Raw genomic sequence first — 141,591 nt, 5'->3', positions numbered from 1 at the left:
ACTACTGAGCCTGCACTCGAGAGCCCACGAGCCACAACTACTGAGCCTGCACTCTGCAACAAGAGAAGCCACCGCAATGAGAAGCCTGCGCACCGCAACGAAGAGTAGCCCCCGCTCACTGCAACTAGAAAAAAGCCTGCATGCAGCAACAAAGACCCAGTGCAGCCAAAAATAAAATAAATTTAATAAATTAATTTAAAAAAAAAGAAGAATCTATCTGTGTATACATACACCCCTATGTTCAGAGCAGCACTATTCACAATAGCCAAGATGTGGAAGCAACCTAAATGTCCATCGACAGATGAATGGATAAAGAAGATGTGGTACATGGGACTTCCCTAGTGGTGCAGTGGTTAAGAAGAATCTGCCTGCCAATGCAGGGGACACAGGTTTGAGCCCTGGTCCGGGAAGATCCCACATGCCGTGGAGCAACTAAGCCCATGCACCACAACTACTGAGCCTGCACTCTAGAGCCCGCGAGCCACAACTACTGAGCCTGTGTGCCACAACTACTGAATCCCGTGCACCTAGAGCCCATGCTACGCAATAGAGAAATCACCGCAATGAGAAGTCCGTGCACCACAACAAAGAGTAGCTCCCACTCGCCACAACTAGAGAAAGCCTGTGCACAGCATCGAAGACCCAATGCAGCCAAAAATAAATAAATAAATAAAAGTTTATTTTAAAAAAATAGATGTGGTACATATATACAATGGAATACTGCTCAGCCATAAAAAAGAACAAAATAATGCCATTTGCAGCAACATGGATGCAACTAGAGATAATCACGCTAAGTGAAATAAGTCAGAGAGAGAAAGATAAGTATCATATGATATCGCTTACACATGGAATCTAAAATATGACACAAATGAACCTATCTATGAAACAGAAACAGAATCACGGACATAGAGAACAGACTGGTGGTTGCCAAGGGGGAGGGGGTTGAGGGAGGGATGGAGTGGGAGGTTGGGGTTAGCAGATGTGAGCTTTTATATATAGAATGGATAAACAACAAGGTCCTACTGTATAGCACAGGGAACTATATTCAATATCATAGGACTTCCCTGGTGGTGCTGTGGTTAAGAATCCGCCTGCCAATGCAGGGGATACGGGTTTGAGCCCTGGTCTGGGAAGATCCCACATGCTGCAGAGCAACTAAGCCCGTATGCCACAACTACTGAGCCTGCGCTTTAGAGCCCACGAGCCACAACTACTGAAGCCCGCACACCTAGAGCCCGTGCCCTGCAACAAGAGAAGCCACCGCAATTAGGAGCCCGCGCACCGCAATGAAGAGTAGCCCCCACTCGCTGCAACTAGAGAAAGCCCGTGGGCAGCAAAGAAGACCCAATGCAGCCAAAAATAAAAATAAATAAATAAATAAATACATTTATTTAAAAATATATATCCTATGATAAACCATAATGGAAAAGAATGCACATATATGTGTAACTGAGTCACTTTGCTGTACAGCAGAAATTAACACAACATTGTATATCAACTATACCTCAATAAAATAAAAAAAAAACTATCTAGGTAAAGAAATTGTGGTGTGTCCATACAATAGAATATTATTCAGCCAAAAAGAGGAATGAAGTACTGACACATGCTCTAATGTGGACAGGCCTCAAAAATGTTATGCAGTGTCAAAGAAGCCAGACATGAAAGGTCGAATATTCCATTTATATGAAGTGTCCAGAATAGGCAAATCCATAGAGAAGGAATGCAAATTGATGGTTGCCAGGATCTTGGGGAGAGGGAATGGGAAATAGTAACTGCTTAATGGGTGCAGGGTTTCCTTTTGCAGTGACTAAAGATATTTTGGAACTGGATAGAGATGGTGGTTGTGTAATGCCACTGAATTGTTTGCTTTAAAATGGTTAATTGTATGTTCATTTTATGTTCATCTCAATTTAAATATATATACATATCTGGGTTGACTTCATGGTCATGTTAATTGATATGAAAAAACATTTGATAAAATTAACACCTAATCATGATTTAAAAACAAAAACAAACAAGTCAGAATAGAAGAAAACTTCCTTAACCCATTAAAAGGCAAGGCTTCAAAATACCTCACATATATAATGCTGAAAATCTACACACTTTCCCCCCTGAGACTGGGAACAAGGCAAGAATATCTGCTCTCACCACTTCATGCAACATTGGGAGGTCCTAGCCAGGACAATAAGGCAAGAAAAAAAAAATGGAAAAAGGACAAAGTTAAATGGTCTTTATTTTCAGATGACATGATTATGCATGTAGAAAAGCCTAAGGAATTTACAAAACAAAACTAGAGCTAATCATTTTATTTAACAAGATCAAAGGATACAAAGTGAATATATAATGTGTTTCTGTATATAGTTGTCCCTTGGTACCCACAGGGGATTGGTTCCAGGATCCACCACCCTGCCCATGGATACCAAAATCCACAGATGTTCAAGTCCCTTATATGAAATGGGATGATACAGTCAGCCTTCCATATCTGCAGTTGCAGAACCCCTGGATACAGGAGGGTGGACTGTACTAGCAATGAACAATCAAGAAGTTAAATGTAGGGGCTTTCCTGGTGGCGCAGTGGTTGAGAGTCCGCCTGCCGATGCGGGGGACACGGGTTCGTGCCCCGGTCCCGGAGGATCCCACGTGCCGCGGAGCGGCTGGGCCCGCGAGCCATGGCCGCGGGGCCTGTGTGTCCGGAGCCTGTGCTCCGCGGCGGGAGGGGCCGCGGCAGTGAGAGGCCCGCGTACAGCAAAAAAATAAAAATAAAAAAATAAATAAAATAAAAGAAGTTAAATGTATAAAAATATTTCCAATAGCATCAAAAAACATAAAATATTTAGGGATACATTTAAGAAAACATGTGCAAGATTTGCAGTCTGAAAACTACAAAACCTTACTGAGAGAAATTGAAGACCTAAATAAATGGAGAGATATACCATGTTCACGTATAAAATGCCACTCTCCCCAAATTGATCTTAGATTCAATACAGTCCTGATCAAAATTCCAGCAGGTTTTTTTTTTTGTAGAAATTATCAAGTAGACTCTAAAATGCATATGGTAATGCAACAAACTAGAGTAGCCAAAACAATTTTGAAAAACAGGAACAAAACTGCAGCACTTAATGCTACTTGATTTTGAGAATTACTATGAATCTGTAGTAATCAAGACAATGTAATATTAGCATAAGGATAGACATATAGATCAATGAAACACAATAAAGTCCAAAAAATAGATCCACATAAATACAATCAATTGATTATTTTACTGAAGTTCCACTATGATTCAGTGGAGAAAGGATGTTAGTACTGAAACATATCAACACAGAAGAGAAAATGAACAATGATGCCTACCTCACATCATACATAAAAACTAACTCAAAATGGATCAGAGACCTAAATGGAAAGACCAAAACTATAAAATTTTTAGGAGAAAACCTTTGTGGCCTAGGGGTAGGCAAAGATTTCTTAGGACACACAAAACACAAACATTAAAAACAATTCACTGGGGACTTCCCTGGTGGCACAGTGTTTGAGAGTCTGCCTGCCAATGCGGGGAACATGGGTTTGATCCCTGGTCCGGGAAGATCCCACAAGCCGCGGAGCAACTAAGCCCATGCACCACAACTACTGAGCCTGTGCTCTAGAGCCCGTGAGCCACAACTACTGAAGCCCACGTGCCCTAGAGCCCACACACCACAACTACTGAGCCCACACGCCACGCCGCAACTATTGAAGCCCGCGCGCCTAGAGCCCGTGCTCCACAACAACAGAAGCCACCGCAATGGCTGTGCACCGCAACAAAGAGAAGCCTCCGCTCACCACAACTAGAGAAAGCCTGCACGCAGCAACGAAGACCCAATACAGCCAAAAATAAATAAATAAAATAAATAAATTTATTAAAAAAAATTTTTTTAAAGACTTACGCTATATCTATGCAGTGGAATACTACTCAGCAATTAAAAAAAAAAGAATTACCAATACGTGTAACAATGTAGATGGACCTCATAAGCATTTTTGTTCAACAAAAGAAGCCAGTCACAAAAGAAAACATACTGAATGGTTTCATTTACATGAAGTTCTAGAACAGACAAAGCAATCTATAGTCACAGAAAGCAGATCAGAGCTTGCCTAGAGCAGGCCCAGGAGGACTGACTGCAAAGGGCATGAAGGAAAATTCTGGGGTGTGGGGGGGGGACGAAAATGGTCTGTATCTCTACTGTAGTGTTTTTATTGTAGGTAAATGATGGCCCAATAAAACTGATTGAAAAAAATACTCCATCTGCATTCAATTCCTGGGTTTGCCACTTAGGTGTTTAACCTTGGGCAAGTTATTTCACTTTTCTATGCCTCTGTTTCCTAAACAGAAAAGTGACAATAATAATACTCATAGCGATTTTTGTTTTGTTTTGTTTTGTTTAGATAACCTCCTAGGGATTTGGAAAGGATTGAAGGAGAGAATGTACTGGGAACTGGGGTAGCCAACCTCCAAGAAGGCCTCCAATGATCCCTGCCTCCTGGCATTCCTGCCCCCATCTGCCCCCACCCCCCACACTGAATAGGCTGACCTGTGAAACCTACAGGGTATTGTCGAAATGATGGTCTGTGGTTTTTGAGACGAGGTCAGAAAACATCTTGAGGATTCTGCTCTTGGATCATTCTTTCTGAGGGAAGCCAGCCACCCACCACACCATGAGGACTCTCAAGCAGCCCTGTGGAGAAATCTGGATGGCAAAGAACTTGAAGCCTCCTGCCAACAGCCAGCGCCCGGCTTGCCAGCCTCAGGAGTGAACTACTTGAGATGAGCGGCCAACAGCTAGGCTGTAACCTCAGGAGAGACGGAGCCAGGATAATCCGGCTGAGCTGCTCCCAATTCTTGACCCACAGGAACTGTGTGAGGTAATACATGTTTATTGTTTTAAGCCGCTAAGTTTTGGGGTCACTTTTTTTTTTTATGGCGGCGCGGCTTGTGGGATCTTAGTTCCCCAACCAGGTATTGAACCCGCACCCCCTGCAGTGGAAGCGCGGTGTCCTAACCAATGGACCACCAGGGACCTCCCTGGGGTAACTTGTTACACAGCAGTAAATAACTAGTACAAGCACTAATAATAGTAACTAACATTTATTGAGCATGTCTCATGGGACCGACGACGACTTCTACTGTTACTAACCAGATAGTGATAAGTCGATAAGCCTCCATCTGTCCATCTAGGAACACTCTGCACCTTTTCCCACCCTGCTCTGTGCCCAGGGAGACTGACCTCTTCAGACTCAACACCCCTGACTTCTAATCAGGTTTGGCCAATGGGGAGACCCAGGAGGAGGTGGAAAGGGGAAGGAAGAGGCAGGTCAGGATGTTTTTTTGTTTTCTTTTTGACATCTTTATTGGAGTATAATTGCTTTACAATGGTGTGTTAGTCTCTGCTGTATAACAAAGTGAATCAGCTATATGTATACATATATCCCCATATCCCCTCCCTCTTGCGTCTCCCTCCCACCCTCCCTATCCTGCTCCTCTAGGTGGTCACAAAGCACCGAGCTGATCTCCCTGTGCTATGCAGCTGCTTCCCACTAGCTATCTGTTTTACACTTGGTAGTGTATATGAGTCCATGCCACTCTCTCACTTCGTCCCAGCTTACCCTTCCCCCTCCCCGTGTCCTCAAGTCCATTCTCTACGTCTGCGTCTTTATTCCTGTCCTGCCCCTAGGTTCTTCAGAACCTTTTTTTTTTTTAGATTCCAAATATATGTGTTAACATATAGTATTTGTTTTTCTCTTTCTGACTTACTTCACTCTGTATGACAGACTCTAGGTCCATCTACCTCACTACAAATAATTCAATTTCCTTTCTTTTCATGGCTGAGTAATATTCCATTGTATACATGTGCCACATCTTCTTCATCCATTCATAGGTCAGGATGTTTATTCCTCTGCTCCCTCCCTGCAGGGCACCTCAGGCTGGCTGCTCCCTCAGCAGAAAGTCACAGCTTCTCTGAAGGTGGTTCTCTCCACCTATCTCCTTCTGGGTAGTAGAACTGCTCCCTGGGCCCAGCCTCCCAGGCCTGACAGCACTTTCCTTACCCCCTGCTCACACCTAAACTGTCCCTTTATTCAGCCTTCCTGAAACTGCCCAATTTGAACATGCCATCTGTTTCCTTGTGGGACTGACTGGCCACCCTAATTAAGATCCCCTACTTTAGGGAAGGAAGTGGAAATTCAAAGAGAAGCAGGGAGGTATCTCAGAAACAAATGAGAAAAGAATAGAGGCCACCCAGAGGTGTGCTCTGCAGATAGCAGGCATTAATGATGCTTGTTGAATGTCTGAATCAATGAATGAATGACTTGATGGGCACCAGGGAGGACCCTGCTACCTTGAAGGTAATGGATGCTAGACCCAGATGTTAGCATCTGAACTACTTCAGACAGACAATCAATGACCTGCTCCGGGCCCAGCCTGAGTCGGCTTCAGGGAGTCTTGCCTTGAAAGGAATAACACACAGACTGGGACACCAAGGAAGCAGCCCACCACCTCTGTGAGAGACTCCAGATTTATTTTTGAAAAGCAAGCAAGGCCTGCGGGCGGCCCTGGCAGAGCTCAGAACTGGAAGGGAGAGCCAGGCACAGAGAGAACAGACAGCGACAGCAGAACCCATGCCACGTCCCTGTGACGTCAGCCCCGCTCTCTGTGACATAACATTGCCCATTCCCCCCCGCGCCACCCCCCATCCTGAGCCCCCTTGGGAATTTTTTTTTTAACTGTGGTAAAATTTACATACCATAAAATTTAGCCTTGGAAATTTCTGAGCCACTCCCACCCCAGGCTGAATGACATTGAGGACTGGATACCAAAAGGAACAGGGAGAAAATACTTGCATCCAAATGGTGTGTGAGGTTTTGCTGGAAAAATCCTGCAGTTGGAGGGAGGGTCACCACTCCAAGTGAGGCAAAGTCTGGGGACCAAGGATTAGGAAAGCGTTGATATCCCCACTCTACCAGATCGTGGGGAGGCAGAAGCGGCTGTGGAGTGGGGAGCAGAGAGCAGGTGTCAGCTCAAGTCTGAGCTGCAGGGGCAGAAAGTGAGCGGTGGGGAGGCAGCTAACGAACCCTAACGTGGTGCAGTTGGAAGCAGAGGTGTTTGCTACCGGGTGGTGGGGGTGGGGTGGGGAGTGAGGCCAGAGGGAGCCATCAAGGCCCCGGAATAACTCCTGCTTCTGCCAGGAGACTCTGGAACTAATTAAGGTGGGCATAATCCGAAAATCCATCAGAGAGAGGTTGCGAGAGTCCTCCTGTCTCCAAGCGGTGATTGGAGGGGAGGGAAATTAACAAAAGGTGTGGTTTTCAGGGAGGAACTCTTGTCCTCGAAGATGGTGCGAGGCTTTCCTAGGGCCTCAGTCAGAGGGGTACCCATATCTACCCTCTTTTGGGTGCCTGTTGGGTACCTGCTGTGTGCCCAGGGCCGTTGCACCAGCTGAGAATGTGAGCTCTGTCGTCAGCCTGCTGGATTCGAATCCCTGTTCTATTTTTTGCTGGCTCTGTGATCTTGGACAAGTCACTGTGCCCCCATTCTGAGCCTCAGTTTCCTTATCTGGAACATGGGCATAAAATTCATACCTGCCCTGTGGGGTAGTTGAGAATAAGTGCTCGATACATGAGGATTTTTTTTGGCCATGCCACACAGCTTGCGGGATCTTAGTTCCCCGACCAGGGATCAAACCCGGGCCCCTGCAGTGAAAGCACTGAGTCCTAACCACTGGACTGCCAGTGAATTCCCTGAGGACTTTTAATACGAATCTTTCTAGTGACCCCGGAGAGTGGGTTTTCATCTCCTCGTCGTCCAGGGGAGTAAACTGAGGCTCAGAGAGCCCAAGGCCACATGGTTACTAAGTAGAAGCATCAGAATTGTGTCCCTTCACTAAGCCCGGCTGCTCTGGCCCCTCCTCCCTGGGCCGGAGGGCAGTAACCCAAAGCCCCTCACTTACCACCTGTCTACAGGCCCCATGCAGGGAGGCAGGACCAGCATGGACACTGAAAACAGCCTCCAGGTGACATATGTGGGGTCCAGTGGGGAGAATGTTGCCCTCAGCTGGCTGTGAGACCTTGGCCCAGTCCTTTCTCCTCTCTGGGCCTGTTTCCTCAGTTTCAGAACATGGGGGTAGTGACAGGTGATTCTAGTCCTGGAGTGTCTAGATTCTCACTCACTGCTCTCTTGTGGATGCCTCAGGCAGGGGGCAGTGAGGAGGGGGTAAGAGAGAGACCTGGGCAGCTGCAAGGCAGTCTTTTTTTTTTTTTTTTTTGGCCCTGCAGCATGTGGGATCTTAGTTCCCTGACCAGGTATTGAACCCGCACCCCCTGCATCAGAAGCACAGAGTCTTAACCACTGGACCGCCAGGGAAGTCCTAAGGCAGTCTTTCTTCATTGCTCCCCTCCCTTCCTCTGGGGAATGAATGGCTCCAGGCAGAGGAAACAGCAAGCACAAAGGTCAGGAAATGAGAGGGAGCGCGGCATGTCTGGGGAGCTGCAAGCAGAATCATCTAGCAGCCTGGCTTATTCGTCCATTCGATTTATTCGACCCAAGTTTATTACTGCAATCCAGGCACTGTACAGGGCACAGAGCCGTGAACAACACAGACGGACCCAGCATCTTCATGGGGCTCACATTCTAACTGGGGTAACAAGTAAACAAACCAGTAACCAAGATAATTTCAGAATGGGATGAGTGTTGTGTGAATAACAGCAAATTTTTATAAAGCATCTACAATGGGCCAAACATTGTTAACAGATGTTAAATAGTTTCATCCTTACTACAACCCTATGAGGTAGGCACTATTATCATTGGCCCCACTTTACAGCTGAGGAAACTGGCACAGAAAGGTTAAGTAACTTGCCCAATGCCACCCAGCTAATAAGCAGCAGAGCTGAGATTCAAACCCAGGCCATCTGGCTCCTTTGTGCCGGCTGGTGGGAAGGGCATTAAATAGGGCAATCTGTGCGGGGAAGAGCGCTCTGAAGACGTGACATTTGAGTGGAGACGCATGAGAAGACACCAGCCCTAGGAAGTCCAGGAGGAAGGAGGATCCAGATGGAGGGAACATTGAGTACAAAGGCCCTGAGGCACGTAGGAGCTTGACAGGTTGGAAAGAAAGCAAGGAGGCCAGCTTTAGCTGGAGCAGCGGGACAGGAGAAGAGGTCAGAGGGGTGCAGGGCAGACACATAGAGGTGGGAAGAGGTGCAGAGGACACTCCTGGGGTCCTCCCAGCTGCTCCCGGGATGCTGGGGAAGTGGTCCAAAGCCCCCTCCTTGGGCTTCCTTGATGGCACAGTGGTTGAGAGTCCGCCTGCCGATGCAGGGGACACGGGTTCGTGCCCCGGTACGGGAAGATCCCACATGCCGCGGAGCGGCTAGGCCCGTGAGCCATGGCCGCTAAGCCCGCACGTCCGGAGCCTGTGCTCCGCAACAGGAGAGGCCACAACAGTGAGAGGCCCGCGTACCGCAAAAAAAAAAAAAAAAAAAAGCCCCCTCCTCTCCTCACTTCGGGCCAATCAGGTCCAGGCAGAGTTGAGCTTTTCCCCCAGGGCCTATTGCTGGGAAAGGACCCCAGCTGGGCTCCTGCCCACTGTTCATCCTCCGTGACTGATGGGGACAGGCACAAGGAAGAGCTCATTTCATTCCTCTCTCCTTATCCTAACTCTGCATCCTCCCTGGCCCTGCACTCCCCACAAAACCACAAATGAGGGACTTCCATCCTTCAGCAGAGGCCAGCTCCTGCCTTCAGGGACCCTCCAGGCCTGAGTCCAGTCCCAGCCCAGTGGGGGGTAAGGTGATCCTCAGCCTGGTCTCAGAGGGCCTGAGAGTCTGGAGTCTGACCTCTGGGAGAAATCTTGGGGTGGGGGGAGGCGGAAAGGACTCCAAGCTCCTAGTCCTATAGGCCTGAGTTAGAATCCAGATTCCACCACCGTGTGGTCTTGGGCAAGTGGCTTCACCTCTCTAAGCCTCAGTTTCCTCATCTGAAGAATAGGGATGATAATAATACCTACCTCTTAGGGTCACTGTGAGAATTAAATATGCCTGAGAGGGAGTTTTCAAGGGGCTGGAAATGTTCTACATCTGTACCTAGGATGTGGTATATATAAAATTTAATGAACAAATTTGAGATTTGTTTGGTTTACTGTATGTACATTGTAGCTCAATTTTTTGAAAAGTGAAAAAGCCCAGATCTTGAAGAGAGAGGGTCTGCGGTTAAATTCTGGCTCTGCTGCTAACCTGCTCTGCAACTTCAGACAGGTTGAGGAACCAAACTAAGCTTCACTTTTCGAATATGAAAAATGGAACTAGAAATACCCATCACTCTGAATTTTTGTAAGAATTTTAGATTAACATTTGTAAAGCACCAAGTAATGAGCACATAGTAAATGTTAAAAAAAAAAAAAAAGGTGCAAAGTGACTGGCCCATGGCTGGCACCACATAAATGTTACCTGGTATTAGTATTAGGAGTCCTATAGCTATTCATTAAATGAATGGAATCTTAGCATCCTTCCATGTTTCCTTGATCATTTATTTGGTGCCTGGATGCCTGAGGAAGCTCAAACTCAGCATGTCCAGGACTGAGTTCTTATTCCCTTCACCTAAGTCTTGCTCCTCCCCCAGGCTTCCCCATCTGCCCAGTGACACTGACTCAATCCAGAAAGGTGGATGTCACCCTGCCTGCCTTCTCCACCCCCTTCCCTCCCCAGCCCCTCATGGACAACTCATCACCAAGACCTGCTGTGTTGAACTGTCTCCAAAGATGGCCTTCAACCATCCCTCCCCTCCCTGTAAGGGCATGCTGACGTCCCCTCAAGAGGTAGAGCTTAACCACATGCAAAAGAATGAAGTTAGACCCCTACCTCACTCCATATACATAGCCTCCTGGACTTCCCATGGCTGGCATCTTATGTGTCTCCACTCAAATGTCATGTCTTTAGAGTGTTTCTTCCCTGAACAAATTGCCCTATGTAATGCTCTCCCCACCAGTCAGCACAATGAAGCCAGATGGCCTGGGTTTGAATCTCAGCTCTGCTGCTTATTAGCTGGGTGGCATTGGGTAAGTTACTTAACCTCTCTGTGCCTGTTTCCTCAAAATTAACACAAAGTGGATCAATGACCTAAAAAGCTAAAATTATAAAACAATTAGAAGAAAATATAGGGGTGAATATTCACGACCTCTAATTTGGCAATGAATTCTTAGATTTGACACCGAAAGCGTGAGCAACAAGAGAAAAAATAAATAAATGAGACTTCATGAAAAGTAAAAACTTTTGTGCATCAAAGGACAGTATCAAGAAAGTGAAAAGACAACCTATAGGATGGGAGGAAGTATTTGTAAAACATATATCTGATAAGGATCTAGTATCTAGAATATGCAAAGAACACTTACAACTCAACAACAGAAAGACCAAACAACCCAAATGAAAACTGAGCAAAGTACATTTCTCCAAAGAAGATATACAAATGGTAAAAAAAGTACATGAAGAGACGTTCAACATCATTGGTCATTAAGTAAATGCAAATCAAGACCACAGTGACATATCACCTCACACCCCCTAGGATTGCTTTAATTAAAAAAAAAAAAGTTGGCAAGGATATGGAGGAACAGGAACTCTCATACATTGCTGATGGGAGTGTAAAATGGTACAGCTGCTGTGGAAGATAGTTTGGTGGGTCCTCAAAAAGTTAAACCATACCACATGACCCAGCTCCTAAGTATATACCCCAAAGAATTGAAAACAGGTGTTCAAACAAAAACTTATACACAAATGATCATAGCAGCACTATTCACAATCACCAAAGATGGAAACAACCCAAATGTCCATCAGATGAATGGATTAGCAAATTGTGGTATATCCATACAGTAGAATATATCAATAATTCAGCCATAAAATGGAACAAAGCACTGATACATGCTACAACACAGATGAACTTCAAAAACATTATGCTAAAGAAACCTGACACAAAAGTTCACATATTTTCTGATTCCTTTTACATCAAATATCTAGAATTGGCAAATCCATAGAGACAGAAAGCAGACTAGTGATTGCCAGGGTCTGGGGAGAGGGGGAATGGAGAGCAATGGCTTAATGGGTACAGGGTGTTCTTATGAGCTGATAAAAAGTTGAAATTAGGGAAAAGTGTTGGTTGCACAACATTGTGAATGCACTAAATGCCACTAAATTGTACAAATTTAATAAAAGAGGTAGTGCTTATTTCCCCTCGCCTTGAACGAGACTGGTCTTAGGACTGGCTTTGATCATTATGATGCAGCCGAAGTGACGTTCTGGGACTTCAGAGCCAGGCCTTAAGGAGCATGGCAGCTTCCACTTCTTGGAAGACAGCTGTTATGCTGTAAGAAGCCCGAGCCCCATGGAGAGGCTACATGGAAGTGAACTGAGGCCCCCTAGACAATAGCCCCAATTGACGGCAGCCAACACCTACTACCAGCCTTCTGTGGGTGAGGCCACTTCAGAACCTTCCAGCCATCCCAGTGCCCCAAGCCACATGAAGCAGAACTGCCCTGTCACCCGACAGAATCATGAAAACTAATAAGTTGTTGTTTTAAGCCGAAAAGTTGGGGGTGATTTATTACGCAGCAATAGGTAACCAATTCTACTTCTAAAACCTTCACAAAGCCACCCATTTCTCTGCATTCCCCCCTCCACACCCTAGTCCAAGGCTCTCTTTTCCCCCCAGGCAGCACCCTCTTCATCAAACTTCCCACCTTCAGTCCAACCTCCTGAGGTCCATCCTCCCTGGAAACCAGAGGGAAACTTCTAGCCCCTGATCTCATTCTCTCAGCCCTCCAGATGGTATCCAAGCCCCTTAGTGTGGACAGCAAGTCCCCGAATGACTGTCCCCATCCACCTCTACAGCCCCAGTGCCCCTCACCCACACCTCTAGCCCCTGCTCCTCAGAGTTCCCAGAATTCAGCACTTCCTCTCCTAGCACAAGCCATCCCTCTATCTAGAACACTCTTTCCTACATCTCTTTCTTCTCCTGGCTAATCATTTTTCTCCTTTTGGGCCTCAGTTCAGACATCACTGCCTCCAGGAAGCCTTCCCTGACTTCCAGGCTGAGTTAGGTACCTCCTCCCGGCAGTCACTTGCTCCTGTTCTTACACCCTCATCACAACAGCTGCCCTGTATTGCTCTTGTTATTTGGGCAACCTCTTTCTCTCACCACACCCTGAGCAATTTCAGGGCAGAGACAATGTCTTCCTTGTGTTTTCAGAGCCTAGCACAGGCCTGGCATATATTGGGTACTCAGAGAAACCCAGGGGAACAGAGGTGGGAATTCGGTAGTGAGGGCTGGGGACCAGCTCACATCTGACATGGGACTGCTATGTGAGTGAGACTCAGCTGTAGACTTCCCTGCCTCCTCACTGAAAAGGCCCTGGCTACTGGGAGGGTCCTGGAGAAGAAAGAGATCAGGGAGGTAGAGTACAGCCCTCCTCCATGCACTCAACACCTCCTACCTGGGACTTCCCTGGCGGTCCAGTGGTTAAGACTCTGTGCTCCCACGGCAGGGGGCATGGGTTTAATCCCTGGTCGGGGAACTAAGATCCCGCATGCCATGAGGAACGGCCAAAAAAAACACCTCCTACCCAACCTCTGGACTGCACCAACTGAACAACTTTGTCCGTCTCCCCAGGAAAGAGACAGTGTCATGCAGCGGTTTGCATGAGCTCTACAGGCAGGCAGCCTAGGTTTCAAATCCTGGCTCTGCAACCTCCTGGCACTGTGACCTTGGAGGAGTGACTTCACCTCTCTGAGCCTCACTCCCTTCAGGCCTAAAACAGGGCAAGATTATGGCTCCTCATAGGTTGTCATGAGGAATAAATGGGATGCTGTAGGTAAAAATGCTTTGCATAGTAGCTGGCACATGGCAGATTCCCTGAAATATCAACTAATCTTTTCTGGCCACTGCGTGAGCTGCACCAATCTAGGCCTAGCACTGTGCCTGGCACACGGGAGGTATTCAGCCAATGTCTTAAGGATGAACGAGTGAGGAATCTGATAAGAAAACACTAACAATCATAATAGCCACAAGTATTAATTCATTCAATCTTCACAACCACTAAAGAAGCTGGGAAGTATTATTGTGCCCATTTTATAGGTAATGGAATTGAGGCCCACGAGTATGTATACAGTTCATGTAAGTAGTCGTGGCTGGATTTGAACCCCTATATTCTGAGTCCTTTAACTCTTTAACCACCACCCTATAAAGCCTCTCAAAGCCCCAGGGCCTGCCTCTCCCGTCAGCTTGGCTTCTAACCAGCTTTGTGATCTCGAGCATGTGAACCTCTCTCCAGGCCTCAGTTTCCCCACCTGCCAAGAGAGGATTGTGGGGGCCAGTGTTGAAGGGCACTTCCTATTGGTCTAAGAGTCCAGGTCCTGGCCAGGATCTAGCCAGTGCTGGTGACCTGCTGACCACCCAGCCCAGGTGGGGCAACACTTGACATGGGCTGGATTGTCACAGGTGGGTCACTGCATACTGACAGCTGCACTATCCACCCGCCCCACACTGGGGTGAGTCTGGCCTCTGCCTAGTCCCGGTCCCCCAGGGCTCCTGAGGGAAGCTGAGGCGGCCACCCCCAGATGTCTATTCCTGTCCCTGGCCTAGTGCCGTGCTGGGGAAGCAACAGCTATTTTGAGACCCTTCTCCCTCCAAGCATGAGCGGTGGGAAGGCGCTGGGAACATCCCGAACTGGGAGGCCGCCCGTCGCAGACTCACCCTGGATCTGGGCCACACCAGCCCTGCGGGTCTGCCCCTTTTTCCAGCTCTGGTGATGTGATCAATTCTGATCACAGCAACCGCAGTGGGATAACCCAGGAGAACAGATCCCGAAGGACTTCTGCTGGAGGCTGGGGCACAGGGCAGGCTGGGCCTTTCCCTTCAGGGAGGGGACTGGAGCAGCCACAGCTGAACCCACCAGCTGGGAGATAGAACTGCTCTGAGCTTGACGTTGGGGAAGACAGCATTCAGGACAATATATAAAAATACTCAACATTTCTTGAGCGTTCACAATGAGACAGGCCCTGTTCTAAGCACTTGACATGGAGGTAAGTCATTTAATTCTCACAGAGAGGAAACTGAGGTTCAGAGAGGGGAAGTGACTTGCCCAAAGTCACACAGCTGGTGAGTGGCTGAGTCAGGACTTGAACCCAGGTAAGCTGGCTCTGGAGCCCATGCTTTTAACTGCTTTTCTCCCCTCTGGACCTTCCAAGCCCAGGAGGCTAATATAAATGAGGGGAGTGAGCACTGGGTTGAGGGTCAGTACCCCTTTGCCATTCCCAGGCATGTCACCCAGCAAGACCACCTCGGTGAGCTCAGCTTCCTTACCTGCAAAATGGGGGTCATGATAGAACCCACGGCCAGGGTTGAGTTAAGGATTAGTAATAACACACTGTAGTGACCGGGGCTCAGTAACTCCTCTAAATTATGAAACTAATGTATGCACATGGTAAAATAATATGGTATAAAAGGGGACACAGTAAAAAGTGAGGTCCCCCTCCTACGTCACACCTGTAATTCTTATCCCACAGTTAACCACCATCAAAGCTTTTGTGTCACCTTCTGGAAATTTTCCATGCACATAAAGAAAGAGAAGCTGAATAGGATAGTGGTTAAGGACAAGAACTGCCTGGTCCAAATCCTGGCCCTGCTGCTTACCAGCTACATGAAGCTTCGGCAAGTTACATGTCATATGGGGTTAATAAAACTAAGTCCCTGTTTTATAGGGTAGTTGTGAGGATTAAATGAGTCAATCTACGTAAAGCATTTAACAAATTCTCTGGCACATGGCCATCTAATAAATATACACATACAGTGGATCCTTTCTGGCGGACATTGAGGTAGCCTTTTGCTATCACAAACAATGCTGCAAGACATGTCCTAGTCCACCTGTCAGTGGGCACAAGTGCAAGAATCTCTGTGGGATAAATTCCTGGTGGAGAAATTGCTGGGTCAAACAGTAGTGCCCTTGTAATTTCAATTAAGTTGAGGATGAGTGAATCCTCACAGCAGGCAGGGCAGAGGGAAAGAGGTCCACAAAGCAGGGAGGATGAGGGAAGAAGCAGGATGGTTGTGTCTCTGAGGTCCAGGGGCAACCCAGTGGATGCAGCAGCTCCCCAGGCCCCTGGCCAGGCAGATGGAGGGTTTAATTTTATCCAGATTTTCCCCATAAAGGTTTTATAGGGAATTGGCTGATTGGATTAGAGGAGAAGGAGCCCCTAATGAGCAGCGGCTGCTTAACAAAATGCTGAAGCTGAACAATTTTCCTTTGCCACCATCCACCACGGCAGCATCCAGGCTCTGATCAGGACCCCCTGGCTGCCAAAGACACTTCAGAATGTATATGCCTTCTTTGAACATTCTTCTAGGTCCCAGACATCCCAGAAGAGGTAGAGAGCAAGGGGTCAAGAGCACAGGTTTGGGGGTAAGACAGAAGGTCCCTGTCTGCTGAAATTACTGTGTGACCTTGGACAAGTCACTTCCCTCCCTGAGCCTCAGAGAATAATGGGGCCTACATTCATGGGGTTGTCATGAGGACTAAAGGAAGTCAAGCGCATGAAGTGCTCAGTACAGTGTCTGGAACAGAGAGCCTAATAAATGGTAACCGGCGGTGGGGTGAGGGGGGTGGATAAATTGGGAGATTGGGATTGACATATACACACTACTACATATAAAACAGATAACTAATATAGCACAAGGAACACTTCTCAATACTCTGTGATAACCTATATGAGGAAAGAATTTTTAAGAGTGGATATATGTGTATGTATAACTGCTTCACTTTGCTGTACAGCAGAAACTAAACACATTTTAAATCAACAATATTCCAATAAAATTTGTTTAAAAAAACTGGTAGCCCAGAACGTAAGGATGAAGAATAAAGCCAACTACTCTGGATTCCACCGCAGAAGGCCCTGAGAACAAGGTACATAGTTATAGCTTCCCACCCTCATGTTATGGGAGCATTTTAGCAGTTGCCTCAACTACCTCCTAGGGAATGCGCCAGGTTTCCCAGTCCGAGAAATGGGTTGTGTGATTTACGTTTCCAAGTGAGCTTTAAAGGACTTACTAGAGCTGATACTCGGCTTTGTGTCTGATCCAAAAGGCCAAATTGACAGTGAGAACCTTCAGATGGGAAGGAGGGGAAGAGCTCAAAGGAAGTTCCCCCCCACACACACCCATTCCTCCTTTTATCTGATCTGAGACCCACTCTTCTGAGTAGTCCCAGGAGTCACAACAGCAAGTACCCCACTGATCTAGGCAGTAGCCGGTTAAGAGCACAGGCTCGGGGGCAGGGAGGTAAGGATTAGCCTATTCCAGCGTGAGTTTCGCGCCTGTGAGCTCACTTCTCCGAGCCACAGGCCCCTTCCTTACCTGTAAAAGTGGGATGATAATGGCTCCAAAGACTGACGGACGCGCATTCGGGGGGCAGGCGCTGCCGGGGCGCAAACCCGCCGCCGCCAAGCGGATCTCCTGGTTGGGGAGGCAGCCTCTGTCCACACCCCTCGGGCGGATTCCCCCGCGTCCTCCCGCGCCGCGCGGTGATTGCAAACAGCCGCCAGCCTCATTAGAAGACGTGTAATTAGCGGCTGGCGCAGCCGGAGCAGACACCGGCTAATTACCGCGGGGAGCGGGCTGAGCCGCCGGCGCCGCCCCTCCCCGCCGCCCAGGACCCTCGTGGGGCCTCCAGGCAGGCCGCCCGGCCGGGTCGGAGGAGGGGAGGCCCAGGACCGCCCCGCTGTGCTTCCCCTGGGGCTATGCCTGCGGGTAGCGGTAAATCATTCGCTCAAATCCGCGTTTACTGTGCACTCACTGTGCCAGGCGTTTGCCCACGATATCTGGTTTAAATTTCATATGCACCCATGAGGGAGGAACCATTATTATCCTGTTGAAGATGAGGAAACTGAGATCTTGGAGACGCGAATTAACCGCCTCACAGCATGTGGCTGGTAAACGACGGAGAGGAGATTCTAATTTACGTCTGTAGTCTCTCCAATTTATACGAAGTGGACAGCGAAACCGTGCACCGGAGGACATCAGCGGTGTAGACCGGAGTAAGGACCACGGAGTCGGATGGCCTGGAGTTCGAATTCTGATCCTGCTCCTTATTGGATGTGTGATTTTGCTCAAAGCCCCAACGGCATCTATGAAATTGGCGCGGTGTTTGGATTAAGTGAGTTGAAGGCCGGGAAGCGTTGCGGGAGTTACTTCAGGGACGGGAGGGGAGGGGGGAAGCTCAGAGGCTGACTTCCTCGACGCACTACGAGCCTCTGACGCCCCCTGCTGACCAAAGGAGGAAGCTGGCGGGAACAGTTTTTGGATAAAGAGGTGGTTCTTGGGTGAGGGGCAAAGAGCCCTGGTCCCTCAGCAGGACCACTGCTCTCCCTCTTCCCCTTACTTCCTTAGCCCTCTTTTAAGGTGATTTAGAGTGAGAGATGGAAAAATTGAGAACTCATTCCAGATCTTGCAAACAATCGGTTGTGAAACCCGACTCCCTTCAGGGACCTCACAGAGCCCGCCAAGTCCATGACAAGTCTACAAATAATCAGGGATGGATATAAAGAGCTTGTTACAAGGCTGGGCATCAAAGTGCTGGGTATAACAAGAAAATCTGGAACTAATTTAAACGTCCATCGTGGGAATATTGACCAGTTTAGCAGCTGAAAAATAACCTTGAAGAACAGTTGACATGAAAATATAGTCAAATGACAAGAATGAATTGTACAGATAATATGTTGACAGAAAGGAGCCAGACGCACACACACAAACATGCTGTTGGAGATTTATATTTATATAAAGTTCAAGGACAGGCAAAGCTAATCTATCATGATAGAAGTCAGAATAGAGGCCATTTCTGGGAAGATTTATGGCTGGGAGAGGGCACAGGAACCTTCCTGGGTGCTGGAAATGCTCTCTTAATGTGGGCAATGGTTGCAAAAGTCTATATGTATGTAAAAATTCAATGAGTTGTACACTTAATATGCGCTTTATGTATGTTATGCCACATTAAGACTATTTTTAAAAAAGATATTCAAGGGGAAAAAAAGAGTACTAAACAGTATGATCCTATATATATATACTTTTTGTCTGCTTTGGGTCTTATTGCTGCGCGCAGGCTTTCTCTAGTTGCGGCAAGCGGGGGGCTACTCTTCCTTGCGGTGCATAGGCTTCTCATTGTGGTGGCTTCTCTTGTTGTGGAGCATGGGCTCTAGGCACGCGGACTTCAGTAGTTGTGGCACGCAGACTCAGTAGTTGTGGCACACAGTCTCAGTAGTTGTGGCGCACGGGCTTTAGTTGCTCCACGGCATGTGGGATCTTCCCGGACCAGGGCTCGAACCCGTGTACCCTGCATTGGCAGGTGGATTCTTAACCACTACGCCACCAGGGAAGTCCAGTATGATCCTATTCTTAAAAAGAAAATAAAAGGAAAAATATAATTTAACATACGGCAGAAGTTCTCATCTCATACTTTGTTTTTGTCTCAGGACCGCTTTTTCACTCATTAAATTATTGAGGATCCCAAAGAGCTTTTGTTTTGTGGGATATATTGATACTTACCATGTCTGTTAAAACTGAGAAATGTTTAAAACACAATACACAATTCTCTTAGCCATCAAAGCAATAATGTCAGCACTGTTATGTGGCCTCCGGAAAACTTCACTGTCCACTCTGAGACAGTGAAACAAGTAACATCTTAGTATTATTATGAAAGTAATTTGATTTTGGGGACTCCCTGAAAGAGTCTCACAAAACCCAGTGCTTCCTGGACCTCACTGGAGAACTGCTGGCACAGGGGGAAAGTGAAGGAAGAAAACCCACTACATTATAAATTATTCTCTCTCGGTGCTGGGATTATAATTTATTTTTATTTGCTTCTTTGTGCATTTCTGTTCCACACAGAAAATATAAAGACCACGGATAGTTTTTGCAAACAAAAAACAAGACAATACACCCGACTCCATAAGGTTGTTGAAAGGCCTAAACAGTAATAACATATTTGGCTGTATGGGGAAATTAAACCGAGCTCTAATCTGAAAATAAAGGTCCGATTTCCCCTCTGTCATTCCCTGGCCTGTGAGTGCAAAGTCTTGCCTTCAAAAGTTCCACCGTCCATCTTGGGGAGAAAATATAAGTGCACACACGACTGTGTTGCAAGCTAATAGAGGGTAAACGTCCTGGAGCTTCCAAATGCCGCGGCTGCGTCCTACACAGCGGTGGAAACTCCGGTGTGGGGCGTAACCACCCACCACAGCACAAGGTGTTCAGTCTCGGAATCCAGCTCCCAAACAACCCAATCAGCGAAGAGCTGAGCAGGCCGCCTGCGCTCCTCAGAGGGAGGCGGAGCTCGAAGGAGACCGACACGGGGCTCCGCCTACGTTCTAGCTCCGCCTCCCCATCTGAGTGGCTGCCAGGCCAACTTCCCATTGGCCGCCGACCAGAAAGCAGACATCCGGTTTGCGGGTCCGGCTGCTAGAGGCGGAGGCCGAAATGGTGCGGTTCAAGCACAGGTAAGCAGACCCTTGCACGGTCCCCGGCGGCCTGGCCCCGCGCTCACCTCCCTCTCGCCCGCCTTAGGTACCTGCTCTGTGAAGTGGTGTCTGACGACCCCCGCTGCCGCCTGAGTCTGGAGGACCGAGTGCTGGGCGGCCTGGTACGGGACACGATCGCCCGCGTGCACGGGACTTTCGGCGCGGCCGCCTGCTCCATCGGCTTCGCGGGTGCGAGGGTGCTGGGGAACCGGGGGTCGGCGGGGCGTGGAGGGGGCGGTGGCCAGAGGAGGGAGGAAAAAGGGGCACGGGCGACCCCAGCAACTGCCAAGCCCTGTGCACAGTCCTATGTAAGATATCGTCCTTTGGGACTTTGCTGGAGGTCCAGTGGTTAAGTCTCCTCGCTTCCAATGCAGGGGGCGCGAGTTCGATCCCAGGAGGGGGAACTAAGATCCCACATGAGGTGGGTGGGGGTGGGGGCAAAAGAAAAAAAAAAGATATCGTCCTTTTTAGGAAACTCGGATCCGAGCCCAAGGTCTGCTTGAGTCCAGAGTTAGGAGGAGAGCTAAGAGCAGTAGACAGTGAGACTTTGGGCAAGAACCCCCTGTACCTATTTGATATATGTATTGAGTTTAACAGGATGGTGAAAATTAAACGAGGGAAGCTGTGTATGGTTCTAAGTTACTTGACTGGTTACGCTGACATCACGTGGAAAAAACATTGTCAAAATTAACCCTGAAAAGGGCCTGTGAAGTACAGAATGTGTGTAGATAAATGCAGAAGGCCCTTTCAACAGGCACACTATGTAAACTCATTCTCTTACCATCTACTCGAAATTGAATCCAGTAGAAGGTAATGCACATAGGCACAACTCTCCTACATCAGGTGAGACCCAGTTGGTTGCTACAAGAACCTGCATAGCCCAGTTACAGAGCAACTTGCTTTTCAGCCAAGGGTTTTCTGAGGAAGATGGATCTCTGCGCTCCCCACCCATTCTTTAACTAGTCAGTCGATTAGAAGACCGTTTTAAATTCTGAATTCACCAATTCTGAGTGGTGTTCGAGGCACTGGATGTTGTTCCTCTCCCTTCTGTAAATGAAGGTCTGTCCTAATTTTTTTTTTTCTTCAGAAATCAGTTTGCTTACTGATGCATCCCAGCTGCCACTGCCTTGAAGGATCTCTAGCGCATAGGCTCTCATTTACCCCAAGATGTTTATTTAACCCATTCCCGAGAATCCAAAGTTTCCCCAAATGATTTTTTTTTTCCTGCTGTAGTGCGATACCTCAATGCCTATACTGGAATAGTGCTACTTCGATGCAGGAAGGAATTCTACCGGCTTGTGTGGTCAGCTCTTCCCTTCATCACATACTTGGAGAACAAAGGACACCATTACCCGTGTTTTCTCAACACCTTACACGTGGGAGGTATGGGTGCATGTGATATGTCTCATTTTCAATAGGTAACAAGTTCAGTCTTCAGTGGTGGGTGGATCTTCCTGCTCTCCTGCCAAGAGCAAGATACTTTTTCCTAGCTCTGCAAGACTCTTGAGGCAAACACTTCTCACAAGCTGTTGACCACAAAGCTCTTTCATGTGCCAGGTACAATCAGAACATGTCAGAAGTTCCTGATTCGGTACAACAGGAGACAGCTGTTGATCCTGTTGCAGAACTGCACTGATGAAGGTAAGGCACGCTAGCCCTGTGCCCACTGAGCAAGTGACTGGCCTCCTCCCCCAACTAAATGAAAGGCCACTCCCAAAGACATCATTAATCATCCGTACTGTACTCTTTCTTCAGGAGAACGAGAGGCTATCCAGAAGTCTGTCACGAGAAGCTGTTTACTAGAGGAGGAGTCGGCTGGGGAGGAGCGTTCAGACAGTGGTGGTGAGGAGGCTGCTGAGGCAATGGAGTGAAGCTCTGCAGACTGCCCTGTGCCCCAGCCTCAGGGCCCACTTGTTGGGACAGGACACTCTCGGAGGCAGCAGCATCTCCTGTACTTCTCAAACTGGATGACTGCTGACCAGAGGCCGAGTGACCAGCTCAAAATGGACTTATTTGCTTAAAACTAATCGAAGTCACCTTTACCCAGCATTGCCTGGTTAAGTGGTTCTGGAGGTTGTGAAGCCCCTGTAGTTATAGACATCTTTGCATCTAACTGCCTGGCTGAGAGCAGGTTTAATAAATGTATTTGGCTTCTGTAGTATTTAGTGCACATGTGAAGTTCATGCTTGGCCTAGTCTCTTTCACCCCTCCACCCTCGGCCTCGGCCAGAAAACTGGCTCCCCATGTGGTACTAGATGCATAGCCTCCCACTTGAGACCTTGTACCCATGCCCCTAGGATGGGCCCTAAGTAATCCAGGTCATTCAGAGTAGCAGTTTTAGTGAGACACAGCAACTAAACTGGCACAGATCTATAGCTGGTCTCAGTACTGACCCACAGGACCTTAAGAATTCCAGATTCCTTGACAATACTTAACCAGGTAACCTGACAAAAAATACAGTTCTTGCACTTTTGAGTGGGGAAAAAAAACCTGGTCTCACCTGACCTAATTATTACAAAGTCAAGTAGCAGCTGCCAACTTCTGGTAGTTTTCCACAGTTCCACCCTTCCCTATTGCCTTTTACCTGCCTGGCACCTGAAGGCAGGTGAGACAGTGCACTCACAGGAATTAGGAGGGACAAGAGACTATGATCAGTTTTGATCTGCTACCTATGAAAGACAATTCTAGGATCTATTTTCTCCTTAATGAAATGGACATCACTCAAAGTCCCTTAAATATTTAACAAAGATTTGTGATTTTTTGCTTCACATGCCCCTTCATCCACCCAGAAGAGTTCCTGACCCAGGATCTCTTCCTTTTAAGAATGGGAGGTTAGAGTTAAACCCAGCTCAAGAACCCTTCAGGCCTGAACTAGGAAAGACATTACTCGATTGCTCAAGCTCACAGTAGCTGTTAATCTATTAAGAAGTATAGGGCTTCCCTGGTGGTGCAGTGGTTGAGAGTCCGCCTGCCGATGCAGGGGACGCGGGTTCGTGCCCCGGTCCGGGAAGATCCCACATGCCGCGGAGCAGCTGGGCCTGTGAGCCATGGCCGCTGAGCCTGCGCGTCCGGAGCCTGTGCTCCGCAATGGGAGAGGCCACAACAGTGAGAGGGCCGCGTACCGCAAAAAAAAAAAAAAAAAAAAAAAAAAAAAAAAAAAAAAAAAAAAAAAAAAAGTATATGTCTAGCGACTTCCCTGGTGGTGCAATGGGTAAGCCTCAGTGCTCCCAATGCAGGGGGCCCAGGTTCGATCCCTGGTCAGGGAACTAGATCCCACATGCATGCTGCAACTAAGAGTTCACATGCCACAACTAAGGAGCCTGCCAGCCACAACTAAGACCCAGTGCAACCAAATAAATAAATATTTAAAAAAAAAAAAAAAAGCTGACCTGAAATCATCTTAAAGAAACCAGAATGCTCACAATGCTTGTGCAGGTGATTTATTGCAACTATCTGCCTTCATAGTCTATTACACCTAGAGGTCACTTTATTAAGCAGTAAAATAGTTCACATCACTCAACTTCAGCTGAAACCAAGGCATAAGACTGCTCTGGGCAACAGGGAGGCAGTGGGCAAGGCCACCGCTTTTAAACCTGTCCTGCTCTTCCTCCGGGTGTGCCAGGCTCCTCTGTTCCTGTAACTCAGGCCACTGTCACTTGAAACAAGCTTGATCTAAAGGTTGCCAGGTCCCCAGGCTTCCTTCGTCAATGACAGTTACAGCTTTCCTTGCCAAACAGAAGCCACATTCAGGAGGCAAAACCCTCCGTCACACATGCCAGTGCAACCTGGGTCTGACACCACAGCGTGGTTATTTGTCAGAAGAAAAACTGCAATTTAAGCTGGGTGTCCTAAATCCATATTATTCCCATCCCTCTGTTTCTTAAAGATAACAAGAGGAGAACTGAACAGATAGAAAAGGTTCAACTATTAGCTGTACTGAAAGCATGGTGCCCTGACACAAGATGTCACAGCAGAGCAGTGCCGTAACACTAACACTGGTTTGGGATGCTCCAAGGGACTCAAACTTAGTTCGGGTTGAGAAAAACTAACTACACATGGGTCAAAAAGACTAACCTGGCAACAAACTAAAAACCGTGGCAGGAAGAGATCTCTTGTGAGTGTCAATACTTTATTTTGGTGTGAAGACAGGAAGCTGGAAAATACACTGTATTTAAAATTTTCTTGGTTCCCCCTCACATTGTGGAAACCCCCTCCCCCCAGAGCTAATCTGTTCAAACTCAAATACTTAAAAATTACAGCAGCAAAACAAAAGCACAGAAAAAAGAAAACCAGATGGAGAAGGTAGCCAGGCCAGTAGTGTCACTTGGTGTGGACGACTGAAGTGCTGAACAGGAGCTTCTGTTTCTGTTTTTTTCTTTTCTTTCCTCCTTTCTCTTCTAAACAGAAAACAGAAACAGCTTAGCTTAGAATGCCATCGCCTTGCCCCCTGGCCAGTTTTCATTAATGATAGTCGCAGGCAGCTAGGAGTGCAGGCTCTGGAATTAGACCTCCTGGATTCAAATACCAGTCCTTGCACACTCTGGTGTTTGTCTTCAGGTACATCACTTACGTCCCCAGCCCAGCTCCTCATCTGTAATGTGAGTTATACCCATTTAATATGGTATTGGGAGAATAAAATTAGCACAATGCCAGGCACACAGGAAGCACGCATAAATGCCAGTGTTGTTCTTATCTAGTTCATGAACACCACAGAGCGGGGTGTGCTTCAAGCCTGAACTTCTCCATCTATTAGCCACCCTCCACCACTGTGTCTTAGAAGGTTAAAAAAAAAAAAAAAAAAAAACGTCCTCAGAATTTCACACCAAGGCCTCAAAAGAACTAATCTGGGGTGCAAAAAGGTGCTAACGTACCAAATGGAATGTTAGTTGACACTAGAATGTGAGCCCTGAGGCTCAGAGGGAAAAGTGCAACTGATTAGTGATGTCTGCCACTGGATCCAGGAGGGAATGACAGCCCTGAGCTGAGCATCCCACTTCTGTGCCTTTACCAGAGAGGGGATCTGAAGTAGCTGGTGTGTCCAGTTTCATGAAGGCTGCTTCAATAGCTTGGCTGAAGGAATTCTGGAAACTGGGCACAGGAACACGGTCTGAGTTATCACTCTCCCCATCGCTGTCCACAGGGGCAGGAGGACCTAAGCTGTTTTCATCTAAAAAACACCAGTGTTAAAATTGCAGAAACAACACTAGAGCCTTTTACTTTCTGAAAGGGGCCAAATTTCCCCTTTACCAGAGGGCTGTTCTCACCTTTCTTTGGAGCAGTTTTGGGCCACACATCTGGTTTTGCTTTTCCAATTCTCAGCATCTGCCAAAGTGGGAAAGGGGAGAAAAGAATTTAAGTAACTGACGCCATTTCTTCTCCAGACTCCTACCTTGACACCAACTGGTACGGGGGACAAAGAACCAACTACCCCTCTGGGAAAAAGATTTTCTAGATAATTCTCTCCTTAACACTGTTTTGGTCATGTCCTCTATATCCTGACCAATGGAACTGGCAATTAAACCCACAAGGTGGGAAACCAGTTGTTCCTTAGGAAACAGGTAAAGCATATTGCAAAGAAGGCACAAGAGATTCATACTCAGATTCTGAAGTTGGGAATCCTGACTGTCACTGCCTGCTTCTGACAAATTTTCCTACTCTTCTGGAGACTCCTAAAAACATCAACCTCTTAGAATAAGGAGTGTACAGGACCTTCCAATTTTAAAACAAACCACCTGGCTATCAAACCTCAGTTACTTAAGGCCACAAAAATCAATTTAACTTTATCTCGAAACTGCTCCCACAGCCCTCATTACCTTGTGGTCTTTGCTTTTCCAATAGTTCCTTAACTATTAACTTTTAGATCCAGCCATAAACCATATTCCTGCAAGTACAGTAAAATCAGAACAATTCCTCTTGCCCCTGAGTGAGGAAATTTTTCATCCCACTTGGCCAAGACCAGCTTTGTAAGTGCTGAGGGCCACTATGCATCCCAGCTGCCACACATACACCATGCTACTCAAAGCACAGTGAATTTTACCGAGACAACCCCAAGAAGATACAAGTAGGAATGCCTGTCCTAAATGTTTACCAAAGTGGGGGTTGCATGTTGTGCAAGATGAGTTCAACTGGCAGATGTTGATTTCACTGATAAACTTTCTTCATCATGTACCACTCTTTGATGATCTGCTCCCTTGGTACCTGGGAGTCTGCGGTCCAATAGTACGACATCTGAATCATCTTACTCTTCCAAGGTCATTAAAATATATCACCTATATTTTAATCTTGACAAAAATGTTTAAATGTTTAACCTGAGTCCACTCATGAAGAAACAATCAGAAAAATCTCAACTATAGGATAACCTACAGAACAACTGGTCTGGATGCTTCAAAAATATCCATGTCACAGGTAAAAAACAAAAAAACAGAAGCCAGAGGAACTGCTATGGATCAAAGGACACTAAAGAGACTTGAAAAACTAAATGCAATGAATAGTCTTTGATTAAATCTGACTGAAAACAATACAGGACACTGAGACAAATGGGAAAATAAAAATATGTGTCATCTTAGACAGTATTAAATCAGCTGTCTTTGATGTGATAATGGTAATTGTAGTTATACAGGAGAATGTCATTTTGGGGGCATGTATCTCCCAAGTATTTAGTTGTGAAGTGTCATTCATGAGGTCTGTAACTTACTTTCAACATAGCAAAAAAAAAAAAAAAGAGAGAGAGAAAAGCAAGCAAATATAGCAAAATAGTAACAACTGGTAAATCTGGGTGAAAGGTATGAATGTTCATTATACTATTCTTTCAACTCTTTAAGTTTGAAGTTTTTCAAACTATAAAGTTGAAAAAAGCAATGGCAGTAAAACCTAGCTAAAAAAACAACTTAGGCATTGACCTTACTCCTAGGAGCCACTTGCTTATAACCTCTGAAACCTAGCAGTTCGTTCTCAGGATTGCTCTCAATTATTTCATCCTCCTTGACTTCAAAGACTCTCCTCACCAAAGTTCAATTCCTGCTTATTCCTCAGAACAAACTGCCATTTGTACGTGAGAAATATCCATATCAACTGACTGCTCTAAAGAACTGTTAAGCTAATGATTCCAAACTAGCCCCAAAGAAGTGAATACTAACCTCCTACGAGGCTGCTTTGTCAAGCTGTCTGTCCATCTTCCTCAGTTATCTGAATGCAGGAATGCTGAGTGTTTTGCTTGTTTTAAAGATTAATACTGATCTGACATCAAATCTCACTAGCCTAGTGTTGCCTCCAACCCAGCTCCTCAAGAAAGCTGATTTGGCTACTTACAGGATAACCAAGACAACTTTCCCTTTCCCAAAGTGAAGAAGAATTGTTTATTATATGTAACAGATACCACTGAATCAGAGGTCCTAGAACCAGGGACCAGTTAAAATTGACTGACATATCCCCAGCCCCTACAACAGTGCTCAGTACAAAAGTATCTACTGACTTGTTAAATCGTTAGAACTCCTGATTCTTCCTCAACTACTCTTGGCCTCTTTCCTTGGTAAGTCTATGGTAATATCTGAGACTAACTCCATGACCTTCCGTCTTTAAAAAGCCTTCCATGGTTATTAGAGTCAGTGCAACATTAGCCTGTAAGTCTCCCCATCTCCAACAGAGGGATTTCCAGAAAGAAAAAGCATCAGAGTTCATGTTAAATACCCTTGGGCTGCTTCACAAGCAACGGGTTTACCTGGGCAAAGGAAGGGAAGGGAGAGTCTTCTTCCAGACTCCCAACGCAGAATGAAGAACTGCCCTGACTGGCAGTGGATGACAGAGGGGTCAGCAGAAAGTCTGAAAGGGAACCAGAGACCTGATTATACAAGTCAAGTTCCAAAGAGTTAGTGTCCTGTTAATAAGAGAGAAGAGACGAACCCAGAATCGGGTCTGGATAATTACTAACCCTGCCTCAGAAAGCTAACTGTGATCCACTTTCAACTCTGCCATATGCTTATAAAACCAAGAACATGGCCTATTGTTCACATGAGTGATCAGCACAGAGAGAGAAAAGTTTCATGGTTACAATAACACTAGAAGGCATAGCAAAATCTATTCCCACGGTAAGAAAAATCCTCTCCACATCAGCTGGTTCTCAAGGCCTAGGTATCGGGCTGTCATAGAATGGTTTTACATGGATGAAAAAGCTCCAAGAAAAAAAGATATAAAATGTAATCATGTCAGCCTTCATGTTCCAGCCAAAAGAAGTCTATGACCTGGGAATATTCAGTTAGAATCCAAAATACATACAGAAGCAAAATCCAGCAAGATGCAAGCTTTTCCCTGATACTCCCTAGGTAAATTAGTCTTTTCCATCCTTTCTGACCTAGGGTTGAACATTTCCCACAGATCAGTCTACCCACTGCCCTGATCACTGCTGGGAGGGAGAGGCCTATTCACTCTCCCAGCAGCAGGCCCTGCCATAGTCAGCCAGGGCTCTGTGGTACTTTTATTCCTAGGACCATCCAACTGCTCTTGCCTGAATACATTAAAGCCCAAATAACTTCAGAAAAGCTAGTATGTGAAAATGCAGTCTTCTTATCACAGATGATGTAGTCAATGTTTTGCCACGTTCCTTTGTTTAGTAGCTCTCTTCTCATTATGAAGAGCATAAGCGTTGTGCAGCCCTCAAGACCCAGATTCTAGTCCCAGTCCCTGCCACTAGCCAAGTCCCTGCCTTGGTCTCAGGCTCCTAAATCTGCCAAGTGATGGGCATATGATCACAAGGGTCACCAAGAGTTTTAAATATTCTGATCTTGGAACTTTCATTGAAAATGCCTGACAAAAATAAATTTTAAGTATCAAAAACTATCTGCCAGGAGGATGAAGATCAGAAAAGACAGCTCTCTGAAATTACAGTAACTCCCGTTAACTGTTTAATTTCATGACACATTAATATATTCTATATATAAGGAAAAACATTTTTAAAAGGCTGAAGGCCTATACCCTGAGAAAACTATAATTCAAAGAGAGTCATGTACCACAATGTCCACTGCAGCACTATTTACAATAGCCAGGACATAGAAGCAACCTAAGTGTCCATCGACAGATGAATGGATAAAGATGTGGCATATATATACAGTGGAATATTACTCAGACATAAAAAGAAACGAAATTGAGTTATTTGTAGTCAGGTGGATGGACCTAAAGTCTGTCATACAGAGTGAAGTAAGTCAGAAAAACAAATACCGTATGCTAACACATACATATGGAATCTAAAAAAAAAAAAAAAAAAAAAAAAGGTTCTGATGAACCTAGGGGCAGGAAAGGAATAAAGACACAGACATAGAGAATGGACTTGAGGACACGGGGAGGGGGAAGGGTAAGCTGGGACGAAGTGAGAGAGTAGCATTGACATATATACACTACCAAGTGTAAAACAGCTAGTGGGAAGCAGCCGCATAGCATAGGGAGATCAGCTCGGTGCTTTGTGACCAACTAGAGGGGTGAGATAGGGAGGGTGGGAGGGAGATGCAAGAGAGAGGGGATACGGGGATATACGTATGCATATAGCTGATTCACTCTGTTATACAGCAGAGACTAACACAACATTGTAAAGCAATTATACGCCAATAAAGATGCTTAAAAAAAAAAAAAAAAGACTGAAGGCCTCTCAATCCTGATCTCACTCCCTAGACTGGAACACTGTTACCGGTCTGGAACACAATCATCCCAGTATTTTTCTATACATTTAGACATATAAACCCATATTGAAATGCTTTGTTTTGTGTGGCTTTTTTAACCCAAAAATGGTGTCATGTTTTGTCTTGTTCTACAACTTCCTTTTATCTTAAAGGTCTATCCATTAGTTCAGGAAGAGAGCTATTTCCTTTTTCAGTAGGTGTAAAGAATTTCATAGTATAAATGCTGTAATTTAGCCATTTCCCTACCAGTAGACTTTAGGCTGTTTTCTCCCATCATAAATAAGATGACATAAATAAAGATGTTCACACAAACAGGGGGAGTATCTTAAAGGTAGAAGCTAGAAATAAAACAGCTGGGGTGCGGAGAAGAATCTAGGTTTAACCATCCTGCTATATGAGCTGCCTGAGGTTTTTAGAAGCTAAGTCGGTACAGCCAATGGAAAAGTGAATCAAATGGTTGGAATTTGATGGATCTCAGGAATCTATTAACCACCCAAGTAAGGTTAGTTCCCTAAAGACCCCCACCATGCCGAGATCACAGTTGTAAATTCAGACACTAGGGCTTTGCTTAAGGTCTGTGGCTGGTGGTCAACTTGATTCTTTAAATCCCAACTCTATTTACCTGCTTGGGAACCTGGACTTCTGCTAAGAGGAGAAAGGGAGAGAGCCCCATGGCCCTCGGTGCTGGTGGGACCCAAAGCAGAATCAGAGGAGCAGGTATAGGAATTGAAGGCAGGAAACTGCTGTAGATTCTCTAGGGGAATGTGGACTTCTGGGTCTGCAAAGCAAAGACGAGAATGGTAGGCCCACGCACAGAATTCCTCACATCTTTTCCAACAGTTGTGGACAGTCAATATGAATCCCCCAGGGGTCTGAATGATGGAGACAGAGCTTTAAAACCCAAATTTATAGTAACTGTCACTTTATAATATGTCTTTGTTTTAATATAAAAGCCTTGTTCTAACTTTTCTTGGTTGAAGCTAGGTGATAAACCTGGGGGTTAATTATAATATTCTGTATACTTGTGTTTGAATATTTCCATAATAAAAAGTTAAAACAAAAAAGGCTTTTTTCCTGAAACATCACTTTTCTCAACTATTCAGGACTTGTGCTAAACAGCTACACAACATTGGTATGCCAGCTATACACTTATCCCAGTTGAAGAAGTAAAATTTATGTTTACCATACCACATGGAGTCAAAATAGTTAAGTCCTTTCCCTAGCCAAGGACTCAATTCCTTGTTTTCAGGAGGTTAACTAGACCCTCATGTCACACAATCCTTGGTTCAGTGAAGCTTATGTTTAAGAATCAGATCAAAAGATTCTACTTACTGGTATTAAAGAGCTCAAATCTAACTTCCTGAATGTATTTCCTAGTTTGTCAACAGGTCTCTAGTATTTCAGACTCTCCTGGTAGACTTGCTATGTATAGATGTCTCCAGAGTCAAAGGTGAGGCCAACAATGTATCCAGAGAGCACAAGGCCAGTTATCCCCAACATGCAGCAGATCTCCAATTCCCTTCCCCCACCCGCCCAGGTTTTTTTTCACCCACTATGCCAAGGATGAACTTACTATGTGCTATGCACTTTGACCACCATCAACTCATTAATTCTCATGTAAGCCTACAAGTAAGGAGGTACTCTCACAACTCACATTTAAGAACTGAAGAAAGCAAGTGGTAGACCTGACATACGACCTAAACAGTCTGGGCCCTGGGCCCAGGCATGGGATCTCTGTACAATGATGTACAGTTGTGCTCGTCATTGAGATGAGAGTTCTTGAACTTACACTTGCCCTGCTTCTTGTTCTCCTCCATCTCAATCCGGCGCTCTCGGCGACGTTCCTCCCGGGCCTTCTTCTGGCGCTGCCGCTTCCTCTTCTCAATGTCATCTGCGGGTTGGTGAGGTTGTGAGGAGGCAGACGCAGGACAACCTGGCCATTAACTCCTCCCACTTGGCTAGCAGCTAAGGGCACACGAGTGGGCCCAGCTGGATTGGATGAACAGATGGAGTGTATCAGGAGGTTCTGAGACTCATGACAAAAGCTCCTTACTTCCTCTTGTGGGTTTCTAGTCACAAGAATCCTTAAACTCCACTAAAAAGGGAAGCAAAGTAGGGGGCATTCTCACCTGAGAATATCTCTAGGGTTTCCTTAGAGACCAGAGGAGGCTGCAGAGCCAGTTCACAGATGCTGAACTCACAGGTGAGCGGCAAGTGAGAGAGGTATCTATGACGCTGTCGCACATCCTACAAGGGAAAAGGGACCGATGCTCGACTAAGACCAGGCCTAACTCTAAGAGCAGAGGTTCCCACCCCAGATTTCAGGCAGTATACCACACCCTCTCAGATGGCAATGGGGCTCAAAGAGTTAGTGCTCAAGTTATCAGCTTTTGAAAAGCTGAACAGAAATTGTCAATTAACCTACCATAAGGTAGAATAAGCAACCAAAAGCAGTTTTTTGGTTTGTGCTGCAAATGAATTAATTGAGGCTGGTAATGAATGATCTAAAGCTGATCAGCCGTTTCAGCTTTTCTGGGGGTCCACAACAAACAGGGGAGAATAAGGAAGGTAAGAGTTATTTACTGGGAAAAAAATCTGGAAACCACTGACTGAATTAATGATAAGTGGGAAGGCAGATAAAGCAGGTTTCTCTACTGAACAAAGCTTGGCCTAAAAGAATAAAAAATGCGGCTTCCCTGGTGGCGCAGTGGTTGAGAGTCCGCCTGCCGATTCAGGGGACGTGGGTTCGTGCCCCGGTCCGGGAAGATCCCACATGCCATGGAGCAGCCAGGCCCGTGAGCCATGGCCGCTGAGCCTGCGCGTCCGGAGCCTTGCTCCGCAACGGGAGAGGCCACAGCAGCGAGAGGCCCGCGTACCGCAAAAAAAAAAAAACAATAAAAAATGAAGGCAATTAATTTAATTTTCTTTTAATTCTTTTTCTGCATGTTTGATGGAAAGTTCATAGTACTTGGAAAAATCTCTAAATTTCAGGTTTTTATCAAATTTGTGATCAATACAACTGTAACTCTCAAAGAGCAAATATTCACGTATGTAAATTATCAGACACTAATTTAGGTACCTGCTAAGCCAAAAATTCATAACGAGCTTTGTGTAAGCTACCTTAAAGCCTCCAAGGACTTTGTTTTCTTGCCATTTCTCCCAAGCAATAAGGAGAAACAAAAACAAACTCATCTCTGAAAGTAGGAGACACCTCTATTCCCAAACCACAATAAATGAACCTGTGATACAGAGCAGTGGTGAGTGACCTAACAGAACCCCAGCATGGTGGGGGAGGGTCATTTAACTTTTTAAAAATTCACAGGCACCATCACTAACAAAAAGACTTAAAACCTTTCAAGACTAAAGGCCTTGAAAGTCTGTGAACTTGGATCAGCTAGGCCCACCACAAAGAGATTAGGTTAATGCCACTTCCTGCCCCTCCACCTCGCAAGGCAGGCTCTTACCTCAGACATGGAATACCCAACGATCTCCACCACCGTGGCTGAGATCTTCTCAGGGCTCTGCTCCAGGCTGCCATACTCCCGCACGAGGCAGCGCACATTCACGGGGTGCAGGAACATGTGTTGCCCATCCTCCGCTGAAGACAAGTGGCTCTATCACACAATACTCTTGGCCAGTCCTCAAGTCAGGCCCTCCTTATCCCAGGCCCGACTCTCCCTCCCCAAGCTGAAAGGCACAACAGACCCATCTGCCCGGAGCTAGTGGCAATACCTCCCTCTGCTCAGAGAGCCAGATCACTTCTCTGAAACATTAAGCAGCAACCCAGCCCTCCTCCTCAGGGACACTCACCTTGGTAAAAGTAGTAACAAGGAGAGCTGCTCAGGTGTGTGATGCTTGGCTTGGTGACGAGTTCCTGCTGGCTGGACTCGGTACAAATGGTCCCCTCTCCAAGATTGTCTTCTGCTAACCCTGAGTCCTCACAGGCCTCTGACAACCCCTCAGGCTCTGGTTCAGAAGCTGCTTCCTCTTCCTCTACCAGAGGGAGAGCAAGACGACGACGAGGAGAGCCCAGAGAACAAACTTCTGTGGTCTCTTCATCAAAAGCAGACAGATACTCCAGCATGCCCTGTTGGGACAAACTGTAGGTCACAGAAAGAACATGTGGCAAAGGCAGGCACAGGAACCAAGCTCTCTTGAGGCTTACCTTAGCTGACACGTTCACTGATTTAACATCACTGGGGAAATAACACACGTAGAAAGAGCACATAGGAAAAATTTTTAAATAAATAAATTAATTAATTAAAAAGCACATAGGAAATACTCATAGTTTCCTCTTCTCCCAAAAAAGTTTAGACCTCACAACAGGGCCTAACAGCTGAAAAGCAGCACTTGAGGAATGGTAGCCATTTAGTCTGTAACTGGGACACTAACCTTCCTGGGTTGAAACACGGACTCCTTCGCCAAGGGAGCCATCAGCACCAGTTGTTCCAGAGCAGCCACGACACCAGCGACCTCCCCTCTGCTTTCAGCCAATCCTGACAGAGCCTCTTCCCGAGTCTAGAGCACCAGAGAGAAATCCAGAAACATACTTAGTTTGAAGGGCCAAATCTTACAATGGCCTTTCTCAACAGAAGCAAAAGTTAAAAGGCAAAAAGGAAGAGTCTAAGTACTTAAAATTCTCAATCTTTAAGGGAAGCAGGAAGCAAAAACACCTAGTACTCAAATGGGATGGTACTCTGCTGAGCATCTCTGACAATGATAATGACAACACTACAAAAAAGCTTCCTGAACAGAAACCCCGGGACACAGAACTAGTCTTCTAGTTTTTACGAACGAAGCTTTGAGAGAGCCCCAGTACAGGAGACAAGAGTCTGGGCAACCCCCACCTCAACCCGGACAGCTCTATTTCTAGGCAGCTTTTCTTCTCCCTGAAATGCATGTGAACAAATGCTCCGCACTACAGAAAGAAATTAAAAACTATTGGGTTGGCCAAAAAGTTCGTTCGGGTTTTTCGTTAAGATGTTACCAAAACCCAAACGAACTTTTTGGTCAGCCCAATAAATACACACAACGCTGCCCAAAGAGGACTTAAGAGTCAGAGAGATAGAAATTCAAATACCAGCTTCACCTTGTATTAGTCATATGTCCTCAAGTAAATTATCTAACCCATGATTCCACTTCCTCATCCATGAAAGGGGATAGTTGTTCTATCACACCAGGTTATGGAGCTTAAGTGAGATAAAAATAAGTACAGTACCTTAGCACAGCCCCTTTCATGGGGGCTTTCATTGTTCTAATACAGATCAGTGATTCTCAAAATGTGATCTGGGGATGAGCAGCATCAGAACCACCCTGGAACTTGTGATAATGCAAATTTTTAAGCTTACTGAGCCTAGACCTACTGAATCAGTCTCTCAGGGTGGAGCACAACAACCAGCGATTCTGATGCTTGTTCAAGTTTAAGAATCTCTATTGTAGAGGATACGGGACATAAGAGATTCTATATTTGGATAATTCTTGCTGCTCCAAAATCCTCAGTAGGCATTGCTAGAGCCCGCTGGAGAGGCCATAGTAATTTCTCCACAATGTCCCTCAAATAAAACATCTCCAAAAATAAGTCCAAGTGTTTTCCTAAAGAACAAAAAAACCCACCTTGCTTAATTAAGAACACAGCTAATCTAGAAACTCAAGGGTCTCATTATAAGATCACCTTGACTTGTTCCTTTCAGCTCCAGAGAACAGTTTAAAACTCCCTAGGTCAACCCCTTCCCTCCTATCACCAAAGCCCAGAACAAACCTAATTTTTTAGCCATTCCCCCGCTTGTAATCTTAGATGTGGGCTGAAGTAACTAATCCCCACCGGCCCATCCCACTTCCAGTGCATCACCTCACCTTGAGCTCCTGGATAGCTGCCTCAATAAAGCAGGACTCGGGAGTGTGCTTCTCCTCTGCCAGCTGCTGCTCTAGTGCTGCTTTCTCTTCCTGAACCACCCGGTGCAGCACCTGCTCCTTCGAGGCCAGCAGCAATTTGGAGTACTGGCTGTGCTGTTCATCTACAAGGAAGCCAACAAGATGACAGAAATGCGGGGCTTCCCTGGTGGCGCAGGGGTTAGGAATCCGCCTGCCAATGCAGGGGACGCGGGTTCCATCCCTGCTCCAGGAAGATCCCGCATGCCGCGGAGCAACTAAGCCCTTGCACCACAACTACTGAAGCCTGCGCACTCTAGGGCCCATGTGCCATAACTACTGAGCTCGAGTGCTGCAACTACTGAAGCCCATGAGCCTAGAGCCCATGCTCTGCAATGAGAAGCCCGCGCACCGCAACAAAGAGTAGCCCCCACTCGCTGCAACTAGAGAAAGCCCACGCGCAGCAACGAAGACCCAATGCAGCCAAAAAAAAAAAAAAAAGCTCACGGCGGTGTGACTAAATAGGAACTTTCATATACAGCTTTTTTCCTGAAGTGAAAATGGACTGATTTAGCATGTTTTCCTTAAAAAATTTTAGCAATGACCTTAATACAAGGTTTGTAACTCTGACCCCGTAACACAAGAAAGCTATCCTAAGAAAACCAAAGATGTAGTCAAAAAATTAACGCTCTCAGAACTCCCTGGTGGTCCGGTGGTTAGGACTCCGCACTTTCACTGCCGAGGGTCTGGGTTCAATCCCTGATTGGGGAACTAAGATCCCACAAGTGGTGAGTTGCAGCCAAAAAAACAAACAAACAAACAAACAAACAAAAACCAATGTCCATTAATTATAGCATTATCTTTAGTATCAGAAAAGCCGCAACCAACTAGTAAGTCCAATAAAGAAAGTTAATGATATGATGGTATGTTCATTAAAGAGAATTCTGCAGACATTAAAAATGCTTTTCTGGGCCTCCCTGGTGGCGCAGTGGTTGAGAGTCCGCCTGCCGATGCAGGGGATACGGGTTCGTGCCCCGGTCTGGGAGGATCCCATATGCCGCAGAGCGGCTGGGCCCGTGAGCCATGGCCGCTGAGCCTGTGCGTCCGGAGCCTGTGCTCCGCAACGGGAGAGGCCACAACAGTGAGAGGCCCGCGTACAGCAAAAAAAAAAAAAAAAAAAAAATGCTTTTCTAAGAAGGAGGAATTTAGTGACACAGAGTAACAGCCACATTACATGGGGAAAGAAAAGATGCCAAAAAAGAAAACAATCCCAATCTCACAAAAATATATAGGCATAGAAGAAAACTGTACAGTTAACATTTGGGGGATACCTCTGGGTAAAAGGATCATGGATGATTTATTTCCTTTATTTCCCTCCCCCAGATTTTGTGGACTTTAAAATGTAATAGACAGATCTATCTCATTTTTACCTTCTGTATCATGTTCGACAGCATGATATACTCTAATGAAAGTTTCTTGTGGAACATTTAGGTTATTGCCAATTGCTATTACACTGTAACAAAAATATCCTTATACATGCTCCTTGGTACAAATGACTTCTTTATGATATTTAAGTATAAATGCTGAATCAAAGGTTGTGCATATTTTAAATACTACCAAATCCACCCCCCACACACACACACACAGAAGGCTGTATCGATTTAAACTCCTACAAAGAACAAGAGTACCTAATTCCCCACCCCTGCCAAAACCCAGTACAGGCATACCTCAGAGATAAGCCTGTTTGGTTTCACTGCAATAAAGTGAGCATCACAATCAAGTGGATCACAAATTTTTTGGTTTTCCAGTGCATATAAAAGTTTTGTTTACACCATTCTGTAGTCTATTAAGTGTGCAATAGCATTATGTCTAAACAATGTAGATACCTTAATTAAAAAATACTTTATTGATAAAAAATGCTAACCATCATCTGACAACAGCAGGGTTGCCACAAACCTTCAATCTGTTTAAAAAAAAAACAAAACTCAGTATCTGTGGAGCACAAAACGAGGTATGCCTGTATTTTTGCCTCATCGTGTGCGTGCGTGTGCGCGTGTATGAGAGTGACTATGATAGGCATTTTGATTTGCATAACTCTAGGCAAAGTTAAACCTCTGTAGATACTTGGGAGTTATTCAGATATCCTTTTCCGGGAAATGCTTTGCCAGATGCTTAGCCTATTCCACTAGACTGTTCATCTAATTTATAGAACACCTGTATGTTCTGGACATTAATCTGTATTTTAAATGTGTAAATCTTCCCCTAAGTTTATTTATCACCTGTTGACTTTGAGGAGTCTTGCTGGATTTTATTCTTATAAAATCAAATTCATCCATCTTTTTCTCTTATAGCATCTATGGTTTCAGCCTGGTTCAAAATTCCATCCAGGTAAAAAACCTGAGGATTTATAAAGATATTTTCCTGTATTTTCTTTTAAAAGTTTTGGATTTCGTTACATTTAATTCTTCAACCCTCAGAAGTTGATTTTTATGAATGGTATGAGATAGAGCTCTAATTTCATTTTATTTTTTCCATAAGAGTCAACTGTTTCAATACTGTTTATTGAAAAATCTCTTTTGCCCAGAAATTGAAATGCCACTTTAATTCAATGCTCATTTCTATGTGGAATAAATACAGAGAATACAACCTCTTGCACTTCCCCCACTGTAAGCACTGCCCACACTCTAGACTTCCCCCACTGTAAGCACTGCCCACACTCTAGATCCGAACTGCCTGGCCACCAGTCTGTCTCTTCTATTAGACACTGAGTTCCTTGATGACAGGTGCCAAGACTGGCTCACTGTGGAATTGTGGAATCCCCAAAACCTGGGCACAGAGCCAGACACTATTCAACAAAGCTTTATTTTATATGTACTTTAATTTTTCATTTTACAACTGAACCAAACTTGAAACCAAGAGTTAAACCACTTTCTGCAAACTCCACCCCAACCTACTGGAACACTATGACTAATTTGGAAATGCTAGAAATGGCTTGCTGAAAGGCTAGATCTCTGACAGTAGAAAGATATACACAAGTAATCTTAAAGGGTATATACCCACCATTATCTGCCCCCAAATTAACCAAACTTACCTCCAAGATGAATAGGATGTTCTACATTCATCCATTTGGATTTGGGCAAGGCCACCAACACCCCTTTCTCCCTCTTCATCAGCTGCATTGTAATGGTATCACCAACAACATACTGATGTGATTCTGTGGCAACAACACTGTAACAAGGACATTTATATGTAGCAGGGCAAGGAGTTAGCAGACTGGGGTCTAATCTAGTAAATATCTCCATCTTACCTCTTGAGATCCTTCTTATGCACAGAACTGTAACAGATGGGACATTTACTCCAGGTCTTCTCGCTCAATGAAAGATAGTGCAGGATGCATGCCCAGCAGAAGATGTGTCCACAACGGGTTATCTTGGCTGCAGTAGGTGGATACAGGCATATTGGGCAAGATGGCACTTCATGGCTACAAATGCGCTGAAACAAAATGCCACAAGTTAAACTACTTTCAGAATTGACTACGGATCATCAAAGTTAAAGCCTCTCCTCTTCCATCCCCATCCCTATACAACTCTAACAACACATCTTCACAAAACTGTTCGACAGTGCAGGTATATGGTACAATAGCACTTCAAGCAAATCATAAAGGAAACAGTAATAATAGTTTAATATACTAAAAACAACTATACAACAGGTATTTGGGGGGTTCTACATCAAAGGGAAAAAATGACAGAAATCAATAATACGATCCCATTTACAAAAAACTATTTATATGTACGCATACATAAAGGTACAAAAAGGTTCTAGAAGTAACGTACCAGTAATTTCCAACAGAGGAGTCAATGAGACTTCCACTTTATACTATATGTCTCTACTTTTTTTTTTTTAAACCAATGCATATAAAACCTAAGTTTCATAGACCTTCTATGTTATTTTCAGATGATTTTATGAATTTTCACAGTAATGGGAGTCCAGGCTCTGGGTCCATCATTTTGAAACTACATCATATAACCTAGGAGTGACAAGGGGATACCCAGAGACCATAACTTCAAGAGAAGACAAACACAGCAGTAGCTTGACAGAAGTACAGCTGTGTGGCTCATTTCACCTGTCACAAGGCCAAGGCCTAATCTGATACTGATTACTACAAATGGCTACCAATGAAGCAGTGTCCATGTAATGAGTCCATCCTGGGTCAGGAGGGTAACCAGAGTTCTCATATTTCCCTGATTACTTCTTCCCATAAGAGAAGAGGTAGGGCTGCTTTTATCCTACAGATCAGAGCCCTCCAACGCCCAGTCCTGCAGGCCAGAGCCAATTAGCACAAAATGAACTCCAGAAGAAACCAGGACTGATCTCTCTGGAAAATGTCTACAGTAAGGCCAGGCAGAAAGTGGGATCAGCAGTAAACCCAGCACAAAGCTGCTGTCACCACGGTCCCTTTCTTTAGTTCTCTCTCCCACTAACAGGTTATAAGCTTAGCTGAGCTACTCACCACTTGTTCCACAAAGTCCCAGTTGACTAAGGTATCAGGATCAGCAAAATGAACTGTGTAGTCTTGGTCTTCAGACACCACAAACTGGCAGCTAAAAATAGGGAGAGACAAGTAAAAGGCAGACTGTCAGAATCCACCAACAAGACTTCAGCAGAAATTCATCATCTCTTCACTTAGAAATCAAATGCAGGCCATTAACAGCCATGCTTTGTGAAGCACTAAACTAGGACTTCAGCCTCAGTTCCAAGTCCTGGCTCTGGAAGGAATCCAAAGATTCAGTGGGTAGGAGTCTACCATGAACTCTGTTTCTTCTGCTTCCAGGCCCAGCCAAGCTGCCTGCAGGCCCTCCTCTGAACTAAAATTAAGCCAGACTGTGGCTCCATCAACCAGAAGGGAAGCCAGATCTCCTCCCTCACCCCCAGAAACCACTAGTCTTCAAGGCAGTAGAAAAAACTGTCCCCACTCAATCTTTTGAGTACTAGTTTTTTGGTTATTTTGGCCACACCACATGGCTTAGGGAATTCTCAGTTCCCTGACGAGGGATCGAACCCAGGCCACAGCACTAAAAGCCTGGAATCCTAACCACTAGGCCACCAGGGAACTCCCACCAGTTTATATAAAGTACTAAATGGTTACTTCAGTCTGGATCCATTAGTTACATTATAACTAATGCCACACAAAAGGAAACAAAAGAGAATCAGTATTTGAGCAAATGTATGCCAAGCACTCCAACTTGGCACTCAATTCTCCCTTAAGTAATTTCTCCTCCTTTATAGAGGAAAAGCTGAATCTCAAAGTGGTTAGGTAAGTTACCCAAGGTCGAAGGCCAAAACAAGATTCAAATCTGGATTCAATTCCAAAGCAAACACTTTTACTACCTCATCATGATACTAAAGCATTATTTAATTTTAGCATTTATTTAAGCTAAATAAATAAATTTATTATCTTCTTTTGAGCACCAGGAACATCCACTTGAAACACATCCATGTTTTCAAAGCGAGGTGAGTGAGAGACAGAGAGAGAGAGAGAGAGAGAGAGAGAGAGAGAGAGAGAGAGAGAGAGAGAGAGAGAGAATCAACTCCGTTTCCCGCCTCTCTCCCACAGTAGTTTAAAAGAAGCCTCTTTGCACCACAAATGCCCAAAGGCTCAATTTCACTTCCCTCCTAAGAGTAGCCATACTCACTTGGCTTGTAAAAACAATTCCTTGTTAAAAGGCTTATGTCCCCACTTGTTCCTTTTTCCCCAGCTGCCATGTCCACTGCCTTCAAAATGACCTGCCTGGCCACGGGGTTCAAAAGTGAAATTCAACAAGTGATTCAGGTTGATCTTCTTCGGACCAGAGAACTGGGCAGGGCTAAACTCTGCCCGCTGAGCCTCTGCTACCTAGAGAGAATGAGAATAAATCAGAGGATTTTAACTTAGGATGACACCTGCTAAATGACAACAGAAACCTGCACAACCCCTCCTTCTACACGGCTTAAAATATTAACTAAATAAAACACAGGCTTATATTTAGTAAACAATTTTCCTAGGACGGGGTAATGCAAAAGTCTACCTAAGATCTAGATGGGAGTGGAAAAGAGAAAAAGAGCCTCTAACATACAATTACTTATAAACTATTTAGTCTGCCCTAAGTGGCAATTAACCATTAAATGACAAAACCCAGCATGAACTCCTCTAGCTATCTTGAAGTACAAAGATTTACTTACTGGATTAATCTTTCCACAGTCCCATAAGACTCCTACACCTTAACTCTTGTTAGCTACTTGCTCTCTGGTTTGTTTCTGGTCAACATGAATCTGTGGAACTATACTCTGGAGGCGGCCTGCAGGCAGCTACTAACTGCCATAGGCTTCAGGATCCTGCCAGAGACCTCCTGTCTAAGACACACACTGCTATTCATTGTTAATTAAAACTGACAGAATTAGAACATGTAGGCAGACTAGCTCTGTGTCCAGAAATAAATCCAATCAGCACATTCAGAAACAGCTTAGAAAGTGACAAGAAACCACGTATGAGAAATACCATTGCACAGAGATGGAAGAATTATTGTGTTGGAGCTTTTGTGGTCCTCCTGATGTTCCCAAATTGGAATGGTACAGGTACCTGCTATAAGTCAGCTAGTGCATTTTCTAATCCCACTTTCCCATTTAATGTCATAGGCACTTGGCCCTGTCACTAAATACTAGTAAACAGTCACTTTTTTTTTTTGTAAGCCAGTTTCACTTTTATTTTTTTTTAAGATTTTTTTTGATGTGGACCTTTTTTTTTTTTAAGTGTTTATTGAATTTATTACAATATTCCTTCTGTTTTATGTTTTGGTTCTTTGGCTGTGAGGCATGTGGGATCTTAGCTCCCCGACCAGGGATCGAGCTGCGCCTCCTGCATTGGAAGCCGAAGTCTTTACCCACTGGACCACCAGGGAAGTCCCTGAAGAGTCACTTTAAATAGCTATATACCATTATATTACGATGGGCATACTATAATGCCTTAGTGTAGGACACAGATGGTTCACGGCTTTTCCAGCATTAACAAAATAATGCTATGATAAACACAGTTGACATACCTTTGTGCACAAGCATTTGAGCACCTACAATTATTTCTTTTGAATGTACAGTAGGAATCAAAGGAAGTAGAGTCAATCAAAGTAGAGTCAAAGGAAATGCAAATTTAAGGCTTTTGCTGCTTGTTAGTAAAGTCAAATTTAGAGTTTAATAAGCAGCACTTGCATATACATGACAAAGAAATCTAAAGAGTACAAAAAAGCGGACTTCCCTGGCGGTCATGTGGTTGAGGCTCCGCGCTTCCACTGCAGGGGGCGCGGGTTCAATCCCTGGTGGATCGGGGAACTGGGATCCTGCGTGCCTTGCGGTGAGGGCAAAAAAACTACAAAAAGGGTTACAGCCAAAGATACCTTTTATTCCTGAGGCAACCAATATACCCTCTGAGATATTCTATGAATACAGCATCAGAGTATATGACCTTTATGATTAAATACAGTGGCATATCACACAGTTAGGCAATCTCCTTTTATCTTTGTGTGTGTGTGTGTGTGTGGTACGCGGGCCTCTCACTGTTGTGGCCTCCCCCGTTGCAGAGCACAGGCTCCAGACGTGCAGGCTCAGCGGCCATGGCTCTCGGGCCCAGCCGCTCCGTGGTATGTGGGATCTTCCCGGACCGGGGCACGAGCCCGTGTCCCCTGCATCGGCAGGCGGACTCTCAACCACTGCGCCACCAGGGAAGCCCAATCTCCTTTTATCTTGACAGATCTTGGGAGACACCACCTCCCCCCTCACTGTTTATGTAACTCACCAGAGGAAGCCCAAGACTTCCAGGTCATCCCTTATCTCTCACCCCCTAGACTCTCACCTCCATATGGCTCTGCCTCCCCTAATCAGTCTTCCACTCCAATGCCCCAAACTCAGATAAGAGCTCCTGTTCAACTCAACAAAATCTCCCACATTCTCAACCTTCTACCTTCATCTTTTTACCCTAACTGGCCCACTGTCTCTAATACTGCCCATCATAATTCCTGATTACACTTCCAACACGTTCACCTCTCAGTTCCTTGACTTCCTCTCCTCCAATCAGCTTGCCCTCCACTCTACCTCTGCCACCCACTCCCAAGGGCATACCATCTACAGCTGTGCTGTCATAACAAAGCAGCCACTACTATCCAGCTATGATGGCTACTGAGCACTTAAAATGTGGCCAGTACCACATCATAAAATAGCATTTAGCTATACTGGATTAAATATATTAACATTAATTTCATCATTTTTACTTGTTTACTGTGGCAACTAGAAAACTTTAAGTTACATATTTGGCTTGCCATTTCTATCTTAGCATTTCTACTGGATGGCACTGCTCTACAGTCTAGACCACAGTGGTAATAACTGCACCTCTTCCACCATCTTAATTTTGAGCACACTACCAGCAACTCACTCCTTTCTCAGCTTGTTTCCGTTAGGTCTGATTCTAACAACTTTTCACCTCCACTGGGATCTCCAAACCAGTGATCCAACACCCTCCCCCCAAATTTTCTTTCCTTATTTGGCTCTGATCCTATTCCACTGCCCTCGTCTCTTTGTCAGCTGTACTCACCGGGCAAAACTTTCCCAATTAATCCACACCGGCATCAGAGCAAGTAAACATGGCTAAAGAACACAACCACACCATACCAACCAGCCTCACTAAAGTAGATCTTTCTGCGGCCCAGCGGTCATACTGCAATCCTATTACACTTCTTTGCTCCACAGATTCCCCCAGACACCCAGACACATCCTCCAGTCCTCTGGTTTCCAAACCTCCTCTCCTGGCTCATCTTTTACACTTCACTGAGACAGTAAGAACGATCAGAAAAGAACTCCTACGTGCTCCTAGTCTGCCTTCCTCGTTACTGTGGATGAACTGGCGAAGCTCCTAAGCCAACTCCTCCCCCTGGGCACTAGACCCCAACTGCTCAGGAACTCAAGGACACTTCTAGTAATTCTCTCTCTCTCTCCTCTGCATCACGTTTTCCCTCTTACCAGAACAATCTCATTAGCAGAAATATGCTGCATTTCTCTAAGCTTAAAATCTCTCTTGACCTCACATTCCCCTCAAGCTACTGCCTCTCTGGTCCCCTGTAAGAGCAAAACCACTAGAAAGTAACTATCTAAACTTGCTGTTTCTTCTTCATATCCTCTCTAAAGCTATGCCAATCAGGTTTTTGTCCTCACCGCTCCACCAAAGCAGTGCAAGGCCAAAAACCTAAACCCTTCCCATTTCGAAATCTAATGGTCAACTTTCCATCCGAATCTTCTCACCCAGCCTAACAGCAGCACAGGACAAAACAAGCCATTTCTCCAAATGGCTTTCAGTTCTCCTCCTCCCTTTTTGCTGGTTCCTTATCATCCTGACTCCAGGCTCAGTCCTTGAATCGATTCCCTTTTCGCAACACTCACTCCTTAATGATCCCACTTAGTTCCATAGTTGCAAACACCAAGTGTACACGGACAGCTCTCTAGCCAGGGTCTCCTCCTTGAACTCGACTCAGTTAACAGCCTATCTATACTTAGAGATCCAACAGGCATCTCAATGCAAATATAACACTTCCAAATGACATTCTTTTTTCTTTTTTTTTTGTGGTACACGGGCCTCTCACTGTTGTGGCCTCTCCCGTTGCAGAGCACAGGCTCCGGATGCGCAGGCTCAGCGCCCACGGCTCACGGGCCTAGCCGCTGCATGGCACGTGGGATCTTCCCGGACCAGGGCACGAACCCGTGTCCCCTGCATCGGCAGGCGGACTCTCAACCACTGCACCACCAGGGAAGCCCCAAATGACATTCTTTATCTAATCTAAACACCCTCCTTCCCTCCCCATCCCAAAACCCTGTACTCCTCTTGAACTTTCCCCCATTTCAGCAAACGGTACCTGAACTGGGCCCCTACCAAAAACATTAGTCATGTATTTCTCTGCTCAAACCCCACATCTAATCTATTTAAAAATCCTGCTGGCTCTACCTGCAACTATCTCCCCAAATATGCTTCCCTCTCATCACTATCACTCTGTTTCAATCACTCTCACCAGGAACACTAATAAGCTCCTAACTAGTCTCCCTGCTTCCACTCTCCCCTTTACAACTCCAAGTCAGAGTACCTTCTCTTCTTAAGCCCCCCAATAGCTTCCCATCTCTCTGAACAAAAGCCAAAGTCCTTTAAGGGCCCAGGTGATCTGATCCCTCTGTCTTACTCTCTGGCTTCATTTCCTGCTTCTCCACCCACGGTAGCCTATTTGCTTTACCTCAAACACACGAAAAACATTACCATCTCTGGTCCCTTGTACTTGTAAATTCGCTCTTGCTAACACACCCTTCCTCAAATTCTGTGTGCTCCCTTGCTTCATTCAGGACTCAGAGAGTCCTCAGAGAAGCTTTCCTTAGCCACCTCCTAAAACTACTCTTTGTTACTCTCTATCCCTTTACCGCTCTCAGCCTACTTTTTTTAAATTTAATAATTGTATTTATTACATAACAATTTGTTTATTGTCTCCCCAAACTAGATTATAAGCTCCATCCAATGTTGTATTCCAAGCTCTAAATGATATTTAGTGCATAGTAGGTGAGGAATAAATTTCTGGTGAGTGAATGAATTCTTCCATTAGTGCTCCATTAAATCTTGTTCTATACTGGTTACGTAGTATGCAACATTCAAACAGCAGGATAATATATTTAACCAATAATATATTTAACTTTGATAGCATTTAGTTTGTTTCCTAAATTGTGCAACTACAAACAATGCCACAATGACCTCCTTTGTACATGAGTCTTTATGCACTTACAGAAAGATATCTAAGAAACTCCTAAAATCAGAGTACCTGGGACTAAGGATATATAGCATTTTACATTTTTCTAGGTACTATAGGGCAAATTAATGTCATTAATTAATGCCATTTTATTACCTAAATATTCCAAAGTGTACCTATAAATCAAGAGTGATAATAAAAGGATGACACAAAATTTTTTTAAAGGATGATACAAATTAAGGTACCCGAAATTTGCTATAATTTCTCACAATCCATAATTACAATGTCTTCCAAGAAAATGTTCATAACCTTCAAGGGAAGAAAGGAGGCAAAGTTCCAAACCTAGTTAATCCTCAACTACTCAAGTAATTCAGAAAGGGGGGGACCTCTTGCTCCCACCCCTTCCCAACCACTAATAAACTGGGGATGGGGGGATCAGACCTCACGCTTCTTATGTTCTAGAAAGGACATTCGAAAATTCCATACCTCATCTCGTCTTCCACCATTACAAGAAGAGCTAAAGAGTTTGTTGCTGCTGCCGCCGCCCCTTTGAGGAGGCATCTTATTAAAAGTTTTGCTTTTCTGTGAAGTGGAGCGACGGGACTGGCTGATAAAATTTTCATTTTTGGGGTAGGAAGGTTCACGTTTGCGATTATAACGCTTGGATCCACTTGAGTTCTTTCCATCTGAAAGCAAGAAAAGTGAAAAAATTAGTTAAGAAACGATACATATACTTGGAGAATTGCTCTCCACCTCCCAACAAAATTGTGTTTAAACAAAGGCAAGTGGGCCCTTCCATGACCTCCAAGAAATCTGGGTTGGGCCAGAGCATCAGTGCTTTGGGCAAGACATTACACAGTAAGGTGAAAAAAAAATTTTTTTTTGGAATGAAGCCTAAAGGGTCCCTCCCTCAGGAGGGACACAATATAGATCAAACCACAGAGACTCTCAGTTCACAATGTCTTTCTTTATAACAGAGCTTAATCGCTGCTCTTGTATTGATAAAAGTCCATTCAGACAGAGTGACAGAAAAAGAACAGCCTATCTATATTAAGGAAAAGTACTTTATCTGGAGGCAGGACAGAAGGCCTTCTTCTTAAATTACTACAACACAGCTAGACCCTGTACCGCAATGGTGTGGCCTAGGTCTTAGCAGATATACAGAAGGCACAAAAGCAAAACAATATTTACATACATTTTAGAGGTCAAACTGAGAAGCTATTAAATTGACAAAACAAAAGAAGCTGGACTCTAAGACTATATCAGCGTAAAGTTATACCCTTTTAAAAACTGTTTCTTGCTTTTTTCCTCCAATTACAAGAACATATGTTCAATTTTGGAAACCAGAAGAATAAATTCGCCAGTGCCCATGGAATACCAACCTATGAAGTGTTTAATTTCCTTTTATTCTCCATTTTATACACTCATCACACATCTTCCACAGAATGACAGGCATATAAGATATACTGTCTTCCACCTATTATTCCATGAGCATTTGCATGCACCCCTAGGCTTCAAAAACATGATTAATGGCCACACTGTTGTCTACCATATGCTTATGGCGTAACATAACCAATTTGTTGTACATTTAGGTGGCTTCTGACTTTTTGTTTATTAAATAGTATTGGGAACCTCTTTATAAAGAGGCCTGTGTATAATTATGTCAAGTTCTTAAAGTAGAATTAGCAGATTAAGTATGATCATAAAGCCTTTTACACATCCTCAAGTTGCTTTCCAAAACCATACCAATTTATTTATATTCTAACAACAGTATAAGAAAGAACATCTAGTTTACTACATTCTTTATAATACTGAGTTGAATAAACTTTGTTAAATTGAAGGGTCAAAATAATGTTTCAAATTTGAATTTCTCTGATGACTAGCAACAAACATTTTTTCAATCTGTTAACCATTTGTATTTTGTGTAAAGAGCTCGTTTGTATTCTTTGCCCCACTTTTTCTACTGCGGAGCTGAACTGTATAGATTATTTTGTCCAAATTGAACAAAGAACCCTGACCAGACACATTTAACATGTGCCAAAGTTTACCAGCTTTAAAAAAAAGCAGGGGAGAGGAGGCAAAATAAAACCTATCTGAGAACATGAGAACCATACCAAGTAAATAACGGTGAAAGGTCCCCAAATTAGTCTTTGGACAAAAAAAGACTAATCTTTCTTGTCCCTTCACTCACTCCATCTTGCCTTATTTCAACAGGGAAATCTGACCAAATCAAGTCTGTATCCTACTTTAATGGCTTTAAAAGCAAAAACAGAGAAAACAGAAGTTGGGGGACTTTTAATGAAGAAATCCATTAGGCTTACCCTCAAACTTTAAAGGGGTGGTAGTTTATAAAGTCAAGAGACTCCAGCATGAGCCTCAGAAACTACAACCCCCCCCACCTGCCAAAATATAGCTTAATCCTGTTTATGTTAAAAATATATAATTAATAGAAACATGTCTGGAAAGGCAACAGAGCAGGCTGTTAATGACGTTTACCTTTGGGAAACGAAGCTATTCACGTTGGCCTAAAACAGTGGTTCTCAATCCTACAGTTTGTAGGAATCACCCAGATGAGCTTTTAAGGGATTCTTGTGCTCAGGCCTCACCCTCTAAGATTCTGACCTAAGTAAACAGAATTACTGTTCTGTATACTAATAATTTGGATAATTAAAAAATTGTAAGTACCTACAAGAAATTATTTCTAGACAAGGTGACCAGCTTCTTTTATGGCAGACAAAAATAAATTCAAGGTGAAGCATATGCTCAGGGAAAAGGAAACAGTAGCTGATAAACCAGAGTCCAAATTTTCAAAGCAACCACTTCACACTCAGTTTGCCAGCAACATGGGATAAATGAGAGGTATGCCGTCCTCTCCAAACCTGACCAAATAGTCATGTGAGATGGCAGCATTGTAAGCAGAACAGATGGTCAAAGAAACGCTGCCAGGCTAGGGTTCACTCCTACCAGTCACCTTTCAATCCCAGTTAGGGAAAGTGACCGGAGCTTAAAAGTTAGGATTTAAGAACGAGACTTTTACCTACTACTTCAGTTCACAACAGTTACTGTCAAACATGGCATCAGTGGTAACAATTAGAAAATGAAGCTTCAGATCTCAAATTCTGCCTTGCTCTCAACCCATGGAATTAGTTTATAGTAAAACTTCAAATAAATCGAAAATTCAGAGGGATATAGAACCCCAGCTAACTTTACCATGAAAAGAAATGAGGTTTTATGAAGAGGATAGGCATATGCAGAAAACATGTTCCCCAAACCTTATTATCCAAGACTATTTCAGACGATCCTGCATTTGACCCTGTTGTTTTCAAGACCTAATAGATTTAGACTGCATAGATTTAGGTAAAGCCAGATTCTACACTTCAAGGGCTCAAAAAGGTAAGCTGGCACTCAGGAGGAGGGCTGTTTTCATTTCTTCACTTATTACCACACTGGCAAGGAAACGGTTTCATAATGCTTACAGAACTGCTGACAATGAACTGCTCACTTCTAAAACATTACAACTGACCACACAAGGATTCATGATTTTAGTTGCTAAAATCCACTCCCTCATCTTGTCTCTCACTTACCTACAGGCATGAAGTCAGACATCTAAAGTGAGAGGCTGGCTCTTATCTCTAGACCCAGGCAGCTAAAGATTGAAGGTACAGTCAGGCCTGGGACCCAAAGATAAAACTCGGAGTGCTATTTCTGAGGTGTCCTACAGGCAACTTGCCAGAATATACATGTGAATAAGTTGGGGGTTGAATCTGTCCTCCTTTCTCTAATAGGAGATAGCAATGAGGTGATCTGCTTTAGATTTTGGAAAACAGACAAAAAAGTCAAACTAAGTTCCTAGGACACACATATTCTCTGTTGAAAGTTTTAAATTTCAAAGTGGTTGTTCACAATCCTGGTTGCACAAGAGAATCATTTGCAGAGACTTTTAAAACTATGGATGTCAGGGCCCAAACCAGACCTAAAGAATCAGAAAGAATTGCTAGGGAAGAGCCCCACACATCCTTATTTAAAAAAATTTTTTTAAAAGGTCCTTAGGAGATTCTAATGCACACCCAGAGATGAGAACTGCCAAAAACTGTCAAGACACAGTCCAAAATGGACCATTAGTTAAATGGCTCAAATCCAGAACACAGGATCCTAGTTTCAAGAGACTTGAAAACTTAATCCACTGTCTCAGCTGTCCCACATTTCCCTAAGAGAAAGGTCTCCACCAAGTAACGGTAAGCGTATCTCAGTCTCTTCCCCCAATTACCAAATTACAGGCCATAAATTTTTCAGTTAAAAAATTTGGCATCATCAACATTTCTAGCTGTAGTTGTAACAGGTGGGACAGTCTAGAGATCAGAATACCAGCCAGGAAGTTTCTGCTGCTGATTCATGCCATGTCACAAGCAAGTTGCTTACCCATCATCCAAAGCGGTTGACAAGCACCTCTGGAGGGGCAACATATGGCCTTACTACAGAATCAACTGATAACTGAATCCAGCTGAAATTAGTAATTCTGAATGAAAGGAAGAGAGAGGGGGTATCAGGAATGACGCATGTGCCAATAAGTTACTTGCTTGTTAAGTGAATTTATATAAAGTGTATTTAGTAATATTGCCTGGGACTTCTTAGGAATTTACTTGGACAATTACTCTAACTCCTGGTTTCCTTGTCAGTAAAATAGGGCTAATCCTCTCTCCTCCCTCCTCATATAGAGTCATGAGGACTAAGAGAAAACTTCTGTAAAATGCCTACCATGGTGGCTGGCACATAGTTGCTGTTATTTGAAAGCCTATTATTAATAAATCTAAAATTCCTATCAAGAGCACCTATTAGACTTTCAAAAAGCCATAGAAACCAAGGACTCAAGCCAACCAGCCTGGAAATTCTTTTAACTTCCCTAAATGGTGTTTATAGAAGGCTTTAAGTCACCTCAATTTTCAAAGCCATCAAAACCTCCAGGTCCATTTACAGCTCAGAGGCTTTCTTCAGAGCAGATTACCCCTAGTAACCTGGCTTCTGGTACCGGAATATAAGAGGAGGAGTGTCAAGACAGTGCTTCATACCACCAACCTCAAAATAACTGCTTCATAATACCTGACCTTCCTTTAACCTCCATGGCAGTACCATCCCCCACCCAGAAGGATGGGCCAAGAGACTGGTTCTGGGCCAGGGTCCATTGTTTGCCCCAAAACAGCCAGGTCTCTCTCTTGCCTCTTTTTACTTTCTTTGCTCTTTTTTTTTTTTAATCAGTTTACTGTTTGTTTTCTTAAATACTTATTTTTATTTATTTATTGGCTGTGTTGGGTCTTTGTTGCTGTGCACAGGCTTTCTCTAGTTGCAGTGGCTTCTCTTGTTGTGGAGCACGGGCTCTAGGCGCGTGGGCTTCAGCAGTTGCAGCATGTGGGCTCAGTAGTTGTAGCTCGCAGGCTCTAGAACGGAGGCTCAGGAGCTGTGGCACACAGGCTTAGCTGCTCCGCGGCATGTGGGATCTTCCTGGACCAGGGATGGAACCCGTGTCCCCTGCATTGGCAGGCGGATTCTTGACCACTGTGCCACCACGGAAGTCCCTCTTTGCTCTTTCTAAACAACTTTCCCCAAACTCTAATCCACCTCTCTCCTCTGGGCTACGTTCCTGGGATATTTACTGTTGAACGTTCTTAGAACTACATCTTAGCCCTACTGGAACAAAACTGTAGGAATAGATCCAAGAAAAGGAGTATTATGCAAATGTTTGAAGCAATTAGCCAAGGCAAAGAAACTGTGGTATGCCAATCTGGCCAGAAAGATCAAGTAAATCCTGTTAGCCAAATGTACTTATTTCCTGTGTGCATGAAGGGCAAACCTAAGCCAGTCGCAGGAACAACGACTCAAGTATATTAATCATGTAACTAGGAAGCAAATGACCATTTATTACACACATGGTTTAGAGAATAGAAACCAAAGGTGTTTTTCTCATGTGAGGTAGGAAAAGGAGAGTGGAAAAGGGAATTAAATATTTAAAAACTGAAAAATCCTTGTTCTTGTTACTTTAACAACAGAAAGACAAGTTGTAAGTCGTCTTTTCACCTCACCTTTCCTGTTCTTCAACTCAGTACCATGAAACTCAAGAGGTCCCTTCAACAATTTCCAGCTGAATCAAGTACACCAAGTGTTGAGTCAGCTTCTGAAATCCTACAGAAATCTTTTTACGGAATTATGCAGAATTTCAATCTACTCTTTTGTTAGAGCAGCCATCTAGAAGTAGAAGTCCCTGTGTAAGAGGTCCTGAACAATATCTGCTGTGGTAGCATTGGTCTTAGTTGTAATGTTCTTAAGGCAGTATATGCTACCTTTCAGCTCAACCTTAGCCAGTATCTAGTTTCCTAAGCCATTTTTAATCTCTATTTACTGTCTTTGAATTTGTTCCTAAATGCAAACAGGTGATTATGGTTGATGAGGAACTCTATTTAGCTACAAGCCTATCCTTCCTTTTTGCTAAGGGAATATACATAGCAGTAGCCAGAAAAGTAGGCAATAGCAATGGCAAACATATTCAAGCTCTCTTACAAACATATTAAACAAAAACTAATGCTACCAGAGGGCACACCTGTGTATTTCATAAAGTCCAGCAAAAAAGTCCTTTCCGTGAGTTTTTACTTCCTTCCTCAGAAGCTTTCAATTGATAAGATGAATAGTGTTTTAAAAGTATTTTATGGGTTTTTTTTTTGTGGGGGAGGGGAACTTCCCTGGCAGTCCAGTGGTTAAGACTCCATGCTTCCACTGCAGAGGGCACGGGTTCCACCCCTGGTTGGGTAACTAAGGAACTCACATGCCCCATGGCAGCAGCGGCCAAAAAAAAAAGAGTATTTTATGGTTTTCTTTTTTTTTTTGCCATGCCGCATGGCATGCGGGATCTTAGTTCCCCAACCAGGGATGGAACCTGTGTCCCCTGCAGTGGAAGCATGGAGTTTTAACCACTGGACCACCAGGGAAGTCCCTTTATGTAGTTGCTTAAAAAAAAAAAAATTCACTTCAGTCAGAATGAACCCAGCAATTAATACTTACTCTATACAAGTCTGACTGAAATGTTAACACTGACAAATATTTGCTTTGGTCAAACCACAATAGAATTCTGTATCATCCTGTTGGGTAATGAGAGTTAGTTCCACTAATCAACATATTCAAAGTCAGGACAATACAAGTAAAATGCCTTACATACCTCAGTTTTGTTGCCGTTTTATTTTGTTTGAGTTGGGGCACACTTTCACCTACTGCTTCACTAAACAATAAATCAACTTAAGGCATTTACTGCAACTGACTCATGACTGTAAGTCAGTGGCTTAAACAGGAGCCCCAGAAAAGTTAGTTGAGAATTAAGATAGCTGGAGAACCAGAATCTTTAACATCTAGGAATAGAATGCATAAGTTATTTATCAGCTACAATGAAAAATATGCAGACTGTTCTAAACTAGTTCCAACACTGGCCAAGAGGACTGGCAAACCTCTACCTCTAGGGAAGATCTCCGATAAACCTACACATGTGCAAAACCCCAAAATTAGTCTACATAATATTGCCTGACGTGGCCTGAGAGTATACACTTATCCCTGCTTAGATATTTAAAGCATTCATTCTTATCAAGACAACTGGTCTCCACCTGAGTTCCAAAAGCAAGCTCTAGAAGACCCTGATGTACCAAGTAAACAAGTTTGCTATATCGAGCAGAAAAACTCTGAACTCAATTCAGCCTTACAGTTGTTTTTCTGGTTTTTAAGTCAGCCTTGCAGTTTCCTTAATCTTGGAAGTTTTAAACAACTGGAGCTCCACATTTGGGGACTCCAAATGTTCCCCTCTCTGCCACACATCCCCACTATTCCCACTGAAAACATTTCCTATTACTGCTAATTTAATCAAAATACAAAAGAGCAGAGCTTTGAAGTAAGACGAAGACATTCAACTCCAGATTCTGCCAACTCCGGAACTCCTGGCCTCTCACCTTCTTCCTTCTTTAGATGTGAACAATTCCACCCTGCTGGACAGGTGACGGGAGTATTGAAAAAAGAGGTAAAAGCCTAGCCCAGTACCTGGCACATGGTAAGCCCTCAATAAATGGTAGCTATTATCATCATGATGGTCATATTTAACATTGAGAGGCATGACTACAGAAATGACAAAATCTTCCTCATAAGATGACACCACCCTAGTCTAACAAGGAAATAGACATGATGTGTATTTGGTGCATAACAGGTGTCAGGTACTCTCCTAAGCATTAGTTCATTTGTTTCCTAAGTTAATTTATTTTGTCCACCTTTACAGGTAAGGAAACTGAGACACTCACTCAAGGTCTGGCAAACCTAAAAAGACTGAATCCAGAGACTGTTCTCTTAACCACTACTCCACACTAAACGAAGCCATTCAAAGATGAGTCCTCTTCATCTGGGGAGATCTGGGACCAGGTTATTCAACATGACATTTGAGTTTAACAAATCTCTGGGCCCCACCATCCCCTGTTTAAACTTGAACACTACCCAATTCTAATTCAACATTAAGAGTAAATGAACATAGTGGTTTTAGGAGCGTACGCTGATGCGTCAGACAAACCGGGTCTTCAGGCCTGCTACACATACTAGCTGGTGACCTCACCTTTTCTGAGCCTCAATTTCCTCATCTGCAAAATGGGGATAAGAATAGCACCTACTTCACAGAGCTATTTCGAGCTTTAATGCAAGGATATACTAAAACCACGCAGTACAGTTCCCATTAAGTGTTAACTAGAAGTAATGGGAGCCATGGAAAAGAGAAAGATATGAATAGTAGAAAGCGGAGCTTGTCCCTGGGTGACCCAGCTGGCACACGAGCGAGGATCCTCCCCAGCATTAGGAGCAGTCGCCCCCCGCCCACCGCCACAGGAGCCCGCCCTTACCGCTCTTAGGTTTAGACTCGCCGGCCGGCCCTGCAGAGGCGGAGCGGGGCGGCTGTTGCCCTTTGCTGCTGCCCGAAGAGGCGGAGGAGCTGCTGGAGCCGCTGTTCTTGTCCATGTCGGAGGCGGTGGCGGCGGCGCTGGGGGAGCTCTGCGGCATCAAAGGGGGCCTTGGCGGCGGCGGCGGCGGTCGGAGCGGAGCGGGCGCGGCGGAGACCCAGGCTCATGGCGTTCGGGGCCGGCGGGGCTCGGCGGCGGCAGCGGTTCTCGGCCTTCATGGCGACATTTTTCCCTGTTTCCTTCCTCGGCTTCTCAAACTGGAAGGAGAAGCGGCGGGCGGGGCTCTTGAGCCCGGCGGCGGCGGTGACCGAGAAGGAGGAGGAGGCCGGAGCTCGGAAGTCCGGGCCGGGCCTGGCGGGGCGGAGGCTGCGGGGAAAGGGGAGGCGAAGGAGGGTGCGCGAGCCCCGCCGGCCGGCCGGACACGCTCTCCCGCCGCGGGGCAGGGGAGAGGGCTTGCTGTCTTGGTGTCGGGGACAAGTGTCTCCGACACAGCGACCGACACTCGCCTCTGGGCCGAGGCCGAGCTGCTCCGGGAATGGCGACGAGTCGCCAAACAGCATCTCGAAGAACCCGGATGAACTATATATAGTGGAGATGTGAGCGTGAAGCACGCTGGGAAATGTAGTTTTCTGCCTACATCCGGGTCCAATGGGTTTTTGTTTGTTTGTTTTCCTTTTTTTCCTCCTCAACGTGTGAGAGATCTTACAGGATGATGGGACTTGCAGTACAGGTTTTGGTCTTAGTACACTAATAATAATACATACCACTCATAATGCATCCAAACATTGGAATACCTGTGGAATTCCTTTATTGACTCATTGTAAGTTATAGTTCTTATTCTAGTATTAATATCAATTTATTTATGGCTCTTATTCAATCTCCTAATAATGATAATAATGACAATACTTTACATTTAATATCACTCTACAGCACTTCCTCATACAATTACTTCATTTCATAGTCATTTATTAATTAATATAAATCATTGTTAATATTTCATTTCAGTGTTAATAATAATAGTTACCATTGAGTGCTTATCATTAGCAGACACTGCTCTGTGCAGTTTTTATGGAGTATCACATCTATCCTCACAATAACTCAAATTTAAAGACAAGGAAACGGACTCAAAAAGCTTAGATCATTTGCCATGATCACACAGCTAATAAGTGACATTCTCAACTACCTGTAAGATAAGCAGTTCTCCATTTTACAGATATGGACACTGAGACTTAGAAAATCACATATGTATTTTAGAAATCATATGACACCCATCTGTACTTTGGAAAATTATAAATGATTTGTTCCAACAGTAGCAGTTCAAGATTTAAAGTATCATAGAAACACTGTGAAAAAGATAAATAATTCTTATAAATATAACAATAAATAAGGCTAACCTTATCTAGTTAGAAACCTATTATATGCCAGGCACTGTGCTCAGCACAAAGAATTCCGAAATAAATTAATGCAAGAATGTGATAAGGACTATAATAAAGTTAACACAAAATGCTGACCAGAGCAGAGGCCTCAAGGAGAGATGTACAAAAATTTAGCAGGGGTAGAGGAGGGCTTCCCCAGAGGTGGTGTTACTTGAGCTGAGCACAGAAGGATGAGCAGAATATCAACAGTCATAGATGAACAAATAAACAAATAGACAAAATCCCAGACTTCCCCTAATTAGGCCCTTTTGGGTTCCTTATTAATCGTCACATGTTATACAAAACATTAATAAGTATATACAAGTCAATCAATCTTGCAGTTAACAGTTTTAACTGGGATAAAGGAAATTAGATACTAATCTCATTTTTTAATTTATTTATTATTTATTTATTGGCTGTGTTGGGTCTTCATTGCTGCACGCGGGCTTTCTCTAGTTGCGGCGAGTGGGGGGCTACTCTTCATTGCAATGCACGGGCTTCTCACTGTGGTGGCTTCTCTTGTTGCGGAGCATGGGCTCTAGGCACGCGGGCTTCAGTAGTTGTGGCTCACGGGCTCTAGAGCGCAGGCTCAGTAGTTGTGGCACACGGGCTGAGTTGCTCCGTGGCATGTGGGGTCTTCCCAGGCCAGGGCTCAAACCCACGTCCCCTGCATTGGCAGGCGGACTCAACCACTGAGCCACCAGGGAAGCCCTAATCTCATTTTTAAAATTTCCTTAAATGCCCTCCACCAGTCCTTATCTTGCTTTCCCTTTTCCAGCTTCCCCCCCCCCACAAATCATATTGAAATGAGAGAATGGCTACATCATGCATCAAATTAAGTCTAGAAAATCCTTAAGTCCATTCTTATGTATGAATAGACGTGGAAGATACACTAAGATTCCTGGATGATTTTTTATTTCCTTTAACAAAGATGTGAGAACTCTGATTACACGGGTGAATCATTCCTTTCTTCTATCACTCTTAAAAGAGAGGGAAAGAGAGAAATTCCAGTGTGGTTCTTCCAAACTAAAGCAGCAGGTGTCCATCTGTCAGGTTACATTAAGCCAAGAAGAGATTTTTCCTTTTCAAAGTAGTTTCTTAGGGTCCTTGGCGCTTTCTCCTTGTGAAACATTTACAGGAAACATACTTTAAAGAAAATTAAAGCAGAAACATACAGAAATCCAAATAAAACTCACCACCTCCATCCTCTTTTGCACAAGATGCTCTACGTTACCCTTACCATAGAAAAGAATGGGAAAATCTGGGGTTGAAGTAAAGCACTCATTCTATACCAGTTGGAGCTAGAAATGTAGCTTTGTGATAGCAGGAGAGGGAGGCTGAGTGGTGTTTTCTGGTGACTTACTAAATAGATGCCAGAGTTTTCCTTCCCATCTATGAACTTCCTAGGTTCATAAAATGGAAAGACCAACGAACAATCTTTCCTATGTTTATTATTCAGAGTAGTCTAGCATGTTTCTCAAGACTGGTCTGCCAATCCCTCTCATAGAAATCACCAGAGAAGTTTGGTCAAATAGATTCTCAGTATCCATATCAGATTTACGGATCCCAAATCTCTGGTATTTGGGGCCCGGAAATGTGCACTTTAAGATCAAGCCAAGTGATTCTTTATGCACGCCAAGGATTGAGAGAATTGATCCTGTAATATTAGCCTTTTACCACACTGTACCTCCGTTTGCCCTCTTCTGCACCAGAATACAAGAGTTACTCAATATCTTGGAAGTTCGTACTACAGGTTGGCAAGTTGCAGAGACGTGGCCTCAGAGAGGTGATTGGGGGTTCTCCCTAGGGTCCGCTCATTCCTGGTGAATTCTATATTCAATTTGGAGAGAGAGAGAGAGAAAGGGATTTCGGGTACTCAAAGCCTAAATAGCCTCAGAATCCCAGAGATCCTGCAGAACTCCTTAATATCAGGTTTCAGGACGCCTTCAGCTAATAATGTCTCTGGCCGGCCGCCGTCATCCATCTAGTGAGGCAACGCGACATCCTGTCTGGAGGCGGTCACCCGACTGTCAAGATGGCGGCCCCCGGGAGCTGGGTTTTACGGAGCTTCTGCTGCCGTGAGTGGTCGCGAGTGTTGCCGGGCTGCAGGCTTCCCGGGCTTCGTAGCTCCTGGCCCAGGGGCCCGCTGGGTGCGCGGCCCTTGTCCCAAGAGAAGCGGGCAACCGAAACGCACTTCGGGTTTGAGACTGTGTCGGAAGAGGAGAAGGGGGGCAAAGGTGCAAAGGGTGAGAGGGGGGAGGGGGGAATCTGACCGTCTGCGATCTAGTTTCTTCTGCCCTTATTAAGGGTTGATTTAACGTCCTGTCGGCTCTGGTGCATTATCTTCTGCAGTCCTGACCTCCAAGGAGTATCCCCAGCCTAACCCTGCCAAACTGAGACGCTTCCTCTTTTTAAGTAATTATCACAAAACCCCATCAGTTGAGCGTTTATGATGTGCCAGGCAGTGTGCAGACATTGTTTACAATTCTCATTTCAACTTCCCGATGATGAATATTGCTATCCCATGTTACGTATGAGGAAACTGAGGCTTAAACGTTAAGCAAAAACTTGCCCAGTTTAACATAGCTAGTAAGTGGTGGAACTAGTATTCCAACCCAGTTTGGTCGGACTACAGAGCCCACGTTCTTAATCTCTTGCTAAAGGGATAGGCCATCTTTTATAAAAAGAAAGAAGGAAACTATTTTCTGTGTGCCTCAGCTTCCAAATTTGCCCGATAGGAATAATAGTAACTTTTTTCATAGAGTTCTTGTGAAGATTAGATTACTTCATACAGTGAAGAATTTTGAATAATGCCTGGCACTTCATAATTGCTCAGTAAATGTTAGATATTGTTGAGCAGTTTTTTGTGTTCACCATAAGCATAGGAAAGGAAAAGAACTTTTTAAAAACTCTGTACCATTTGTAATGGGGAAGGTATTATGCCCATATTACAGATGGATAAGGTGAGACTCTGAGAGGTTCCTTAACTTGGCCTATGGTCACCCAGGAAATAAGAGAAAGAGCCTACAACTGAATTTCCATCCTCTTATAGACTAGCACGTTGTATTACCTCTCACCTGAACCTTAACTAAATATTATACGTAGCTCTACTGTAACTCTTTGAATACTGAATTTAAATTAACATTTATTTCACTGTGAATCCCCAGAAAGCTGGGATGGTGGCTCATTCACGTCTGTATCCTCAGCACCTGATGCACATTGGGAGCTTGATAACTGATTATGGCGTGAAATAAATGGAGCCAAGTAAAACGATAGCAAACTTTTATTGAGGCCCTGAAACCTTTTAAAAATATTTCACATTAGTTCTTTTTTTTTGTGGTACGCGGGCTTCTCACCGTTGTGGCCTCTCCTGTTGCGGAGCACAGGCTCCGGACGCGCAGGCTCAGCGGCCATGGCCCACGGGCCCAGGTGCTTCGCGGCATGTGGGATCCTCCCGGACCGGGGTACGAACCCATGTCCCCTGCATCGGCAGGCGGACTCTCAACCACTGTGCCACCAGGGAAGCCCCACATTAGTTCTTATAAATACAAGCGTATGAGGTAGGAACTCTTATCCTGTTTGTATAGATGAATAAACTACTAATAAGTGGCATAGCTGGAATTTGAATCCACATGGGTTGCTTCCAAAATAATAATAATGCTTAACCTCTGTATTGTGCTTTACAATGTATAAACAACATTTCACACAATGACGGGGGGAAGAGTTACCCAGTAAGCTAAATACGACTTTCAGGTTGAGACCCAAGATTGAAGTACAGGCAATCTTCCCTTTGCACAATGATGCAGGACAGTAAAAATGTCCATGCAAGCTGAAATCATGACAATGACCTTAAGGATCAATGGGGAAAATTGCGATTGTTCCAGAACCTTTAAAAATTATCAAACATCAAAAACTCTCTTACTGTCAGTTATAAATGTATAAGGAAATGAAAAAATAGTAAAGTTGATATTTATTTAGCACAGTCATTTAAAATTAGATTTAATTAATACAATTAGAATTTTTAATTGTTTAAATTTAAAATTTTAAATTAAATTAAAATCTAATAAAAAATTAGAAAGATTGAGAATTAAGTTGTTTTATTCCTTTGTAAAAAATTTACCACGAGTAGTTTAAACAGTGTTTGCGTCCTTTTTGGCATATAATTTACAGTAGGGAGTGAGCACCTTCTCCATGCCTCAGCAAACGGCCATACTTCTTTCTAAGGTTCAGTCAGCTTCTAACATTTTATCCTTTCACTTTCAATGTCATGAAATATCTCCAAGAATTCCTTTAATGTGAAATTTTTTGCTGGCATCATTTCCTCTGGGACATCTTCAACCTTTTCATCACAACCACATTCTCATTTACATCCATAAGTTAATTTTCCCAAAGTTCCTCTGGCTGCATATCTAAAACCTCTCGAGGGTCAGCAGTATCAACATTCCCATGGTCATGTTTCTCCTGTAACTCCACTGACATATTCAAATTTCACTTCCAGGGTTATCACTTTTCATTATTTTGTTGCACTTTCATTTTCATTGGCCAGTTTCCTCTTTCAGTTATCTAGTTTTGTACAATGCCACAGAGATTTACAGCTGAGATAAGAAGATAACACAACTACATGCTTTGCTGTCTGCATGTGAACTGAATAACTGATGTCTAGTGACCAACCACCTACAAACTGAGAAGTGACATTATTGGCTTCTGATCATGATGCATATCTGTTATTTATGTATGATTTGTGGACTGAAGAACTACTAGCCGAATTTGTACTTTATGTGATTAGTCTCAGTTAATAGACCACTGGATTTGAAGTTGCTGGAGGACTGGTATTATTGAACTAAACCACAGTAACTGAAATTCTTGTATATTAGAACCATGTAAAGCAAGAAGGGCTTATACTTAGTGGATTGAGCCTTAGTGTCCCTCTAAGTACCCCCAAAAGATGTTCAAAAGCAAAGAGCAAGCTTATAGGATCCCAAGGTTGAGAATAGACATTCAAGACTGAGTTAAAGGAGGGGGCTCTATAGTCTGCTGATTCAGCAGAGGACAGTAATGTTTTGGGTCTAAGCAGCACATTTTATCTGAGGAACTCAACGTGTCTCCCCTTCATTACCTAATTCAGCCTTACAGCAGGCAGGTAGGGGGCTGGCGCTGATATTCTCATCTCATGGGCAGAAATTGAGGTGCAAAGAAGTTAAATGTAGCCTGTACTTTAAAGTGTATTGGATAGTAAATTCCTTAACTCTTCAGCTAGCCCAGATTCCACATTCTGCCTTAATCCTATGGAGGGTCATGAGGACCCTCTACAGTGTGACTTGGCCCTGATTCACATCCTGCCATCCATCTGCCCACCAAATTGTACATGAGGTTTTTCTCAGTGACGCTGGCAGAGATAAGCTGAGGTCTTCCCATCCATTTGTCATGTCTTTCTAATGGATTTTGTTGTCTTTTATTATAATAATATTAGAAACATTCCAACCCCCCACCGCCCCTTCCTCTAAGAAACAGAAACTGGGGAATTCCCTGACGGTCCAGTGGTTAGGACACAGCACTTTCACTGCTGAGGGCGCGGGTTCGATCCCTGGTCAGGGAACTAAGATCCTGCAAGCCAAGCTGCGTGGCAGAAAAAAAGAAAAAGAAAAACAGAAACCTATTTAGTACTTAAGTATGTGCATGACATTATTACAAGGTAATGACCCTAGGTAAAGCTAACTAAGATAACAGAAAAGAGGTTGACTTCTTTCTTACATGATGTAATTTAAGCCTTTTTTAGAAGGGGTAATGTTAAGGTGAAGATTTGGGCATCAAGCATTATGACTTGGCTCCACCTTGCAGACAGTTAATTTCATGGGGGGGAAAGCTTTCTCCTCTTTCATTTAGGACTTTTCCAGGTTAATCTTATGAATAGTCCAATCATGTTGTATTTCTCTCAAGTCTATCAGGTGTTTGAAAGTGTGGCCAAGAAGTATGATGTGATGAATGATATGATGAGTCTTGGTATCCACCGTGTTTGGAAGGATTTGCTGCTCTGGAAGATGCGCCCGTTTCCGGGGACCCAGCTGCTGGATGTTGCTGGAGGCACAGGTAACATACAGTTCTGTATCCTGGGGTACCACTAAGCTCCTTTTATAAAAATTAGTGTCTCTTGGGACTTCCCTGGCAGTCCAGTGGTTAAGACTCTGCACTTCCGCTGCAGGGGGCACAGGTTAGATCCCTGGTCGGGGAACTGAGACCCCGCATGCCTCGCAGTGTGGCCAAAATAAATAAATAAGTAAAAAATAAAAATAAAATAGTTTTAAAAAATTAGTGTCTCTTGTTGGAATGAGCTAGCTCACCTACCATTAGCCTGAAGATAGTAATTGAAAATCAGTACACTTCTCAGAAAGATTTACTCTTTTCTTTTTAACTGAATGTCAGTCAAAAGCACAGAATATCAGCTTTGTGCCTGTCACTTTTCTAAAATTCACAGGATTACAAAGTAAAACGATCAATTTTTAACTCCAGTGGCATTTCCCCATCTAAACAACCGTTTTACCTTCTGTTTAACCTTTATCCCACTTTCCCTCTTTCTTTGGTGTGGGGAAGTGGGAGAGCTTTTATCATGTTATGTAAGCTTTCTAGGCAGACTTTTCTGCCTAACCTACTATGATATCAGATATCAAAAGCTCATTTATTTATGCATGGTCCTTTGTTATTTGGTGCACACTAGGCATTTGGAGAGAAAAATGTCATACTGTGTAATATAATGTAATAATGTCATAATCTATACTAATAGGATAATGTATAATAATAAGTTACAGTAGACAAATGTCCATGTTTGAAACATGCATATGTGTGGCTTTGTTGGTGTGGCCCTCTACCCAAAAGGAAGCACAGAGGGCAGTAAGGTGGAGGACGATTTAGCAGAATCTATCAAAATCTAAAATGCTTACAGTCTAGGATCCCACAGTTCAAATTCTAGACATGTAGTCTGAAAACAAAAACAAAAACTTGCACAGAGAGATAGCTACAGAAGGGGGTCAGTCAGAGCTGCTTCTATCTCCAATGTACCCCAGCCAGTAACATTACCACATGCTAGCAACTGCCCATTTAGAAAATACAATTGAAAAGTAATCCCATATATTTAAAAAGACATTGAAAAAGTAGAGCTACAAATATGCTCACTGCATAATTTTTAGTCATAGTGAAAAATTGGAAATAACCTATTTCTACCTCAATAAAGAAATGGCTTTAGGGACTTCCCTGGTGGTGCAGTGGTTAAAAATCTGCCTGCCAATGCAGGGGGCACAGGTTCGATCCCTGGTCTGGGAAGATCCCACATGCCACGGAGCAACTAAGCCTGTGTGCCACAACTACTAAGCCTGCTCTCTAGAACCTACAAGCCACAACTACTGAGCCCATGTGCCACAACTAGTGAAGCCTGCGAGCCTAGAGCCCATGCTCCGCAACAAGAGAAGCCACCGCAATGAGAAGCCCGTGCACCGCAATGAAGAGTAGACCCTGCTCACCACAACTAAAGAGAAAAGCCCACACACAGCACCGAAGACCCAACACAGTCAAAAAATAAAATAAATAAATATATATTTTTAAAAAAGAAATGGCTTTAAATTAAGATACATCAATACTATAAAATATTAGGTAGCTATTTAAAAGAATGAGGAAAGCCTATAAATACCAATGGAATGGTCTCAAGGACATATTAAGTGGGAAGAAAAAGAAAAGTTGTATACAATGCATATAATATGATCCCCATTTATGTTTTTAAGTTGTTTTATATGAGTACATATATTTAGATATATAGGAAAGTGACTAGAGAATACCTAATTGGATGGAGAGAATGGAAAAACTTAAGGATATATTTCTTACACTGTAAGAAATAAACAAAGACAAGGAAACTGCATTATAAAAAGGGAAATGTGATCCGGAAAGCACTGGCTTTGCCCGAACAATATTAACCTGGTCACAATAATGTACACACTTGATTTTCAGCTTTTAGACTCAAACCATCAACAAAGCACAGAAGACGTAGCTATAGAACAAATAAAATGTTATCAGGCTTGACAGAATAAAAATATATATATGATGGAATGCTGAAGGGAGTCAAGAGGTACTGTCTGTAGTTGGTGGAATAAGAAATAAAATACTGGGGTGGAGGGATAAATTTGGAATTGGGATTAACAGAGGTATACTACTATATATAAAATAAACAACAAGGACTTACTGTATAACACAGGGAACTGTATTCAATATCTTGTAATAACCTATAATGGAAAAGAATCTGAAAAAGAAAAAAATGTATATATATGTAAAACTGAACCACTTTGCTGTACACCTGAAACATTGTAAATCAACTATACTTCAATGAAAAAATTAAAATAAAAAAATATATTGATTAGTTTATTACTCTAGGTTACAAAGGTATCTGTGAGGAATTATGAAAAGTGATAAAATATATTGGGAGGATAAAAGCAAGCAGAGATGGGGGTGAGTAAAGAAGTAGCTGGTGAGTAAAGAAGTAGCTGTAACCAACAGAATAAACAGTTAAAGGAGTTGGGAAGGATGGTCTGTGGGGAACTGAACTGGGAGTAGGAAGTGGTGTGGCAGGGAACTGTTGCTTGTGACTGTACCTTTACCTTTATGTTACTGTCATAAAAATTATTAGAAAAAGACTAGAAGGCTGCACGCTAAGCTCTTAACACTTGTTATGTCTGGAGAGTGTGGACAGAGAATGCAACTTTCATGTTTTATTCTACATGTTTAGGTATTGAGTCTTATAGTAAGAATGTGTCCATGCATTACATATGCAATTTTTTAAAGGTTTTTTTTTTTTTTTTGCGGTACACAGGCCTCTCACTGCTGTGGCCTGTCCCATTGCGGAGCACAGGCTCCGGACACGCAGGCTCAGCGGCCATGGCTCACGGGCCCAGTCGCTCTGCGGCACGTGGGATCTTCCTGGACCGGGGCACGAACCCGTGTCCCCTGCATCGGCAAGCGGACTCCCAACCACTGCGCCACCAGGGAAGCCCGAGGTTTTTTTTTTTAATTAATTAATTTATTTATTTTTGGCTGCTTTGGGTCTTCATTGCTGCGTGCAGGCTTTCTCTAGTTGCGGCAAGTGGGGGCTACTCTTCGTTGTGGTGCGCAGGCTTCTCACTGCGGTGGCTTCTCTTGTTGTGGAGCACAGGCTCTAGGCGCACGGGCTTCAGTAGTTGTGGCACGTGGCCTCAGTAGCTGTGGCGCACGGGCTTAGTTGCTCCGCAGCATGTGGGGTCATCCTGGAGCAGGGCTTGAACCCGTGTCCCCTGCATTGGCAGGCGGATTTTTAACCACTGAGCCACCAGGGAAGTCCAGGTTTTTTTTAAAGAATCTTAGACGTTAAAAATTTGCTGTTAGGGCCTCCCTGGTGGCGCAGTGGTTGAGAGTCCGCCTGCCGATGCAGGGGATACGGGTTCGTGCCCCGGTCTGGGAGGATCCCATGTGCCGCGGAGCGGCTGGGCCCGTGAGCCATGGCCGCTGGGCCTGCGCATCCGGAGCCTGTGCTCCGCAACGGGGGAGGCCACAACAGTGAGAGGCCCGCATACCGCAAAAAAAAAAAAAAAAAAAAAAAAAAAAAAAAAAAAAAAAAAAAAAAAATTTGCTGTTAAAAAGAAAAGTTACTGGGCTTCCCTGGTGGCGCAGTGGTTAAGAATCCGCCTGCCAGTGCAGGGGACATGGGTTCAAGCCCTGGTCCCCGAAGATCCCACGTGCCGTGGAACAACTAAGCCCGTGCACCACAGCTACTGAGCCTGCGCTCTAGAGCCCACGAGCCACAACTACTGAAGCCCGCACACCTAGAGCCTGTGCTCCACAACAAGAGAAGCCACCGCAATGAGAAGCCTGTGCACCACAATGAAGAGTAGCCTCCGTTTGCCGCAGCTAGAGAAAGCCGGCGCACAGCCAGGAAGATCCAACGCAGCCAAAAATAAATAAATAAAATATATAAAAATAAAAATTAAAAAAATAGTTACTGTTGAGATGAGTACAAACTTCAATTTTCATACACTCCTCAACCCCTGCACCTTTGTTGCTCCTTTTGGGTTTAAGAAATGCTGGGTTTTTGTTTTTGTTTGTGTTTGATCTTTCCTCCTGTTGGCTTCCCACAGGTGACATTGCATTCCGGTTCCTTAATTATGTTCAGGCACAGCATCAGAGAAAGGAGAAGAGGCAATTAAGGGCCCAGCAAAATTTATCCTGGGAAGAAATTGCCAAAAAGTACCAGAATGAAGAGGATTCTTTGGGCGGTTCTCATGTCATGGTCTGCGACATCAACAAGGAGATGCTAAAGATTGGAAAACAGAAAGCCCGTGCTCAAGGATACAAAGCTGGTAAGTCCTGCAGAAAGTGGACCCAGAGGAGATGTTTATATGTTTATAAAATAAGATGGAATATGTACAATGCTGAAGTGCTTTCTCTTCCAGGTTTCAAAAACTTGCAGATGGGTAGGAGTGGAGGATAATTTGTGTGGCTGCGTCCAGCATGTGTGCTGTTACGTACATTATTTCAGCAACCCAGGGAGTTAGATTATCAGCCACGTGTGACAGGGTAGATAACCCAAACCCAAAGAGGTTAAGTATCTGCTTCAACTAACACAATTTAAATGGCAGATCCGGAATGGGGGCTGGCTCTTTGGATCTCAGCTCTTGGACACTGAGACAAGTTTGGCTTTTAATTCCCAGCAGCTCCCCAGTGACCCCCATGCCCTGTTCTTGAGCCATTTCATCCCCCTCCCAAAACTAAGCTCTGCTTCAGCTTTCAAACCAGGGCTCCTGGGGCCTGGACATTTCCCATGTGGGGCTCTTTTTACAGGCAGTCTTTGCTCCAGAGCACCTCTACCCCACCCCCACCATTGGGTGGGCTGAGACTTTCTCAGATCTTCATCCAGGTCTAATGGCTTTGTTTTTGGGGGGAGGTGTGTGTGTGTGTGTGTGTGTGTGTGTGTGTGTGTGAGATTTATTTATTTATTTTAATACATCTTTATTGGAATATAATTGCTTCACAATACTGTGTTAATTTCTGTTGTACAACAAAGTGAATCAGCCATATACACACATACATCCCCATATTCCCTCTTGAGGCTCCCTCCCACCCTCCCTATCCCATCCCTCTAGGTCATCACAAAGCACCGAGCTGACCTCCCTGTGCTATGCTGCTGCTTCCCACTAGCTATCTCTCTTACATTTGGTTGTGTATATGTATGTCGATGCTACTCTCATTTTGCCCCTCACCCGCTGTGTCCTCAAGTCCATTCTCTACGTCTGCGTCTTTATTCCTGCCCTGCCACTAGGTTCATCAGTACCTTTTTTTTTTTATTCCAAATATATGCGTTAGCATACGGCATTTGTTTTTCTCTTTCTGACTTACTTCACTGTGTGTGACAGACTCTAGGTCCATCCACCTCACTGCAAATAACTCAATTTTGTTTCTTTTTATGGCTGAGTAATATTCCACTGCAGGTCTAACGGCTTTTCCCACACAGCCTTGCTTCCTCTCCTTTTTATTTTTCCCAGGTGTCTCCTCTCACCCCCCTGTCCCCAAAAAGAAAAAAAACCTTTTGCCCTCCTACCTCTGTTTCATCGTGGGTTTCTCAGAGGGACCAGCTGATGCAGTTGAAGAATCACCCGTAAATGGTACTCCTCAAATTTCCCTAGCACGGTACTCTCAGTGGCCAATGGGAGAATGCCTGGGTATCTCCAGGAACCTGTTGCAGCCTCCAAATAGACAGTTTCTGCTCTAGCTTAAAGATATACATTTTGCATTTGGCTTTCTGTTTGTTTTCATATTTTGAAATACTTTTGCCCCCAGTTTTTTGCCCCAGTAGAAGTACTGATCTGGCAGCTGCAGCACATTTACCCAGCTCTTCAGAGCCGCTGCACTGCCCTCTTCCACGCTGGCCGAGCACTGCAGGCAGCCCCCGTGAGAGGCAGTGGTGCACAGCAAAGGAAGCCAAGTCCCTTGGGTCCCTATCAGCACTTCTCCCCTCCCCCACCCCCACCATGAGTGTCTATGGTTATTTTAGCTCAATTCTGCTGCCTCCTCCTCCTCCCACCCACAGAATGAGCTGCCTAGACGAACTGCAGCCCACTTGGCCCCCCAAATGAAGGGCTCTTTTGTTAACCATCAACACTGATCAGAAGGCTGACAGTCACTAGTGTTTCTAGACAAAGGCACCGTGTTCTTACTCCTACTGAGAAACGTGTTTCCCTTCTCTCTGGTGCTTAGCCACGAAGACTGGAGAACAAAGATGGAAATGATGGGTAATGTTCCACCTCTCGAATCATCTCTTCCATAGCACAGCTTGCCCTTCAGGCTCTCCTAACAGCCAAGAAATCCACCTGCGTAGGAATCATTACATGCTGCATAGTATGGTTTTATCTTTCCTCCTTGCTTTATCAATCTCCAATAATAATACCTTTGCAAAAAATAAAAAAAATTGAAACTAAGTAGGAAGATCCTAGAAATGATTTAATAGTTTAAAAAATTAATGTGTAAAGGCATTTTTGTGTGTAGTACTATTATGTGTTTTACTTACATGTAGCACTTCCTCCCAAAATGGAAGCTTGGAGGGCAGGAACCTTAAAAAGATTATTTGATGGTTTATAAAAGTGATATATTTGGGAAAATTTTGGATATTAGAAATCAAAAATTTGAAAAGGTATTAAGAAGTAAATATTAACCAGAGTTTCAGCATCCAGAGATGACCCTCAATATATTTCCTTCCTAGCTTTTTCCTAATCATTTTCTTTTTATAAAATTGAGAACATCTTATGTATATAATTTAGTATCCTGCTTTATTTAATTCAGCATTGTATCATGAGATTTTCCCATGTTATTAAAAACTCCTGGGAATTCTCTGGCGGTCCAGTGATTAGGACTGCACACTCTAACTGCTGAGGGCTCAGATTCGATCCATGGTCAAGGAACTAATATCCCACAAGCCACATGGTGCAGCCAAAAAAAAAAAAAAATTTCCTTAAAATCATTTTTTATGATATTCCCTCATATGGATGTTTTATGATTTGCATAACCAATTTACGTAACTAGTTGATCTTTCTTTTTTTCTGATGTTTTTGCACGTAGCACAATGTTGTAACATCCTTATTTGTAAATTTTTGCATGCATCATTATTTTCTTTTTACTGACTATATATTTGGACAAGTGTTTAGGCTCTCTAGATCTCAATTACCTTATCTATAAAATGTAGAAAATAATAACCCTTCTCACAGTAGGAGGTACTATCCCATAACTGTTAAAAACACAGGCTCTGGAATAAAACTTCCTGAGTTCTAATCCATCTGTGTGACCTTAGGCAAGCTACTTCAATCTTTCTGATACTCAATTTTGTTCACCTGAAACATGAAGATGATAGTACGGCTGTCTCAGAGTCGGTATGAGGATGTGAGAAGATAATGTATGCAAAGTGATGACACAGACCCTGCCATCATGGGCTTAGTAAGCAGTAGCTTTGATGATGATGTCATTAATGTCCTCCTCCTAAAATTCAAATAGCTGGGTCAAAGGATATACTTATTACTAGGGCTCTTGTTAAATACTGCTGGCATGCCTTCCAGGAGGGTTATTTCCATTGACCTTCCCCTATAGTGCCTTCCTTCTATATCATACTTTTTTTTTTTTAAGTTCCATTGAGACACCGAATGTGACAGTGCTTTTATTTTATTTATTTATTTATTTATTTAAGGAAGCCAAGTGTTTTATTTTATTTAAAATTTATTTATTTATTTACTTAGGGCTGCATTGGGTCTTTGTTGCTGCTCGCGGGCTTTCTCTAGTTGCGGCGAGCATCGGCTACTCTTCATTGCAGTGCACGGGCTTCTCATTGTGGTTGCTTCTCTTGTTGTGGAACACGGGCTCTAGGTGCACGGGCTTCAGTAGTTGTGGCTCACGGGCTCTAGAGCACAGGCTCAGTAGTTGTGGTGCTCAGGCTTAGTGGCTCCGTGGCATGTGGGATCTTCCCAGACCAGGGCTCGAACCTTGGTCCCCTGCGTTGGCAGGCAGATTCTTAACCACTACACCACCAGGGAAGTCCCTCTATCATACTTTATGTCTGATTCACTGCAAGTTGAATAATATTAAAGCCAAATCAGGATCCTCAGAGGACATAGCTACCCTGATGGGGAGCTCCCTTGGGTGTTTTCTGAATTCATGACCAGACTTGCAGTCAAGACACTCTGCTTCGCTATGACTCCAGGAGAACCAATATAATTATACTAAATTACATACTTCGAATACTTCCAATGACTGTCTGAAGTAGGTACTATTATTGACTCCATTTTACAGATGAGGAAACAAAGTAGTTTATTAAACATTATATAGCTAATAAATGGGGAAGCTGGAATTAGAACACAGGCAACCCCAGGACCTGGGCTCTCAACCACAGTGCTTTACACAAAACACCTAGTTGGATAAAAATTGCTTAAGGGTAAGGCATAACTAAGTGACCAGTGTCTACTCTGAGAACCTTGGAGGGACTTCCTGCTAAACTTCAAGGGCACCAGCTTCACATTCTCAGGACTGGAGGACACCGTGAAGACGGTGGCCAGGAATCCACTGGAGAAGGCAGGTGTGCATTTTCTGACACCACTTCAGATACCACACGTGTGATGTTTGCCCGGCACCAAACAGCTCTCCAGTTCTCCAGCGCCAACCAGCTCTCCAACAATTCAGTTCAGTTCTGACACTAATTACCCAGAGTTAGCGTCAGATTCCACAGGTTTAAGGGCTAATTGCCACAGGACTGCCCCCACTTCACAAGCCAGCCGCCAACAGGGTGTCCACGGTACCCACAGTTCTGTCCGGCCTACTGCAAATTCAGGGTTTCCCACGACCCCCTCCTCAGGTTTGACAGTTCACTGGGTGCAGAGGAGACAGCTGTCCAGACTGAGGCCAGAACTGCTTTTCTCTTTCAGGACTTGCTTGGGTATTGGGAGACGCTGAAGAACTGCCCTTTGATGATGACAAGTTTGATGTTTACACCATTGCCTTTGGGATCCGGAATGTCACACACATCGATCGGGTAATGAATGGCTGCATCCGCTTGCATGACTCAGGATATTAGTTCTCCTGGAGTGGCTCCACCGTGAATGAGGAAAGGGAAAGATTCTTCTCTGGGCTCGGCTCCTGAGTTGAATGTTTCAGACTTAGAGGTCTTAATCCTTTAAATTGCCAATTTTCCTGCCCACAAAATTGAAAAAAAAACACAGAGCAGATCCCCACAGAAGCCTCTGTTGCTTGGGTTGGTATTTACATCTTTTAAAAAAAAATTTATTTATTTGGCCGCATCAGGTCTTAGTTGCGGTGGCGGGCTTCTCTCTAGTTGTGGCGCGCAGGCTCCAGAGTGCGTGGTCTTAGTTGCCCCGTGGCATGTGGGATCTTAGTTCCCCAACCAGGGATCAAAACCCGCGTCCCCTGCGTTGGAAGGCAGATTCTTAACCACTGGACCACCAGAGAAATCCCGGTATTTACATTTTTGAGACTGTCAGTCTTGCTCTCTCATTTCATCTGCTTCCTCTCGCTTGTGAAGCCACCTGACTCTGACACTGCAGACCAGAGGGATTTCCAAGGCTGACAGAGAAAAAGGCACTCAAACCCTATTTTGGCAGAAAGTAGCTAGATTCATGGTTCCTCTGTAGGAAGAAGGGAATGTTCAGCTCTTAATCTGATGCAGCTCTTCTTTATTTCTGCTTGAACATTCTGTTCAAACATTTGAAGATGGTAAGCAAGGCACCCAGTTTCATTTCTGTAATGTGGACTCCAGTTGCCTAGTTGCCTGCTTTAGGTGGGACATCCTTTATGGTGTACTTTAGCTTCATTTTTATGACCTGTCCTGTGTCTGTAGCCAGTTTATTATTCCTTTTAAATTAAAAAAATAATAATAAATTTTAGTAGATTCAAAGTTCAAAAGGCACAAACGGATATATCAGTAAAAGTCTTCACCTTGTGTCCCAACCATTCAGTGCCTCCTCCCCCTGCTGTCACCAATTTCTTAATGTTGCTTTGCAAAGATGTCTTGTGCATATTAAGTGTATTTATTTTCTCTTTTTTTATACAAATATTAGCATATGAAACATTTTGCCCATTGCTTTTTTTTCCCTTAAAAATATACCTGCAGACTTTTCCATGTCAGCACATAAAGAACACTGGCTCTTCCTTTTTTTAATAGCTGCATTCCCTTTGTATATATATTCCATAGTTTAGCATCTCTCATTAATGGTTAAGATACTTCTAATCTTGTGCTGTTCAAATCGTGCCATAATGAATAACCCATGTCATTTCCACAATAGAAACATTTCTGTAAGATAGATTCCTTGAAGTAAAATTGCTGGATCAAAAAGGAATATCCATTGTGATTTTGAGAAGTCATTCAAAAATTGCCACCTGTGGGGGGGTTGTACCAATCTGAGTCAGTTTAGATTACTCCAAGTAACCTTCTCTAGTCACGGGCAGCAGAATGCCTAAAAAATTTAGGAGACTGTGGGTTATCTCTGCTATTACAGCTTCCCAGCTGAGAGTGAACACGGGATCTGTGGGAAATAACTTTTATAATGCCCATAGGAGCTGACGCCGCCTCAGCCTCCCAGAGTTGAATGAGGGCTGCTGATGAGTGTGTTCTGTTGTTCCTGTCTTGCTCAGGCGCTCCAGGAAGCCCATCGTGTCCTGAAGCCAGGAGGACGGTTTCTCTGTCTGGAGTTCAGCCAAGTAAACAATCCGCTCGTATCCAGGTTGGTATTGTTAACAGGGCTTGATTTTCTTCATCTAGCCAAGCGTTTCCCATCCCAAAGTGGACAGAAAATAGCCAGTAAGCTATAAGCATGAACTTCATAGTTCAGTGTCCCAGAGTCCCTGAGGGACAGTGCCACCTCTGAGGTCAGCCATTTCTGAATGACAACACCTAGGCCAGAAGGGTCTCAAACCAGTAACCAGAGACTCAAGTGGGCCCACATATGTATTTTGTTTGACTCATGGTTATTTTAAAAATTGACTTAGATGTCCATATTTTAAAATCAGGAAATTTTACATAAAAATCTAGATTTCCAGCTTCACTTGAGAAATCAGATATATGGCAACCCTGGTTAAGCCCATATTCCCACATGGCAATAGTCAGAGCTGAATAGTAACTGCCCCTTCTCCACTTTTCTGGTACTTCCTAACTGTGCCTGTCACCACAGCCTCACTACTCCCTAGGCTCTTGCACCTGGCCCACTTCACTTATTTCAGGTACTTGCTTGACCCTTATAGGCATTTGAGTTTATAATCCCAGGCTTAGACCTTCTTGCTTATTAACGGTCATGTTCTAATCTTAATCTTTTGCCTTTTTGTTTAGGCTCTATGATGTATATAGCTTCCAGGTCATTCCTGTCCTGGGAGAGGTCATTGCAGGAGATTGGAAGTCCTATCAATACCTTGTAGAAAGTATCCGACAGTTCCCATCTCAGGTACAAAACTTCTATAGCTTACAACAAAGGCCCTACAGTTGAAATCCAGGCGATTTTTGCTGTATCCTTCTTTGTGTTTTAGGAGGAATTCAAGGAGATGATAGAAGATGCAGGTTTTCAGAAGGTGACTTATGAAAATCTAACATCAGGCATTGTAGCCATTCATTCTGGCTTCAAACTGTAACTCCTTTAAGATCCTGGAGTGTGAACCAGTCACATCCTGTCAAAAGGCTGGAGCCGAAGGATAATGTGGTTAGTGAGACCAGCACAACATCTCCTCTTAAGGCTGTGCGCCTTGGACTCATGTTCTGATGTGACCAGTCTCAAAGTGAAAGAAACAAGCTTCTGTCACTTTATTGTAGCTTTCCTTTGGGGCTGCTTCAGGCCTTCTCCCAGAGGTATTTGGTCTGTACTTTTTGCTTAACTCCTAATTCTTCTTGGCTCTGTAGTATGTGGTTAAGGAAAACCAGCACTAAAACTCAGTTTTGAAGTGTATTTGTGGCTTCTCTGCCAGTGCTGCCTTCCAGAGGGATAATGAATCATTAGAACCCAATGATGATTTGAACCAGAAAACTTCCTAGCTGTACCCAAGTCCATCTTTCAGCCTAGGACTAAGTCTGGGGCCAAAAGCCAAGGCCCAAATTAGAGGGCTAAGGATCACAACTAGAACTGTACACTGTAACACTAAATGAGTTTACAATTTTCATGGGTTTTGTCATTTTTTTCTTGAGGTAGGTGGAAGAAATACACTTTCATCACTATTCATTCAGTTCTTCTACCAAAAGCCACTATTGTGTCCTCAGTGCCTGTCATGAAGGAAACTTGACAAATCCTCGTTGAAAGAATAAATCTACCTGATTTCACGTCTTACAAAGAGAGATTCTTTGTCAGGATACGTTTGAGGTCAGGGTCTTATAGCCAAACAAAAAAGTTTGATAACTATTTGTCTAGCTAAACCCCCTCCAGTACTCAGCAGAGCTGGACAGAGCTCTTGTCTCCTTAATACAGTCCACTCTTTGATGTTAAAATGAGACCATAAATATTTTCAGTGCAGATGAAACTTAAGGGTTTTTTGGGGGGGTGGGGGAGGGTTGGTAAGAAATTGCAGAAATCAACCTGTGAGTTGGCTGGCAGTTGAATTGCAGAGACCTTAGTTCAGTGCTATTTGAAAAGTCTTCAGATATGCTGCCTCTTGCCCCAGCACAGAAGGGGTCATTTACCCCTTCACGTGAGTCACGACCTTCACTCACAAGATTGTGCCCTTGTCACTGAAAAGCTTCCAGATACAGCACTCTATATACACCTGTCTCAAAGAACAGCACCTAAGAACAATTGATAAAATGCTAAACCTTAGGGCTTCCCTGGTGGCACAGTGGTTGAGAGTCCACCTGCCGATGCAGGGGACACGGGTTCGTGCCCCGGTCCGGGAGGATCCCACATGCCGCGGAGCCATGACCGTGAGCCATGACCGTGAGCCATGGCCGCTGAGCCTGCGCGTCCGGAGCCTGTGCTCCACAACGGGAGAGGCCACAACAGTGAGAGGCCCGCGTACCGCAGGGAAAAAAAAAAAAGCTAAACCTTAGAAAAACTTTTGAGTTTTGTTTTCAGCCAGCTGGTGCCTTTGAAATTAACAAGGAGCAAGCACTAAAAAAAACTTCATGGATCATCAACCCAGTCCTCTCTCAGCGGCAATGTGATTCTCCTATCTGAATCAAGAAAGAAAAGTTAAAAGCTGTCACTTCCTGGCGAGATATGGGCCTGATCAAATTAGAACTCCCATTGTCCAGCTGTTTGTGGCCTGAAAGCAGCTGGAGACTGGAAGTAGAGCTAAAATCGACAAGATTGATGCAGCTTTGAAAGCCAAACACCTGTTGGGCTTCAAACAAATATAGCCAGGTCACGAAAGAGGAAAAGGAGGTAGAAAAAAGATGTATTACAGGAGCATTCTCAGTCTGTTCATATAAATACAAACCTAAACCACTGCAATTGCAGTCCCGTTCCACAGTACCTCCTATTCCTTTCCTGCAGAAAGCAGGGGAAAAACTTCTCCCATTTTAATTGCCGTAATAGTAAAACAATTTTTTGCCCCTCTACCCTAAAACTTTCCCAGTCCTAACATTGATCAACTTCACTAGAACTTTTAAGACCCCAAGTTCTGGTAAAGAAAAACAACCTCCCAAAGATGTTACAGACCTAATACTGCTCTTAAGATGGAATCATCAGTCAATTCAGATCTATCACCCCCTCTGTGTAGCATTAGCCTGGCTGCTCAGACACACTAATTGTATCTCATAGATCCAAGGTCTAAAACAAAAAGGCTTACCTCATGTGAACACTGCAAACAAAGGGGAACTTAAAAGCCAGGACCTTCCTTGCAGCTTCCCAGGATGGGCGTGGGTTGTTTCAGCTTCTGGAATATTTCCTATCTACAAAAGCCAAGTCTGCCATATTCACTTTTATTCATAGAAAAGATTTGTCTTCCTAAAATTGATATCAGGAAACCTTTAATGAAGTTTACTTATCCAGTTTTAATTGGGTCTTTTAATGAAAGCTTCAATTCACATGTGAACACAGCTAGTTAAAGCACAGCACAGCAGGCTTATAAGTTTAAATTCCTGCAGACTTTATTAGAATCACATGGAGGGCTGCCTCAACAGATTTCCCTTTTAAGACCACCTTTAATCTTTAGAGTATACTTTGGCCAAGGCAGGGGAGGGGAAATTAGTCTAGAGCCCAACTTTCTTATTAGCTTATTTCCATTTTACAACCATGGAACTACTATACATTCATCACCACTTGAGGCCTAAGGCCCAGGACACTCCATAGCAGTATCTTTTAACAAAATGAGCACTTAAGGAAAGCATCAGATTAGGAGTAAGAGTTAATTCAGTAGTTTCTCTGCCATGCATTTCTCAACATGCACTTCTGAGTAGTAGTCTTCCATGCATAACAGTAGCAGGATGGGCAAGAATGAAACGCAAGAGCGTTGAATAGGCTGGTCTATTATATCCCACAGAAACTTCAAGGAATCACCCCCACCAAGCTACCCAAGATCAAACAATAGGCCATCTTCAACCCTAGATTATTTGAACAAATCGTTATTAACGCACACTTCTCCAACACATTTATTTCTTTAAAGGAATGGATTTTGAAGAGAAAAAACATGGGGCAGAGAGGTATGGAATAGAAAATAAATACAAATGTAAGCTGTTTTGCTAATTGCTTTATAACCACAACAAACTAGTACAGAGAATGCCCTGTACAAAACAACACAATAAAGATCGAGGTGTTCCCTTAGGCAAGGCTGAAGATTTCAGTCTCTGGTATTTGGAATTTAGGCTGCAGTCCTTGTTTTTGGATGGATCACTGGGTGTGTGGCACAGTCCATGCTTTTAACCAGATTTGAACAGGAGAATGGCCACTTGGCCCAGGTAGAAGTAGATGAAGTGTTTGGTTTCATGTGTCACATAACTACCGAAGTTTCTCCCCACGATGCAGTGCCAGGTGGGGTTGTACTTCTTGTCAAACTCCTGGGAGAAGGGGAGGAGAAAAAGAGCACAGAATTTTAGTGCTAAACCAGAGGTCAGAGTTTGCCTCCTAGATAAGCAGAGCAGAAAGAAGGAACGTCAGCATCTGCAAATTCTTAGAATGAAAGAATGTTCCTCAGCTCCAAATCGCCTACATGGTGCATTAATGCAAACATACTTGCAATCTGAGCTAAGCTGGGAATGGGGGCTGGGGAGGTAAAAGTCAGAAAGGGCAGCCTCAGAGACACAGCGCTTTGTTATCATGGCAATTACACCTTCATAACTTCTAGAATATTCTTATTCATTAACAGCAGGTGACATCAGTTCTAGTTTATCCTCTAGCTTTTAAACAGAACTAAACTATCCTCCTACTGTACGACATGCACCTACAAAAGCCAAGAAAATAGTAAATATTTAGCCCAAAATACCCCCATTATAACTCATTTCAGTATTATTGAAAACAAAAGACCTCCAAAAGAACAAAGCCTCAATGAGCTTCTAAACCACTGTGGATCAAAATTTAAACGGACACTTGGCACTCCACTGTCCCTATAAAAAGAATGCTGGAAGCAGAACCTGACAGCTACCTGGTCAAATTTTATCTTTACTGTCAAAAGCCCTTCCTCCCACATCTATCCTAATAGTGCTGCTCATCTACCACCTGGTCCTCAAGGAGAGCAAACTGCAGTAACAACTTTTCCCCATTTTCCCCACCCCCAGAGGCTCTAGGCTTCACTGGGTAGCTCTAGGCAGGGGCCAGAGCTAGTCCTAATCTATGAAAGTACTACAAGTCTCTGGTGAGTTAGGCAAAATTTGGCTACTGTTGTATTGTACACAGCAAGAACGTCTTTTAGATTAAGGGGAATAAAATTCTTACAAACTAGACCAACGCACTGATGCTGCCTTTGTCAAAAAGGTATTTATTTCTGCTCCATCTGAAGTCTTTCATCTTCTCATTCTCGACTGGAACCCTCCCACGGCTTAGGCTGCCAGCTTCCTTCCCTTCTAGAAAACATAGCTCGAGAAGTTGGCAGGCCTGCCAGCTTTCTACAGACTGCCATTTACCAATCCCCCAACCTAGTACCCAGCCCTCACTACCACCCACTTTCCCTCAACTGCCGACTGACTCCCCACTGAAGGCTGGCAAGATCTCCCTTCGGCCCTGCTGGAAACACCCACGCAGCTCCCCCCCTCTCGAGCACCCAGATGGATCCTGGGCGCAGCAATCATGCAGAAGGGGGAACCGCTGCTGTCTGATCCTAGAAACCGTTACTAGGTGGCGCTTTCCCCGTGGAGCTGGGTAATTAAAAAAAAAAAAAAACTTCGAGCGCTGAGGGGCCGATCTTCAAGAGAAGCGCAAAATTCATTTGCGTCCTTTTCTGGAAACCTCTACACCCGCGCTACTTTGCGTGTCCCCCAAGTATCTCTGCCATTGCTCGGGGGACGCAGGATCGAGGAGAAGGAACTAAGTTGTGACTCGCCCCAGCTGAGCGCAAACTGCCCGAAACCCCACGCCCGCGCCCTGTCCTCACCTTCTTGATATGGGCCGCAATGTCCTTCTCTATATTATACTTCTCCAATGCCTGAGTAGCACACTCCACCGAGTCCTGTTGCATCTCCTCCGACATATCGGCATTTTTGATCACGGCCTTTCGGTCACACATGGTTACCTGGGGGGCGAGGCCCGGGCAAAGGGTGAGGAGTTGGGGTATGGGCTGCGCCTGCGAGGCGCCAGCTTCCCCGGCCCGCTCCGCCCGCTCCACGCCACCCCAGGACGACCCCCCACCCCACTTCTCAGGAAGCGCGGGCCGCGCGGACCGAACGGCGGGATAAGTCCGGCAGGGGACGAAGCCAGACAGTGGAATCCCCCGAGTCTCTCACCAAAGAGCAGGGGCTGGCCGACTGCAACGGTCTCCTGGGGGAGGGGCTGGCGAGGCTCAGACCCGTCGAGACGACCGGTCCCTACTAAAGCCGTGGCGCATCTATGGAGCCCCACGCCAACCGCCGCCGCCTAGTACCTAAGCCCCGCCCTGCTCCCGCCGGCCCCGCCCCCCACCGAACGTCCCTATTGGCTTGACACAGCCCCCAGAACTCTCCCATTGGCCCATGGACTCAATGGTTCCCTCAGGATCTTTCTCCTGCATTTTGTTGCAGACCACACTGCACCGCTCTCGGCGTCGGTTGCCCCGGCAATGGGCCGCACGAGATGAGGCCAAACATCCCGAAGGCGGTGCTGGGGTGGGGTCGCGAGGACCGCCCAGCGGCTAGAGAGGTGCGAAGGAAGCTTCCGCCCAGGTCAAGAGAAGTGATTCCAAATTTACGGAAGTTGTCCCAGAGTGTGTTCTCGAATAAGTACTGTCTTTGGAAGTTGGGTATCCTACGTCCCTTCCTCCCATCCCAGGTCGGAAGGATTTACCCTTTCTGACTGAGGTAACCAATCGCTTCACTAGAAGGGTATCTCTTAAGCAGGGCTGGCTTCGTGGGCAAGTGATCCGTGCAGTCGCAGAAGAGGAGCCCCAGGATTTGGTTTGTTGCTCTGCTGTCTCATTGTTGAAATTCGTATTTTTTTTTAAACAAGGGACGCCACATTTTCATATTGCATTGGTCCATGCAAATTATGCAGCCGGACCTCCTCTGAAATATGGGACTGGAGGTGTCAGAGGTCCTCAGAAATGGGAGAGGGTTTCCTTATGAATTAAGAGATTATCCCCAAGAGTGGGGTCTCCCTGCTGGGCAGTGCAGACCTCATTTAAGGGGGTGGGGGGCCCTCCGGGTGGATTTGGGAGTGCTGATCCCGGTGGTGTGTGTCCAGGGTGGGGCTTCTTGCTCAGATGAGGCAGTCTTTCCTGTGTGGGCGTTTCTTGGTGGGGATTTACCTCTAGGGCGGAGGTGCCCTAAAGAATAGAATGGCATCCCTCAGAGGTATTTCCTCTGGTTTAGGGAGACTAACCACTAAGTGGTTTAAAAAGCAAGGACTTGGGGTGGGGGTGGGGAGCAGGATCAGATCTGAATTTAAATATTTAAATCCTAGCCCTGTCATTTTACTAGCTGTTTGAACCTCAGTTTTCTAATCTGTAAAGGGACTAAATATGAAAGGAAACCACTTCATAGGCATGTTGGAAGTATTAAATAAACTAGTGCATTTGAAGTTCTCAGCACAACTTGTGGCACATAGTAAGGGTTGGAAGAATCTTACCGATGGCTGTCAATTTATGGAACTGTCCCAAGAGTCATGGCAAGGTTTTGAACAACCAACCCTTAAATGCCTAAAATGTGTTTTTGAACTTCCATAAACAAGTTATCAGTTTAATCATGTAACCAGAAGCTTTCTGTTTACATTTCTGCCTGTTTCTACTTGACCACCCACTCTCATTAATCCAGAGCCCCTTACAATTTGATGAGAGGCACACAATGCCAAAGAGAAACCAGCTGGGAATAATGAGAAACTCGGGTACAACATATGCATATCAATTAAATCAAATTAAGAGACTTTTCCCAGTTTCAGGTTTCCAGTGGTGGGATTATGGGTTGGAGAAGTTAAAGTAGTTCTACATGGAGTTGCTGTTGGGGAAGAAGTTGGATTGGCAACAGGAGTGAGTCTGGGTTAGTGCTTCTACCTGACTTGGATGCATGATTCAGAACTATGGAATCTAACGATGATGCCAGAACCTGAATCTCTCTTGGGGGCCTTTACTTTTCATGTATATAGTTTTAAACCCTCTGATCTATGGCTTGGCCAGCTTCTCCTTGTTTGAACAGAAGGAGCTGAGAGTCGTTAAGGGGGATGAGGTCATAAGAACAGCAGCTGTGTATTGAGTGGTTGCCTATCACCAAGTGCTTGGCATTTACTCAGTTGCTCCTCACAACAGCTGTGCCTGGGACCCCTTTCCTCCCATCTCCCTCCTGGCATAACTTCTGCTCATTTAGATTTGAGCTCAGATGCCTCCTTCCCCAAAGAATCATCTCTACTTACCCCCTACCACCACACTCCAGTTACTCTCTACTGAAGTAACTTTTTTACTTCCTCCATTGTACTTGCCTCATTTATTCCTTCAGAATAAATTCACATGAATTATCTCATGTATTTATTTGCTCAGTTATTGTCTATCTGTCCCTGCCTGTCTTCATTACTGCTGCATCTTCATCATCGAATTCAGCGTCTGCCACATAGCATGCACTGACTTAGATATGCATTGAATTAAGAATTCCAGGTCTTATATTCCCATTTTACAGATTAGGAAATTGACTTTCACAAGGTCAAGCTGTTAATAAAGGAATAAATTCCAGGTCTGGATGACCCTAAAGTCCATTCTCTTAACTTCAATATTACCTTTATACATTTAGCTGAGGAGACAGTGTGCCTTTTTCTTATTAATAACTTTGAAGAAAAGGGGTTTGAAATGGGATGATGTTGAGGTTTTCTAACAGATAAGAGGATTTTGCTCGATAAATGCCTGTAGGTTTTTCTCCATTTGTAGCACCTGCCTTCCCGAGCATCTTATGTGTTTGCTGCTCATCTCAACCAGCTCTTGACCCTAATTATTTTCTTTAAAAGTGAAGGAAGAGGGACTACCCTGGTGGTCCAGTGGGTAAGACTCCACGCTCCCAATGCAGGGAGCCTGGGTTTGATACCTGATCGGGGAACTAGGTCCCGCATGCATGCGGCAACCAAGAAGTCCACAAGCCACAACGAAGATCCCACACACAGCAACTAAGACCGGGCACAGCATAAATAAATAAATAAATAAATTTTTTAAAAAGTGGGACTTCCCTGGTGGTGCAGTGGTTAAGAATCCGTCTGCCAATGCAGGGGACATGGGTTCAATCCCTGGTCTGGGAAGATCCCACATGCCATGGAACAACTAAGCCCCTGTGCCACAACTACTGAGCCCGCGAGCCTAGAGCCCATGCTCCACGACAAAAAGAAGCCACCGCAATGAGAAGCCCACACACCGCAGCAAAGGGTAGCCCCCACTCGTTGCAACTAGAGAAAGCCCGCGCGCAGCAACAAAGACCCAATGCAGCCAAAAATAAATAAATAAATATTTAAAAAGTGAAGGAAGAGCACTATCAAAAACCATGCTGGGGCTTCCCTGGTGGCGCAGTGGTTGAGAATCTGCCTGCCAATGCAGGGGACACGGGTTTGAGCCCTGGTCTGGGAAGATCCCACATGCCGCGAAGCGACTGGGTCCGTGAGCCACAACTACTGAGCCTGCGCTCTAGAGCCTGTGAGCCACAAGTACTGAGCCCACGTGCCACAACTACTGAAGCCCGCATGCGTAGAGCCCATGCTCCGTGACAAGAGAAGCCACTGCAATGAGAAGCCTGCGCACCACAACGAAGAGCAGCCCCTGCTCGCCGCAACTAAAGAAAGCCCACGTGCAGCGATGAAGACCTAACACAGCCATAAATAAATAAATAATAAATAACTTAATTAAATAAAATAATAAAGACTTCGTGTTCCCAATGCAGGGGGCCTGGGTTCGATCCCTGGTTGGGGAACGAGAGCCCACATGCCACAACTAAAAGATCCCGTGTGCCGCAACTAAAGATCACACATGCCCCAACAAAGATCCTGCATGCGGCAACTAAGACCTGACGCAGCAAAATAAATAATAAATATTAAAAAAAAAAAAAAGAAACTCATGCTTTTCTGGCCTGTGTTTAACCCCAAGAGACCTTTTGGGGATATTATTTCTAGGAACCAAAGGCCTTTTTCACTCTGTTACCACTTATTTTTGCAGAATCATTTCTCATTTCCTGTCTGCTTATCACACAGTGAGGCAGGTAATAAATATCCGCTAGTTGTAAATGAAATGTTCTGTGCAGGATTTGGATGCTTGAAATATATACCCAGAGTCAGTTACAGCCTCATCCTCAAGGAGTTTCTAGTCAACAGTAACCTAATCTTTCCAATATCATGGGTTTGGGGGTTTGAAAGGGCTTTAGAAGTACAGGAGCCCAGCAGGTAACATTAATGAGTGAGGTGAGGTAGGTGGTACAATAGGGAGTGGAGGGGACTGTGGCAAATAGAAAAGCCCTTTAAAAAAAATTTATTCATTTATTTTGGGCTGCATTGGGTCTTCGTTGCTGCACGCAGCCTTTCTCTAGCTGTGGCGAGCGGGGGCTACTCTTCGTTGTGGTGTGCAGGCTTTTCATTGCGGTGGCTTCTCTTTGTTGCAGAGCACGGGCTCTAGGCGTGCGGGCGTCAGTAGTTGTGGCTCGCGGGCTCTAGAGCACAGGCTCAGTAGTTGTGTCGCACAGGTTTAGTTGCTCCATGGCACGTGGGATCTTCCTGGACCAGGGCTTGAACCCGTGTCCCGTGCATTGGCAGGTGGATTCTTAACCAGTGCACCACCAGGGAAGTCCCTAGAAAAGCCCTTTAAAAGGTGCCAGGCAGATGTTGCCATTTGGGATTGTTGACCCAGTGTTGCTAAAATAATCTGATTTTCAAGAGAGACCAGAAATCTGAATTATTTTTATGGGAAATATCATCATTTTAATGTTGGTCACAAATTCATTTCTTTTTTTTTTTTTTTTTTTTTTTTTTTTTTTTTTTTGCTGTACGCGGGCCTCTCACTGCTGTGGCCTCTCCCGTTGCGGAGCACAGGCTCCGGACACACAGGCTCCGCGGCCATGGCTCGCGGGTCCAGCCGCTCCGCGGCATGTGGGATCTTCCGGGATCGGGGCACGAACCCGTGTCCCCTGCATCGGCAGGCGGACTCTCAACCACTGCGCCACCAGGGAAGCCCACAAATTCATTTCTTAAAACACAGTCCGGTCTAGATATGGCCTATGGGCCTCCAGTTGGCAACCTTTTATTCAGCTGAATACTCTCTTTTTGTAACCAGAAGACAGGCTCAAAGAAGTATAATAAAACATATATATATGTATTTGGTCTTTGTCCAAAGATCCAGGCACAGAGCTCTTAAACCCTTGAAATTCTTTGAGTTATAAGAGCATCTTTTGTTACCATAATGAGTCCCTATCAACTACGCTGGAGTTTAGGTAACAAGGTGACTCTTTGGGGGGAAGGAGGCAAGTTGCCTTCAGATATACAGATAGTTTCAGATATCTAGATAGCTGGTCATCAGAGGAAACAACCATATGATTAGAGGGTTGAAACTTTCAGCCCCCTATTCCTACCCATGTCCCCTTCTCCTACCTTCCTCATCTCCTGACCTCCTGGGAGGAGAAAGGGGCTGGAGATTGAGTTCAATCACCAGTGGCCGTGCCCATGTAACAAATTCTCCATAAAAACTCCAAAACCATAAAGTGCTGTGCAGGTGGTGCACCCTGAGAGGACACTGAAACTCTGCACCCCCCCACCCCCCAGTACCTTGCCTTATGCATCTCCTCCATTTGGCTGTTCCTGAGTTGCATCCTTTATAATAAATCTGTAATAGTAAGTAGAGTACTTATCTAAGTTCTGTGAGTCATTCTAGAGAATTATCAAGCCTGAGGAAGTGGTTGTGGGAACCCAAATTTGTAGTCAGCTGGGCACAGTGAGGGTAACCTGGGCACCCCATTTGCAGCTGGCACCTGAAGTGGGGGCAGTCTTGTGGGTCTGTGCCTTTAGCCTGTGGGTCTGTGCTAACTCTGGGAGTCAGAGTCAGAACTGAATTGTTGGACACCCAGTGGATATTGGAGAATTGATGTGTAAAAATAAGTATCTGGTGTTAAAAAAACAAACAAACAGACACAGTATCAGAAGTGATGTCGTGGAATTCCCTGGTGGTCTTGTGGTTAGGATTCTGAGCTCTCACTGCCGAGGGCATGGGTTCAATCCCTAGCTGGGGAACTAAGATCCTGCAAGCTGTGCGGCTCAGCAAAAAAAAGTCACGTCAGAAAAGCCACCACAGCAGATGGGACAGGACCAGCCTGTGATTACACAGCGTGTTAGTTATGGAACCAGGTTTCTAAGACCCTGGTCTGTATGACTCCAAATCTAGTGTTCTTTCCACCACCTCAGACAAGTTGGCTTTACCCTTGGGTGCTGGGGGTTTCACACTTTCTGGGCGTGAATGGAGCACGGCCTATGCTTGCTACTTGGCACATGGTGTTTGCTGAATAAATGAATGGGTATGGCACCCAAATGCTTGCACTTAGATCTGCATGAGAACAGTATCTGGTGTAGTTCTGATGGGCAGCAGGGAGGGTTCAGCTCATCATAGGCACTAGGGGAATTCCATGGGAAAGTAAGAAAGTGGAGACTCAACAGCATTTTTAGTTGCTCAGAACCATGCCATCAACGTAGAGAGCCCAAGAATAAGTCATTTCCAGGGTCCTCTGGAAATTCAGATGAAGCTAAAGTAAACCCACTATGACTCCACCAAGGAGAAACCCCAGAGACATTTCCTAAATCATCCTCATGATTTTTGCCATACCTGCACCCTACCTCTACTATTATTTCTTCAATATTTTTCTTTAATTAAACTCCCTATTTTTAATAAGCATTTTTAAAAGGCAAATTTATATTATTACCATAAACAGAATATTAGTCTCATTTTTCATAAATAGAAGGTAACCATAAAATATAAACAAATGTTATAATATAAAATGTTTTGTCCTCACATTGCTAAACTGATCTGGGACCCTGCCAGTGATATGTGTCCCACACTTGGGAAACGCTGCCCTAGGGGAGGGTTCTTAAAGGGGGTCCGGTGGATGGATTGCAAAGGTTTTACATGTCCCCAGGAATTATGCACAAGATGTGTGTTGTGCTCACAGGCATTTTTCCAGGGAGAGGATCTATACCTTTCATCAGAGGCACAAAGGGATTCAGAACCCAAGGAGGATAAAGAACAATTGCTCTAGAATAACCTATACTCTTGGAATGAATGCAAGATTCCCTCACTAGGTCCCACTGAACTGGCCCATCAATTGGGTTCTGTAGCATCACATGTCTAGGCAACTCACTATTTTCCACTCCTAGCTGCTGAGTTTTCTTGAGAACCCTTCTGAGCCTGAAAACATGCATTTTCTATTCTTATTACTGGAAATCATCATTAGAGGGAGGCAAAGCTTCTGAGATCATAGGCTTTGGAATGAGACAGACTTGGGAAAAACCTAAGTTGTGTGCCCTCCTACGAGTTAGCCTCTCAGAGGTATAGGTTCCTGATTTTTAAATGGAGATAATACCTTCACTGTAGGGTGGTGGCAAGGTTTATATTAAATAATGCATCTAAAGACCTAGCCAGGGACTTCCCTGGTGGTCCAGTGGTTAAGACTCCATGCTTCCACTGCAGGGGGCACGCGTTTGATCCCTGGTTGGGGAACTAAGATCCTGCATGCCGTGCAGTGCAGCACCCCCCCCAAAAAAAAAGACCTAGCCAAGGTCCAAAAGATGGTAGCTACTGCTGTTATGTACTGAGAACTTACTACGTGCTAAGCATTTGAGACACATTATCTCCTTGACTTCTCACAACTCTATAAGGTGCATGTTAAGAGCTGTTGATCTCTCCATTACACAGACGAGGAAAAATGAGGTGCGGAGAGGTGAGGTCCCTTGCCTAAAGTCACATTGCTAGGAAATGACAAGGCTGGAATTTGAACCCTGCTCTGTCTGACTGTACGGTCCCACGTGGTAGATGAAACCTCTGAGCTGCCTCACCTCCCCAGACAAAGGGAGATGATGTGTGTCCCCGGAGACTCTCAGCATCCGTGGCTCCTGGTGGGAGCTCCCTAAATATATGTTGGATGGACGGATGAATGGATGGATAGATGAATGGATGGACAGATGGACTGAAGAAAGAATGGATTTTTTTAACTAATTCAGAGTTGTTTCCTCTCAAATTTGACCCCAGATTGGTCCTTGACTGTCTTGATCTTCCCTGAACAAATTCTTTGTACTTTAGCCATCAGACTTTCCGAGGGCCCTCAGAAAGCGCTTTGGATTTGTTCACAAGCACACTGAGGGATTTCTTGCAGGGACTGGAGGTCCCAAAACAAGATAGAAAAAGCCACAGCCTGCACCCTGCCACTGGCCCAGGACTGCACTGTTCCCAGCCCTGTCCAGCAATCACTTTCCAAGATTTTCTGGGACCTCAAGCACTTTCTTGGACCATGAGTTCTGTCACCAACCTAGCAGCTCCAGCCCTCCCTTACCTGAAAGGAAGTGTGAGGAATGTGACCTTGCAGTCCCCAGGGTTGATTCAAGAACTCCTGTACAGAAAGGAGAGGCTCAGTGGGAGAGTGTGCAAGGCCTAGGTCTGAATCTAGAAGCTTTCTTCCCACGGAGAAGGGCTGGCACTAGTCTGGGGCTGGCAGGGGAACTGAGTTGTGGAGCCAAGTACTGTACTGCAGTGCAGGGAGAGTGAGGCCAGACAGACTGGGACAACTCAGGGAAGAAAACGCTTCCCTCTGGCCCATAGCCAAGCTTCGCCCGAATGGACAGATGCCTCCGAAGCCTGATTGCTCAGCCCCCTGTCCGGGGGGGCAGCAGATAACTTCAGGCATGTCCAGAGAGGCCTAGTGGGCCCCCCTCAGCTCCCAATCAGTAAGTAGAAAACCCAGAGTAGAGGCTAAAAGTACAGACTTTGAAGCCAGGCGGACCTGGGTATGCAGCCTTACCCTGCCCCTACTAAGGTGTCTGACCTTAGGTAAGTGACTCTACCTCTCTGAGCCTCAGTTTCCTCACCTGTAAAATGGGGATTGTAATAGTCCTTGTTTCTCAAGGACAATTTGGAGATTGAGATGGTGCATATAAAGTAGGTGGTATAGGACTTGGCACATGGCAAAGGTCAATGATGCTGGCTACCAATTATCATTAATGGTACCCTAAACCAGGATTCTTCAACCTCAGAACCAACGTTTTAGACCAGAAAGTTTTCTGTTGGGGGACTGTTCTGTGCGTTGAAGGATGTTTAACAGCATACCTAGCCTCTACCCACTGGATGCCAATTGCACCGCATACCCAGTTATTAACCAAAAATGTCTCCAGACAGAGAATTCCTTAGCAGTCCAGTGGTTAGGACTCTGCACTCTCACTGCGGAGGGCCCGGGTTCAATCACTGGTCGGGGAACTTAGAGCCCACGGCCAAAGATAAATAAATAAATAAAAGTCTGCAGACATCGTCAAATGTCTGATGGAGGGTGAAATTGCCCCCTAGTTGAGAACCAGTGCCCTAAATAATCTAGGATGGGACTTCCCTGGCCGTCCAGTGGTTAGGACTCAGCGCTCTCACTGCTGAGGACGCGGGTTCAATCCCTAGTCGGGGGATTAAGATCCTACAAGCCAAGCAGTGTGGCTAAAAAATGAATAAATAATCTAGGATGAGCCTGAATGCCACAGATCCCAAACTCACAGCCCTGTGTAAGGACCACAAGGCAGGCGGGCTTACTTACAGACAAAGGGATGGGATGTCCAACAATTACAGAACAAGTTCCCTCCTGCATAGACTATGAGGCAGGACTTGAGTCTGCTCTAGGAGCCCCCTCTGACTCACTAGGTGACCTTGCTGTCACTCTTTAATTATATGCAAAGTCGCCCCAGTTAAATCTCAATTATTCTAGGGCCCAAGACAAAGGAACAAGCAGTTGGTATCTGATTTCTGGCATCTCCATTCTTATTCACTGACTGGAAGAAAACCTGATTCTCCAGAACTCAAGAGTTCATTCAGACCTTCATTCATGATTGCTGAGAGAGAACCAGGTGTCAGTCACCGTTCTGGATGCTGGGGATTGTGACATTATGATTTATGATAAGAAATATTTCATATATATATAATATATATATATATCTTGTTACATATAAATGTAACAAGAGCAGTGGGATCATCTTTTGTTATAACATTTGGTCTCTTGTCCTCAGTTCCTGAAATCACTTCAGAGCTATAAAGGTGAAATGAGTGCTTTGTTATTCATAACAAGCCCCTTCCCACCACAACTGGGTTTCTGCTAATGAGCTGACTTTTGGAAAGCACCTAAGGTGGGGCTGGTTGTCAGTGGAGCCAACCGTGAGATTAAAGGCTTAGAACTTTCAGTCCCACCCCTGGCCCCTGAGGTGGGAAGAGGGGCTGGAGAGTGAGTTCAATTACCAATGACCAATGATTTAATCAACCATGCCTATGTAATAAAGCCTCCATAAAAACCCAAAAGGATGGGGTTCAGAGAGCTTCCAGGTTGGTGAACACATGGAGGCTCAGGAAGGGCGGTGCGCTGCACAAGACATGGAAGCCCCCCACCCTTTCCCCATACCTTGTGTCTCTACCATCGGGCTCTCCCTGAGTTACAGCCTTTCATAATAAACCAGTGATTTAAAGCAATTATACTCCAATAAAGATGTTTAAAACAAACAAACAAACAAACAGTGATTTAATAAGTAAAATGTTTCTCTGAGTTCTGTGAGCTGCTCTAGCAAATTAACTGAACTCAAGGAGGGGGTCGTGGGCACCTCTGACTTATAGTCAGTTGGTCAAAAGTACAGGTAACAACCTGGGCTTGCAACTGGCATCTGAAATGGGGGGAGGGGGCAGTCTTGTAGGACTGAACCCTTGACAGTGGAATCTGATGTCATCTCCAGGTAGATGGTGTCAGAACTGAGTTGAATTGTAGGACACCCAGCTGGTGTCCAGAGAATTGCTTGTTGGTGTGCGGCAAACTCCATCATAATTGGTGACCAGAACCCTATTAGGGATCCACAAGAGACCAAAACTGGCAAAAATCCCTTCTTCATGGAACTTATATTCAAACAAGAGAATAAAGATAATAAACAAGCAAAAATATGTCTGACCCTGCTAAGTTCAATGGATAAAAATAGACTAAGGGGAACCAAAGGGGACAGAGTGAGAGATCTTGTCTTAAATAGAGGTTTCCAGGCAGGTCTCTCTGAGAAGGTGCCATTTGAGCCAAGACTTGACGACCTGGCTATTGGGTGGAGGATAGAATGTGGGGAAGCCAGCGGGAGCAGAGAGGCCAGGAAGAGGCTACTGCAACAGTCCAGGTGAGAGGTGATGGTGGCTTGGACCAGGACAGTAGAAGCAGAGGTAGGATGAGAGGTGGTTGGATTCTGGATATATTCTGGAGGTGGAGCTGACAGATTTGCTGATTAACTGAATGCAGGGTGTGGGGGAAAGAGAGGAGTTAAGGATGACTCCAAGACTTGTGGCCTGAACAATGAGAAGAATGGACTGAGATAGGGAAGGCTGGCCAAAAGAGAAACAAAAAGTTGTTTTGGCTATGTTAGTTTGAGATGCCTATTAGATATTCTAAGTGTAAATGTCAAATATGCAGTTGGATATATGAGTTCTGGGAAGAGGTCCAGGTTAGACCTGTAATTTGGGGAGTCATCAGATTATAGATGACACTTAAAGCCATGGGACTTGATGAGATCACCATCAATGGGAGGAGTACGTGCAGATATAAGAGGTAATGCTTATTCAGCTAGCAACATTCTCTGAGCCTTCACTGTGCGCCAGGCCCAGAGCTAGGTGCTAGGTACAGAGATGTACCTCCCTCAGCACCTGCCCAAGAGAAGCTCCATTACTTATTTAATTTTTTCTTGCCTAAGTGCTTTGGCCAATTAGAGAATAAACACTGAGAGTTCCTGCCCTGTGTCTTAGTCACTTGTTCATTATTTCAAGAGATACTTACTGAGCACCTACTTGGTACAAGGCCCCCATCTAGGCACTAGGGACATGAAAGGGAGCAACTCAGACCTGGCTCCTGTCCACATGGAGTTTACATTTTGTGTGTAGAGGAAGTGGACACTGAATGAGATGCACATGGTATTTTGTTGTAGGAGCCTGAACAGACTAAGACACTTCCCATTCACTCTCCAGTCCATTCTACCAAAACAGTTTATCAAGGTTACCAGTGACCACCACGCTGCTAAATCCAGTGGCCAGTTCTCAGCGTCCTTCATTGATGTACTTGTTACAGTTGCTCTCCTCCCCTCTGAAGCTCGTTCTTTGCTTGGCTTCCAGTATCCCCAGGACTCTCCCTCTTCTCCTGGCTCACTGGCTGCTCCTCCTCAGCTTCATCTACTTGCTCCACCTCTTCTCCCTGGCCTCTAAAGGAAGAAGTGTTCCGGGCCTCAGTCTTTGGACCACTTCTCATAGTTTCCATTTGCAAGGCTTTGCGTAACACCTCCATGCTCATGACTCCTGTCTTAGTCTGTTCAGGACGCTGTCACAGAACATTATATAGACTGGGTGGCTTATGAACAATAGACATTTAGTTCTCACAGTTCTGGAGACTGGAAGCCCAAGATCAGGGTGCCAGCGTGGGCAGGTTCAGGTGAGGGCCCACTTCCTGGTTCATAGATGGCCATCTTCTCTCTGTGTTCTCACATGGTAGAGGGGGTGAGGGAGCTCTCTGAGGCCTCTTCTATAAGGTCCCTAATCCTATTCATGACCTAATTATCTCCCCAAAGCCTCACCCCTTAATACTATCACACTGGTGGTTAGGTTCCAACATACGAATTTTGGGGGATAAACAGTCTATAGGAACCCCAAATTTATAGTCAGCCTGGAAGAAGTGTGGGTAGACTGGTAACCCCATTTTCAGCTGGCATCTGAACTGAGGGTAAGTTTTATGGGACTAAGCCCTTAACCTGTGGGGTCTGCACTAACTCTGGGTAGTTGTGAATTGTTGGACACAGAGTTGGCGTTGGAAAATTGGAGAACTGGTGTGGAAAAACGACACATTTGGTGTCAGAGGTGGTGTCAAAAAAAGACACCACAGGTAGTCCCTGGGTCTCAGCACAGTGCTACAGATATATATTTCAATAAATATAAAAATTATAAGCCACAAATAGGAGAAAAGAAGAAAAAAGATGTGACTAAATAGAAAGTGGTACCAAACTTCTGGGTGGGAGGGCCAAATACAGCAAGAATGGAAAAATTTTCCCCATGTAAATTTATAGATATAACACCATTCCAATGAAAAAAACTAGAAGATGCCATATAGAACTTGATAAAAAGATTCTAGAATGTGCTTAGACAAATCAACTGGCAAAAATACTGAGGGAATGAAAGGAGCAGTAGGGGACACCTAGGCCTTTCCAAGGTACAAACTGGGAGGAAAGTTCTAGGCTGGGGTCACACAGGTCTTGGCGTCACTGAATATCAACTTACTAAGTCACGGACATGAAGGCCAAGGAGGGTTTGGTCAGGCTAAAGACTGGGGAGGCAGAGGTGGAGAAATCAATGTTCCAAGGAGAAGAACCAGCCCCTGCAAGACGTGGTACAGGCTTTCAGACACAGCAGATCCTAGAGAAGCTGGCAATCTGGGAGTAATGGGAGATGAGGGAGAGACTGGTGGAGGCAAATCACAAAGGCCAAGATAAAGGGGGGATGCAGATGGGGTTCTCTCTGGGAGGCAGACACTGTCCCCTCCACCACTGGCACCCTAGCATCAAGCACAGTGCCAACAGTAGGCATTCCATAAATATCTCGCACATCTTTTCATAACTACGTATAGGGACTTGCTCTTTTTCACATCTGCATGGTATTCATAACTGCACATTTCCCGTGTAGCAAGTCCCCTCTGGGTGGACCTCGAGGATGCTTCCAGTTCCTTAGGGAATTATAGTTACTAATAAACATCCTAGCATTTTGAATACAGCACCCCCTGCGGCCCTTCTTCTTCAGGCCTAGGAGGGATCGCTAGATTTCTGCTTGGTTCTCTTCTGCTTTCCTTCTGGCTTCCAAACTAGTACCCTTTTGCTTTGCATAGCTCCCCTAGGAGACTGTGAGACTATATTCCCCTCAGGCTCTCCCCTCCCTCCAGCCTATCTCATCCCCTTTACAATCATCCTAGTCAGGCATATACAATAAACATTTGTATGAGCAGCTGAATACTTAGGATTTACATGTATAATCTAACCCAGCCAGGCTCTGATTTACATTAGGGCTTCTCACCCTAAGTCACTGGCGGCTGTAGAGTGAGAAAGAAAGAACACTCCTCAGCCCCACCTAGCTGTGCTGAGCTGGGTAGCTTCCCCAAAGCGACAGAAGTCGTCCCAGCTTTCTTTGCACATGCTTTTCCTTCTGCCTGGAATGCTTTTCTTCTCTCCTCATGTACCTGGTTAACACCAGCTGGTACATCAGGTCTCAGCTCAGAAGTCACTCCCTCCAGGAAGTCTTCCCTGAACACCCCATTCAGCTCTGGGTTAAGAGCTGCAGGAGCACCCATTGCCATTGCCCCTTTGTCTGTGAACAGTGCGGGGTCTTTTTTTTTTTTTTTTTTTTAACAGTCGGGGTCTTGATAACTCTTGTGTCCCTGGCGCCCAGCACACAGCCAGGCTATTCTGCGGCTCAGTAAATACCCGGTGGAATGAATGAACAAATGTCAAGTGGGCAAGGAGTGGGGAAAACCACCAAAGTCCCAGATGCCACATACACAAGCCTGGGCTTTTAGAGCTGGGGTCAGAGTGTTCCACGAGGGAAAAAACCCTAGTCTCCTGCAGGCACTGTCAAGGAGTGTGCCATGACAAGAAAAACTGGCAGCCCACGAGAAGGAGGGAATAACAAAAGAAACTGGTCCCCAGCTGCCTAGCTCCAGGGAACGTTTGTCAATGTGACATTCACAGAAGCCCTGCACATGTGCTGGCTGAGGGGGAGAGCCAGTCTCAGCCAGACAGAAGGAAATTTAGCTACTGTGCACATGTTAGCACTGCGGGAGGTACAGCTTGGAAGTTTGGGTGTTTTTTTTTTGTTGTTGGTTTGTTTTTTACTTTTATAAAATCTGCAGGTACTTCCCATATTTGTTTTTACCTTTAAGGAATGTGTTTACTTTTGAGGTGCTGTTACCTAATTATATCGATGCAGTTCATTAAAAATCTGCTTAGTACAAGATTGGGTGCAAAAGCATTAGGATTCTATTAAATCAGTGCATCCTCTTGCTGCATCAAAAAACGTTATCAGCACTGTTGTTAATCTTTTCACACCCCTTCCACCCTTTGCTTGTGCTTCTGGTTCACTGTGCCATAAAATAAGTTTCCAAGGTATGTGACAGAGTGGAAAATGTTTAGGGAAAAGTTTTGGGTAGAGGGTAAGGAACTTAGGGATTAGAAAATAAAACTTGGTGAAATTGAGAAGCCCATTTGTCATTTTGTACTTCAGCTCCCTTTTTCTGGAGCTAGAGCAACTCTTCTTTAAGTACTAGTTAAAAAATTAACAGGTGTTTATTAAACACTTACTATGTGCCAACACAACAGGGCTATAAAGGGATTGGTCCTAGTGGTTCTTAACTTTTCTGGGGGGGAGTTTGGGGTGTACAGGTTTACAGACCCTTGAAAATGATAAACTGCACTGTCCTGTATGGTAGCCACTAGCCACATTTGGCTATTAAAATCAAAATTAATTACAGTTAAATACAATTAAAAGTTCAGTTTCTCAGCTGTAGCAGCCACGTTTCAAGTGCTTAAGAGCTACATGTAGCCACATGGGGTCACCATATTGCACTCAGATAGAGAACGTTTCTATCATCATGCAAATTCTATTGGATAGCACTGCGTGAATATTCTTCCAGAATCAAGACTATCCTGCTCACGTGCGATATTTTGCATCCAACTTTACAACTTTCACAACTCCGCGAGGTCGTGGGGGGGTTGGGAGGGGAGGCAGTGCTTCACTGACCCCTGCAGCCCATGGATCCGAGAAAAAGCAGCCCTGACATGACAAGCTATTTGAGGCCTCCATTTCAGAATACAGCAAGTTGGCAAAAATGAAGCAATGAGGCTGCTACAGATTCAGCACACTTACTGCTTTAGATGTACCTCGTATGAAACCAGGCCCTCGTGTTCCTACTTGTCTGGCCACATTCAAAGAAACATCAGTTCATTATCCCAAAATAATTGAAAATGTTACCGATTTTCTGCAGTCTCTTAAGAAAACACCAAATAGTCACAATGTACTGCAACTCTTCTTGAATTATCTTTCCCATCTTTCTCTTCTTCTCATCCACCTACACATGGCACTTGCTTCCCTAAAGCTCTCTGCACCCCCTTCCACACTCTCTCCAGATCTCCTAGCTCTGCTGCTGCTTGTCCCCCTCCTCTCCTGCACAGCTCAGTTCTTAATTATGTAGCTCTCCAGAATGTTTCATTTTACTCCACAGCACTAATAAAGCGGCAAAGAATGACAGAAAGCTCCTAGGGTGCAGTGGCCAGAAACACATTCCACAGCGACCCAGCCCAAGCCCTCTCTGCCAGCCTGGACCAGTTTCTCTGAGATGACTCATTTTCCCACCGATGGTTTACTCCCCCATCACTTCCTCTTCTGCCCACTGCTCCCAAGGGCCAGGGTCTGGGAGAAGCTCATGACTGAGGCTGGCAGAGAAGAAAACATTTTGCTTGGATGCCAGAGGGGACTGATGTCATAGGGAAAGGGAGGAAACCAGATGGGCAGGTTCGTAGAATGTTTTATCTCCAGTGTTGCTTTATTATTATTTTTTATTGGGCACTGCCCTACTCCCTAGTAAGGAGTAAATGGCTTGCTGTGGGAAATGCATTAACTCTTCACAGTCTGCCAAGGCCAAAGGCTTCTTTTCAATCTGAACACAATCCCACTGGTGCCATTCTTATCATCATATTAGGAATGATGAACTTTACTGAGCTCCCGTACAGCATAAGTGAAAGCCCCACCCTGTGGGAAGGGCAGGCCTATCCCATGTATCAGAGGACTCCGGTGCCCATCCACCATCACCTGGTCATGCACCTGGAATTCTGTTCTCGGAGAGGGCACATAGAGCCTAGAGCCATCACACTTCTCATCCTTCCTTCTTACCTCCTCCACATGTATCTGAACTCATCATTGTTCATCCTCTTGCAGATCAGTTCCTTCTGCTTTATTCCCTGTCTCAGAACGATACCACTGTCTAGCCAGTACCCCAAGCCAGAAACCTGGGAATCGACCTGGATTCCTCCTCCTTCCTCAGCTCCCACGACCAATCTATCTCCAAGTCCTATGATTTTTGTCCTTGGAATAGCTCATCTCCTTAGCATCTATCTCTATCACCTTACATCAGACCACTGGCATCTCTTGCTTGGATGACGGCAGTGGTCTCCCCATTGGTGTCTCCCTGCACCCAATCCCATGTTACTTCCCCATGTAACCTGCTAGTCAATAGGCCACACAGGGCTATCCCCGTTCTTACCTATACTCACCTTTGGGCTAACCTGAGTACACTGTCATATCTTCCCAGAACAATATGAATCCAACTCTAAAATCATTAATGGATAATGCAGATTCTTTTTTTGCGGTACGCAGGCCTCTCACTGTTGTGGCCTCTCCCGTTGTGGAGCACAGGCTCCGGACACGCAGGCTCAGCGGCCATGGCTCACGGGCCCAGCCGCTCCGCGGCATGTGGGATCTTCCCGGACCGGGGCACGAACCCACGTCCCCTGCATCGGCAGGCGGACTCTCAACCACTGTGCCACCAGGGAAGCCCGATAATGCAGATTTTTAAATGAAGTCACAGGAGGGGGCTTACACTGCGATTACACAGCAATACTTCCTACACTGACCCTTTAATTATCTCTCCTCTTTCCCCAAGTTTCCCTATAATTGCAGCTGCTGCCACATCTCTCCCTGACTCCCTATTCCTTTCCCTACTATCCTGCAGCTACCCTCCATTCAAATTAGCTCTCAGTCTCCTCCCCTCCTCGTTATCTCCCATTCCGTCAGCTGCCACTTCCTTCTGAGAAGGTCTCATCCCAACATAACTCCTTAAAACCCTTCAATGGCTACTCACTGCCCTCAGTAGAGTCCAAACTCCATAATACGGTCTACTAGCCCTTGCAGGCCCCGGCCCCAGCTCCTTTGCCCTCCATTTTCCTACTTGAACTCTTTGCCCCAGCCATACTGTAGGGAGGTGGGGTTCGCCCCTGGTCTGCCATAATCTCATGATCTGAGCAATTGCTCATGAGGTCCTTTTTGTCTGAAAAGCCTTCTCCTTCCCAACGGTTAACTCCTACTGGTCCCTCAGGGCTCAACCTAAACATCTCCTCCTGGAAGTCTCCCTTATAATCTCTAAAACCGCATTAGGTGGGCTCACAGCAGTTTACCCTTATCACAACTGTGCTCTAAATTGACTGTTTGAATAACAACTTGAATATACACCTTGAGGACAGAATGGTATTGCTGCATGCAACCAGGGCCTAAATTATAGCATGTACTTGATGATGTTGAATAACCAGATGAGCAAAAGCTCAAAAGGGTGTCCCTGCTTAGCATCTGGGGCCTTAGTAGAGAATGGAGTCCATGGGCCTCTTTAGCATTAGGCCATAATTTGGGCTTCATTGGGGTTCTAAATTGCAAAGGTTAGTACCTGGGCTCACAGAAACAAAATCCACCTTTGGGCTTCCCTGGATGATGCCTCCTAGCAACTTAGCTGCCTTCCTCCTAATCCAGAAAGGCTGTACTTGTCACATCCCCAGAGCTGGGCACATTTTCTAGGCTACATATGAACTTCTTTGGTGATCACAAGCTGCAAGACTTTGCACCAAACGAGTTGAATCATTACTATTTACACCTAGAGTTCTGTTAGGTCACTTAGCTGACTCCACCTCTCTCTCCCTAGGAGACTACTCAACTGTCTCCACCAGCACATTCCAGGCAACAATCATGTAGGAGTGGTAGGACTCAGAGAGTGGTGTTAGTACACCTAAGCACCCCCCCAAATGAGGAGGCATCTGGACTTTAGGATGCCTTTAGGATACATAAGCTCCTATATACTCTGGCCAGGGCTCTTTCCTGCTTGCTTTCTGAAGGCCAGGAAAGAACAACTAGAAGTTTTACATAATCCAGAATACAACAGATGGTTCTGATTGTTTTATTTTAGAAATAATTTATTTTTTATTCCAATTATGAAAGTAGTACATGCTAATTACAGAGAATTTCATAAACACAGAAAAGCACAAATAAAAATATAGAAATCAGGGAACTTCCCTGGTGGCGCAGTGTTTAGGAATCTGCCTGCCAATGCAGGGGACACAGGTTGGATCCTTGGTCTGGGAAGATCCCACATGCCGCGGAGCAACTAAGCCCGTGCACCACAACTACTGAAACTGCGCTCCAGAGCACCTGAGCCACAAATACTGAGCCTGTGTGCCACAACTAGTGAAACCCACGCTCCAAAACAAGAGAAGTCACCACGATGTGAAGCCGGCGCACCGCAGTGAAGAGTAGACCCTGCTCGCCACAACTAGAGAAAGCCGGTGAGCAGCAACGAAGACCCAACGCAGCCAATAAATAAATAAATAAATTTACAAATTAAATATTTGGTTTTATTCTCTTGCTATTGCTAGCACTAACAGAGTTTGTTTTTGTTTCATAACTCCCCCCAACATTTTATTATGAAACTTTCCAAATATACAAAGGTTGAAAGAATGGTACAGTGAACACACTGAATACACTAGATTCTACCAGCTCTACTAGTTAACCCACCATCTAGTTAACGTTCTACTGTATTTGCTTTCTCATGTATCTACCCATCCATCAATCCACAGAGGTTTCTTTTTTTTAAGTACATTTATTTTATTTATTTATTTATTTTTGGCTGCGTTGGGTCTTCATTGCAGCGCGTGTGGGCTTTCTCTAGTTGCGGAGAGCGGGGGCTACTCTTCGTTGAGGTGCACGCGGGCTTCAGTAGATGTGCTCGCGGGCTGTAGAGCGCAGGCGCACGGGCTTAGTTGCTCCGCGGCACGTGGGATCTTCCTGGACCAGGGCTCGAACCCATGTCCCCTGCATTGTCAGGCGAATCCTTAACCACTGCGTCACGAGGGAAGCCCCAGAGATTTCATGTTTAACATGAAAAATCTTTTTAGATCAAGACTCTAGATGCAAGACCTCATTCTTGTAACGTCCCCAGGTTCAACGCTCTGCCCTCAATGTAAATGCATTCAATGGAATGTAAATGTGGAAACGTTCCAAGGTGGGAGTCTACCTGCGCTCCTGAGCTTCTGAAGGACTCAGCGCATGGCTCTGGGTTCTAATCCTGACCCCATTATGATACCTCCGTTTTCTCACCTGTAATATTGGAATCTCTCCATACTGCGTGAGGATTAAAAGCACAGTTCGCGGGAAGCACTCTATAGTGACAGTCGCTACAGTTATGATCCTTTTTTTTGGCCATGCCGCGCGGCTTGCAGGATCTTAGTTCCAGTTCCTCGACCAGGGATAGAACCCGTGCCCCTACAGTGGAAGCGCGCACCAGGGAATTCCCGTAAGGATTCTTTTACTCTCTCCTTGTCTCCGATAAATTTCAAGTCCAGCTATGGAACCGATCTCAGGTCTCTTACACCCATTTTCATCCACCTAACACCCTCGGTTCTAAGCAACTGTAAAACAGGGACAGGGTGGCCCAGAGGGCTACAGACCTGAGGCAGTCGAGGACTCCTTCAGTCCGCTGCGGCGTCAGCCTGAGGCCCTGGCCGACTCCCTGCGGCGCCCTGCACGCGGAGCGACGGCCCGCGAGGCCCACCCTGAGCGCTACAACCGTGTCACCTCAGCAAATGTTCACAAAAACCTGTGAGGTAGGCAGCGCTACAGAGGGAGAAAACTGAGGCCCAAGGAGCCTGAGTCACTTGCCCAAGACGACGCAGCTGGCGACGGACTTGCCTTCGGGAACTGTCTCCAAATCGCCTGACTCCAAGCTCTCTTCCGGTTGTCGCCCCCCGACCCCCTTTGCACCTACAGGGGGCGCACGCGCACGCGCAGTCGTCGCAGCCGCGTCCCCTTTAAGAGGATTCCTTTTGCCTCCTCCGACCCTTTCGTTTCCGTTCCTGTTCCCACAATGCTGTGCGGCTGAGCGCCTCCGAGCCCGCGGGGACGCTGCGGGGGGACCCCGGCTGAGGCGGCGGCGGGGACGTGGGCTGCGGCAGGCCCGCGGCGTCGGGCGGTGCGGATGTCGGGCTGGGCGGACGAGCGCGGCGGCGAGGGCGACGGACGCATCTACGTGGGGAACCTTCCGACCGACGTGCGCGAGAAGGACTTGGAGGACCTCTTCTACAAGTACGGCCGCATCCGCGACATCGAGCTTAAGAACCGGCACGGCCTCGTGCCCTTCGCCTTCGTGCGCTTCGAGGACCCGCGGTGAGGGCCCCGCGCCGCCCGCCAGCCCGCCGGCCAGCCCGACGCCCCGGGCCCCCGCCTTCCCTCCTCTCCCCGCTCCCTTCCAGGGCCTCCCCTCCCCCCTCGCCGCAGACCCCTCACGGCGCCCCCGGGTGGAGGCTGAGGCCTCCTCTTGCCGCGGGGCTCCGGGCAGTCCTTTGCTCCGTCACTTCCTCTATTATTATTTTTTTGACTTAGAAACACAAAAGCCGGGTCTTGGGAGGGCCCAAGCCCACCCAGACCGACCTCAGGGATGATACAGATGCCCGTTCTCTCCCTCGCGGCAGGACAGGCACCCTTTGGAGAAAGCGGCCCAGGGCTTGGGAAGCTTGGCCCCTGAGCCGGCCCGGAGAGGACTGGGTGAGGAGGGAAGGGTCGCCCTCCCTGCCCACTCCTACCCCCAGCTGGGCCTCGCCGTTGTGGGGCGCACAGTGCCGGGGTGTGGATGCCTTTGGAGGGCGTAAAGGGGGCTCCTTGATGGAACGGGTCTCCATCCACGCGCGCCCCGCCCCACACGGCCAGGGCCTCGTTCTGATAAAAGCATCAGGGATTTGGGAAAACTTCTAAAACAGTCTGATGGGGGTCTCTGATTTCACTATTCCTTCTCTAATAAGGGAGGCACCGCTAGATGCTAAGGGCCCCGAGGATGTGGAAGCTCTAGATCCCGAAACCGGCTCGAAGGGGGTCTTTGTGACTTTGCAAAGAGTGTCGGCCCTTGCCCCAGAAAAGGCCTGGGAACTTTCAACACTGCGCCTGTTGGTTCGCACTGTGTTGGTTACTACACTCGGTAAATCGGAGCCCGCTCGCTGGTTTCCAGCACTGGCTGAGGGAGCGCTTTGCCTAGTCTGCGCCCTGCGGGCTTCACTACGAGGACTGCCCGTGGGCTGTCCTGCCCATCTTGGGGCGTGATACGAGGCAAGCGGAGCGTCTGAGGATGAGGAGGCTGGACGCACCCTGAGGCTTTGTTGGCTGAAGACTCTGACGGAGCTCATTCCTAGTGTCTTGCCATTTGCCTCAAAAAATGGAACTAGGCATTTTCACATACACCTAAACTGGAAGAGGTTGCACCTCTATTAATTAGTAACAGTTACCGTGTTTCTTAAGTTGCTATGTGTCATGTAACATACTATGTATTATGTAGCATTTCAACAGCCTATAAACTAGGTGCTACTAATCACATTTCAGATGAGGTAACAGGATTTAGAATTGATAAAAGGGAAGGGTCCTAGGGAAGGTAGGATTTGAATCTCCTGCCCTGTCGAATACAAACTTACTGTATGATATGTCATCTTTTCCCTCATTCCTTTCATAATGAAAAGCTATCTTTTGCTATCACTAGATGCCAAGTTTCAAGCAAAGCACTGCACACGTAGTATCTTATTTAATCCTTAAAAAAAAACCTGTGAGAGGCATATTACTCACATTCACATGTAAAATCTTTTTTTTTTTTTTTTTTTTTTTTGCGGTATGTGGGCCTCGCGCTGTTGTGGCCTCTCCTGTTGCGGAGCACAGGCTCTGGACGCGCAGGCTCAGCGGCCATGGCTCAGGGGTCCAGCCGCTCCGCGGCATGTGGGATCTTCCCGGACCGGGGCACAAACCCGTGTCCTCTGCATCGGCAGGCGGGCTCTCAACCACTGCGCCACCAGGGAAGCCCCACATGTAAAATCTTGATCACATACTTACTTACCCAGAGACAACTACTAGTAAGTAGCAGGAGAATGATTTGAACTGAGGACAGTTTTTATTCAGTCTTAAACCCTGGCAGTTCTGCCTCTCTCTCACTGTATTATGAATATAGCTAGGGTTGAACTGGATGTGGTCCTCCTTGCTCTTAATCCTGGGACTGGAATCTTGATTAGCGTTTATGTGCCTGTGACAACTGAATGCTGCCTTCATTAGTATGTCTTCAGCTGTTTGTCCTCTCACCCTGAGGGCATTCTCTCTCCTATCAATATGGGAGAACCAGCTTGGTGTTCCTAACTCTCCTAGAGCCCTAGGAAAGACTTTAAAGTATTACTTTATTGGACATTTACCTCTTTTGATGAAACTGTACCCAGAGTGGTTTTGACAACTTAGTCCTCCAAACCATGCTGAAAAGGTACACTTGAAGGAATTCCATATTCCTCACAAAACGCTAATTTGCATTTGTCTTTTGAGCCTTACCTCTTTTTAAATGGGTTTTTCTTTCTATAGACTTGAATGTACTAGGCCTTGAGGAAGAATATTAAAGGACTAGTGTGTGGTGTGCATTTTGAGAAACAGCTCACCAAGGTTAGAGAAACACTTTTATTGGCAAAATCAATCATCTGTCAACAGTTTATTTTTTTCTGAATTAGTTCTCTTATCTGTTTATCTATTCATTATCATTTCATACCTAGAGAACCCTGTGTGTGACAGCTGTAAAGTTTAATTCCAATATCATGAAAGGTCTTCAGACCAAAGCAGAAGTGCATCAAGTTCCAGGTTTTTGTTTTTTGTTTTTTTTCTCACTTGAGGTTTTCTTTTTATTCTTGTTACTCATGTTCCTCACTGGGAAGTCAGTCGGCCCTCCTGAGCAGCACTAACTCCAGACTTTTCTTTGCAGAGATGCTGAGGATGCAATTTATGGAAGGAACGGTTATGATTATGGCCAATGCCGGCTTCGTGTGGAGTTCCCCAGGACTTACGGAGGTCGGGGTGGGTGGCCCCGTGGTGGGAGGAATGGGCCTCCTACAAGAAGATCTGATTTCCGAGTTCTTGTTTCAGGTATGTTCCTTTCAAACTAAATAAGATGATGCATGTAAAATACTTAGCACAGAGTCTGGCCTCCAAGAAATGTTAGCTGTTATCCTCCAGTGCGTGGGATGTGGGGGGTTTTCTTTTCAACAGCCCATGCACGGTGACAGTCTGAAGCCCTGCCAGTGAGGCAGGTACCTTGCCAATGAAAGTGCACTGATGGCGCAGCCGTGACAGAACATAAACTAACTTCTTAGAATGGGGTTTTCTAGTGTTGAAAGGGAAGATGGTGGCAAAACCCCTTGAGCTGGGATTCTAAAGACATTTTCTTTTGGAATGTATCCTGGTGTCGGACTTGCTAGAAAGACAGTGCAGGAGCCAGATTTGAACAAATTACCTAGACTTGGATCCTAAAATAGGCCATATTTTGTGGTGGTTTTGGAAGTATGTAAAAAGAAACCAAAACTACAACTTGGAGTCTTAGTGATTGTATTGCAAAGTATAGAACGAAATGTCTAGTGCTGACAAGTGATGAAACGCTAAGCTCAGAGGTTTATGCATCTTTTTGAAATATTAACACACTGGTAAAAACCTGGGGCCTTCTGCACATTGCAGGGGTGTTTTAGGGCCCTGGTGGAGTGAAGTGTATTGAGGAGCCTGGCACTGTCTTAGATGTGAATGTCACACCGTCACATCAGACTCCCATGGTGCTTGAGAGTGATACTGTCAGTATCTGCCTATCTGTGTCCCTTTGTAATTTTTTAACCCCAGAACTCTATTCCCTCCTTCAGGATGTCATACATATCTTTTTTTCTCTCCATGCTGCTCTGAAATCCTGCTTAGAAAACTATTAGGAAATGGCTGCAGTCCTGAGCTGTGAGCGGTAAACACAGCCTTTGAGAGCAGGAGCACATTTCCCTTTCATGACATCAGGTAGGGTTGTATGACTCCCGACTAGTTTTAGCGTCTGAGTCTTACCTTTTCCCCTACTGTATTGAAGAGTGTTGGTGATCTTTTAAGAGGTACTTTGTCTAGTTTGTCAGTCATTCACACCTACAAGAAAACAGACTTTAGATTTTCATTGTGTTACTTCAGCTACACTTTGGTTATTTTATTGGATGGTTTCAAAATTCCCATGTCCTGGGAACCCAGTCAGGCAAGAAATAATTGGTACCGATAAATTTCATAATGGAAAAAATTAGAACTCAAAGTCTTGGGAGTTTGTTATTAATTATGAAGGACAAAGAAAGAGAGGCTCTGAATTCTTAGAGGTACTAAACCTATAACGGGAGGAACTTCTTGGTCTGTCGGAAAGGCTTGGTCTCTGGAAGATTATCCTAGGACCAGCTTCTTATGGTGGTTTACCACACATACTTTAGTGTTCTTCTCTGGTTTTGTGTCCCTTATTAAAATTTGTGACTTGGAGACCCTCAGGATTTAAAAGTAGTGATTGATGGAGAAGGGACCCTAGGTCTTGATGGCTCTTAACATAGATGAAGGATGTGGCCTCTTTTCTTACGTTCTCTGTGCCTAGGACTTCCTCCATCAGGCAGCTGGCAGGACCTGAAAGATCATATGCGAGAAGCTGGGGATGTCTGTTACGCAGATGTGCAGAAAGATGGAATGGGCATGGTTGAATATCTCAGAAAAGAAGACATGGAATATGCCCTGCGGAAACTGGATGACACCAAATTCCGCTCTCATGAGGTGGGTCCCCACCTTCTGTTGAGGAGCTTGTACCTAGACCACTCCACCTGAAGCTGACCTAGCAGAAGTAGCAACAGGCCATGCGTTTGCCATTTGAGGACCTCACAGTACCATTAAAGATCTGTCTTACGTGGACAAAGCCAAGGAATTCATCATGCCTAAGCCCTGCAGGGTCATAACAGAGAGAAGTCTGCAGTCATAGTATTTTTAACCTGGAGAGAATACTGGTGCAGTCTGTCATAATGTGGTGAGCTATTCCATGATAACACCCTTTCACAACTGGCTTAATCCGCAGTGTCCCTCCATGAACCTAATTATTATGGCTCTCCCTCTTTTGGGTCTAGTCTGGGCTCTGCAAGCCAACCTCATCATCTCAGCCCTTCTAGGTACTGCTACTGGGGCTGAGTTGTCACTTCACTGTGCCTTTCCCAAAGTGATGCAGGAGCCTCTTTGAAACCTGAGCCCTTGGCATTTTCTTGTTCATCACCTCACCCTGGGGACTTAGTTCTTGATGTACTTCCTTTCAAGTAGGTGGTTGCTGCTTTGGATCTCAGTCTGATTCAAATGGTGACTATTCCTTTGATACCACTGAGACCAGATACCAGACCACCAATTGGACATTTTTTCTGGTTATCCTGTCCTGACTTACTATGGGGTTTAGGGATGTCTGGGGACATGAATTTCTGGGCCCATTTCTTTTTCTAAGGATTCATATAATTCCCTAACTTTATGGCTTGGAGGCTGCATGGGTTAACAGTGCTTTTGCTCAGACTGTCCTCTAAGACTTGAATTTGCAGCAGAAACAGAACAGCACCTGGTCGTCAGTTATACCTCAAAGCAGGGTCTCAGTAAGGGTAATCAAATTACTGACTTCACTGAGGGAAAAAGCATCTGGCTTCTTTCATCTAAGGGTCTTTAGATCTGAGAATGCTGGCTGAGGGCAAAGGGCCTGGAGGTAGGCCTGCCTGGACATGACTCCTCTGCTGCTTATTAAAATCTTAGCTGACCTACTCTGAACCCTGGTTCCCCTATATGCAAAATAGTCACAATAATAGCATTATCTTAAAAGACTTGCCAGGAAGCTAAATTATGAAGATAACTAAGCATCTAGCCCAGGTCCTGACACCTGGGAGGTGTGAAATACAGGTTAGCTCCTTCCATAGGTACCCACCCAAAGATGCATACGTGAGGTGGCAGACGACTAAACTACCTGACCTCTGAGATCCTTTCCAGTTCTTAGATTCTGGGGGTTAGTGGCAGGAATTCAGATATGTTAACAGTAGTAGCTAGTAGCTGAGTTATTTACCACATAATCAAGTTGCCATTTATTTGTGTCACCCTGGGCAAGAATACCTACCTCCTGCACTATTGCAAGGGTTTAATGAGATAGCATTGTGCCAAGCAAACAGTAAATGCTCAATACTTAACTGCTATTGTTAGGCAGCCATGTTAGGTGTTGGTGTGCTTTATTCTTCTGGGTCTTATTTTTTCCTTTACCTTTTGTTTGAATTTCAGGGTGAAACTTCCTACATACGTGTTTATCCAGAGAGAAGCACCAGCTATGGCTACTCACGGTCTCGGTCTGGGTCAAGGGGCCGTGACTCTCCATACCAAAGCAGGGGTTCCCCACACTACTTCTCTCCTTTCAGACCCTACTGAGACAGGTGATGGGAATTTTTTCTTTATTTTTTAGGTGAACTGAGCTGCTTTGTGCTCGGAATCTACATTCCAGATTGATGATTTAGTGTCTTAGGAAATTTTTTTAATTTTTTTTTTTTTTTAAGGAAATAAAACTACATAATTTCTTTTTTTTTTTTTGCTGTACGCGGGCCTCTCACTGCTGTGGCCTCTCCCGTTGCGGAGCACAGGCTCCGGACGCGCAGGCTCAGCGGCCATGGCTCACGGGCCCAGCCGCTCCGCGGCATGCGGGATCCTCCTGGACCGGGGCACGAACCCGTGTCCCCTGCATCAGCAGGCGGACCCTCAACCACTGCGCCACCAGGGAAGCCCAAAAACTACATAATTTCTACCAGGGCCATATTAGCAGTGAAACATTTTTAACTGCGGAAATTATGGTTTTGGTTCAGAAACAAGTTGTATATTTTTCACCCCTGATGATGGGAAAAAAACCAGTGCTGTATCTTTGTGGGTTGCTCTTCTACGGAGATCAGCTGTTAACTGTGACTTAAGTCGGCCCATTCTGTTTAGAAATATATTTTAAACGTTTAGTAATTGACATGTGTGATTGTCCTTAATTACGTTCATAGATTTCACCAAACAGGCACACTGATATAGTAAAAAAAAAAAAAAAATCATTGAGTTGTAGGGGCAGCTTGTACCCAGTTGGTAAGGAGCAGGAGTGGATTACTTTATTTGGGGATAAAGATGTTGCTCTGATGGTGGTCTGAGAACTTCAATCCCAAGGGCAGGTTCAGGGTTCTCTTATAATTCAAGGCCAACTGTGTAAATTAAGCTGCTTTAAAGAAAAGAGGGCGCATTGCAGATAGGGGAAGGGAATGGGAAGGCTAAAAACAGACTTTTAAAAGTGGGCACCAGCATAAAGATCATTGGGAAATTCTTAGCCAAAACCAACCTTGGCAGTTGGTTAGGGGAAAAAAAAAACCAAAAAAGTTTTGGTTCTATCACTTTCACTCCTAAATTTGTCTCATTTGTCCCTGGTATCTGAGCTTTAAAAAAACAAAACAAACCCCAAAACAAAAAACCCCACTGTCTTGGGATTCTGTTCAGTTCAGTAATCATGGGGCAGGGGGCCTACTTTGTCACAGGCCCAGGGCTATTTTTTTTTTTTTAGACCACTTTATTGAAATACAGTTGACCTGTAAAAAGCTGTACATTTAATGTATACAACTCAGTGAGTTTGGGGTTAAGTATACACACATGAAATCACAACTATGAAGGCCATAAACATATCCATCACCTCCCAAAGCTGCCTCCTAACCTTAGCAGAAAGTCAGCCCTCTGCTTGGAACAGAGTGGGTACCCAAGAACAAGTTTAAGTGTGTTCAGTAAAGATAAAAGGCTGCTCAAGTCAATGGAAGCAGCAACTGAAAAGGACAACTCAGGTTATCACATAGTGATCAGATGCAATGTCTAACAGTTACATAAATAGAAAAATTAACTTAAATGCAGTTTGGTAGACAGTCTTTTGGGAAGGGGATAAAATCTTCCGTACAGAACAGCCTGTGAGTACAATTGATCCTTTTCCTTGGAAACTGGCAATACCTTCTGCTTCCATTGGCATCAGGGACTATTTGCCTTATTTTGGCTAGATCTTTCCCAACTCTGTCTTCAAAAGAGTTAGTTACTAAGAGATACCTAACCATCACTTTTTTCAGGTGACTGAAGGAGGTGGGAACATTAGTGTTCGTAACAAAATAGTCATTGCACTTCCACGTTTTTAGAGGGCACCCCTTCCCAGAATAGCTACTCAGCAGTGTGAGAAGGGCTCTTTTTCATCCAGCTTTGGCCAAGAGATATTACCTGTTTGAAAACAATAACAATCATTAGAGAAATGCAAATCAAAACTACAATGAGATATCATCTCACACCAGTCAGAATGGCCATCATCAAGAAATCTAGAAACAATAAATGCTGGAGAGGGTGTGGAGAAAAGGGAACACTCTTGCACTGCTGGTGGGAATGTGAATTGGTACAGCCACTATGGAGAACAGTATGGAGGTTCCTTAAAAAACTACAAATAGAACTACCATATGACCCAGCAATCCCACTACTAGGCATATACCCTGAGAAAACCATAATTCCAAAAGAGACATGTACCAAAATGTTCATTGCAGCTCTATTTACAATAGCCCGGAGCTGGAAACAACCTAAGTGTCCATCATCAGATGAATGGATAAAGAAGATGTGGCACATATATACAATGGAATATTACTCAGCCATAAAAAGAAACGAAACTGAGCTATTTGTAATGAGGTGGATAGACCTAGAGTCTGTCATACAGAGTGAAGTAAGTCAGAAAGAGAAAGACAAATACCGTATGCTAACACATATATACGGAATTAAAAAAAAAAAAAAAAGTCATGACGGACCTAGGGGTAAAACGGGAATAAAGACACAGACCTACTTGAGAATGGACTTGTGGATATGGGGAGGGGGAAGGGTAAGCTGTGACAAAGCGAAAGAGAGGCATGGACATATATACACTACCAAACGTAAGGTAGATAGATAGTGGGAAGCAACCGCAGAGCACAGGGAGATCAGCTCGGTGCTTTGTGACCGCCTGGAGGGGTGGGATGGGGAGGGTGGGAGGGAGGGAGATGCATGAGGGAAGGGATGTGGGAACAGATGTATATGTATGACTGATTCACTTTGTTATAAAGCAGAAACTAATAAAAAGAAAAAAGAAAAAAAAAAAAAAGAAAAAAAAAAAAAAAAAGAAAACAATAACAAAAAGGAATGTTATAGTTGAGCCTGCTTTCCAACTGGCTCTACACTGAGCTAACTGGTTTGTCATGAAAAATAAGCGATGGAAATAAGTGTAGCTATTACACTGTTTTTCTAGCTATGAGTATCTGAAAGAACCAGTTATAAGTGAAGCCTAATCAATGCACACTTTTCAGTAAGTAGCAGAGACAGGTTAATTAGACATTTATATACATATGGGAGAGGAAGGAGAGACTATGACTGTGAACTCAGTTTTTCCCAAGAAGCAAAGTCTGACACAAGGTTCTATTTGAGAAACAGCATATGTGATCAATGGATATGTCTGCTGAAACAGCAACAGCTATCAGACACTGAGATTGAGAGATTATAAAATCTTATTTCTCTCCACAGTTAACTGAGGTGGTTTAGTTAATCAGAGGCATGAGCTCAAAATTGTTTTAGCTTTCCTTCTCATCCTTGCTTCAACCAGAGCTTTTCTTTAATTGGCTGGTCTTGATCAAAGAGGTATTCCCTGAGCCAGAGGACTGATGTTTGTCTCTGGAGGCTGCTCAGGATGGTTCTCCACTGAGGGATGTCTCCTGAACTTGAAGCTGGCACTTGGAAAGCCATCTACCTGGAGTGCTTAGGCTAGTCCATTCCCCAATGTCCAGAGGGGTGCAGTAGCTCTGAGGGCTCACCTATCTGCAGTTCAGCTACCCAAGGTTCTGGGTTTTATTACTGGCCCAGAGTTTTAAAATAGTTACAGTGAGGTTTAAAGATGCAAATCTCCACACTAGGGGTTGCAGATTGATCACAGGATGCACCTGGCTTGCAGCAGGTATGTTTTATTTTCATGGTATTTTTTTTTTTGGTATTTTATTTTTTTAAATCTTGAATTAACACTTAAAATTTGGGAAATAGCACACAAAATGCCAGATGTCCAGGTTCTCTGGGAAGATGGGCTCCCATTCCTGCCTGGCACTGAGTGAGAAGCAGCGCATGCCAGCTGCCCCTTTAGGCATAGCTTGAGCTCCAGATTTGCCACTCTACACATCTCTCCCTGCCTCGGTCCTGTTTTTGTTTTGCTCATTCCTGTTAACACCTGGCCCCTAGAGGTGAATGTGACCCCTGGAATCTACTGCCACCTTAGTGTCACCACCTGTATACACTTTGTTTTTTGTTGTTATTAATGTGTTTTTTTTATTTCCAGTTTTATTGAGATAATTGACATACATTGTATAAGTTTAAGGTGTGTAACACAATGATTTTATACATGTATATATTGCAAAATGATTACCATAATAAGATTAGTTAACATCCTAGAGTCACCATGCAGTACATTATATCCCCAGGACTTATTTAACTTATAACTGGAAGTTTTTACCTTTTGACTTCCTTTACCCTTTTGCCACTTTATACTTGTCAAAGTGCTTTCACATAGCAAATCTGGGCCTCACAGTTCCTACTGCATTCTTAGTTTACTGTGGGACAGTCAGTTAAGCCATTTTGGGCAACACATACCTGGGGGAGCCACAAAATACTCCTCCACAACTCGATGGGAGTTTTGTAGTAGTTCTTCAGCACAGTTGCCTTCTACCACATTGTCAGATCTCAAGTACAGACATCTACAAAACCAGAAGTTTAAGGTTACCTTCTCAGAACATGGCTTCTAGGGCATGGGTGGAGAGGGTCAATATGGGAGAACAAGGGAGCAGCATATTCTTGAGTTATAGTCACTGCTGAAAGATGGAGGAGCTGTAGTCAACAGTAGAACAAATAACAGCCTACCATTTATAGATTCTCTCAATAACCCTGTGAGGTAAGTGGTAATTATTCCTCAGGATTGATATGTTTAATATTTTTGATGATTACTATGGGTAAGTTGCTTTTGGTGGAGATAGGTAAGGCAATTACAGTATATTAAATCTAACAGAGGTAAGCAGTGCTTGCCAAGGGACTAGATAGGGGGAACTAACCCAGCCTGGGTGAGGGACAGGTCCTCAGAACAGGTGATGTCACTCCTTAACCATGGTCAAGGAAGAGCTGGGTTGGGACTTCCCCGCTGGTCCAGTGGTTAAGGCTCCACGCTCCCAATGCAGGGGGCCCAGGTTCAATCCCTGGCCAGGGAACTAGTTCCCACATGCCGCAACTAAGAGCCTGCATGCCGGGCTTCCCTGGTGGCACAGTGGTTAAGAATCTGCCTGCCAATGCAGGGGACACGGGTTCGAGCCCTGGTCAGGGAAGATCCCACGTGCCTCATAGCAACTAAGCTGTGTGCCACAATACTGAGCCTGTATTCTGCAACAAGACAAGCCACTGCAATGAGAAGCCCACGCACCACAACGAAGAGTAGCTCCTCACTGCAACTAGAGAAAGCCCACGCGCAGCAACAAAGACCAACGCAGCCAAAAATGTATAAGTTAATTTAAAAAAAAAAAGAGCCCACATGCCACAACTAAAGATCCTGCACAGAGCAATGAAATCCCATGTAAGACCCACCATAGCCAAATAAATATTTTAAAAATATGTATACACTTGAGGGCTTCCCTGCTGGCGCAGTGGTTGGGAATCTGCCTGCCAATGCAGGGGACACGGGTTCGAGCCCTGGTCTGGAAAGATCCCACATGCTGCGGAGCAACGAGGCCCGTGAGCCACAACTACTGAGCCTGCGCATCTGGAGCCCGTGCTCAGCAACAAGAGAGGCCGCGGTAGTGGGAGGCCCGCGCACCGCGATGAAGAGTGGCCCCCGCTTGCCACAACTAGAGAAAAGCCCTCGCACAGAAACGAAGACCCAACACAGCCAAAAATAAATAAATAATAATTTTTAAAAATACATTAAAAAAATATGTATACACTTAAAAAAAAGAGAAACAGCTGGATTGGGGGGGTGATGGGAAATGAGCAAGGTGCAGAAACTTGCTGAAGAGTGGTTATAAATAACTTAAGCTGCTAAGTGACAGGACTGGGATCCGAGCCCGGTTCTGGTACCCCTAAGATGAGTGCTTTTTTCATCGCAACCACCTTTGTGGATGTAAAAGCACCTGCCCTTGCAAGATGTGCCACGAACATAGCTGAAGAATCTCACACTGTTTTCAGGGCTTAGTGGTTTCATTAAACTATCCAGATGGCAAACTAGTGAAACCAAACAGGAGTTGAACACATCTGTGGGGCTTCACTACTGTTTTAAGGTTTAAAAGTGCATGACAAGAGGTTTGAGTTGGCTTCCAGATACCTGGGCTGAAAAATAAGCAGTCTGCTCAATCACTAAGAGCCAAGCTCTTTCTGCTCTGAGCCAGACATAGACTGTGGGCTAAACCTAATGGGACAACGGGGCAAGGGTGTGACATAAACATCTGGGTAAAGGCTGCATAGAAGGCCAAGTTGTAATGATAAGATTCTTTTAGGAAAGGATTGGTTCTTCTATTTCTTTGGGGCACCCAGCCCTGGGCAAGACATGACAAACACCTATTCATGGTACAAAGAGTGGAAAGCTGGACTCTATTCCAGGACTGGCACCATCTTCACTGTGTCACCTTGAACAAGTATGATCTTTCTAAGACCTTAAGCTTCTTGCCAAAAAAGTGAAGGTTGCACTAGTTTTTTTTGTTTTGTTTTTTTTTACCATACTAGGATTATGCACTCATACTCATTCAAGGAAACTTGGAGAACAAAAATAAAAGTAATCTGCAAAGGTGACCATTGGACTTTCTGGGGTTTATATTTCTGTTGGGCAATATAACAAAATGGCTAAGAGACTGGGCTCCTGAATCACTGCAGAATTCAAACCCCAGAGCTGCACATGGCCTGTATGCAAGTTACTTATCCTTTCCATGTATCCTTTCCTTGCATCCTTTCCTTGTTTGTAAAATGCTTCAGAGAATTGCTGGGACAATTAAATGAAATGATGTTTAAAAAGAAGGTCTGGTAATGCTGGGCTTGCATTCTTAGGGCAACAGGAGGTGGGCACTGAATAGCACCTGCTCTTTTTTCAAAAAGAGTTTGTACACCCCAGGTACACCTCAGTCCCCACTATTCATTCAGAGAATACCTATGCACTTAACCTGCTATAATCACTCACAACCCTCCCAAACCATAGGGACTGGAGGCTGCTAATTGTTCCTGGGCGCTTGGAGATTTTGACAAAAAAGACTACTACTGCCAAGAGGTGGTTAAAAGCTACTGCTTCCCAACAGTAGGTAGCAATTGATTTGTTCACTCGTTTGGTAATTGGGTTTCCTATTAAGTGACATTTCCAGAAAGACAAAATTCACCTCTTCAAATATCATACATTTTCCTCCTAATTACTATTTAAGATGGAGTTGTTTGTAGAATAAATCCACACCTCCCTATTTTCTTAAACAGAGGCTACTGAACCCAGGGTCTCTGAGGATGGCACACTAAGCAGAACCCTCACTTGGCAAGTCGCTTAACTTTTCTTGACCTTGGAATCATGCACAAAACACCAGACAAGACCATATGAGCTTTTTAAGTGCCTATCAATTATGACTGACTGAATGTCTACCTCACCTCATCTTTCTCAGTCAGGGTTCTATTATGAGCGTTTAGTCCAGATACGTAGGACAACTTCTATGCATCTGGGCTAGTTGTTAGTTATGTACCATCCTTGCAAGACTTGAAAAAAGAGTCCATTGATCTTTCTGTGTCCTCAATCAGATGAAAGACCCTGGTTGAGAAAACTTTTGACTGTGAATTAGAAATCCCTGCCCTCTAAAGCTCACAGACAAGGCACTTAAACCAGTAACTGTGGGAAATGCATTTAATTGCATGGAAAGCACTATGGCAGCATGGCAGAAGAAGTGCCTCTGTTGGCCCTTGGGCTGACCAATGGAACAGTTCTGCTGTTTTATTAGTTTCTTTCTGCCTCTTCCCTGCTATCAAGGCTGCCAGGAGTTGTTTCTCTGGGCACCACTCTACTTCCATCTACAAGCCTTTTAATTTATTTCTAGTTTCATGCGGACTGAAATGAGAGCTAAGTGATCTGGCAAATAAGGCTCTGAGGGACATCCTAAGCATTGAAGTTATTTGGCTGCAATCAGAGATGTCACCTGAGTCAGTCGCTGGATCTGAGATGAAAAAGGATAAAGTTTCTAGGGGCTGACTTTATTATTGATTGATTGATTGATTTTTTTGGCTGCACCACGAGGCTGGTAGGATCTTAGTTCCCCGACCAGGGATTGAACCCGGGCCCCGGCAGTGAAAGCACCGAGTCCTAACCACTGGACTGCCAGGGAATTCCTGGGGCTGACTTTAGAGGGCATATCTAGAGCAGTATTTGAGAGAAGCTCTGAGTTCCAAGTCCTGGATTCTCCTCTTAATACCTGTGAAACTTTGGCGCAGGTTACATAACCTCTCTGAGCTTTGGTTTCTTCATCTATGACGGAGATACTAGTATTTGCCTTTCGGGATTATGTGTGATTACTGAGACATAACGCATATAAACTCTTAGTGCCTGGTACATGAGCATGCTAATGCTTTTTAGCTCAAAACAAATGATAGGTTATTTTGGGCCAAGAGATTTCTGTTAGCCAGTCAGGACCTTTACAGCTAGTGTGGCTATCACCTAAAACCATTTAACACTTGTCTTCACTTAACTGGGTTCCATTTCAAATGTCAGTGAAGGCAGGACATTCACAACATGAAAATCCTACAAATGTCACATCTAAAATGGAATCATTACCCCAAACTGATTTCCTAATTTATGGCAAGACTGCAAATCACTGAATCCTAAGTCACTATTCCAGCTACCAGAACCAAATCCCTCTTCATCTTTTCCACAAACTCTTCCCTGAGTAATAGTTGCATTTCTTTATAGTTACCCTCTAGATGCCTTGGGAAATTCTGACTGCTCTTTGCACTCTATTCCCCCCTTTCCCATAGATAATAAAGAACATTCAACAAACATTTACTGAGTGTCTGCTCAGTGCTAGATGAAGATGAGCAATAACAGACATGCTCCCTGTGAGGTGGATGAGCAGTAGGAGAGGGGCAGAGAATCAAATATCAATTAAATTGATGTATAAATACATGTAAAATTACAACTCTTTTGAATACCATGAGAGCCACAGGTCCTGAAAGAGAACCTGACTCAATACAGAAGAATGAAAACTTCCCTGAGGAAGTGACAGTTGAAATCTGAAGAAAGGAAATTAAGTAGGCAAAAAAAAAAAAAAAAAAAAAAAAAAAGGAATGCGGGGACTTCCCTGGCAGTCCAGTGGTTAAGACCCTGCGCTTCCACTGCAGGGAACACGGGTTTGATCCCTAGTCAGGAAACTAAGATCCTGCATGCCACACAGTGAGGCAAAAAAAAAAAAAAAAGAATGCATGCGTTGAGATGGGGGTAAAGGCAAGAGCCCAGAATTCTAACAAGGGGAAAGAATGGAGAGCTCTGGGAAAGTGATGTCTTGAAGAAGTGGGCAGAAGCTTGGTTAAATGAGGCCCCACAGGCTATGGTGAAGCTTTCCTTTTTATCCTAAAGAGCACTAGGAAGCCACCTGAAGGGCTTGGGCAGGAGAATGACATCAGATTTCTGTTTTGAAACACTGTAACTTTGGGCAAATCGGTTAACCTCCCTAGACCTAAGCATCAAGATTACAAAATAGAGGATTTGAAGGAATCAAAGACTGGAGTGAGGGCTTCCCTGGTGGCGCAGTGGTTGAGAGTCCGCCTGCCGATGCAGGGGACACAGGTTCGTGCCCTGGTCTGGGAAGATCCCACATGCCACGGAGCAGCTGGGCCTGTGAGCCATGGCCGCTGAGCCTGCGCGTCCAGAGCCTGTACTCCGCAACGGGAGAGGCCACAAAGGTGAGAGGCCCGCGTACCGCAAAAAAAAAAAAAAAAAAAAAGGAAGACTGGAGTGAGACCATGAGGCTAGCAAGCACTTTACATGAAGGTTATGGTTACAGATAAGTGTGTCTCTCCCTACTGGCATTGACTAATGGCAGCTTTCTTTCTCCCACCTGTACCAGGAGTTTATTTTTTTAAATGCCATCAGAAAAAGGCTAGGACAGAGTTGTAGACTGCCCATATCTTTATAGGCTATATACCCATCCTTTCTAAGAAGCTGCAGTCCCAAACAGCAAACAAGTCTGCTTTTCAAAAAAGATCATTTTCTTTTAAAATGTATTAAGATTTGGCAAAAATTGGTAGAGGTGGGTAGAGGCTGCACCCTTTTAGTATTCATAAGCTGCTTTGTCAAAGACCCATCCCTCCCTGTTTCATTACACTACTTCACTACTTGGGTTATTACTCTGCCCCCTTAGGCATTTGTGTTTTGGGCCCTAGGTATAAAATGAAAAGTTAAAACTTCCCTCTAGGCTTCCCTGTGGCGCAGTGGTTAAGAATCAGCCTGCCAATGCAGGGGACACGGGTTTGAGCCCCGGCCCAGGAAGATCCCACATGCCACGGAGCAACTAAGCCCATGTGCTACAACTACTGAGCCCGCGTGCCACAACTACTGAAGCCCACACACCTAGAGCCCGTGCTCCACAACAAGAGAAGCCACGACAATAAGCCACACAGCACAACAAAGAGTAGCCCCTGCTCGCCACAACTAGAGAAAGCCGGCACACAGCAACGAAGACCCAACACAGCCAAAAAACAAAAAAATCTTCCCCCTGCATTCCCATCTTCTTTAACACTAACCATCGTTAACAGTTTCTTGCATGCCCTTTCAGGGAACAAAACAAAACTTAATGTATACACCAGAGTATATAAAATAGATTACACATAAAATATCGATAATACCATACACGATGTCCTGAACTTTGCCTTTTTTATTAAGTATATCTTGGAGACCTTTCCATATCAGCATATATAGTTATTTCATTATTTTTAACTGCCAAATATTCCAGTGTACTATGATGATGTATTTAGCCATGAAGGACACTTAAAATGTTTCTGGGGTTTTTTTGTTTCTTTTCTGTTGTTTTGTATTATAAACAGATTTGCATACCCTGGGCGCTTGTGAACACATCTTGATGCACTTTCACAGATATTTCCATAGGGAACCACTAGGTCAGAAAATATGTACATTAAAAATTTTTGAGACAGGAATTCAGCAGCAAGGAAATCAGACATGAGCTCACATTCTATTAACAAGAAACATTACAAATCAACAAAAATAAGATTATCAAGAAAAATATTAGAAGAAAACCCTGGGACTTCCCTGGTGGTCCAGTGGTTAAGACTCCGCGCTTCCACTGAAGGGATCGCAGGTTCGATCCCTGGTCCGGGAACTACGATCCCGCATGCCGCACGGCCAAAAAAAGAAGAAAACCAGACAGGATAAGGAGTTAATGCAAAGATCCTAGAGGAGCAACGAATTTGGCGTGTTGGAGAAACGGTAAAAAAGCCAATGTGGTTGGAGTGATAAAAGCAGTACTTCGGTGAGGTAGGGAGGGACTCTAGGAAGTTGGGCCTCGAAAGTGAAGCTTAGCAGTTCGGATTTTGTTCCTAGTTACACTGGGGGCCCTCGAGGATTCTACAAGGGAGGGACAGGATCCATAATGAACAAGGGAAAGAGTGAAAGCACCCGCGGGGTGACCGTGGGCAAGTTCTCGCATCTCGCTTCTGTGAAATGAGACACTAATCTTCATCTTAACTGGGAGCGAAGGCGCCGCAGGCAAGGCTTCGAGGGCCGTAGTCGCGAGCTTACCTGTCCTCCAGAACTGACTCCATGGGCTCCACCCCGTCCGTGTCCACGGCGCGGAGCCGGTCGGCGAAGGCGATGGCTTTCTCCAGCCGTGCCACGGCCTCTTGGCTGCCAAAGTCCACAAGTGCTAGCCGCTCCAGGTGCTCGATCAGCTCGGCCGTGACCCGGTGGCTTCCCTGGGGGAGGATGAGGCGGAGGGCTTGGGTCACGGGTGGGGCCTGCTCCGCCTCCCGCCCCGCTTCGGCACCCGCCTAGACGCCCCAGCATCTACCTGAGGATCGGCCTTGGAGCGGAAGCCCCGGCACCCGCCCGCCGACACTCGAAGGCCCAGCCACACGGCCCGCGCCCACATTTCTATCCTGCTCGGCCCCCGTAGTGCGTCCTCTCGTAAAGCCTAGCGACGCGCTTAGAAGTGATGACATCCGAGAGCGCCGCCACCGCCGACGCCATGAACAGCGTAGGGGAGGCTTGCACCGACATGAAGCGTGAGTACGACCAGTGCTTCAATCGCTGGTTTGCTGAGAAATTCCTCAAGGGGGACTGCTCCGGGGACCCGTGCACCAACCTCTTCAAGCGCTACCAGCAGTGTGTTCAGGTGAGCTGAGGCCCGGGTCCTCTCGCCTCTACCCCAGGCACCGGCTTCTCTCTACGGTGTCCCTGGCCTCACGCATCGTACCTTGAGGGCGTTGGGACTGGCAGGGTGAAGAAAAGCCTCGATGAGACCAGTGACAGTAGTTCTCTCCCCTACTGTCACCAAGGCTGCCTGGTATCTCTCCGAATGACAAAGTTAAATATTTTTGCAGCACTTTACTTTTTACGGAGCCCAGTAACATTCTTTGGTTCATTTGGTGCTCAACCTGAACTTGCAAAGTGGGCATAGTTATTTGTATTTTATGCATCAAACACTCACGCCCAGAAATAGGAAGTGATTAGTCGAAGTTCACTAGAATCAAGTTTCCTTGGATTTTGCGGTGGTGCACTTTTCCAATATTGCTGAGGGACAAGGGGGGGTGTTAGCCTCTCTGGCCTATTAGACATTATGGAGGATCTCCTTTTGTTATATTCCCTTCATTGGCCTATTTTATTGTCTCTTGACTAGCTAGAACATCTTCATTCCAGCCCAGTGAATGTGAAACTGATCTGAATCGTAAGAACAGCCCTGGGCAAGGCACTCCCAGTTAGTTAACTTAAAAAACATCCTCAGTAATCCCAGGTGGAGCTGCTGTCTTTACCCAATAAACAGATAGGAAAGTTAGACTTGATCAAAGTTACATAGCCAGTAAGTCCTGGGACTGATTTGAACTTGTGTCTGTCACAATAGTGGTGATACTGTTTAATTTCCACTTCTGAATTTTGATGTTAACTCTTTCCAATCTCTCTGGTTTTACAGTTAATTTCTTTGTAATCTTATGTTAAAAAGCATGGGGTTTGAATCATGTTTGGTAGTCCTTATGGTCCAGTCGGATTTACTTTTGTACCACCATATTTATAAAGTTTGGTCCTCAGGCTCCATGTAGACCTTTATCATGTGTTTTCTTCCATCAGAAAGCAATAAAGGAGAAGGAGATTCCTATTGAAGGACTGGAGTTCATGGGCCATGGCAAAGAAAAGCCTGAAAGCTCTTCTTGACCTTGACAGTCACCTTGAAAATGGACTCCTCAAATTGGGAAATTGAGGACTCTGGATCGTGTCAGTTAAAGCTGTGAAGACAGCATCGATTTGATGAATTTAGGAGAGAGGAGTTTCCTGTCCTCCTTCTTGATATTTTTCTCTCATTTGTAAAAGATGATGAAAAAAAGTCACTCTTTGCTTTGAAATTTCTGGCTTTGGCATCAGCAGGAACTCAGTCTGCTAAATAATGGGATTATGGTTGCAATACTTGGTCTGGGATCGATTTTAAATGTGTCTTGTATGTAAATGCTGATAAGCTTGTCAGGATGACCAAGGTTGCCTGAGTTATGCTTCGAATGACATTACTTGTACACTGTACTGGGGTTACTGTTCATGGAAGCAACTGGTTAGGATCTCTCTTTTCTCTCAGGGAGATAATGCTTTGGAAAGGGTTCCCAGCACAACAGTTTCGATCAATGCTTGGGAGCACCGTTTTATTTTTATATAGTAACTTAACTGTTAAGATTGCTGGTGGACTGGGTTAGCCAAGAGGAAGACAGCTTTTAATAGTTCCCTACCTTAAGAGGTGTCAGATCTCATATTAAGATGTGAAAGCTTCAAGAACACTGAACACCATCTCAGAGTTCATGGTGTAGTTCAGCAATTAAGATCCTTGGAGTGGCTATGCAGGAGGATCCTAAATTGCAAAGATTTGCTGTTGCCAGCTTTCAACTTAAGTAAATGAATTAAGTCAACCTGTGTATCATAAAAGTGCCGAAATGCTGCATCTGGTTAAATGGGGGGAGAAAAGAGTTCACTTTATTTGCCTCCTTTACCCACCCTGCCCTGTAATGCCTGAAATCATGAAGATGGAACAAATTGTAACATTTAGTTTCTATCATTATTTGCCCCTGAAACTCGGTACACTTTATGGAACTACCACCCTGTAACCCCACACATCCCATATATACACTGGGGGGAGTTTTATAATTTTAAAATGAAGATTTATCTATGCTAGGTAGCATCATATAGCAAATGGAAACCACTGATTTCTAAAATTTCCACAGTAAGCTACACCAATATCTTAAAATGTTTATATAATGGCACCCAAAAAAATGTCAGGATCAGGTGAGCACTTACACACTTTAGAATGTCATGTAGTCTCCACAATTGCGTATCTTGAGTAATGTGGTTCAATTTTTTTTATGTGCCCATATAGTATGAAACTTGATTTACAGAAGTCCTAGATCCTATTATCTCTTCTCCACTTTACCAATTAATAACGTCATATTTAATGTGACCAGTCCTTCATGTCATTGCAATACATTCTGCATTTATATTTTGACAGGTTAAGGTCCATTATACAAAAGATATTTGGAACACAGTTGAGGACGTCCAGGCAGCAAGCTGGAGTTAAGTATAACTGTCCCAAAATAAGCCTGGCCACAAGCCAGTCAAAACCTTACAGGCTCTTGAATCTTACCACAAAACTGTCTGGTTGAGCCTTGAGAATAAAACAAATGTTATTATAACTGCTACTGAGGGAATAATTTTTTTCTGATTGTTCCTCATGCTATTTTGACTTTATCCTGCCCATAAAATGGCTCCCACTATCTCAACTACTTAAAAGGTTTTAAATTTTGAAGAGGAAATCTTAATTGCTCTTTAATGGTGATCTCTCCTAATTCCTATGGCTACAAGAAGGTTTTAATTCCAGAAACAAATAAAGCCAGTTCTATATGCAGAAATGTGTCACACTGCCTTTATTTCTCCAAAAGTTTCTGACCCTTCCAGCCTTAAGGGAGCTGAGAGATGACCCAAGATGAGAACTTGACACCTTTGGAGAAAATTATCTGACTACAGGGAGAATTCTTCAGCAAATGCTGGTGTCTTTGCCACCCGAAGTCTGCCAGGACCCAATTTTGACCCTTAATTAGCTTGACTTGTGGTATCTGCTTTATCCACCCCAGGCACAAGAAACCAATGCCAGGCCTGTTACAAACATTGTTATTTGGAGGCCTGAATTGGACCTGAAACACTGCAAACAGCAGCCGCAGACCTTCACTGCAGAAATAGAAATAACATCAATGTTAATTTCTGAGGGAAAAACACCACCAAAGAATGCAACTCTCAGCTCATGACTAAGTTATTTATTTAAGCCATCTCCTGCCATAAGCAAAGGGACGGAAAATCAGTATAATGGTCATGAAGTATAATGGTCATCACTGGATACAAGAAGGTGAGCTTAAGGTCTCGAACACTTTTCTGGTCCATGTGTGCAGAGTAATGGTCCAAACCAGTGCTGTGGTCCCCACTGGGTAATGGCCCAGGTTCTCTTTATTCGTCTTCATAGCCAGTTGGAAGCGGATTCACGTGAGGGTTATGGAATAGGGTATGGTTACCATCTCCCCAGGGAAAGGGCTGTGGAGTGAAGATGTCCATTAGGCAATTCCAGAAAATAGTTCAGAAACAACACTACCACGAACTGCCTAAAATAGGGTGAGTAACAGATAATACATAAAAACAAAATGGAAATTAGTCCTTTAACTACTGGCATATTTCAGCCCTCCCATGATTTAAGGGAGCTCTTATAAATTCCAGGGGAGCCCATAGTGTAGACAGTATGAAAAGCAAGCTCAAGTTCGTTACTCAAAAGCCTCTCCCTGGTAACTGTACATCAGCGCTGTGTTTCTGAAAGTGCAATCCTCCCGTCACCTGTATCAGAGTGGTAGAGGTGGGTATGGGGGCAGAGATGCTTACTTAAATGCAGATTTCTGGACCTGAAACAAATCTCTGGATTGGAAACTGCAACATACCCTCAGTTATTTTGCATGCTACTTTTGAAAAGCATTGCTCTAGGGCAGTGATTTCCAGCCCAGGATGATTCTGCCCCTGTGGGGACGTAAGCCAGTATCTGGAGACATCTTGGGGAGAGAAGCGGATACTACTAGCACCTAGTGGTTAGTGGTCAAAGATGCTGCTAAACATCCTATAACTCACAGGACAGCCCCTCCTCACCCCAAAGAGAATTATCCAGCCCCAAATGTCAATAGTACTGAGGTTAAGAAACCTTACTGCACGGCTTCCAATTCTATTGTACAAGGGTGGGAGTGGCGCTCAGACTCAAAAATTCTTTCTGAATCTAAGGATCCTGCTTAATTTTCCAGTCCTACCTGGGCTAAGTGAGGTAATAATTATCATAATATATCTGCATCAATAGCCAAAGGATGACATAGCTGGGATGATAACTAGCACAGAGGTGAACAGAAGCTGTCAGGTCAATCTCTTCATTATGCAGCTAGGAGCTTCCAGATGCCCAGGTTTTAGAAAGGTGAACCGCCTTCCGACTTCGCCAGTCTAAGGGAGTTTCCCAAATCTCCAGGTTGTGTACCACCGACAACCGTTTCAGAACAGTATCAGAAGGCAAAAGGTAGGATGACTCGGAGAAAGGAAAACTGAAGGGCACTTACTGTACGACCTTGAGGAAGAAAAGTGAGATATGACCGGAGAAAATAAAAATGTGTTTGGGAGAACTGAATGAGAGACTGTACACGCACGGCACCCACGCTTTTAGAGAATGAAGAACTTGGCATTTGGAATGAAAAGCGGAAGAGACACTCGAAGAGACTACAAGGGGTACCTTGGACCTGATGCGGAGATGGGGGTAGGCAACGAACTCGGGTCTCTCCTCCTCTCCGTGGTGCGACTTCAGGAACACGTTCAGCATGCTCACTCCCACCCCGGGGAGCGCCACGAAGTAGGTGAGGGACTTCCACATGCGAGCTGCAGAGGGGGCACGACGCTCAGGCCTGGCGGTAATACGCCCGGGTCTCCTCTCCCTCCCCCAAGGCCTCAAGCCAAGGTCACAGTCCCGCCGCTCTTCGCTCCAGTGGGGCCAAGGCCCGCCCTGCGCACCCAGTCCCAGTACCTGAGCCCTCCTCGCCGTGGGCGCCACTCGACATAGGCCGGCTCAGCAGCCGGGAACGACCCAGCAGCCCAGAAACCCGAGGTACCGCTGCCGCCGCCATCTTCGACCAGAACCGCCGCAGCGCCGGAAGCGGAAACAGAAAAGTTGGCTGTGGGGGCGGGGCCACAACCTCAAAGGGAAGTTCCTATTGGGCGGCGCCTTTTAACCCGAGGAGCCTGCGCACTGTCCTCCGGGCCCGCAGAGTCCTAGCCTGAAAGCTCGGAGCCGCAGAGCTAGAGGGAGCATGCGCTCTGCACTCCTGCGTGCACTCCCTGCTCCCTAAGGTCAGCACCCTGGTGAGGTTAAGCGCAAAAGAAAGGTTTGTGGAGGACACCCTGGCATCCGGGGTCGCTCCCTTCGTTGAAGTCCATACACAGCAACAGGAGGTTCCGAGCACAAACCACTCTACCTAAAATGCCATTTCCCCTCCTCCCTATCCTTTGACTCTGCGCTATTTTTTTCATGGCACCAGGACATAATAATAATTGTCATCATCATTATTACAATATTTTGTCGGCATCACAGAGTTTATGTTCTATCAGGGGAGACAAAAGATTTTGCCACTGCAGCATCCCCAGACTCTGGAATCGTGCCTGGCAAGTAACAGGTGCTCAACACAAATTTGTTGAATGAATGAAAGAATGAATGAGTGAATGAATGAATAGCAACGGGAAACAATTGGCATCTGTTATATTTTATCTCTACAATTCTTTCCCACCCCCCTGTCATTTTTCTTCCTTCTACTCATCTAAAAACAGTTTAAAAAATAAAAGTTAAAAAATAGATACATAAGATAAAATGAAAGTAAACTTTTTGACCGTAGGTTCCTTTAAGGATGTAATGAAAGCTATGAATCCTTTCCTCACAAAAAATGCAACTGCTCCTAAGCACACACAGTTTAAGCACACAATGTTGGGGGAACAAGGTACTATAAAGTACATCCGGACACCCCCTAAGAGTCCTGTGCCCCAGGTTAAGAACCTCTACTTAGAGGAATAAACAGGGACTCTGGCGTGGTAAGACTGGATTCACATTTTGTTTCCATCCAACACAGCCTGTATGACCTTGAGCAAGTTAGATAAAACGAATGCTTTAAGGTCCTGCAGTTTCATGAAAACAAAAATTTCGGATCATATTACTAGAGCTTCACAATCTGATCTTTCTTTCTCTGAGTAGCCTGGGTTTTTGCATGTTATGGTGAAATTAGGATTGTCAAATCCCTAGTCATCCTCAAACACAGCCAGAGGGGCTGTGAAGCCCCACAGTGTAGCCATGGAAAGGGTCCAAGCTCAAGGATCAGGAAATCCTGGGTTCAAATCTGGTCTGCCCCCAACTGTTCCTCTTCTCTAAAATGGGAATGTAATATGCACTTATTCATCCCTTTATCTGACAAACAGTAATTTAAGACACAGCCCCGCCTGGGGCAGTTACTCACCCTCTATCCATAATAATGATGGTTCATTTAATAAATATTAACTATGGTGGCTACTATGTGCCAGGTGTACACAGTAGTATGCAAGAGCTATAAGGTCTCTCTCATGCAATTTACAATTCAGTGTTAGAGACAGGATTAAGTGAAAAATGCCCAATGCCTGGGATATGTTAAAAATTCAACAAATGTTTATTTTCTCATAGGACTTTCATACATCTTGCAGGGTGGTAGTGCTAGGTAAAGATTCTGTCTGTTGTATGCTTGGCCCACAGTACATTCTCAGGCATGATGTCTATGATGTTATTGCCAGGTATGCTCAGCATTTGCAAAGCTTTGGGTGACTGAGTTTAGACAGCCCAGGAAACCAAAATCATCAATACAACGAACAGGTAATATTTACTAAGCACTTATTTCATGCCCTCATCTATGCTAAACACTTTACATAAATTGTCTTCTCCACCTCAGTAAATGGGCACTCCATTCCTCAAGTTTAACACCTTGGAATCACCTTTGATCTCCCTCTCTCTCTCTCTCTCTCTCTCTCTCTCTCTCTCTCTCTCTCTCTCTCTCACACACACACACACACACACACACACACACACATTTTCTATCAAGAATCTGACAGCTACTTACCACCTACTGCTACCAATTTAATCAAAGGTGTTATCTCTTACCTGGGCAATTGCAACAGCTTCCTAACTGGTCTCCCTGCTACCTGGCCCTTCTACAGCCTATTCTTACGTGGCAGCCAGGGGGATCCCTTAAAACCTGTCAGATGATCTTCTTCCTCTGCTCAAAATCCTCAGTGGTTCCCATCTCAGAGTAAATGCCAAAGTCCTGACAGTGGGCTGCCAGGTCCTACACACCTTGCCCGCAGCCACCTCTCTGACATCATGTAGTCTACCTGCTCCCTTGCCCACTTCACTCCAGCTACATTGGCATTCTTGCCTTTCCTTGAACATGCCAGGCATGCCCCTGCCTCAGGACCTTTGCACATGCTCATATCTCTGCCTAGAAGAGTTTCCCCCCAGGTAGCCACATGAATTGCTTCCTTATTTCACTCAGGGCTCTGCTTAGAAGCCATCTCTTATTGGAAAGCCCTTCCCAGACCACCCTGAAGTGAAATAGCTCCTCCCCGCCCTGACACTCTATCCTCCTTACTGTGCCTTATCTATCTTTGTGGCACTTGCCACCATCTGCTGTATTAAATATTTATTGGTTTATTGTCTGCCTTTCCTCACCACACACCATGGGGGCAGGGACTATGTTTTGTTCACTGGTGTGACCACTTGGCACATGATAGGACCTCACTGAATATACATTAATCCCAACCATGATCCTGTGAGCCAGATACTATTCTCCCTATTTTTCAGATAAGGAAACTGAGACTCAAGGTTGTGAAGGAAATTGCCCAAGATCACAAAGCTTTAGGCAAGTGGTGGACTCAGGCAGTGTGGGACTCAAGCCAGTTCTTTTAACCTCAAAGCCATACAGACTTTGCTTTAGGTAGAACGACACCAACTCCGAGAGGTCACCCTGTCAAGCTCATGCTAATCTGATGCTCTGAATAAGGATTAGCAAGGAAAAAAAAAAGAGCTAATAATTTCTGACTTCAGTAGGTTTGGAAAGAAAAATATTTCAAGTCATGGGGTCCTTGAGAATGGATGGAACCATCAAATGTGTTTTCAAGGTGCTGAGCTGGCAGTTCCCAGCTTGTGCGTCCTCTTACAGTGAACCCCAGGGCATCTGGCCTCTCTGTGCAGGGAGTCTCCCCAAGGCCATGGCCAGCCAGGCCTGGATTTGACGTCATCTTCTCTGGCAGCTGGTGATGTTTACACTCATGTTGAAGCCACTAAGGTCTCTGGTGCTCTGTTTCCTTGCAACAGGGAGCTGGCAGGCAGGCACCTCAATAGTGGGGCCAGCTGCTGATGCAGGGATTGGAGGGAGGCTGGGGGAGGCTGCCTAGCCAAGGACAGGGCTTGCTTAGGGGAAAGCTTATCTGGGTCATTCTGCCTGCTACTTCTCCTGTGGTTTCTCCCAGCTAAGAGTTCATCCAGTTCCTGGACCAATAAATATTTGTCTGCCAAGAGACTAATCCCAAGTCTCAATTAAGTGCTCAATTATCGTTCATTATTATTTTTGCCATGGTCAGGGGAGGGGTACAGATTCTATGGAAGCAGAGCAGAGGGGTATTTGGCCTGCACTATGCAGAAGGCACCGAAGCTTTTTTCCAAGCACGCTAGAAGGGTGCTATGACCACCACTTCCATCATCTGAATAACTTGTCTGAGATGCTTAGCATCATTCATTCATTTAATTAGGGTCTCAACTGTGTCCTTAGACTGGGGCAACAGCAGCGACCTCATGGAACACCCAGTCTAGAGGGAGAGACTGACAAATAAACAGTTACTACAACCAATGCGATAGGTTCTACAATAGGGTGCAGTACAGCATGAACCTTGGTATCAGGTTCAAGTCTCAGGTCAGCTACTTAGCTACGTAATCATGGGCAAGTTAAGTGACCTCTTAGAGTCTCACTTGTGAATTGGAGTTATTACAAGGACTTAATAGGATAATAGTTATTAGCTAATATTTATTAAGCATTTACCATGTACTGGACCCTTCACATGCATTACTGTAGTCATTACAGCATTCCTATGGGATAGCTACTATTCTTATCCCCATTTCGCAGATGAGGAAACTGAGGCACAAAGAGAGGTGAAGTCATTTGCCTAAGTTTCACACCCTCTAAGTGATAGAGCCGGGATTCAAATCCAAGAAGTCTGGCCTCAAAGTTTGCACGTTTAATCACTCTGATACCTTTTCAATAACTCAAGTGAACAAGCAAAGGAAATTACAAACAAGACGAAAAGACAACCCTCAGAATGGGAGGAAATATTCACAAATTAATCAACGGACAAAGGATTAATCTCCAAAATATATAAACAGCTCATGCAGCTCAATATTAAAAAAGAAACAACCCAATCAATAAATGGGCAGAAGAACTAAATAGACATTTCTCCAAAGAAGACATACAGATGGCCAAGGGGCACATGAAAAGCTGCTCAACATCACTAATTATTAGAGAAATGCAAATCAAAACTACAATGATATATCACCTCACACCAGTTAGAATGGGCATCATAAGAAAATCTACAAACAACAAATGCTGGAGAGGATGTGGAGAGGGTGTGCACTGTTGGTGGGTATGTAAATTGATACAGCCACTATGGAGAACAGTATGGAGTTTCCTTAAAAAACTAAAAATAGAATTACCATATGACCCAGCAATCCCACTACTGGGCATATACCCAGAGAAAACCATAATTCAAAAAGACACATGCGGGGGCTACCCTGGTGGCGCAATCGTTGAGAGTCCGCCTGCCGATGCAGGGGGCATGGGTTCGTGCCCTGGTCGGGGAAGATCCCACATGCCACGGAGCGGCTGGGCCCGTGAGCCATGGCCGCTGAGCCTGTGCGTCCGGAGCCTGTGCTCCGCAACGGGAGAGGCCACAACAGTGAGAGGCCCGCGTACCACAAAAAAATAAAATTAAATTAAAAATGCGGGAGATTAGGATTGACATATATACACTAATATGTATAAAATGGGTAACAAATAAGAACATGCTGTATAAAAAATAAATAAAATAAAATTCAAAAAAAAAAGACACTTGCACCACAATGTTCATTGCAGCACCCCTTACAATAGCCAGATCATGGAAGCAACCTAAATGCCCATTGACAGACGAATGGATAAAGAAGATGTGGTACACATATACAATGGAATATTACTCAGCCATAGAAAGGAACGAAATTGGGTCATTTGTAGAGACGTGGATGGATCTAGAGACTGTCATACAGAGTGAAGTAAGTCAGAAAGGGAAAAACAAATATCGTATGTTAATGCATATACGTGGAACCTAGAAAAATGGTACAGATGAACCGGTTTGCAGGGCAGAAATAGAGACACAGATGTAGAGAACAAACGTATGGACACCAAGGGGGGAAAACTGCGGTGGGGTGGGGATGGTGGTGTGCTGAATTGGGCGATTGGGATTGACATGTATACACTGATGTGTATAAAATAGATAACTAATAAGAACCTGCTGTATAAAAAGATAAATTAAATAAAATTCAAAAAAGAAAACAAACTCAAGTGACCTTAGCACGGTGCCTGGCACAAAGTGAGTGCTCAATAATTTTTTGTTAACTATTATTATTGCCATGATTAGGGGAGGGGGAACAATGTCTATGGAAGCAGAGCAGAAGGGCATTTGTCCTGGACTAGGTAAGGGCAGTCAGGGAAGGCTTCTTGTAGGACGTGACATCTAAGTCATGCCACCATCCCCCAAATAAATATGAGTGAGTCAAGGACAAGTTTTGGTTGGAAGGGAGATGGGAGAGTTTTCCAGGCAGACATCACCACAGAGAAAAGATAGGGGTACTGTATCCAGAATTCCATATGGTGCCTTAACGTTAGAGGTGTGAAGGGAGAGAAGGAGCAAGAACTTAGAGTCCTGCAGACATAGAGAATGGACTTGAGGACACGGGGAGGGAGAAGGGTAAGCTGGGACGAAGTGAGAGAGCGGCATGGACTTATATACACTACCAGATGTAAAACAGATAGCTAGTGGGAAGCAGCCGCATAGCACAGGGAGATCAGCTCAGTGCTTTGTGACCACCTAGAGGAGTGGGATAAGGAGGGTGGGAGGGAGACGTAAGAGGGAAGAGATATGGGGATATATGTATGTGTATAGCTGATTCACTTTGTTATAAAGCAGAAACTAACACACCATTGTAAAGCAATTATACTCCAATAAAGATGTTAAAAAATAAAAATAAAAAAAAGAACGTAGAGCCCTACAGTCCTACAGGCTAGGATGAGTTAGGATTTTACCCAAAGGGTACTGAGAAGACTTGCTTTTAAACTAGGAGAGAGATGATCAGCTTTGCACCTGAGGCTTTGTACAGGCTGGCCTCCCCTGTCTGGAAATGCCCTTCCCACCCTGTTGTGCATCTCTGTCTGCACGCACCCCACTCAGTTCTCACCTCCTACAGGCAGCCTTTCCTGGTTACACCGTGCCCCTGGCCTCTGGTACCCCAGTGAAGTTTAAGTTCACTACACTGTGTTTGAAAACTATTCCTTTTCCTCATTTCCACTCTGAGCTCCTGGAGAGCTCCCCTCCCCCCACCCTTTTCTAAGATTCCTCTGAATTCCCATACAGCCTGGCACAGAGCAGTCATAACAAAATGGTTAAGAACTCAGTTTCTCAATCAAAGCTGGATTTTTAAAAAGTATTTATTTATTTGGTTGCACTAGGTCTTTAGTTGCAGCAGGCGGGCTCCTTAGTTGTGGCATTTGAACTCAGTTGAGTCATGCATGTAGGATCTAGTTCCCTAACAGGGATCAAACTGGGGCCCCCTGCATTGCGAGCACGGAGTCTTAATCACTGCACCACCCAGGAAGTCCCTCAAAGCTGGATTAAAATCCTGGCTCTGCTACTTTTGCTGGACAAATCACTTCACCTTTCTGTGTCTCAGTTTCTTCATCTGCAGAATGGGGAAAATCATAGTACGTACCCACCTAATAAGATTGTTGGGAGGACTGAATGTGATGATATGTGTAAAAACACTTAGCATCTTGCTCAACAAATAGAAGAAATTTGTATTGTATTATTATTAATCATCTGCTGTTACATTAAGCTAAAACAGTACCAGTGTATGGTCTGTGAAATATATGTCAATAAAGCTGTTAAACACAACAAAGCAGGCTACGAAATATGATGAAATGTATATTTCCATTTTGGTAAAGTGCATGGAAAAATGCTGTAAGGGTTATACTTACGTGTTAAGAGAAGTATGTCTGGGTTTTAATTTTCTTTTAAAAATTTCTACAATGAATATTTATTACTTGTGCTATAAAAACAAAGGCTTTCACCAAAAAGCAGACAGACTGTGAAGCTGATACCAGAACTTGTGTTGTTGGTATTCTTCCCATTAGGCTGTAAGCCCCATGAGGGCAGGGACCCTCCTGCCTACTCAGGAAAGGCCCTGAGTGATTGACGGAAGGGTGACTGGATGAATGGGGGCTTCTCTGGTACCCTCACCTGCAGTACCGCACTCTCCCTGTGGGTGGCAGGCTCCGCATGTGTGGGCGCCGCCCACGAGCCTGGCCACAGATGAGTCGCGCCAGCGACCTTCAACGTGGCTGTCTTGCAGGAGCGAGAGAGGGGTAGAGGGAGCTCGGGCTCAGGGACTCCTTCTTAAGGCCTTGCCTCTGAGACTTCTCCTGAATCTTCCCCGGATTGGAACAAGGAAACTTCACTTTCTAGAGAATGTCCCCTCACCCCACCTCACCCCACCCCACACTGGGGGGCAGAGAGGAGAGACTGAAAGGCCCCTGGGGCCTGGGAGACAGAGGAGGAGAGAGAGAGGCCATCCCGAAAATCTTCATCTTCACAACTCATAACTCACAGGGTGCTGCTCTTGGCAGTTGACTAATTGCGCCCATCCAGTAGCTCTTTGATCTTAGAAGGGAGGTGTACTAGCGTCACCATTTTGCAGACGAGGGTCATTGTGGCTTAGAGAGGTGGCTTAGAGAGGCAGACCTCAGCTGAGTCTGATTCCAAATCCCTTCCCTTGATTCTGCCTCCTCCCCGACTCCCCCCACCCCTCCCCCCACCCCTCCCCCACCATGTGTCAAGCTGAGACATCCTCGGAGGGGGTGTGTACCCATCTAAGTTACCATTATTAATTGTTAATACTAACAGCATTTGTTTAGCCTAGCCTTCCTGTGGTACTGGCACTTGACATATATTATCTCATTTAATCCTTCCAACAACACTTTGAAGTAAGAACTACTATCATCCCCATTTTACAAATGAGGAAACTGAGCCTCAGAGATGCAAATATTGACAAATCTGGCGACAAGTTTGACAGAGCCAGGGTTCAAATGCATGGCTGTCTGACCCCAAAGTCTGCTTTTTACCAGTACATGTTTTTCCTTCATAATTATTTTAAGTATTAAAGTATCGAATACATACATCTATATGGTACAAATTACAAAATAATAATAAGAATAAAGAATAAAGAATGAAAAAGCCTCCCCATCCCTGTTCTCCAACCACCCAGTTTTACTCCAAAGAAGGTTACCATACTAGAGATTTCTGATGATCCTTCTAGAGATAGGGCACGAACACCTATTTTACTGCCTCTCACACGCTGATCAGTGACTTTCTAAACTATAAGAAGGACCAAGTCCTCTTCTAGAACACGGTGTAATTTCTCTTTACTGACTCCTTGGATTGGCATGCAGGGCCTCCCAGGGGCACCTCCACCCACTTTATGCATCAGCCACATAGGTCTTCTCCAAGCTCTGCATCATGTTGCCACCTTCCCAGCCTCCTTGCCTCCAGCCTCCTTCCAACTGCTTCATTTATTGTGATCTCTTTGTCTTTGAGGTTCCCCAGCCAGAACCTATCCCCCCTCCCTCTCTGCCCCCAGAGGCCCTGTTAGCCTCTCTCTTTTAGCACATTTCACTGTACCGCGTGTGATGGTGGTTGTCTCCATGGCTGACTCTCCTACTGGATCATTAATTTTAGGTGTCCCTTGTCATTGGGTAGGTGGCCTTATAATGGCGCCACCATCCACACAGTCCCCAACCTAACAAACTAGGAGTCGATCTTTCTCATTGTCTTCTCTTTCATTTTCACAGCCAGCCAACCACCAAGTGGATTTTACTTTGGAAATGTCTGTCTAATGTTCTCCATCCCTGTTTCGTCATGGCCACTCTTCTCTCTCCCCTGGACTATTGCATTAGCCTGAGGGTTGGTCCATCTCCTTATAGCTTCACCGCCTTCAGTCTTTTCTCCACAGGGCAGCTATGGTGATTCTTCTAAAGGGCAAGTCTGACTAGACCTCTCCTTTCTGCAACCCTTCAATGGCTTCCTGTTCCCTGAGGTTAAAATCCAACACCTCACTCTGATCTTCGAGGTCCTGAAGGATATACAGTCACTGCCTATTGCTACCATTTTCACTAAGGACACCTCAGTCATCCTCTGAGCTAATCTTCTTTTTGTTTCTGAAATATGCCAAGTCCCTTCCAACCTCAGGGCCTTTGCTCATGCAGTTGCCTCTGCCAGGAATGCTCTTCCCACTCCTCATCTCACTAAATTCTAAGTAGCTGGGGAGCTTCATGAGAGCAGAGACCTTGTCAACCTTGCTTACTCCTGTATCCCAACACCAAACCCAGTGCCTGATGCAAACCAGGTGCTTAATTTTTTTTTTAATGAAATGATTCTGCTTTTTAAATTTTTGACACAACTTTTGGTCTCTACCATGCAATATAACATCATGTCTTCTGTGTTTTGGGGTTTTTTTTTTTTGGCCGCATGGCTCGGCATGTGGAATTTGAGTTCCTTGACCAGAGATCAAACCCGCACCCCCTGCACTGGAAGCGCGGAGTCGCAACCACTGGACCACCAGGGAAGTCCATGTCTTCTGTTTTTATCTAACAATTTCATGTGCCCCACAGCTACATCCTAAACTGCACCCAGTCACCCACTGTCTGCATTTCCCATGCCAGGCTGCACAGTAATAAATACTAATTGTCCTAAAATTTTTTTCACATTCAAGATTTTTATTATTTTTACTTTTATTATTAATTTTTTAAACATCTTTATTGGAGTATAATTGCATTATTATTAACTTTTTGGCCGCGTGGCATGTGGGATCTTAGTTCCCTGATCAGGGATTGAACCCATGCCACCTGCAGTGGAAACACGGAGTCCTAACAACTGGACCGCCAGGGAATTCACTGAAGATTTTTATTATTATTTTGCTGTTGTTCTTCTCCTTCTGGTGACAAAATGCCAACTGTAAAAACTTCAGACAGAAATAAATTAGAAGGTATGAGTTCCCCATTGGCCCACCCTTTAGAACCATTGCTGATTTAAATGGCACCTGTAACCATGTTTCCATTTGTAGACTTTGCAGGGGAGGAAGAAAAGTCTCACCTGCCTGCCTGTGAGGATACTGCTTCTTTTCTTATTTTGTAGCCCACACCCCAGCCTGTAGTTATGCACACAGCATTGATCCCAACATTACACATTTTCTGTGAAGTTGGCAGTCATTGGCACCAATGACTCTGATGGAGAGGAGGTCTATTTAAACCTCACCAGGGATGGAGGCCCATTCTCAGGCTTACATCAGACTCCAGGTTTACATCAGACTCTAGGTCTCCATTCAAGTTTGTAAACATTGAATGAACTTGAACACTGCTGGAAAATATAAAATTCCTGGGTCAAACTGAACCCAGGTTCAAATCTTGCCACCAGCACTTCCTGTGTGCCCTTGGGCAAGTCATTTGCTTTCTCTGAGCCTCCTTTCTTCAGCTGGAAGATGACAACAATAAGAATAGGATCACACTCCAGCTGTATTGGCTTTCTTTTTCCTTGAGCAAGCCAACCTCATTCCCACCTCAGGGCCTTTGCAAACGCTGTGCCCCTTACCTGGAACCCTCTTCTCCCAACTTGTCACGTGATATGCCTCCCCTTAAATATCAGCCTTCTTGGAGAGGCCTTCCCTGGTCACTCTCTCTAAAAGAGCTCCTCTTTCTTTATAGCCACTATCATTTTTTTTATAGCACAAATCATAATCTGTGCTTTTGTTTCTTATTAATTACCCAACTTTTTTTATATAAATTTTATTTATTTATTTATTTATTTTTGGCTGCTTTGGGCCTTTGTTGCTGCGTGCAGGCTTTCTCTAGTTGCGAGAGTGGGGGCTACTCTTTATTGTGGTGCGAGGGCCTCTCCTTGCAGTGGCTTCTCTTGTTGCGGAGCACGGGCGCTAGTAGTTGTGGCATGCAGGCTCAGTAGTTGTGGCTCACAGGCTCTAGAGGGCAGGCTCAGTAGTTGTGGCTCGTGGGCTTAGTTGCTCCGCGGCACGTGGGATCTTCCCGGACCAGGGCTCGAACCCGTGTGGCCTGTATTGGCAGGCGGATTCTTAACCACTGCGCCACCAGGGAAGTCCCTACCCAACATTTTCTGAGGTCCTGCTGTGTGCCAGGCACTCTTCTAAGCATTTCATAGGAAAATTCATTCAATTCTCAAAATAACACTTTGGAGATAGTAAGTACTGTTAGTAGCCTCCTTTGCCAGAGGAGGAAATTGAGGCATCAAAAGGTCAAGTAACATAGTACGAGGACAGGTCATTAGAAAATGGCTGGGAGGAGACTTTTTCTTTTTTTTAATAAATTTATTTATTTATTTATTTTTGGCTGTGTTGAGTCTTCATTGCTGTGCACGGGCTTTCTCTAGTTGTGGCAAGCGGGAGCTACCCTTTGTGGCGGTGCATGGGCTTCTCACTGCGGTGGCTTCTCTTGTTGTGGAGGACAGGCTTTAGGCACTCGGGCTTCAGTAGGTGTGGCTCTCAGGCTGTAGAGCACAGACTCAGTAGTTGTGGCCCACAGACTTAGTTGCTCTGCGGCATGTAGGATCTTCCCGGACAAGGGCTCGAACCCGTGTTGCCTGCATTGGCAGGCAGATTCTTAACCACTGCACCATCAGGGAAGTCCTGGGAGGGGATTTGAATCCAGGCTGGCGAGGGCCAGAGTCCTACTATCCACCTAATATGAGTCATCAATGGTGTCCAGGAGGGTCATTCCAAGAGGGAAGAGATCCTGTGCTTCTTCTGTAATTGGGTGGATCTAAGCAGGTGTTCTCCGGGTCCCATTTCAAAGGACTTCTCCTCCACCGTTTACTACTGTGCACTAAGGACTCTAGATGGAAGGACTTAGTTCAAACAAGCAAAGGCTTAGCACTGACAATGGAGGTGAAAACAGCATCCAGATTAGAGGATGATGTGGCTTCTGCCCAGTGTTAGTGGGCTGATAAGAGGCCTCTAACGTCCTGGGAGATGACACCTCCGACCAGCCCTGGATCTCTTCCATGCCCATTCTCTTCACTCAAGATGTGATGAAGTAGATGTTTATGCCTGGGTGTTGGAAAACAGTCACCTCCTCTGCAGAGTCGCCCCTGATTCCCCAGGCTGAGTCAGGCACCTTTTCCACATTCCCAGAGGCCCCTGGGCACATCCTTCTGCTAAGTTGCTGCCACTTTCCATCCCCTCTCCCCTCACTCCCCCCTTCCCCCTTGTGAATTCCCTAAAGACAGAGACTGGCTTCTTCCTTGCTGTGTCTCTTTCCCCTTCCCCTTGGTCTATTCACTCCTACTCACCCTTCAGGTCTCATCTTAAAGGTCCCCTCTTCCAAGAAGCCTCCCCCGGCAACCTCCATAATCCGTAGAGAAAACTTTCCTCTGTGTAACAATTACTTGGGACTTCCCTGGTGGCGCGGTGGTTAAGAATCCGCCTGCCAATGCAGGGGACACAGGTTCGAGCCTTGGTCCAGGAAGATCCTAACTAAGCCCGTGCGCCACAACTACTGAGCCTGCACTCTAGAGCCCACGAGCCACAACTACTGAAGCCCACCTGCCACAACTACTGAAGCCCACGTGCCTAGAGCCCTTGCTCTGCAACAAGAGAAGCCACAGCAATGAGAAGCCCGCGCACCACAATGAAGAGTAGCCCCTGCTTACCACAGCTAGAGAAAGCCTGTGCACAGCAACGAAGACCCAATGCAGCCAAAAAATAAATAAATAAATATATTTAAAAAACAAAAAAACAATTGCTTGCTTGTCCAGGTCTCCTCACCCTCCATCCAGGAGTTCCCACATCTCAGTGTCTATGAGTCAACCCAGGAAACTTGTCAGATGCAGGTTCCCAGCTCTAGCCTCAGAGAGTCTTATTCCAGGGACTGGAGCTGGGCCTGAGAATCGGCCATGGAGCTGCTCACACCCTGAATCTGGTGCTGGGGGTGTCAGAGGAAGGATGCAATAAATGGAGCTGCTTGAGGGGAGGGACCATGATCATTGTGAGGCTCCATTAGCCAGTCTGTGTCTGGCACATGAATGATTGTTAAATGAATGCTTGAAGGAATGAATGGTTGCCAGCATTATATTGATATGTTCTCCAAATACAGCAACTTGATGTGGGCCTTGAAAGAGCCCCATGGGGCTCATATGTTTATACTCTCCTGGATTGGAGGTGGGAAAGTTGAAACTGTGGTGTCCACAGTGCTGAACTGGAAACCAGGGCCCCTACTACTTGGCCATGCTACCCGAGCAAGTTAATGAGTCCTTCTAAGCCTCAGTTTCTTCACCTACAAAGTAGAGATGATAATGACAATGCCTGCATCATTATTATTCACAGGGCTGTGAAGAGATTAAATGAAGTAACAGTGCCTGGTCCAGAGTCAGTGTCTGAAAACTTCTGAATCCTATTATTATTGCTCTTGTTGTTATCATTACAGCTATTAGCATCACAGCTAGAGGGACCTCAGATCCTCAAATTCAGGGGTTCCCTACTCAGTGTTCCATGGAGCACCCTCTCCTAAGGAATCTGTTGCGGGGGTTCAGGAGAGTGTTCTGTGAACATCTGGAAATGGAGTACAAAATTGTCTACATTTCCCCATTTTTCTGAGTAGGAGAACCTTAGCCTTTAACCACTTAAAGATGGGAAACTGAGTCCAGAGAGAGCAGGGGCCTTGCTCCAAGTCTCTCACTTCATTCATTCATTCATTCATTCACCTCTCATTTCTTCAACCAAGCACCAAAGATTTCTTGAGGGCCCACTGTGTGCCAGGATCCAGAGATGAGCCAGTCACATCCTAGCCTCTACTCCTTACCTCCCACCACAAGGCATCTCCTCCTCACTTTGTAAAGTTTTCGTGCTTTTATTCTGATTCCTTTGCTACCCACGATGTCCTGGTGGGTAGTTACTTCATCGAGTAAGTCTAAATTCTTGCCCCAGTTGAATGCCTTGCTGGTAGTTTTACTTGAAGCCTTTACTTCCCTTCTCTGAGCCTCGGTTTCCCAACCTGTAAAAAGGGGGTAACGCCCGCTGCCCAGAGTTGTAAGAATTAAGTGAAACAAATTTGGGACTTCCCTGGTGGTCCAGTGGTTAAGACTCCGTGCTCACAATGCAGGGGGCCCAGGTTCGATCCCTGGTCAGGGAACTAGATCCCACATGACGCAACTAAGATCCCACATGCCACAACTAAAAAAATCCCCATGCTGCAATGAAGATCCCGCACACAGCAATGAAGATCCCATGTGCAGCAACTAAGAACAGTGCCTGATGCACAGCAGACACCCAATAAACCTTAGGAAGAGTTAATGTTATTATTAGGAACTCACAAGAGGCCTCTCTAATTAGGGTGAAATACGTCTGGGAGAAAAGGGAAAACGTGTTAGGGGGTTGAAAATCTTTCTGAGCAGTACAAAATAACATGCATTTTGACCTCATTATATCCCTTTGCCCTCCTAATAAACGCGTTGAGGTAGGTATGATTCTATTCCCTGCCCATTTCACAGACGTGGAGACTGAGACTTGGTGAGGCGGAACGACAGCTAAGAAGGAGGAGAGCTGGGACTTGACAACATTCATGTGCCTCACATGTCCCACCCCAAACCCTGCCCCGGACAGATGCAAGCAGGTTGCCAGCTCCCAGTGCCAGGGGAGCCCCGCTCCAAACCATCTACTCTCCAGAGTCTGACTGTTCTCCTCCCGGGCCCCCCTGCCTGGTGCAGGAGGAGGCTTGGATTTCCTGCAGAGGCCACAGCAGGATTGTTTTCTTGGTGCTCTAGAAGTAAGGCCTTTCAACTCAACTCTGCTGCACAGAGATTTCCTGGTTCTGTGCCCTGGACTGTTTCTGCTGCTTTAGACCCTTGCCCAGCTCCAGCCAACACCAGCATGATTCAATTTTGGACCTCAGACCAGAACTAATAAATACATTAATTCATTAATCCATCAGACATTCCACCTGCTATGTGCCACACAGACACAGGCCCTACTGCAGAGAACCTGAATATTCACATGAAGGACACACAGAACCAAGAAATAACATACAGTGTGATCAGTGCAGAGATGGGAGTATAACCTGGCTCTGTGAGAGCCCAGAAGAGGCACCAGATCCAGCCTGAGAGTGGGAGGGGATCTAGGAAGGCTTCCCTGAGGTGACCTCTGAGCTGATTAGCAGGAGTTCACCTTAGTGTTTCATCAATTTCTCATTTTGTAGATGGAGAAATGGATCCAGAGAGAATTATTTAGCTCATTCATTCATTGAAGCAAGCAAACATTTCCCTAGTATCTACATTTCTTCAATATCAGGCCCTGAGCCTGAGGATACAGAGGTATAAGGAAACAGCCCTGCTAGGTGGAAGGGTACAGAAAAGCCCCAAGCAGCCAGGGGACCTCACCCTTGACCCATGGGTGCCTTTGGTTTTTTTGTGGGTGTATGTTTTTTTTTTTCTTTTACCTTTTTGAAGTCAGGGTTATTACAGTATGTTTTACATAGAGTAAAATTCTCCCTTTTTAGTGTATAGTCCCATGAGTTTTGACAAATCCATACAGTCCTGTAACCATCATAATGCAGGCCTAGAACACCATTTCTATCTCATGCTCAACCCACTTCCTGAGCCCAAGCTTTCCCCCTTATTCACTGTGGGACCTGGGGCAGGTCTTCCCCTCCCTGAACCTCAGTTTCTTATCTATAAAATAGGGACCATTGGGCCTCCCTGGTGGCGCAGTGGTTGAGAGTCCGCCTGCCGATGCAGGGGATACGGGTTCGTGCCCCGGTCTGGGAGGATCCCATATGCCGCGGAGCGGCTGGGCCCGTGAGCCATGGCCGCTGGGCCTGCGCATCCGGAGCCTGTGCTCCGCAACGGGAGAGGCCACAACAGTGAGAGGCCCGCATACCGCAAAAAAGAAAAAAAAAAAAAAAAAAAATAGGGACCATCATGTCTGTCTTACAAGAGCGATGTGAGGAGGCCAAGCACAGAGTAAGCACTCAATAAAAAATACCAACTCTTAGTGGATGTCCCTTTTTCATTCTCCTGTTTCTGTGGTCTCTCTCTCTCTCTCCGTGTTTCCCTCTCTCCCTCTCTCTCTCACTCTCTCTCACACACACACACACACAGACACACACACAAAGACATTTTTGAAGCCTCTCGTTTCTCAGAGAGGTTTTATTTATAGGCCGCGCCTCATTGTGAACGTGAAAAGGAGAAAGCCCAGGCCCTCCGTAGACCTTTCATGTGTAAATCAGCCCGGGCCAGGAGCACCGGGGTCACCAGGAGGAGGATTTCACTCTTAATTACTCCTAGAGAAGGCGGGCGGGAGGGAGGCCGGGCACAGGCTCCACCCACGTGGGAGGGAGGCCTTGCCGGCAACCCTGGGCCCGCTGGGCCCAGCCCCTCGCCGCCCAGCGCGGGGAGCCTGACTCTCCCAGGCCCGGGCCCAGCGGGGCTGGGGCTGCACCAAGGCAGAGGCGCAGGTGCCCCTGGGGAGCTGGACCCCAAGTGGGTTTCTTTGAAGGCAAGTTTGGACGTGGAAAGAGGGCGCACAATTTGGCAGAGTGGGTGGTAGGGAGGCGATGGTCTGCAAAAGGGCAGTGGAGGTCCTAATTTGAAAAAAAAAGTGTTTTTTAAGGTCTTTTATTCATTCTTTCTTTTCCGGTGTAAAAATAACCTGCTCTAGAAAAGGAGTATGGAAGTATTCTCACCAGGCCTTCAACATTGCTAACCTCAGGGAATGAATTTGGACGTGAGGAGAAGGACATTATTAACATTTTTTCTAACACATTTCTTTATTTTTGACTTAGTACAATGACTATGTAT

The 141,591-nt window shown here is 45.0% G+C and overlaps 8 protein-coding genes across 11 annotated transcripts; 4 read left to right on the top strand and 4 right to left on the bottom strand.

The window, feature by feature from the left end:
* Nucleotides 1-20,476: 20,476 nt before the first annotated feature.
* On the top strand, nt 20,477-22,726 carry POP5 (POP5 homolog, ribonuclease P/MRP subunit). The gene is made up of 5 exons (XM_082641134.1): nt 20,477-20,547; nt 20,615-20,757; nt 21,802-21,951; nt 22,126-22,209; nt 22,324-22,726. Exons 1-5 carry the CDS (start codon nt 20,528-20,530, stop codon nt 22,437-22,439), a joined length of 513 nt encoding a protein of 170 aa, XP_082497260.1. The 5' UTR covers nt 20,477-20,527; the 3' UTR covers nt 22,440-22,726.
* Nucleotides 22,727-24,678: 1,952 nt separating this feature from the next.
* On the bottom strand, nt 24,679-56,402 carry RNF10 (ring finger protein 10). Of its 3 annotated transcripts, XM_082640078.1 has the most exons (17): nt 55,801-56,402; nt 47,384-47,583; nt 41,795-41,994; nt 40,612-40,702; nt 39,409-39,593; nt 39,193-39,329; nt 36,087-36,247; nt 34,626-34,751; nt 34,044-34,320; nt 33,698-33,831; nt 32,363-32,480; nt 32,023-32,124; nt 30,856-31,011; nt 28,286-28,386; nt 25,833-25,890; nt 25,577-25,735; nt 24,679-24,965 (listed from the first exon to the last, which is right to left on the bottom strand). In XM_082640078.1, the coding sequence occupies exons 1-17, from the start codon at nt 55,955-55,957 to the stop codon at nt 24,889-24,891; spliced, it is 2,439 nt and encodes an 812-aa protein (XP_082496204.1). In that variant the 5' UTR covers nt 55,958-56,402; the 3' UTR covers nt 24,679-24,888. The 3 variants fall into 3 exon arrangements, with proteins under 3 accessions (XP_082496204.1, XP_082496205.1, XP_082496203.1); XM_082640079.1 differs by lacking the exon at nt 30,856-31,011; XM_082640077.1 differs by lacking the exon at nt 24,679-24,965 and having other exon boundaries at nt 25,467-25,735.
* A 2,872-nt stretch (nt 56,403-59,274) lies between these two features.
* COQ5 (coenzyme Q5, methyltransferase) lies at nt 59,275-75,470 on the top strand. Its single transcript, XM_082641069.1, has 7 exons — nt 59,275-59,509; nt 63,210-63,359; nt 67,418-67,639; nt 72,239-72,345; nt 73,962-74,050; nt 74,653-74,764; nt 74,847-75,470. The coding sequence occupies exons 1-7, from the start codon at nt 59,308-59,310 to the stop codon at nt 74,946-74,948; spliced, it is 984 nt and encodes a 327-aa protein (XP_082497195.1). The 5' UTR covers nt 59,275-59,307; the 3' UTR covers nt 74,949-75,470.
* A 2,392-nt stretch (nt 75,471-77,862) lies between these two features.
* Nucleotides 77,863-100,990, bottom strand: DYNLL1 (dynein light chain LC8-type 1). Of its 2 annotated transcripts, none has more exons than XM_082640951.1 (3): nt 100,857-100,990; nt 79,824-79,961; nt 77,863-78,294 (listed from the first exon to the last, which is right to left on the bottom strand). In XM_082640951.1, the coding sequence occupies exons 2-3, from the start codon at nt 79,953-79,955 to the stop codon at nt 78,157-78,159; spliced, it is 270 nt and encodes an 89-aa protein (XP_082497077.1). In that variant the 5' UTR covers nt 79,956-79,961; nt 100,857-100,990; the 3' UTR covers nt 77,863-78,156. The 2 variants fall into 2 exon arrangements, with proteins under 2 accessions (XP_082497077.1, XP_082497076.1); XM_082640950.1 differs by lacking the exon at nt 100,857-100,990 and adding an exon at nt 80,173-80,317.
* A 32-nt stretch (nt 100,991-101,022) lies between these two features.
* On the top strand, nt 101,023-108,006 carry SRSF9 (serine and arginine rich splicing factor 9). The gene is made up of 4 exons (XM_082640947.1): nt 101,023-101,330; nt 103,933-104,093; nt 105,598-105,770; nt 107,286-108,006. Exons 1-4 carry the CDS (start codon nt 101,143-101,145, stop codon nt 107,427-107,429), a joined length of 666 nt encoding a protein of 221 aa, XP_082497073.1. The 5' UTR covers nt 101,023-101,142; the 3' UTR covers nt 107,430-108,006.
* A 140-nt stretch (nt 108,007-108,146) lies between these two features.
* On the bottom strand, nt 108,147-119,242 carry GATC (glutamyl-tRNA amidotransferase subunit C). The gene is made up of 4 exons (XM_082640948.1): nt 119,117-119,242; nt 118,849-119,021; nt 111,696-111,799; nt 108,147-109,271 (listed from the first exon to the last, which is right to left on the bottom strand). Exons 1-4 carry the CDS (start codon nt 119,195-119,197, stop codon nt 109,219-109,221), a joined length of 411 nt encoding a protein of 136 aa, XP_082497074.1. The 5' UTR covers nt 119,198-119,242; the 3' UTR covers nt 108,147-109,218.
* An 18-nt stretch (nt 119,243-119,260) lies between these two features.
* On the top strand, nt 119,261-122,471 carry TRIAP1 (TP53 regulated inhibitor of apoptosis 1; the record flags this gene model as incomplete). Its single annotated transcript, XM_082640952.1, has 2 exons — nt 119,261-119,440; nt 120,391-122,471. 2 exons carry the CDS (start codon nt 119,261-119,263, stop codon nt 120,472-120,474), a joined length of 264 nt encoding a protein of 87 aa, XP_082497078.1. The 3' UTR covers nt 120,475-122,471.
* Nucleotides 122,472-122,586: 115 nt separating this feature from the next.
* Nucleotides 122,587-124,513, bottom strand: COX6A1 (cytochrome c oxidase subunit 6A1). The gene is made up of 3 exons (XM_082640949.1): nt 124,385-124,513; nt 124,097-124,239; nt 122,587-122,877 (listed from the first exon to the last, which is right to left on the bottom strand). Exons 1-3 carry the CDS (start codon nt 124,482-124,484, stop codon nt 122,794-122,796), a joined length of 327 nt encoding a protein of 108 aa, XP_082497075.1. The 5' UTR covers nt 124,485-124,513; the 3' UTR covers nt 122,587-122,793.
* Nucleotides 124,514-141,591: the final 17,078 nt, after the last annotated feature.

This window comes from Mesoplodon mirus, assembly GCF_964341445.2.
Source record: "Mesoplodon mirus genome assembly, chromosome: 13".
NCBI lineage: Eukaryota > Metazoa > Chordata > Mammalia > Artiodactyla > Ziphiidae > Mesoplodon > Mesoplodon mirus.
The sequence above is the reverse complement of the archived record's forward strand: the minus strand, read 5'-3'. Positions and strand labels throughout refer to the sequence as shown.

Coding starts and splice junctions, on each gene's coding strand:
- COQ5 (XM_082641069.1), top strand. CDS start 59,308: ATGGCGGCCCCCGGGAGCTGGGTTTTACGGAGCTTCTGCTGCCGTGAG. Junction 72,346..73,961: donor ATGTCACACACATCGATCGG/GTAATGAATGGC, acceptor TGTCTTGCTCAG/GCGCTCCAGGAAGCCCATCG. Junction 74,051..74,652: donor AACAATCCGCTCGTATCCAG/GTTGGTATTGTT, acceptor CTTTTTGTTTAG/GCTCTATGATGTATATAGCT.
- POP5 (XM_082641134.1), top strand. CDS start 20,528: ATGGTGCGGTTCAAGCACAG. Junction 21,952..22,125: donor CAACACCTTACACGTGGGAG/GTATGGGTGCAT, acceptor TTCATGTGCCAG/GTACAATCAGAACATGTCAG. Junction 22,210..22,323: donor GCAGAACTGCACTGATGAAG/GTAAGGCACGCT, acceptor CTCTTTCTTCAG/GAGAACGAGAGGCTATCCAG.
- GATC (XM_082640948.1), bottom strand. CDS start 119,197: ATGTGGGCGCGGGCCGTGTGGCTGGGCCTTCGAGTGTCGGCGGGCGGG. Junction 111,800..118,848: donor GAGTCAGTTCTGGAGGACAG/GTAAGCTCGCGA, acceptor CTGGTTTTGTAG/ATGTCTGTACTTGAGATCTG. Junction 109,272..111,695: donor GTATTTTGTGGCTCCCCCAG/GTATGTGTTGCC, acceptor GTTTTCAAACAG/GTAATATCTCTTGGCCAAAG.
- RNF10 (XM_082640077.1), bottom strand. CDS start 55,957: ATGCCGCAGAGCTCCCCCAGCGCCGCCGCCACCGCCTCCGACATGGAC. Junction 34,321..34,625: donor CCGTGTTTCAACCCAGGAAG/GTTAGTGTCCCA, acceptor TTGTCCCAACAG/GGCATGCTGGAGTATCTGTC. Junction 32,481..33,697: donor TTGGGTATTCCATGTCTGAG/GTAAGAGCCTGC, acceptor TTTCCCTTGTAG/GATGTGCGACAGCGTCATAG.
- DYNLL1 (XM_082640951.1), bottom strand. CDS start 79,955: ATGTGTGACCGAAAGGCCGTGATCAAAAATGCCGATATGTCGGAGGAG. Junction 78,295..79,823: donor TTGCGGCCCATATCAAGAAG/GTGAGGACAGGG, acceptor CCCTTCTCCCAG/GAGTTTGACAAGAAGTACAA.
- COX6A1 (XM_082640949.1), bottom strand. CDS start 124,484: ATGGCGGCGGCAGCGGTACCTCGGGTTTCTGGGCTGCTGGGTCGTTCC. Junction 124,240..124,384: donor CCACGGCGAGGAGGGCTCAG/GTACTGGGACTG, acceptor CCCCCTCTGCAG/CTCGCATGTGGAAGTCCCTC. Junction 122,878..124,096: donor ATCTCCGCATCAGGTCCAAG/GTACCCCTTGTA, acceptor TTCACTCCACAG/CCCTTTCCCTGGGGAGATGG.
- SRSF9 (XM_082640947.1), top strand. CDS start 101,143: ATGTCGGGCTGGGCGGACGAGCGCGGCGGCGAGGGCGACGGACGCATC. Junction 101,331..103,932: donor GTGCGCTTCGAGGACCCGCG/GTGAGGGCCCCG, acceptor TTTTCTTTGCAG/AGATGCTGAGGATGCAATTT. Junction 104,094..105,597: donor TTTCCGAGTTCTTGTTTCAG/GTATGTTCCTTT, acceptor CTCTGTGCCTAG/GACTTCCTCCATCAGGCAGC.